At 65.5% G+C, this 131,960-nt stretch overlaps 8 protein-coding genes across 13 annotated transcripts in view; 4 read left to right on the top strand and 4 right to left on the bottom strand.

Annotated features, from left to right (window-relative positions):
- CIST1 (colon, intestine and stomach enriched 1) overlaps positions 1 to 2,991 on the top strand; it is a 4,993-nt gene extending 2,002 nt beyond the window's left edge. The window contains exons 2-4 of one of the 2 annotated variants that reach the window (XM_076001536.1): positions 52 to 585; positions 2,589 to 2,752; positions 2,861 to 2,991. In XM_076001536.1, the coding sequence (XP_075857651.1) occupies positions 52 to 585; positions 2,589 to 2,752; positions 2,861 to 2,905 (743 nt within the window). In that variant the 3' untranslated portion in view covers positions 2,906 to 2,991. Of the gene's footprint in view, positions 1 to 51; positions 586 to 2,588; positions 2,753 to 2,857 lie in introns of both variants that reach the window. The other variant, XM_076001535.1, reaches the window with a different exon arrangement.
- Positions 2,992 to 15,621: 12,630 nt separating this feature from the next.
- On the top strand, positions 15,622 to 28,709 carry PDE4C (phosphodiesterase 4C). The gene is given in 14 exon segments (XM_076001530.1): positions 15,622 to 15,767; positions 19,023 to 19,214; positions 19,783 to 19,819; positions 19,906 to 19,979; positions 20,922 to 21,081; positions 21,159 to 21,252; positions 21,894 to 22,057; positions 22,201 to 22,299; positions 22,713 to 22,877; positions 24,517 to 24,616; positions 25,479 to 25,633; positions 26,766 to 26,888; positions 27,090 to 27,272; positions 27,780 to 28,709. Coding segments are annotated over 14 exon segments (2,016 nt in total). The 3' UTR covers positions 28,104 to 28,709.
- A 5,047-nt stretch (positions 28,710 to 33,756) lies between these two features.
- Positions 33,757 to 39,056, top strand: RAB3A (RAB3A, member RAS oncogene family). Its single transcript, XM_012735685.2, has 5 exons — positions 33,757 to 33,898; positions 34,990 to 35,217; positions 36,248 to 36,366; positions 37,174 to 37,298; positions 38,129 to 39,056. Exons 2-5 carry the CDS (start codon positions 34,990 to 34,992, stop codon positions 38,317 to 38,319), a joined length of 663 nt encoding a protein of 220 aa, XP_012591139.2. The 5' UTR covers positions 33,757 to 33,898; the 3' UTR covers positions 38,320 to 39,056.
- A 159-nt stretch (positions 39,057 to 39,215) lies between these two features.
- Positions 39,216 to 42,339, bottom strand: MPV17L2 (MPV17 mitochondrial inner membrane protein like 2). Its single transcript, XM_012735686.3, has 5 exons — positions 42,098 to 42,339; positions 41,728 to 41,898; positions 39,894 to 39,970; positions 39,677 to 39,805; positions 39,216 to 39,372 (listed from the first exon to the last, which is right to left on the bottom strand). The coding sequence occupies exons 1-5, from the start codon at positions 42,282 to 42,284 to the stop codon at positions 39,358 to 39,360; spliced, it is 579 nt and encodes a 192-aa protein (XP_012591140.2). The 5' UTR covers positions 42,285 to 42,339; the 3' UTR covers positions 39,216 to 39,357.
- Positions 42,340 to 47,234: 4,895 nt separating this feature from the next.
- Positions 47,235 to 53,180, bottom strand: IFI30 (IFI30 lysosomal thiol reductase). Its single transcript, XM_076001537.1, has 8 exons — positions 53,081 to 53,180; positions 50,797 to 50,939; positions 49,375 to 49,557; positions 49,134 to 49,208; positions 48,946 to 49,038; positions 48,079 to 48,231; positions 47,857 to 47,910; positions 47,235 to 47,493 (listed from the first exon to the last, which is right to left on the bottom strand). The coding sequence occupies exons 2-8, from the start codon at positions 50,899 to 50,901 to the stop codon at positions 47,431 to 47,433; spliced, it is 726 nt and encodes a 241-aa protein (XP_075857652.1). The 5' UTR covers positions 50,902 to 50,939; positions 53,081 to 53,180; the 3' UTR covers positions 47,235 to 47,430.
- A 191-nt stretch (positions 53,181 to 53,371) lies between these two features.
- PIK3R2 (phosphoinositide-3-kinase regulatory subunit 2) lies at positions 53,372 to 65,978 on the bottom strand. The gene is made up of 16 exons (XM_076001529.1): positions 65,842 to 65,978; positions 63,496 to 64,229; positions 60,141 to 60,233; positions 59,830 to 59,880; positions 59,616 to 59,747; positions 59,316 to 59,529; positions 58,384 to 58,469; positions 58,124 to 58,232; positions 57,933 to 58,031; positions 57,609 to 57,789; positions 57,373 to 57,498; positions 55,575 to 55,717; positions 55,130 to 55,306; positions 54,515 to 54,586; positions 54,158 to 54,328; positions 53,372 to 54,006 (listed from the first exon to the last, which is right to left on the bottom strand). The coding sequence occupies exons 2-16, from the start codon at positions 63,815 to 63,817 to the stop codon at positions 53,799 to 53,801; spliced, it is 2,184 nt and encodes a 727-aa protein (XP_075857644.1). The 5' UTR covers positions 63,818 to 64,229; positions 65,842 to 65,978; the 3' UTR covers positions 53,372 to 53,798.
- Positions 65,979 to 68,211: 2,233 nt separating this feature from the next.
- On the bottom strand, positions 68,212 to 107,079 carry MAST3 (microtubule associated serine/threonine kinase 3). 5 transcript variants are annotated; one of them, XM_076001528.1, is made up of 27 exons: positions 107,005 to 107,079; positions 100,082 to 100,113; positions 88,431 to 88,519; positions 88,276 to 88,348; positions 87,469 to 87,547; positions 86,852 to 87,009; positions 85,808 to 85,883; positions 85,424 to 85,633; positions 85,244 to 85,345; positions 84,375 to 84,507; positions 83,998 to 84,056; positions 83,541 to 83,626; positions 82,683 to 82,891; positions 81,417 to 81,555; positions 78,100 to 78,232; positions 77,736 to 77,901; positions 77,011 to 77,112; positions 76,295 to 76,417; positions 75,149 to 75,258; positions 74,413 to 74,549; positions 73,330 to 73,562; positions 72,665 to 72,877; positions 71,461 to 71,687; positions 70,917 to 71,039; positions 70,657 to 70,793; positions 69,420 to 69,601; positions 68,212 to 68,838 (listed from the first exon to the last, which is right to left on the bottom strand). In XM_076001528.1, the coding sequence occupies exons 1-27, from the start codon at positions 107,041 to 107,043 to the stop codon at positions 68,348 to 68,350; spliced, it is 3,861 nt and encodes a 1,286-aa protein (XP_075857643.1). In that variant the 5' UTR covers positions 107,044 to 107,079; the 3' UTR covers positions 68,212 to 68,347. The 5 variants fall into 5 exon arrangements, with proteins under 5 accessions (XP_075857643.1, XP_075857639.1, XP_075857640.1 ...); XM_076001524.1 differs by lacking the exons at positions 100,082 to 100,113; positions 107,005 to 107,079 and adding exons at positions 98,093 to 98,182; positions 98,420 to 98,571; XM_076001525.1 differs by lacking the exons at positions 100,082 to 100,113; positions 107,005 to 107,079 and adding exons at positions 98,093 to 98,182; positions 98,420 to 98,571 and having other exon boundaries at positions 88,276 to 88,345.
- A 9,498-nt stretch (positions 107,080 to 116,577) lies between these two features.
- IL12RB1 (interleukin 12 receptor subunit beta 1) overlaps positions 116,578 to 131,960 on the top strand; it is a 15,509-nt gene continuing 126 nt past the window's right edge. The window contains exons 1-16 of the mRNA XM_076001305.1: positions 116,578 to 116,713; positions 118,986 to 119,100; positions 119,490 to 119,659; positions 120,579 to 120,718; positions 120,977 to 121,004; positions 121,431 to 121,556; positions 123,123 to 123,208; positions 124,199 to 124,436; positions 125,285 to 125,434; positions 127,203 to 127,388; positions 127,996 to 128,136; positions 128,785 to 128,940; positions 129,484 to 129,618; positions 130,398 to 130,497; positions 130,818 to 130,899; positions 131,880 to 131,960. The exon at positions 131,880 to 131,960 is cut by the window's right edge and continues 126 nt beyond it. Of these exons, the coding sequence (XP_075857420.1) occupies positions 116,578 to 116,713; positions 118,986 to 119,100; positions 119,490 to 119,659; positions 120,579 to 120,718; positions 120,977 to 121,004; positions 121,431 to 121,556; positions 123,123 to 123,208; positions 124,199 to 124,436; positions 125,285 to 125,434; positions 127,203 to 127,388; positions 127,996 to 128,136; positions 128,785 to 128,940; positions 129,484 to 129,618; positions 130,398 to 130,497; positions 130,818 to 130,899; positions 131,880 to 131,960 (2,070 nt within the window). The remainder of the gene's footprint in view (positions 116,714 to 118,985; positions 119,101 to 119,489; positions 119,660 to 120,578; positions 120,719 to 120,976; positions 121,005 to 121,430; positions 121,557 to 123,122; positions 123,209 to 124,198; positions 124,437 to 125,284; positions 125,435 to 127,202; positions 127,389 to 127,995; positions 128,137 to 128,784; positions 128,941 to 129,483; positions 129,619 to 130,397; positions 130,498 to 130,817; positions 130,900 to 131,879) is intronic.

Raw genomic sequence — 131,960 nt, 5'->3', positions numbered from 1 at the left:
GCGGGACCGTGCACCCCCCTGCACCCCTGACGCCGGTTCTCCTTCCACTAGTTACAGCCAGGTCCTCAGCTTCCAGCCCTCTGACCTCTCCTACCTCCGACCACAGCCCCCCAAGTTCAGGGGCGCCCTCCTCGGTCCAGCCCAGCCCCAGCTTCCCGGGGCCAACGGTGGCCTCCAGCGCTACGCAAACAGAGAGAGGCACCCAGCTCACCTCCGGCTCGCCCAGTCCAGGGCTCCCCAGCACTTTCCAGGCCACCCCGCCCACCTCCACAGCCTCCACCCTGCCCTGGAGCCCCACTTCCCCCAGCCTGGGAATGGAGCCCTCCTCCGTGTCTCCAGCCCCCACCGACGGGACCTCGGAGCCCTCCTCCGTGTCTCCAGCCCCCACTGGCCGGACCTCGGAGCCCTCCTCCGTGTCCTGGGCCCCCACCGACGGGACCTCGGAGCCCTCCTCCGTGTCCTGGGCCCCCACTGACGGGACCTCGGAGCCCTCCTCCGTGTCCTGGGCCCCCACTGACGGGACCCCGGAGCCCTCCTCCGTGTCCTGGGCCCCCACCGGCCGGACCTCGGAGCCCTCTGGCCCAGGTGAGCATCAGGAGGTTTGAGCATTTTGCGGGGAGGTGGCTGGGGTACCAGGGTGCAGTTCTGAGACTGGCCACCAGGGGGAGGCACAGACCCGGGAATGTGCTGAAGACTCCGCACCCCCCACCCCCATGGTCTGAAGCCCTTCAGCCTTCATTCTATGCACCTATTGATTGATTGATTGATTTTGAGACAGAGTCTCACTCTGTTGCCCGGGCTAGAGTGCTGTGGCGTCAGCCTCGCTCACGGCAATCTCCAACTCCTGGGCTCAAGCCATCCTCCTGCCTCAGCCTCCCAAGTAGCTGGGACTACAGGCATGCGCCACCATGCCCGGCTCATTTTTTCTATATATATTAGTTGGCCAATTGATTTGTTTCTATTTTCAGTATAGACGGGGTCTGGCTCTTGCTCAGGCTGGTTTTGAACTCCTGACCTTGAGCGATGTGTCCGCCTTGGCCTCCCAGAGTGTTAGTATTACGGGCGTGAGCCACCGCGCCCGGCCAGCACTTTTTTTTTTTTTTTGAGACAGGGTCTCACTCTGTCTCCCAGGCTGGAGTGCAGTGGCATCAGCCTCACTCACTCCAACCTCCAACCAACTCCTAGGCTCAAGCGATCCTCCTTCCTCAGCCTCCCCAATAGCTGGGACTACAGGTGTGCATGCCACCACCATGCCCGGCTCTACACGCATTTATTTAGTGCCCAGTGTGTGTGTCAGGTCCTGGGAATGTGTAAGAGAGACGATAATACCTGCTCCAGTGGGGAGACAGGTTATTCGTTACATAATTGTTTGTAAAATAACAAAATAGAGCAGGACAAAGGGTTGGGGCATGGGGACAAACGGCTGGAAAATTTCAAGAGTGGTCAGCAAAGGTCACAGTTCAAAGGAGGTGAGGGCGGGAGCCATGCAGGCATCTAAGGGGAGGGCAGCCCAGGCCCATGCAAAGGCCCCGAGGCGGAGCTGACTGCACCTGTTGTGTTCGGAAAAGAGCAAGGTGGCTGAAACAGGATCAAGTGGGCACTAGTCAGAGGGCGTGAGGGTGAGGAGGTTGCAGGGTGTGGCGAGGCAGGGCCCCAGGGGCTCAATAGAGGCCAGCATTTTTATGGGGGCTGGGCCTGGTGGCTCACACCTGTAATCCTAGCTCTCTGGGAGGCCAAGGTGGGAGGATCGCTCAAGGTCAGGAGTTGGAAACCAGCCTGAGCAAGAGCGAGACACCCCCCCCCCCGTCTCTACTAAAAATAGAAAGAAATTAATTGACCAACTAAAAATATATAGAAAACATTAGCCGGGCGCGGTGGCGCATGCCTGTAGTCCCAGCTACTCAAGGGGAGGCTGAGGCAGGAGGATGGCTTGAGCCCAGGAGTTGGAGGTTGCTGTGAGCGAGGCTGACACCACAGCACTCACTCTAGCCTGGGCAACAAAAATGAGACTCTGTCTCAAAAAAAAAAAAGAAGAAGAAAGAAAGAAAGACAAGGAAAGGAAAGAAAACCACAGCAAACTAAATGAATTCTTCATAGATAAATATGTCCATGCAAAGGGAGAAAAATGTGCGTTCAAAAGGTGGCAGCAGCAACCAGAGCGGGAAGTGAGCACAGCTTATTTTATTTATTTTTTGGGACAGAGTCTCGCTCTGTCACCCGGGCTAGTGCCGTGGCGTCAGCCTCGCTCACAGCAACCTCAATCTCCTGGGTTCAAGCGATCCTGCTGCCTCAGCCTCCCGAGTAGCTGGGACCACAGGCATGCGCCACCATGCCCGGCTCATTTTTTCTATATATTTTTAGTTGGCCAATTAATTTCTTTCTGTTTGTAGTAGAGACAAAGTCTCACTCTTGCTCAGGCTGGTTTTGAACTCCTGACCTTGAGCGATCCTCCCGCCTCAGCCTCCCAGAGTGCTGGGATTACAAGCGTGAGCCACCACACGGCCGACGTAAAAGGCTCCGGGCCCCGGTGGGTGTCCCAGACTTGGGAGGGGCGGGTCCCAGGGCTGACTCGAGGCTCCTTTTTCCAGCCCCAGGTGACCACGCTGGGGCCCCTGAGTCCCGCAGGAACCCGGGCGTGGTGGTGACCGTGTGTTTGCTGGTGTCTGTTCTGGTCATCGGGTCTGTGGTCATGGCCGTGAGGTTCTCCCGCCAGCGAGACTCCGAGTTCCAGAAGCTGGAGGAGGTGTCCATGGTGAGGTGGGGGCTGGGCAGGGCTGGGGCAGCGTCTCCCCTGAGCGGGGCGAGCCCTGCCCCGAGCCGCCCCCAGCCTGCTGACCTTGCCCGGTTTTTCTCCCAGCAGGAGTCTGTGAGATCAAGGTCATCCTCCGCCAGCCCGCGGGAGTGAGCCCGGCAGCGGGGGCAGCTGTCGGCGGCGCTGGGGCCCTGGGGAGGGCAGTGCCGGAGCCAATAAAGCGCCCACTGTTCACCTGAGGCCTCGTGAGTCATAGATTCGTGCCACAAACATTTCTGTTCTTTTTTTTTTTTTCTTTTTGAGACAGAGCCGTGGCTTCAGCCTCACCAAATCCTGGGCTCAAGCGATCCTCCTGCCTCAGCCTCCCGAGTAGCTGGGACTACAGGCATGCGCCACCACGCCCGGCTCATTTTATGTGTATATATTTTTAGTTGTCCAGCTAATTTCTTTCTTTCTTTTTTTTTTCTTTAGAGACAGAGTCTCACTTTGTTGCTTGGGCTAATGTGTGAGTGCCGTGGCGTCAGCCTCGCTCACAGCAACCTCAGACTCCTGGGCTCAAGCGATCCTCCTGCCTCAGCCTCCCGAGTAGCTGGGACTACAGGCATGCGCCACCATGCCCGGCTAATTTTTCGTACATATTTTTAGTTGGTCATTTAATTTCTTTCTATTTTTAGTAGAGACGGTGTCTTGCTCAGGCTTGTTTCGAACTCCTGACCTTGAGTGATCCTCATGCTTCGGCCTCTCAGAGTACTAGGATTACAGGGGTGAGCCACTGCACCCGGGCCAGCTAATTTCTTTCTATTTTTAGTAGAGATGAGGTCTTGCTCTTGCTCAGGCTGGTTTCGAACTCGTGACCTTGAGCGATCCTCCCGCCTCGGCCTCCCAGAGTGCTGGGATTACTGTTCCTGCAGCTCTCCCCTGGCTGGCTCCTTCTCCTCTTTCAGGCGTCGGCGCAAAGTTACCTCCTCGGAATGGTCCCTTGCTCTGTCAGCAACGTTATGCACACCCCACCCCACCCCACCCCGGCACTCTACTGGCCTTTATTCAGTTTTATGTTCTTTTCTAACACTGCGTAAAAACTTCTTCAGCGTTTGTTGAATGAATAAATGAACAAGCGTGAATGTAGGCACGGCGTTCTCCCAGCTGGAAGTCTGTTTCCCTGAGTAGAAAATGTGCAGGTTGGCCATGTGCGGTGGCTCACACCTGTCATCCCAGCACTCTGGGAGGCCAAGGCGGGAGGATCGCTCAAGGTCAGGAGTTCGAAACCAGCCTGAGCAAGAACGAGACCCCGTCTCTACTATAAATAGAAAGAAATTAATTGGCCAACTAAAAATACATAGGAAAAATTAGCCGGGCATGGTGGCGCATGCCTGTAGTCCCAGCTACTCGGGAGGCTGAGGCAGGAGGATCGCTTGAGCCCAGGAGTTGGAGGTTGCTGTGAGCGAGGCTGACGCCGCCGCACTCACTCTAGCCCAGGCAACAGAGTGAGAGTCTGTCTCAAGAAAAAAACAAAAAAAAGAAAATGGGCAGGTGGCAACTCAGTGAGGGTGTCCCCACGCCCTCCTGCCTTCCCGTGCTGTCCCTGGGGAGGCCTCGTAGAGCACTTAAATTCTGCATTAGAATCGGGGTGCGCCTGGGAGAGGCTGGGGACAGTTGTGTTCAAATGAGAGGCACAGTTGGGCAGCCTGCCTGGGTCCCAGAGGGCTCAGACCTGAGGAGAGAGATGGGGGAGGCGGCACCTAGCAGTGACCCCCGGCGGGCCATTTTCCCTCCGTGACACGGAAGTAGGAAGACCCACCTCACGGAAACTAGCCGTGCCGTGTCCCCTGCTCACAGGAGAGGCTGAGTGGGTGTGCACGCTCCTCACCTTCTTCCTGCCCGCCACCCTTGCCCCGGGGCAGGCTTGGACCTCAGTTTCCCCATTTGAATGTTAGGTCTGACGGTGGCGATAGGCTAACTTGTGAGGCGCAGGGGCAGGGGCAGGGCAGAAGGCTGGGCCGCCCCTCTGAGTCCCACCTCCCCCTCACCTGCCCATTTGTCTCCGCTGGCCCCCCTCCCCCTCCCGCTCCCCCCCAAGGGTATGAGTTCCAGTCTTGCTGCCCCATCCCGGGATCAGCACCGCGGACAGCTCCCAGCCTGGCCCAGGGCGCCTGGGTCCCATTGCTTTGTCGTCTGCAGACACTTGCATCCCAGTGCACAGATGGGAAAACCGAGGCCGCTTGCTCTTGAGCACGCAGCGTGGATTGAAGCCCGATCTGCTGCTGCCCTGGAGAGAGAGCCCGCACCTCCCGCTCATCGGTTCAGCAGATTCCGTTTTGGTTTTTTTTTTTTTTGTTTTGAGACACAGTCTCACTCTGTTGCCTGGGCTAGAGTGAGTGCTGTGGCGTCAGCCTAGCTCACAGCAACCTCAAACTCCTGGGCTCAAGCGATCCTCCTGCCTCAGCCTCCCGAGTAGCTGGGACTACAGGTGTGCGCCACCGTGCCCGGCTAATTTTTTCTATATATTTGTAGTTGGCCAATTAATTTCTTTCTATTTTTAGTAGAGACAGGGTCTGGCTCTTGCTCAGGCTGTTTTCAAACTCCTGACCTTGAGCGATCCTCCCGCCTCGGCCTCCCAGAGTGCTGGGATGACAGGCGTGAGCCACTGCGCCCGGCCCGGAATCACATTTATTTATCCGACTGCATTTGTTCGCCAACGGCAGCCTTGGCTTACTTAACTCGCGAGCCTTCCTTTCTCCCCTTGTTAAGAGTGAGTGGCTTCCTGACATGCACGCAAGCCACCCATGGGGGATTGTTAAGCAGCATCTACATGGAGTGAGTGTGCAGGAAATGCTGGCCGCTAGTACTGTTGTTATTACTCATTTATTTATGGCACTTTTATTGCTTCATTTTTATATTTTAATAAACAGCATATTATCGGCTGGGTGAGGTGGCTCACACCTATAATCTTAATACTCTGGGAGGCCGAGGCGGGAGGATCGCTTAAGGTCAGGAGTTTGAAACCAGCCTGAGCAAGAGCGAGACCCCGTCTCTACTATAAACAGAAAGAAGCTAATTGGCCAACTGAAAATATATTTAAAAAATCAGCCGGGCGTGGTGGCCCATGCCTGTAGTCCCAGCTACTCGGGAGGCTGAGGCAGGAGGATCGCTTGAGCCCAGGAGTTTGAGGTTGCTGTGAGCAAGGCTGATGCCATGGCACTCACTCTAGCCTGGGCAATAAAGCGAGACTCTGTGTCAAAAAAAAAAAAAAAAACACCAAAAAACAAAAAAACCCTGTGGTTACCGCTGGGGTGAGCAGGCCGTCAGGGCAAGCGTGGAAGCAGCCAGAGGCCAAGGAGGAGGTTGGGGCAGCGTCCAGCCGGGAGATGCTGCCTGGGCCAGGGTGGCAGCCATGGGCTGGGGGTGGAGTTGGCACATTTGGAAGAAACATATAAAGTGGACATGCTAGTCATCGGCAGATGACAGCAGGCATGGCGGACAGGGCAAACTGGCACGGATGGTACCAACTTTGGATCCTTCATGTGTGACCTCTCTTTTTTGGGTTTTTTTTTTTTTTTTTTGAGACAGAGTCTCACTCTGTTGCCCAGGCTAGAGTGAGTGCCGTGGCATCAGCCTCGCTCACAGCAACCTCAATCTCCTGGGCGGCCCCAGTGATCCTCCTGCTTCAGCCTCCGAGTAGCTGGGACTACAGGCATGCGCCACCACGCCCGGCTCATTTTTTCTATATATTCGTAGTTGTCCAATTAATTTCTTTCAATTTTTAGTAGAGACAGGGTCTGACTCTTGCTCAGGCGGGTCTCGAACTCCTGAGCTCCAACAATCGACCGACCTCAGCCTCCCAGAGTGCTGGGATGACAGGCATGAGCCACTGCATCTGGACATGACATGTCTTTTAATCCTTGCAATGATGCCAAGAGTTGGGGACGCCATCATCACACTCATTTTCCAGAAGAGCAAACAATCTATGGGAGGGGGAGTGACAGAGGCAGCCAGTTGCCATGCCCTGCACTGCTGGGCCGTGATGTCTCCCAGGGTCAGCTCGGGTGTGTGGGGAGGGAGACAGGGACTGAGGCACCCACATAAGGAGCAGAGAGCGAGTCCCTTGTTATGCATCACGTAGCAAGACGTGATGGTACCAGGGCCTGAGCTCCATCTGCCTGAGTTCCTGGCCCAAAGTTTCCTTTCCTCCCACCTGGGACATGGCTGGGGCCAGGGGGAGAGAGTCTCCACGGAACATGCCCTGTCGAAAGCTTCTGAAGGCCGGGCGCAGTGGCTCACGCCTGTCATCCCAGCACTCTGGGAAGCCGAGGCGAGAGGATCACTCGAGGGTCAGGAGTTAGAGACCAGCCTGAGCAAGAGCGAGACCCCGTCTCTACTAAAATTAGGAAGAAATCAGCTGGACATCTAAAAATATGCAGAAAAAGGCCGGGTGCGGTGGCTCACGCCTGTCATCCTAGCACTCTGGGAGGCCGAGGCAGGCAGATGGCTCAAGGTCAGGAGATCGAAACCAGCCTGAGCGAGACCCCGTCTACTACTATAAAATAGAAAGAAATTAATTGGCCAACTAATATATATAGAAAAAATTATCTGGGCATTGTGGCACATGCCTGTAGTCCCAGCTACTCGGGAGGCTGAGGCAGGAGGATTGCTTGGGCCCAGGAGTTTGAGGTTGCTGTGAGCGAGGCTGACTCCATGGCACTCACTGTAGCCTGGGCAACAAAGTGAGACTCTGTCTCAAAAAAAAAAAAATGCAGAAAAAAATTGGCCAGGCGTGGTGACACATGCCTGTCATCCTAGCTACTCGGGAGGCTGAGGCAGGAGGATTGCTTGGGCCCAGGAGTTTGAGGTTGCTGTGAGCGAGGCTGACGCCACAGCACTCTAGTCCTGGCGACAGAGTGAGACTCTGCCTCAAACAAACAAACAAAGAGAAAACACAACCTCTGAGCCTTCCAAAATATCAGGATTTTTCCAGATCCTCCAAATCCACTGCACCACGTGGCCACCAGCAGGTGCAGGTGCCCCCCTGCCCCAGACCAGCACCCACAGGGGCCTCCACAGTCGTTACCCTGAAAGCACAAAGCCCCACCCGCTCCCGTGCCGCGCCTACCCGCCCAGCCCTGCTGCTGCTCTCTTGCTTTAACCACAGTGGAAAATGTTCTCACCCCTCCTTGCCACTTCCAAGGAAATTACCCCTCTGAGACCAGGGTGCATGGTGGGTGGGGACTTGAGTTTCCAGAACTGGAAGGGAGGGGCAGGCCCGGGATTTGAGAGCAGGAATCATGGCTGTGGGGTGAGGCCCAGGGCCTCACTGGGCGAATGAGAACCAACCATTCCCGCCGAGGGTCTGGGTGCCAGGCTGGCTATAAAAGCACGGGAGTCCCGGAAATGTTCTAGCTGCTTGCCCCAGGCTTCCACGAAAGGTGGGTTTCCCCCTGGCTGGCCCAGCCCGGACTCGGCTGCACCGTGGTGGCTTCGGGTTGGGGAGGGTCTTAGAAGCAGAGCTAGGATGTTTCCTAGAGAGACTCGACTTTCCCTGTCTGCCTACCCCATCAGTGGCTCCTCGGAGGCCCAGCCAGAGGTGGCCTCTGGGTGCCCACCTCAGGCATGGGAGGGCCCTGCCACAGCCTCGCCAATTTCCCCGTCCTTTTAGGTCCCTGCCCCGCGTGGGTGGGGCTTTTAGCAACCCATCTGGGGCCGAACCGCTTAGCCCACCTTGCTGAGATGGCCAGAAACACTGCCATTTGTGCAGAACCCCCCCCCCCGACTCTGCTTCTAGACCGACTCCTCCTTGCTGCTGCCCCTGTCGCTGTGGAGGGTCGAGGACCCACGGTGGCTCAGCGTTCAGCACCTCCTGGGTTGAGAGCGCCCTGGTCTGGGAGTGCTCCCAAGCCCCGTCTCCGTAACTTGCTTTCAGCACCAGCGGGTCTCGGACAGCTCCTCGCGGTCTCAGGCACCCGGCGCCCCTGAATCTACCTGCTTCCTTTCAGCACCAGCGGGGCGCGGACAGCTCCTCGCGGTCTCACGCACCCGGCGCCCCTGAATCTACCTTCTTCCTTTCAGCACCGGAGGGCGGGACAGCGCCTCGGCACTGGGGGTCGCCTGAACCCCTGTCTCCACCCTGCGCCCGCCGCCCCTCTGCAGCCCTTCGCTACCAGCCGGGCCTTGGGCACCTGCTTCCACCTTCTCCCGCCCAGGCACCTCGGGCGGGGACAGCTCCTCGCTGTCGCCTCCACCCCAGGTCCTGGCCGACCCGGGCGGGCGCACACGCTCCCGGGTGCTGGCCCTCGGGGACCGCCCCTCCGCCCGCGCATGGAGACCCCGCAGGCCGGCGGAGGCGCCGACTCGGGCGGCGGGCTGAGTCTTGCTCGCAGCCGTCCGAGCCCCGCCAAACCCCCAAAGCACCTCTGGCGGCAGCCCCGGCGCCCCATCCGCATCCAGCAGCGCGTCCACTCAGACCCAGACAGGCCCGCGGGCTGCCGCGGGTGGGACCCGAGCCTGAGGCCCGGGCTGGGGACGTCGCGGCGCTCCTGGCCGATCTCCTTCCCCAGGCGGTAGGTGGGGGCGGGGCCGCGCGGCGTGGGGGAGGGGCGCGGGCGGGCGGCGGGGAGAGGGGCGGGGGCTCCGCGGCGGGGCGAGGCCGGCGGCGCTTTGGAGCAGAAAGGCTTGTCGCCCGCGGGGGCGGAGCTGGGGGCGGCGGAGTCATGACTGCTCGCGCGTCTTTGGAACCGGGTGTGCCCAGATGCAATTGGGTCCGGGTGTGCGTGTGCGCGTGCGTGTGCGCGCGCGTGAGAGCGAGCAGCTGCCGCCCACGTGCACTGGGACCTGTCGCGTGAGCGTCCACAGCCAGCTGTCTCTGCGGGTGAGCAGCTGTGTTGCGCTGTCCCTGAGCGCGCGCGCGCGCCAGCGTGCGTGTTCCCCCTCGTGGTGCCCGGCGACGCGTGGCTGAGTGTGACTGTCCTCTCGTGGGCCCAGCTGTCCGAGGGCTCTCCAGACCCTGGAATGTCCTCTGGTGCCCCTGTGCGTGCGTGTGTGTGGGGAGTCTGTACCCACCTCCCGCGTGCAGGCGCCCGGCTGCTCCGACGTGCACAGACACACTTAACGTGTCGTGATAGGCGTTTACCTGCGTTTACAGTTTAGACACACAGAAATCTGGAGTAGGTTAAGGCGGCCGTTGCAGGCTGCTGCGAGTGCTGGGAGGAGGAGCCGCCTCTATGGCCTGCCCTGCCCCCCCCCACCCGCGCCCTCTCCTGGGCCTGTCAGCCTGCGGGAGGCGAGAGGAGGGGAGGCCCCTTGGGAGGCTGAGAACAGGATGTTTCCTCCACGTGGGAAAGGAGGGGCCAGGCCGGGCGCTGCGGCTCACGCCTGTGATCCCAGCTCTCTGGGAGGCTGAGGTGGGCGGATTTCTCGAGGTCAGGAGTTCGAAACCAGCCTGAGCAAGATCGAGACCCCGTCTCTACTCAAAATACAAAGAAATTAATTGACCAACTAAAAATATATAGAGAAAAAATTAGCCGGGCATGGTAGCGCATGCCTGTAGTCCCAGCTACTCGGGAGGCTGAGGCAGGAGGATCGCTTGAGCCTAGGAGTCTGAGGTTACTGTGGGCGAGGCTGACGCCACAGCACTCACTATAGCCTGGGCAACAAAGCGAGACTCTGTCTCAAAAAAAAAAAAGAAAAGAAAGAAAGAGGGGCCGACATTCCTGCTCCCATGAACTAGGGGGCAGGGGGCAGGGTTCAGGGGTCAGGGGGCGGGGACCAGGATGGGGGTATGGGGGTGGATAAGACAGAGAGGCGACATGGGATTGCTAAGGGGCCAGATGCGGGGTCTCCAGCTGCTGGGTGGAGGCTCGAGGGCTGACAAGGAGGGTCCAGAGACCCCAGGCCCTCCTGCGGTTGGAGAGGGAGCAAGGCCAGGTTCGAGTCCGGGCTGGCCAGGTGGCCTCAGGCAGTGGCTCCCTCCCCCAGCAGCCTAACTCTGTCCCATCTCGGTGCGTGGACCTCCAGGGCCACTGGCTTCTTAGCTCAGGGACCAGCCCGCTGCTTCAGCAGCCAGGCGGGGGGGGGGCGCCGGGGGCAGGTGGGCCCCACAGCCCAGGTGACCCTGCAGGCCACTTGCCCCCTCCCTCACCCCACACCCCTCCTGCCCCACCCCTGCTGGTGGTGACTCACGGTTTTCCATTTTCTTTCTTTTTTTTTTTTTTTCTGAGACAGAGTCTCACTGTGTTGCCCAGGCTAGAGTGAGTGCCGTGGCGTCAGCCTCGTTCACAGCAACCTCCAACGCCTGGGCTCGAGCGATCCTCCAGCCTCAGCCTCCTGAGTAGCTGGGACTACAGGCATGTGCCTCCACGCCCAGCTAATTTTTTCTATATATATGTTTAGCTGGCCGATTAATTTCTTCCTATTTATAGTAGAGATGGGGTCCCGCTCTTGCTCAGGCTGGTCTTGAACTCCTGAGCTAGAGTGATCCGCCCGCCTCAGCCTCCCAGAGTGCTGGGATCACAGGCGTGAGCCACCGCACCCGGCCAAGGCTCTCTGTTTATGTCACAAGCATTTACAGAGCACCTACTGAATGCCGAGGGCACAGCTGGGAGCCAGGCAGACCTAGCCCTGTTCTGGAGGGACTCGTGGGCAAATAATCATGACAATAAGTGTGACATTGAACCCATGACTGGATGGTGCTCTGAGAGCGTTTCTCTAGCGAGTCAGGGAAGGCCTCCCATAGGGGATGACTGTCCAACTGTCCCTAAATGATAAAGCATTCACGGGGGGGGGGGGAGGGAGCAATCGGGCATGGGCCGGGGCGTGGGTGGGAATGAGCCCGGCTGACCCAAGGAACAGGGAAGAGTGGGCTGAGAGAAGCGAGCCAAGACTGGCCACATGGGGACTCCGGGAGGTATGAATTCAAATCTGAGGGCAATGGGGAGCCATGGGAGGGTCTAGAGCGCGGCAGGGTATGATTTGACTCATGTGAACACCCTCAAAGGCGGCTCAGCCCCCACCCTCCTGGCCCTGCTGAACCCTCCCTGGGGACTAGGGCAAGTCTCTTTCCTCTCCCAGTATCAGTTTAATCGTCTGTAAAATGGGCATTTTCTTTTTTAAGACAGAGTCTCGCCGTGTTTTCCCCGGGCTGGCGTGCAGTGGTGCCATGGTAGCAACCTTGAACTCCTGGGCTCCAGCGATCCTCCCGCCCCGGCCTCCCCAGTAGCTGAGACCGTAGGCAGGCGCCCCCGTGCCCGGCTACTTTTTGTGTATTTTATAGAGATGGGGTCTCAGTGTTGCCCAGGCTGTTCTCGAACTCCTGGCTCAAGAGATCCTTCTGCCTCTGCCTCCCAAAAGGCTAGGAAGTCAGGTGCGGGCCAGCACACCTGGCCTAGAATGGGCATTAAAGCGCCCATTTTTTTTTTATCTCTCTGGAGTCACCAGGCAGCAGAGGAGGAACGCGCCTGCCCAGGGAAGGGACGCTCAACTCTAACGGGGAAACCGAGGCAGTGGTGTCCCAGGCGGGCCGGAGAGTGCTGGGCCCCTCCTCCGCCCATGTGGTGCCGCAGGGACAGGGCCAGAGCCAGAGCGGGTCCTCCGCCGCTGTTCTTCCGCTTAGGTCCCTCACCTGCAGGGCTGGGGCCTCCTAGGGTCGGGTGGCGCCGGCCTTGGGTTGAGTCCCGGCTCTGTGGCTGTTTCTCCACGCGAAACGCTGCTAGTTGGCACGTTCCTGTTAGAACTGCCAGCGAAACATCGAAATCCATCAATGAAACATGGGCGGGAAAACTATTGGTGAGATAGCACTGTGGGGCAGCCCTGCGCCTGGGCTGGGGGGGCAGGGGGGGTGTAGTGAATTGGCACGCTCAGCGGGAGCAGGCACGAGCGCGGAGGGGGAGCTGGCCTTGCAACTTACCGCTGTGTGTCCTTGGGCGAACTGCCACGCCACTCTGTGCCTCAGTTTACCCATCCTCCAACTGGGAATAGCAGCCCCCACTTTATAGACATCCTCTGAGAATCAGATGACTTTTCCATTCACAGCCCTTGGCTCAGTGCCTGCTGCTTTGGACACATTCCGTTTGTGTCATTCTGTTCAGTCTTAGCCTTCCTCTTCCTTTCCTTGCCTTGCCTTGCCTTTTCCCTTCCCTTTTCCCTTCCCTTTTCCCCTCCCTCCCTCCCTCCCTCCCTCCCTCCCTTCTCTCTCTCTCTCTCTTTCTTTCTTTCTTTCTTTCTTTCTTTCTTTCTTTCTTTCTTTCTTTCTTTCTTTCTTTCTTGACAGAGTCTCGCTCTGTTGCCTGGGCTGGAGTGTGCTGTGGCATCAGCCTCACTCACAGCAACCTCAGACCCCTGGGCTCAAGCAATCCTCCTGCCTCAGCCTCCTGAGTAGCTGGGACTACAGGCGTGCGCCACCATGCCTGGCTAATTTTTCTATATATGTTAGTTGGCCAATTAATTTCTTTCTATTTATAGTAGAGACGGGGTCTCGCTCTTGCTCAGGCTGGTCTTGAACTCCTGACCTCAAGCAATCCACCCACCTTGGCCTCCCAGAGGTGTGAGCCACCGGGCCTGGCCCTATTTCTTAATATTTATTTATTTTTGAGCCCAGGCTGGAGGGTAGTGACATTATCATAGCTCACTGCAGCCTCAAACTCCTGGGCTCAAGCGAGCCTCCTGCCTCAGCCTCCTGAGTAGCTGGGACTACAGGCATGCACCAGCCACCACGCTCCGCTAATTGTTTTTGCTTTTTGTAGAGATGGGTTCTTGCTACGTTGCCCAGGCTGGTCTGGAATTCCTGGCCTCAAGTGATCCTCCCGAGTTGGCCTCCCAAAGTGCTGGGATTACAGGTGTAAGCCCACCTGCACCTGGCCTTGCCTTCCATTTTATGCCTGTGACTTCAAGGGAGGGCCTGAACCTCTCTGTGCCTCAGTTTCTCCTTGGGGACATGGGCCCACCGTAAGCCCCTCCCACAGCAGTGCAGCAGCGTCAGGGCTCCTAGACCCTGGCTCCAGTGTCTGCACCAGGCCTGTCCCAGCAGCCTCTGCCCCCTGGGGACAGCTATAATTAGGACTGGCCCCAGCAGCTACAGATGGTATTTTCGTCTTGGGGCCTGTGAGGTCCAGTTCCCACCAGGGGTCTGGTTGCAGGGGTGTGGGGGCTTGAGGGGGGTCCCGGGCTGGACCCCTGAGACTCCCCATCTTTGTGGGCTGTGAGACCCAGCTCTCAGCCTCTGTTTTCTGACCTGCGAGATGGGAGGATGGTGTTTCCGGCCTCCGTGGGGCTGGCTCGGGCTCCCAAAGTGCTGGGATCACAGGTGTGAGCCCCTGCACCTGGCCTTGCCTTCCATTTTATGCCTGTGACTTCAGGGGAGGGCCTGAACCTCTCTGTGCCTCAGTTTCTCCTTGGGGACATGGGCCCACCGTAAGCCCCTCCCACAGTGGTGCAGCAGCGTCAAGGCTTGTGTCTTGGGTGCCCCAGGACTGGAACAAACCTGGGCGACTTTTCCCTGGGGGCACCAGGGCTGACCAGGCTCCCCTCCACCCCCCAGGCCCAGGGTGGGTGGGGGCGGGGCTGGGGCTCATCCCACGGCAAGGGGCGTGGTCAGGTGAGCTGAGCCCCGGCCTGCCACAGGAATGTTCCGGATCCTTCCTCCAGGTGACACCCGAGGGGCTCAGCTTCCTCTTCTGCGGAGTGGGCGGAGCCAGCTCACCGCACAGGCTGCGGCTGCCCCGCACCTGCGGCCCCTCCCCAGCCCCGTGGGGCCTGGCCAGGCCGGGGAGGCAGCTGAGGCTTCCCAGGGCGGAAGGCCTGGCGCGGGCGGAGCGCGGATGTTTGTCCATAGAGACGGGGTCTGGGGAATGTCAGAGCAGGCGGGATCGCGCGGGGACGAGGCCAGGTTGGAGCTCTGCCGCCCTGCCCGGGAGACTTGTGCCTGTCACCGCATCTATCTGTCTAGGCCTCAGTTTCCCCACCTGGCAAAGGATTAAGAGTTTGTGGTTTCTGAGCAGCCCTTGGGTGTCTCTGGGCCTCAGTTTGCCCATCTGGAAAACGGGCAGAGGAAGGTCGGGAACTCTGGGTGGGCTCTGGGCAGCCCCCTGGCAAACTCCATGCCTCAGTGAGCCCCTGACAGTGGGGGCAGGGAGGCTGAGTTTCCCGGGGCACCTCCCCTTCCAACTGTCTCATCTTAACCCTTTCTTTCTTTCTTTCTTTCTTTCTTTCTTTCTTTCTTTCTTTCTTTCTTTCTTTCTTTCTTTCTTTCTTTCTTTCTTTCTTTTTTTTGAGACAGTCTCACTCTGTTGCCCAGGCTAGAGTGCTGTGGCGTCAGCCTCGCTCACAGCAACCTCCAACTCCTGGGCTCAAGCGATCCTCCTGCCTCAGCCTCCCGAGTAGCTGGGACTACAGGCATGCGCCACCATGCCCGGCTCATTTTTTCTATATATTTTTAGTTGTCCAGATAATTTCTTTCTATTTTTAGTAGAGACGGGGTCTCGCTCTTGCTCAGGCTGGTTTCCAACTACTGACCTTGAGTGATCCTCCTGCCTCGGCCTCCCAGAGTGCTGGGATTACCAGCTTGAGCCACCGCGCCCCCGGCCTCATCTTAAGAGTTTTCGGCCATGGTAGCCCAGCAAGCTGCACTAACAGGAGACATGCAGAGGAACGGGGCGTAGGACCCAGGTTCTGGGCCCCAGTTGGGGAAAGACGGGGTGTAGAGAGTTGCATCTGACTGCATGCCTCAGTTTCCCCGTTTCTCCCGGTGGTCGTCATTAGGGACCGGTGCAGGCGCGAGGCGGGGCGTTGCGCGCTCTGCCCCCTCCCCGCCGGGCCCCGCCCCCGCGGCTGTCCAGAAAAGGCCCCGCGCCGCCCGCGCGCGCCGGTCCAGCATCCCCGTCCTGGCCATGCAGGGCCCCGCGGCGCCCGCCCCCGGCCCTGCGCCTGGCTCCCCCCGGGGCTCCCCGCGCGGCTCCCCCGGGCTCTTCAGGAAGCTCCAGGTGAACCAGAGCATCCGCCTGCAGCGGCGCTTCACCCTGGCCCATCCGCTGTGGTGAGGCGGGACGCGGGGCCTGGCGGGTCCCCCGCCCCGGGCGGCGGTGGGGGGTGGGGAGGCAGGAAGGACACAGTGGGGACAGCTGGCGCCTGGCCCGGGTCGGGGCACGGACGCTGTGCCCCTCCTTCCGTCTCTCGGGGTCTGTCTCCGCTACCCTGTCTCTGTCCCTTGCGCTGGGTGGCTCTGTTTCTATCTCGGTCCCGTCGTCCCGCCGTCCGGACACACGCCCAGGGGACCGGCCCTCTGTCCCTTCCCAGCTGCGCGGCTCAGGGCAGGACGGGCTGAGGCTCACGTCTCCTCCTGGCCCGGCCTCGGGGACAGGCGGCCGCGCGTCCCTGCGGTGGGAAGAGGGGAAGGGGGCGTTCCTCCTCCGCCGCCGCCACCCCGCCCCAGCGCCCAGGCGACCTGCGGGCTTCGCAGCGAGTCCTGGGAGCCCACGGAGGAAGACCTCTTTCGATGCGGGCTTTGGGGACAGTGCCTCAGAGTTCAGCAGGGCCGAGAGCGGCCCCGCGCGCCCCGAGCGCCCACTTCCCGCTGCTCCCTTCCCGGGACTCTGTCCGCGGCTCTGGGTTCGAATCCCCCACCCTTCGAGACCCCGGCCACGACCTCGTGGGGCAGGGGAGCGGGAGTCTGGGGTCGCGGGTGTGCCGCTTGAGGGTGCCGGCTGCGTGTGGCCGGCACCTGGCACGTGGGTCGCGCCAGGTGGGCGCACACCTGGCAGATTGGCGCCCAGGGGCTCAGAGACAAGGGAGGTCCCTTCTGCAAGGTCGCGCGGGCGGCCGACAGCAGAAGGGAAGGGAGGCGTGGCCGTGCACCCCGACCGCACCATTTTAGCCCGGGAGGGCGGTCCCGGGCAGTGACCTTAGTTCACCGGAGGCCGGCCATGAGCGGCCCCTGTAGGGAGCGCAGGGGTGACGGGCCCGCGCACGGGGTGCCAGAAAGGGACGCTCAAGAGGGGAAGGGGTCCCACGCTCGAGGGACCGGAACCCAGATCTGAGGCACGGAGACTTCGAGTCTCTGTGCCTCAGTTTACCCCTCCGGCTGACGGGCAGCCGCGGCCCCGGCGCAGCTCACGTCATGGAACGGAGGCCTGACCTGGCCGCGGCTCCCGGCTAAGTTTAGAGCAGGAGGACAAACAGCCTCCCCCACCCCCGCCCCGCCCCGCCGAGAAAATGCAGGCTCGCCCCTTAACCCGCTGTTGGGTCCAGAGCGAGAGACGCGGCAGCCGCGAGTGACCATTCTGAGCACCTGGGCGCAGACGGGCGGAGGCCGAAGACCGTCCAGGGGAGAACAGTGGGTTTCATGGAGGGTTTTTCTGGGGCCAGTAAGTGGGCCAGAACGGCCGTCTGTAATTAATTCTTTTTTTTTTTTTTTTTTTTTTTTGAGACAGAGTCTCACTTTGTTGCCCAGGCTAGAGTGAGTGCCGTGGCGTCAGCCTCGCTCACAGCAACCCCAAACCCCTGGCCTCAAGCGATCCTCCTGCCTCGGCCTCCCGAGTAGCTGGGACTACAGGCATGCGCCACCATCCCCGGCTCATTTTTTTTCCCTATATGTATTAGTTGGCCAATTAATTTCTTTCTATTTATAGTAGAGATGGGGGTCTCACTCTTGCTCAGGCTGGTCTCGAACTCCTGACCTTGAGCAATCCTCCCACCTCGGCCTCCCAGAGTGCCAGGATGACAGGCGTGAGCCGCCGCGCCCTGCCGCAAGCCTACGTTTTGCATTAACCTCATCCTGTCCTACACGTACTTTTCCGGTCCCCACCTGGGACAAACATAACCGCCTCCGCGCCCGGGATGGGGATTCGAACACCGCGCCGCCGCGCCTGGCCTCGGTTTCCCTATTGGTCCACAGGCGCGCTTGCCTTGAGCCTTTGGGGAAAGGCGAGAGGAGGGCGGGGGGCGCTGCCCGCAGCCCTCCCCCCGACCCTCCCCCTCCGGCAGGGTGGTTTGGGGGGTCCGGTCCGTCCGCAAGGGCCGCTGCAGTCCCGGGGCGGCCGCGGGACAGGGCAGGGTCCGGGACGCCCCGCCCCCTGGGCGCTCCCCCGGCTGGGAGCCTCGGAACCGCCCCCGGGAGCCGAAACACGCGCGAACACCCCCGAGTGTAGCCGGACTCAGCGAGGAGGCCCGATCCCGGCCCGAGCGCGCCCCGGACGTGCCCGAAGGAGGCCGAGCGCGGCCGGACGGGGCGAGCGCGCAGGCTCGGGCTGCTCCGAACCGTCCCGAGCGCAGTCGGGCGCGGCCGAGCCAGGCCGAACTCTCCCGGCCGAGCGCCAGGACCACGTCCAACTCCGAAGAGGCCCTGGCACGGGGCGGGGCCTGGACAGCCGGGGGCGGGGCCAGGTGTCCCTGGAGGCGGGGCCTGGACGGCCGGGGGCGGGGCCAGGTGTCCCCGAAGGCGGGACCTGGACAGTCAGGGCGGGGCCTGGGGCGGGGCCAGGTGTCCCTGGAGGCGGGGCCTGGATGGCCCGGGGCGGGGTCTGGACGACCAGGGGCGGGGCCTGGATGGGCGGGGGCGAGGCCAGGTGTCCCTGGAGGCGTGGCCACGCCGGTGCGGTGGCACCTCTCTGCCGGAGGTGGACGTGGGCGGGCAGGAAGGGAGAGTGGCGAGGCCGGGGCGGTGGCGGGGTGCAGGCAATCTGGGGGTGTGGCCCACGGCCCTGGCGCAGGGCGGGACCTGGACGCCCAGGGGCGTGGCCACGTGTCCCAGGAGGCGGGGCCTGGACCACCGGGGGCGGGGCCAGGTGTCCCTGGAGGCGTGGCCACGCCAGGTGCGGTGGCACCTGTCTGGGTACTAAGGAGCCGGAGAGCGCGGGGCGGGCCCTCGCCTCCGTCCAGGTGGAAGAGCCCGAGAAGCTGCTTCCAGCCCCCGTGTCCGCCATGCGAGCGAGGTCTCAGTTTACCCCTTTGTAATATGGGCGCCCAGTGGCGGTCCTCGGACGTTGCCCTGTGACCCCCTAAGACAGTCCCGGGATGGGCCCCGCCCCGCCCATCTTAGCTAGAGACGGGATGCCTGAGGTCCGGCGCCAGGGGCTACCTGTGCGTGGCCAAGCGCCCACCGTGGGGCCGATCGGGACCTCAGGCCCTAGAGTCCACAGTCGCCCCAAGTGGGGAGGGACTCGCGGGTACAGGTGCGGGGCCAGCGCGTGACAGGTGCAGCGTCCCCGGGAGGGCACGGCCGCGGGGGCCAGATGGGCAAGCCGGGGGCGACTGCCAGCACGCTCGTCCCTGACCAGGCCCCCTCTGCCTCCAGCTTTGACCTGGAAAATGGGCTCCCGGGCGGGAGAAGCACCCTGGACCCTCCGGCCGGGCCGGGCCTGGGCCGGGCCCCGCAGGCCCCCGCCCCGCACAGCCAGCGGCGCGAGTCCTTCCTGTACCGCTCGGACAGCGACTATGAACTCTCGCCCAAGGCCGTGTCCCGGAACTCCTCCGCGGCCAGCGACCTGTGAGTTTGGGGCCCGCGGGGCGACGCCTTGACCCTCTGTCCTTCGTTTCTTTTTCTATTCAGCAAACCCCCTCGAGTGGCCATCCGAGCTGGGTTTTGAGGTTTAAGTAGGAGTTTGCCACAGGGCACAGCTCATTTACTCAGTGAGTGTGCTGGGGAAAGGGTATCAGGTGATCTTCTGTGCTTGGTCCAATGCTGGGGTGAGGTCGGGGTAGTAATCCAGAAACATTAAGGCCAATTAGCAGCAACTGAGCAAACACATTGATTTGAGCTTCCTGGTGGCCATGATGAAAAGGGAAATACAATAGTTTCTGTCCTGACTCTACTGAGACCCCAGCTACCCCGAGGATGGTTCTCCCGTGTATGGGAGGCAGATAACGTGAGTGGCCGGTCCGAGGGGCCGTGGTAGCTCCCGGGAGAGTTGGCGGGGGTGGGGGGGAGCCCAAGGACCAGGAGGGTACCGGGAGGGCACGCCCGCGGCTGAGGGCACGGCGTGGGCAAAACCTGGAAGACGCGAAGGCGCAGGCGCCCTCCCGGCCACCCTCCCTCACGGGCCACCTCCCTGCAGACACGGAGAAGACATGATTGTCACGCCGTTTGCCCAGGTGGGTGCCCGCCCTTGCCAGCCCCCTGGAGCCGAGCGGGCGGGACCGGCATGTCCGTCCCAGCCCCGCCGCCCGGCTCCCGACAGGTGCTGGCCAGTCTGCGGACGGTCCGGAGCAACGTGGCGGCCCTGGCCCACCTGCAAGGCCGCGGGACAGCCAGGTAGGCGGAGGGCGGGGCGGGGACAGAGTGGGCGGGGCGGAGGCAGGGCCTGGCCGAAAAGGGGGCGGCAAGCTGGGCTGGGGCTCTGGCGCCTTGAGGTTGGGGTGCGGGGCGAGGCCTGGGGGGCTTGGGGGCGGGGCCAGGGGGCGGGCCGGGGCCAGGTGGGGGCGGGGCCGGCGGGGGGCGAGGCCTGGGGGCTTGGGGGCGGGGCGGGGTGAGGCCGGGTGGGCGGGGTGAGGGGGCGCTTGGGGGCGGGGCCAGGGGTGGGGCTAGTCAGGTGGGCGGGGCGGGTGAAGGGGGGCGAGGCCGGCCGGGCGGGGCCTGAGGGGCTTAGGGGCAGTGCCGGGTGGGCGGGGCAGTGCCGGGTGGGCGGGGCAGTGCCAGGTGGGCGGTGCCGGGTGGGCGAGGCCTGAGGGGCTTGGGGGAAGGGCCAGGTTAGCGGGGGCGAGGCTGGGTGGGTGGGGCCAGGTGCGTGGGGCGGGGCCAGGTGTGTGGGGGCGGGGCGGGTGAAGGGGGCGTTGGGGGTGGGGCCAGCCGGGCGGGGCCGGGTGGGCGGGGCGGGCCGCCCCTGAGCCTCCCGTACCCCAGGCAGGCGCCGGCAGTGGACCCTGCACATGCTGCACCCACAGGTACGGCACCCCCTCCCCCTCCCCCCTCCCCCCCAGGGACAGCGGCCACCTCCCCTCCTATAGCGGCCGCGCCCACCCTCGAGTCTCCAAGCTGCGGCTGACTGTGGCCTGGCCCGCCGGCCCCGAAAGGGCCCCAGGGGCTGAGTCCACCACTACCCGGGGCGGGAAGGCTCCGGCCGGCGCAGGGACAGACAGAGACCCGCCCACGGCCACGCAGCGGCCGCCCGGGGACAGGTCCGGAACTGGGGGTCCTGGGGTCCCAGCGGGAGAGGCTCAGGGTCCGGGCTCAGAGACGGAGGCGCGAAGGGCACAGGGGCCCCCAGCGGGGCCGGGCCCGGCCCTGACCAGCTCGCCTCCCAGAGGGGCGCGGGCCCGCGCTGGCGCTGGAGACGCTGGGCGAGCTGGACTGGTGCCTGGACCAGCTGGAGACGCTGCAGGCGCGGCACTCGGTGGGCGCGATGGCCTCCAGCAAGGTGAGGGCCGCGCGGCCCGCCGCCCCCGCCGCTCGCCGTGGCCCCGGCCTCACCCCCGCGCCTCCTGCCTCCCCCAGTTCAAGCGGATGCTGAGCCGGGAGTTGACCCACCTCTCTGAAACCAGCCGCTCCGGGAACCAGGTGTCCGAGTACATCTCCCGCACCTTCCTGGGTGAGCCGTGTGTGTCGCGTTGCCTGGGCAACGTCACAGAGGTAGCGAGACGGGAGAGAGAGGAAAGACTTCTGTTTCAGAGCTGATAATGGGGTAATTTGATCAGGGTATTGAAGGATGAATAGGAGTCCACCGGCTTAAACAGTTTGCTGTCAACAAGCCTCGGCCCTGGGCCTGGCCCTGAAAAGACCCAGTCTGGAGGGAACAGCCCCAGGACAAAGACAGCCCCAGTGCCGTGGGGTCAGGACTGAGGGAGTCAGAAAGAGAGCAGGGAGGTGGTCCCAGACAGAGGAGGGGGCAATGAGTCTTGGGGGAGACAGGGCCGGACATGGACACCCCTAGCCCCATGCATGAAGGGTGGATTGGAGGCAGGAACAAGGGAAACTTCCAGGAGGAGGGGACATTAAAGCTAAGGTTTTGAAGCACGAGTAGAAGTTTGCCAAGGAGGAGATGGAACCAGACGCCAGTGTGGGAGGTGGAAAGGACGCCAGGCTGTCTGGGGGACAAATGCTCTTGGGTCCCCGGTGCCCGAGGGCCAGGCCGAGCAGAAGAGGAAGATAGGTCGGTCCTGGGGGGCCAGGCGGGACGACCCCGAGAGCAAGCTGGCTCCTCTGAGCTCCGAGCCTCACCCTGCCCCGCAGACCAGCCGGCCGAGGTGGAGTTGCCCGGGGCGACCTCGGAGGAGCCCGCGGGGCCCATGTCCCGGATCAGCGGCTTGCGTGGGCCCCACCACGGCGCCAGCCTCTCCCCAGCCACCGTCCCCCGTTTCGGGGTCCAGACGGACCAGGAGGGGCAGCTGGCCAAGGTGGGTCCCCAGCCGCAAGGCCGAGCCCCGGGCTCTGGGTGGCTGTCCTGTCGTCCTGTCCCGGGGCCTCAGTTTGCCGGGCTGGGCGCTGGGGCTCGGCGCGGCAGGTGCAGGGCGTTGAGCCCCAGCCCTTCCCCCTCCAGGAGCTGGAAGACACCAACAAGTGGGGGCTCGATGTGTTCAAGGTGGCGGAGCTCAGCGGGAACCGGCCACTCACCGCCATCATATTCAGCATCTTTCAGGTACCCGCCCCTGCCCTTGGCTTCCAGTCCACCTGGGCTTTCCTTTACCCATGCCTACTCCAAGACCCCAGGGAAGCTTATTTTTCAAATTCTGTCCAACACCCCCGAACGGGGTAATTTGAGCAGGGTGTTGAAGGATGAATAGGAGTTCGCTAGGTTGACCAGCTCGTCGTCAACAAGCCTCAGCCCTGGGCCTGGCCCTGAGGAGACCCAGTCTGGAGGGAAGAGCTGGGCAAAGACACCCCCCAGTCCCGTGGGGTAGGGACTGAGGGGAAATCGCGAGAGCAGGGAGGTCATCCTGGAGGAGGCTGTGTTTGAGAGGTGGATGGGGGTTCAGGAGAGAGAGGCAGGGGCAGCGGCGTGCGCTGCAGCCCCAAGGCCGACGCCCTGACCAGGGGCCCGTGGGGGGCCAGGAGCGGGACCTGCTCAAGACATTCCAGATCCCAGCAGACACGCTGGCCACCTACCTGCTCACGCTGGAGGGTCACTACCACGCGGATGTGGCCTACCACAACAGCCTGCACGCCGCCGACGTGGCCCAGTCCGCCCACGTCCTGCTCGCCACACCCGCCCTCGAGGTGCCACGTGGCGGCGGGGGCGGGGCGGGGCGGCGGGGAGCCCAGCCTAAATGTTGCCCCCCACCCCTGCCTCACTGTCCCCCCGGGCCCCATGGTCCCCCCGCCCCACTGTCCCCCCTGGCCTCACTGTCCCCCCCTGGCCCCACTGTCCCCCCCCTGGCCCCACTGTCCCCCCCCCGGCCCCACTGTCCCCCCCCTGGCCCCACTGTCCCCCCCAGCCCCACTGTACCCCCTAGCCTCACTGTCTCCCCCTGGCCTCACTGTCCCCCCCTGGCCCCACTGTCCCCCCCCGGCCCCACTGTCCCCCCCAGCCCCACTGTACCCCCTAGCCTCACTGTCTCCCCCTAGCCTCACTGTCTCCCCCTGGCCTCACTGTCCCCCCCTGGCCCCACTGTCCCCCCCCTGGCCCCACTGTCCCCCCCAGCCCCACTGTCCCCCCCCCGCCTCACTGTCTCCCCCTGGCCTCACTGTCCCCCCCACAGCCTCACTGTCCCCCCCTGGCCCCACTGTCCCCCCCCTGGCCCCACTGTCCCCCCCAGCCCCACTGTCCCCCCTAGCCTCACTGTCTCCCCCTGGCCTCACTGTCCCCCCCTGGCCCCACTGTCCCCCCCCGGCCCCACTGTCCCCCCTAGCCTCACTGTCTCCCCCTGGCCCCACTGTCCCCCCCTGGCCCCACTGTCCCCCTCTGGCCCCACTGTCCCCCCTAGCCTCACTGTCCCCCCCCGGCCCCACTGTCCCCCCCCCGGCCTCACTGTCCCCCCCAGCCCCACTGTCCCCCCCTGGCCCCACTGTCCCTCCCCGGGCTCACTGTCCCCCCCATGGCCTCACTGTCCCCCTCCGGCCCCACTGTCCACCCCCCGGCCCAACTGTTCCCGCCCCCCGGCCCCACTGTCCCCCCCCCCGCCTCACTGTTCCCCCCACCCCTACCTCACTGTCTCCCCCTGGGCTCACTGTCCCCCCCACAGCCTCACTGTCCCCCCCATGGCCTCACTGTCCCCCTCCGGCCCCACTGTCCACCCCCAGCCCAACTGTTCCCCCCTGGCCCCACTGTCCCCTCCCCGGCCCCACTGTCCTCCCCCGGCCTCACTGTCCCCCCCGGGCTCACTGTCCCCCCCACAGCCTCACTGTCCCCCCCGATCTCACTGTCCCCCCCCGGCCTCACTGTCCCCCCCTCGGACTCACTGTCCCCCCCCCCGGCCTCACTGTCCCCCCCCTCGGACTCACTGTCCCCCCCTGACCTCACTATTTCCCCCCGGCCTCACTGTTCCCTCCCCCCCTGCCTCACTGTCCCCCCCCCGGCCTCACTGTCCCCACCTCCGACCTCACTGTCCCCCCCAGCCTCACTGTCCTCCCCTCCGACCTCACTGTCCCTCCCCGGCCTCACTGTCCCCCCCTCCAACCTCACTGTCCCCCCCCCGGCTTCACTGTCCCCCCCCAGGCCTCACTGTCCCCCCCTCCGACCTCACTGTCCCCCCCCGCCTCACTGTTTCCACCCCCCGGCCTCACTGTCCCCCCGTCCTCCCTGTCCCCCCCCCCGGCCTCACTGTCCCTCCCCCCCAGCCTCACTGTCCCCCCCCAGCCTCACTGTCCCCCCCTCCGACCTCACTGTCCCCCCCGTCCCACTGTCCCCGGCCGCTAGGCCGTGTTCACAGACCTGGAGGTCCTGGCCACCATCTTTGCCAGCGCCATCCACGATGTGGACCACCCCGGCGTCTCCAACCAGTTTCTCATCAACACCCGTGAGTCCCAGTGGGGGTGGGAGCGACCCCGTCCCCGCCCGCCCTGCCGCAGCCTCGACTCCCACCTGCGACATGACTGACTCCCTCCCCTCGGTGCACAGCGAGCCCCGTACACAGTCGGCGCTCAGTAAGGGAGAGGATAGCAAGCCGTGCCAGAACTGAGCTGGGTCCACCAAGATCTCAAAGTTTAGAACCCTTTACGGGGCCGGGCACTGCGGCGGCTCACAGCTGTCATCCCGGCACCCGGGGAGGCCGGGGCGGGAGGATCGCTCGTGGTCAGGAGTTCGAGACCAGCCTGAGCAAGAGCGAGACCCCCGTCTCTACTAAAAAAAATAGAAAGAAATTAATCGGCCAACTAATGTATATAGAAAAAATTAGCCAGGCATGGTGGCACATGCCTGTAGTCCCAGCTACTCGGGAGGCTGAGGCAGGAGGATCGCTCGAGCCCAGGAGTCTGAGGTTGCTGTGAGCGAGGCTGACGCCACGGCACTCACTCTAGCCTGGGCAACAGAACGAGACTCTGTCTCAAAAAATAAAAAAGGACCCTTTAAGGAGTGCGAAAAACTCAGCTGAGAAGCAATCATTAGGCGCCTTTTGTGTACAAGCACGGGGGCGCTGGGGGTGGGAGTGAAGCCCCTCGCCCAATCCAGAGTGCGGGGAGAGGAAGCGCCCGCTACCCGCTCAGCCGCACCCGGCAGGCGCCACGGCGGTCCCTGGACATGGCCCCGGGGACACGGCTGGCTCCTTGGGGGGAGCGGGCATTACCGAGGGGCCTTCGACGTCCGGGTAGGAGTTCGCCAAGGCGCCCCAAAGCACGGGGCCGGGCGGGCGGGCGGGACTCGAGGCCCCGGCCTGCCCGCAGACTCGGAGCTGGCGCTGATGTACAACGACGCGTCCGTGCTGGAGAACCACCACCTGGCCGTGGGCTTCAAGCTGCTGCAGGGGGAGAACTGCGACATCTTCCAGAACCTCGGCCCGCGCCAGAGGCTCAGCCTGCGCAAGATGGTCATCGACATGGTGAGCCCGAGGGCGGGGCCCGGGCAGGGCGGCTGGCGGCGCCCCCACTCGGAGCCTCAGTCTCCCCTTCTGGGAAATGGGGCGGTCTCGGCCACAGTTGGCAGGGAGGCCACCAGGCGACTCAGATTCCAGGGTTCCAGGTGCAACTTTTTCTAAGCCTTTTTTTTTTTTTTTTTTCTTTTTGAGACAGAGTCTCGCTCTGTCGCCCAGGCTAGAGTGAGTGCCGTGGCGTCAGCCTCGCTCACAGCAACCTCAGACTCCTGGGCTCAAGCGATCCTCCTGCCTCAGCCTCCCGAGTAGCTGGGACCACAGGCATGCGCCACCGGCTAATTTTTTCTATAAATTTTTTTAGTTGGCCAATTAATAATGTCTTTCTATTTTTAGTAGAGACAGGGTCTCCCTCTTGCTCAGGCTGGTCTTGAACTCCTCACCTTGAGCGATCCTCCCGCCTTGGCCTCCCCAAGAGCTGGGATTACAGGCGTGACCCACCATGCCGGGACCCACATGGGTTTTTATTGTTTTTTTTTTTTTGAGACAGAGTCTCACTGTGTTGCCCAGGCTAGAGTGAGTGCCGTGGCGTCAGCCTCGCTCACAGCAACCTCAGACTCCTGGGCTCAAGCGATCCTCCTGCCTCAGCCTCCCGAGTAGCTGGGACCACAGGCATGCACCACCATGCCCGGCTAATTTTTTCTATATATTTTTTAGTTGTCCAGCTAATTTGTATTTTTAGTAGAGACGGGGTCTCGCTCTTGCTCAGGCTGGCCTCGAACTCCTGACCTCGAGCGATCCTCCCGCCTCGGCCTCCCAGAGTGCCGGGATGACAGGCGTGAGCCTCCGCCCCCGGCCCCCACATGGGTTTTTAAACATCAGCGTTTGGAGCTGAACCTCCCTCCAAAGGGCTGGAAGTATTGATGGCAGCCCCAGCCCGGGGCCGCGACGGCCCGGCGGAAGTCAGGTCCCTCCGCAGCTGCGAACTCTGCTGTGGCTCCCATGGCCTCCACGTGAAGGCCCAAGTCCCCGTCACACCGCACGGATGGGGACGCTGAGAGGCTCAGAGGGCCGGGGGTCTGGGCGCAGTGTGGACAGAGTCCCCGTGCCCGTGAGCCTGTCCCCTCCTGCCGCCGGTCCCCAGGTGCTGGCCACAGACATGTCCAAACACATGAACCTCCTGGCTGACCTGAAGACCATGGTGGAGACCAAGAGGGTGACCAGCCTCGGGGTGCTTCTCCTGGACAACTACTCCGACCGCATCCAGGTGCGCGGCCCCCGCTCAGCTGCACGTATGAAGTGCCGGCTGTATACCGAGCTTGAAGAGACGGCGAGAGGCGCATGCCCGTGCCATAGCTGCTGCTTCTCCCCTGCCTTTCCCGGCCTCGGTTTCCCCTCCCCGCCATGAGAGGGGGGGGGGACGGGTTCGGGGCGCGGCCGGCGCCTCGCGAGCCCTGTCCTCCCTCAGGTCCTGCAGAACCTGGTGCACTGCGCGGACCTGAGCAACCCCGCCAAGCCGCTGCCCCTGTACCGCCGCTGGACCGAGCGCATCATGGCCGAGCTCTTCCAGCAGGGCGACCGGGAGCGCGCGTCCGGCCTGGACGTCAGCCCCATGTGCGACAAGCACTCGGCCTCGGTGGAGAAGTCCCAGGTGCGCAGGCGCCGGGAGGGGGGGAGGGGCAGGGGGAGGGGGACGGAGCCCCGCCCCAAAGTCCCCCGAGACCTGGGCTGGCCAGCAAGGGGGTGCGCCCTCGTGGCTGCGCGGGGCCCCCTCTCTCTCAGGACCTGGGCTGGCTAGCAAGGGGGTGCGCCCTCGTGGCTGCGCCGGGCCCCCTCTCTCTCAGGGCCGTAGGGAGAGGGACTTGCGCTCCCGGGGTTCCGAAACGTGTGTTCTGGGGGACGTGGGAAACGCCGGAGGGACCCCCCCCAGTCTAGGGGACTCACACATTCAGCCCTGTGGTGTCCGGGCTGGGGTTCGGGGAGCCAAGAAGGGGGAAGGGAGGCCCCCTAGAGGAAGGGTTATTTGAAGAGGGCTTTGAAGCACGAGTAGGAGTTGGGAAACGGCGTTCCAGGCAGAGGGAGCGACTGGGCCAGAGAGGCGGAGGCGGGGTCGGCGCTGGCTCCGCCCCCACTCATGGCGCGCGCCCCCGCCCCGCAGGTGGGATTCATCGACTACATCGCCCACCCGCTGTGGGAGACCTGGGCTGACCTGGTGCACCCGGACGCCCAGGGCCTGCTGGACACGCTGGAAGACAACCGCGAGTGGTACCTGAGCAAGATCCCGCGGAGCCCCCCGGACCTCAGCAGCCCCGAGCGGGGTGGCCCCGACAGGTTCCAGTTTGAGCTGACTCTGGAGGAGGCGGAGGAAGAGGAGGAGGCAGCGTTAGACAGCAAGGCCTCAGAGTCACGAGACACTAAGCTCCTGTCCCCTGGAGCCAGCCAAAAGCCCAGTGACCTACCCGCCGACGGCCACAGGACTTAGGGCCAGATGGTCCCCAGGGCGTGGACTTTGAGGAAGAGGTCCCGGCGACCCCTGCTTTGCTTTCCCGCCCATTGAGGGACCCACTAAGCCTTTTTTTTAATTAATATTTTTTATCTTTTTAGAGACAGAGTCTCGCTCTGTCGCCCAGGCTAGAGTGAGTGCCCTGACGTCAGCCTCGCTCACAGCAACCTCAGACTCCTGGGCTCAAGCGATCCTCCCGCCTCGGCCTCCCAGAGTGCTGGGATGACAGACGTGAGCCACCGCGCCCGGCCCCACTAAGCTTTTAGTCATAGACAGGTCTCAGGGTCGAATTGGACGCACCTGGCCGGGGTCCACTCTGACCCCAGGCTTGGCGGACAGAGCTCTCTAAGGGGCTGGGCTGGGGGCAGCCTCTTGCAGCCCCCTTGGGATCCCCCCACCCCCGCTTCTGTCCCTGCCACGGAGGGGAGAGGTCTCTGCCTTCAAGGTGTCCCCCCACCTTCTCTGGTGGTCACTCTTAGGTCACATGCACCTCTCGATCCCTTCACTCTGTATCAGGTATTTGCTGGGCGTCTGCCGCGCGCCAGGCCGTGCCTGCTCCGCGCCTCCCGGCCGCCCGGTGCAAGGGCCCCCCGGCCCCCGCTAGCAGACGCCGCGGCAAGAAAGCGGGGCGCAGATGGGGGCGTTTCAGCACCAGAGCTCCGCGCCGATCATGCAGGACCTAGAGCTCAGTGGGGAGGGCAGGGACAGACTGGTTCAGCCCCTGCACCCGCCCCACAAAAGCACAAAATCTCCCCCCTTCCCCCCCTCCAGGTCTCCTCCTTCCCGAAGCTGCCTCGGTCTCCCCCTACAGGGAGGGAGGGAGCCCCCTGACGCTTTTTTAAATCTTTGCAAGCATCCTAATCCCTTCTAGGCCTCAGTTTCCCCTCTTTGATCCTCCTACCTGGATAGACTCTGGCTGGGGAGTGGAGCAGCTCAGAACTTCGGGGCGTTGGGCATTTCTCTGGGGGTTACGTCAACCCTTCCGGTCTTAAGACGCCCGGTTACCCCGGATTAGCGTCCCGCCCATGTCGCGGAAGGGGAAACTGAGGCGCAGAGGGGTCCTCTTGCCAGCTCAAGGCAGAATATTAGCTAGCGGCGCCCGCACCCCCTCCCCCGGCGGGAGTGGGGTCAGGTGCAGCGCAGGGCTCAAGCCTCGAGTTCGACCCCCGCCGCCCCTCGCCTTCTGCTCGCGCCTGAAGACCCGGGTGCGGTCCGCGCGCTTCACCCGCCGCCCGGTCACCTCATCACCATCCGAGGCGACAGTCCGCGGTGACCCACACCCAAAAGCCACCGGGCGCCGTGAGCTCCGAGCATTTCCCTGCAGACTTTTAAAAGGTAGAGCTTTAGGAAATGTTTACTTGGATTTTTTTTTTTTGCCCCAGTCCCCTTACTTAAAGCAATACCCGGTCGCGGTAGAGAATCTGGGAATAGCGGAAACGGAAACGCGCAGAGAAGGAAATAAAATCCTGTTGGAACCCCACCCTCAGGGGTCTGCCTCCCGTGTCTCCACTTATTTCTCTCTGGTTTTTCTCTCCACGGGTTTATTTATTTAGAGACAGAGTCTCACTCTGTTGCCGGGACTACTAGAGTGCCGTGGCGTCAGCCTCGCTCACAGCAACGTCAGACTCCTGGGCTCAAGCGATCCTCCTGCCTCAGCCTCCCGAGCAGTTGGGACTACAGGCATGCGCCACCACGCCCGGCTAAATTTCTTTATATGTGTTTTTAGTTGGCCAATTTGTTTCTATTTTTAGTAGAGACTGGGGTCTGGCTCTTGCTCAGGCTGGTCTCGAACTCCTGACCTCGAGCGATCCTCCCGCCTCGGCCTCCCAGAGTGCTGGGATGACAGGCGTGAGCCCCCGCGCCCGGCCTCTGCACGGGTTTATAAGAACACTAGTTACGTTCCCCTGAGGTGGGGGCCACAGACGTTCCTCTCTGCCCAGTAGCTGGCCGCAGCCTGCCTGCTCTGGCCGCCGCACTGCGAGCCAGGCCCACCCCAGGGCCTTTGCACAGGCTCTGCCCAGCCAGCTGGAATGCTCGGCTCCCACCCCCATCCGCACCCTTTGGGTTTCCCTTTGGCGTCTTCTCCCCCAGGAAATCGTCCCTGAGCTCCGCCAGAGGCCGGCCCCAGGGGAAGCTCTTGGAGCTGGGTGGGATGCTTTGAGCCGTGTCACCACCTTCTCCAGAGCCTGTGCCCCAGAGGCCAGGCCAGGCTTGCGTTGCCCACCTACCTGTTCCGAGTGGCCCCCAGAGACGGGCTTTGCCAAGTTCAACAAGTCCCGGCCGGGCGCGGTGGCTCACGCCTGTCATCCCAGCTCTCTGGGAGGCCGAGGCAGGAGGATCACTGGAGGTCAGGAGTTCGAGACCTGCTGAGCAAGAGCGAGACCCCGTCTCTACTAAAAATAGAAAGAAATTAGCTGAACAACTAAAAATACATAGAAAAAATGAGCCGGGCATGGTGGCGCATGCCTGTAAGTCCCAGCTACTGGGGAGGCTGAGGCAGGAGGATCGCTTGAGCCCAGGAGTCTGAGGTTGCTGTGAGCGAGGCTGATGCCACGGCACTCACTCTAGCCTGGGCAGCAGAGTGAGACTCTGTCTCAAGAAAAAAAAAAAAAAAAAAAGCCAACACCGTGGATTCTGATGGGGTGTCCAGAGGGAGAAACAGGGCGATGAAGGTGCCAGGCCTAACTTGCGATCTCCGAAGGAGCTGAGCGGTGGTTAAAGACCGAAGGGGATGAGAGAGCCGGTTCAGGGAGAGCCGGGAAATGGTGCTCAGGGGAGCGGGCACCGCAGGTTAAGGCCTTGGGGACAATGGTGGCACCTGGAACAGCAAGGAGAAAAGGAAGCCAGCAAGGCGAATCTGGGTCAGGCTTTCCTTCAAGTGGGGCCGGACCTGGGGGGGTTGGGGGCCTGAGAGCCCAGCCCCTTCTGCCACGGCCTCTGTTTCCCTTCCCTGACTCAACTGCCCCCAATTCCAGAGCCCAGCGCTGGCTGTCTTTTTTTTTTTTTTTTTTTTGAGACAGAGTCTCCCTTTGTTGCCCAGGCTAGAGTGAGTGCCGTGGCGTCAGCCTCGCTCACAGCAACCTCACACTCCTGGGCTCAAGCGATCCTCCTGCCTCAGCCTCCCGAGTAGCTGGGGCGACAGGCATGTGCCACCACGCCCGGCTAATTTTTTCTATATATTTTTAGTTGGCCAATTAATTTCTTTCTATTTTTAGTAGTAGAGACGGGGTCTCGCTCTTGCTCAGGCTGGTCTCAAACTCTTGACCTCGAGCGATCCTCTCGTCTTGGCCTCCCAGAGTGCTGGGATGACAGGCGTGAGCCACCTCGCCCGGCCACTGATTCTTGGTTTTATTTATTTATTTTTAATTTTATATGTATTTATTTGGGTTTTTGAGACACAGTCTCACTCTGTTGCCCTGGCTAGAGTGCTGTGGCATCAGCCTCGCTCACAGCAACCTCCAACTCCTGGGCTGGAGCGATCCTCCTACCTCAGCCTCCGAGTCGATGGGACTACAGGCATGCGCCACTGCGCCCGGCTAATTAAAAAACTTTTTTTTGTAGAGATCGGGTCTTGCTGTGTCGCCCAGGCTAGTCTCAAACTCCTGGGCTCTAGTGATCCTCCTGCCTGGGCCTCTCAAAATGCTGAGACTGCAGGCGTGAGCCACTGCCCCAGCTCCTGTTCTTAACCATAAAGGCCTTGCATTATTTTGATTTTAAAATTCAAAGTCAGCTGGTGCGGTGGCTCACGTCTGTGATCACAGCCACCCACGTATGAAGCCCGCGTTTGGGAGCTCAGGGAGCGAGTCCTCTCACGCCCCGCCTCCGCGGCCCTGGGGCCGGGCCTGCACCAGAGGCCGGGTCTGCACCAGAGGCCGGGCCTGCACCAGAGGCCAGGCCTGCACCAGAGGCAGGGTCTGCACCAGAGGCCGGGCCTGCACCAGAGGCAGGGTCTGCACCAGGGGCCGGGCCTGCACCAGAGGCAGGGTCTGCACCAGGGGCCGGGCCTGCACCAGAGGCAGGGTCTGCACCGGGGGCCGGGCCTGCACCAGGGGCCGGGGTCTGCACCAGGGGCCAGGCCTGCACCAGGGGCCGGGTCTGCACCAGGATTTGCCTGGCGGCCGAGCCTGGGCGCGGAGGGCAGGGCGGGCAGGGGGAAGAATGGGATGTGGATTTATTTTTATTTATTTTTCGTTTTTCTGAATGTTGTTCCCAATTCTCCGCAGTGGAGCCGTGATACTTTAACAGTCCCAGTCGGGGAGGAGGGCAAAGACGTGACCCGTAGAAAGAAATTAATGTCCCCAGTGCACGCGGCGGGCGGGGGGGGGGACCGTCGGTGCGCGCGGGCTCCGGAGGCGGCTGCGGGCGGGGGCGGTGGGGGCCGGGCGGCGAGGCGCGAAGTTATTCTGGTCTCCCGGCGCCTCCGCAGCTGGCGAGCTTTTTATAAACAGGACGAGCCCCCCCACTTCCGCAGCCCGGCCTCGCGGCGCGGCGCGGGGTGGGGCTGGGTCCCCCCACATCCGTAACCCTGGCTCCGGGCGGGGCCTCGAGGGGCTCGGGACTCTCCTGGGAGGGGGGGCCCTACACCCCCTGCGGGGTTTGAAGACCCCGAGTGGGGGGCCGCGGTGTCTTGGGGCTCCTCACCCCCGCCCCGTTTTTGACTTTTCCTTCCCCTTAAGATTTGGGGAAATAAACCACGGAGCATCTTAGCCCCTAAAGTCCCCGTTCTCCAGGTCTCGCTTCCGCAGGATGGGGGGGGGCCGGTCTCCCAGGCCCCCTCCCCCTCCCTCCGGGGACTTTGACCCTGAGCACCACGAGGATGGCAGCCTCGCTCGGACCCCCCCTCCCCACGCACCCCGGGTTCCCAGGTCATTTGCAGACGTAGGGGACAGGTTCCTCTGCCCCAGCTTCGCCATCCCTTCCCGTCTTCCTCTGCAGGCGCCGGGAGCAAACAGCCCCTTCCTTCTTTTGGGGGACCTGGTCGGGCGGGCGGCCCTCAGGAGCAGGGGAGGGGTGCGTCCCCGCCACCCCCTGGCTGGGGTCTCACGCCCCGGGCGATGCACGGGGGCATCTAAGCCCGCACGGCCTTTTTCTTCCTTTGTGCTTATTTTGCACGCCATCAATGCGGGGCAGCGGAACGGCTCGGGCTCCAGTGCCTCTTTCCCGGGGCATTAAGCGAGAGGTCACAGCACCTCGCAGCGGACCGCGGTGGCCGCAGCAGTCCCGGGTGGGCGCGGAAGGGAACCGCCCCTCCAAGACCCGGGCTCGGCCAAGGCCTCGGCCTCTCGGCCCTTCCACCGCCCGGGAGCCGCCATTGGACGGGAGGAAGGAGCAGACGGCCGCTCATTGGTGAGTGGGACCGTCGCTCAAACGCCGGAGCCAGTGAGAGGACGCCGGGCAGCCCCGCCTCCCCGAGGCAGGCGGGAGGCGGAGCCAGCGCCAGAGCCGCTCGCGTCCCTATTGGATGCGCACGCCGGGCCCCGCCCCGTCGGCGCGTCAATCTCCGCGGGGGCCCCGCCCCTCCCGGCTCCGCGTGCGCCACTGGCCGCGGCCCTGCGCGCGGCCCCGCCTCCGCGTGGCGTCACGGCCCTATCTGCATGCGAGGCCCCGCCCCGCCCTTTGCAGGACGTCACCGAGGACTGCAGGGGCCTGATCCGCCGCCGCCGCCGCCGCCGCTGCCGTGCAGCCCACACCGGCGCACCGGGCCCCGTGTCGCCGCCGCCGCCGCCGCCGGAACAGCCGCCGCCAGGGTCGCCGTTGCATTGGCGCAGGGCAAGGTGAGCTCCCGGGCGGCCGGCGAGCCCGCGCTGCGAGCGCCTGCATAACCTTCATCCGACTGCCGAGGGGCCGGCGGCGGCGGGGACCCGGCTGGCAGGGGGCGCACGCGGGGGAGGACGCGGCCGCGGCTGGCCCGGGGAGGGGTCGGGCCCGGGCGCGCCCCGCCTGCCCTGTCCTCCCCCCTGCTACCCCTCCAACCCCCGGGCTCTGCGGCGGAGGGGGAGGGGAGGCGGGTGCCTTGCGGGAGGCCTCTGCGTGCGCGCGCGCGTGAAGTGCACACGCGTGTGCGCGCCCGCCTGTGTCAGCAGGTCTGTGTGTGCCCTTGCTCGCGTGCCTGGGTATACTCGTGTGACCCCCCCACAACCCCCCCCCCCCGCCGCCGGGGCCTGAGTGTGTGCGTGCTCCACGCTTGCGGAGGGCGGCGCCTGGGCTGCGTGGGTGCGCGCACAGCGCCGTGCACGCGTGCACGGGGGTCCGTGTCCGTGACGTGCACACGCGAGGGCGGAGGGAGCCGTGCCCACGGGCCATTCACGGGTGGGCTTGCACGTTTCTAAAGGAGGGCCGGCGTGCAGACAGGTGTCCGCGCCTGTGCCCCCCCGGAGGGTGTGCGCGCGCGCACGCGCGTGGAGAGGAGTGTGCGAGGCCGGTGCACGCGAGCGTGTGCGCCCCGCAGCCCTGTCTCGTGACGCGGCCGCGTGGTCCCGGCCCTGGGGTTCCGGGGAACGGGAGGCTGCAGGCGCGCATCCCCGCGGGACGGGACGGGACGGGACTCGCGTGTGCTCGGAGCCGGCCGAGGACCATGAAAGATTGATGGGGGGCGGGGCCCGCCACAGTCCCCTCCTCCGGCGGGCGCAGCCGTACGTTTAGGGTTACAGCCAGAGCTGGGGTGCAGGCCTGCTGGAGGGGCGTCTCCGTCCCCTGAAGTCTCCCGCCTCTCAAGGTCACGGCCCGCCCTTAATCCTGGGGCTGGCGGGACAGGGGGGTCTCCAGGCACGGGCTCCCTTCTGGCACGCTCTGCACCCTGCGCCTGGGCCTGCGCCTTCGCGGACGAACGGGGGCCCCTCACGCTCTCCTGTCCCCGCACCCCCAGATGGCGTCTGCCACAGACTCCCGCTACGGGCAGAAGGAGTCCTCGGACCAGAACTTCGACTACATGTTCAAGATCCTCATCATCGGCAACAGCAGCGTGGGCAAGACGTCCTTCCTCTTCCGCTACGCCGACGACTCCTTCACGCCCGCCTTCGTCAGCACCGTGGGCATCGACTTCAAGGTCAAGACCATCTACCGCAACGACAAGAGGATCAAGCTGCAGATCTGGGTGGGTCCGCCTCCCTCCTTGGAGAAGCTGCCCCAACTGTTTCTGCCTCTTTCCTGGCCAGGGCCACCCATTTACACGCCGGGCATTTATTGGGCGCCTGCTGTGTGCCAGGGAGCAGAAGTACGGAGAGCACCCCTGCCCCCCCCATCAGCACCTAAGCTCAGTGCCTCAGTTTCCCCCTTCTTCAAGTTCTTCCATTCGAGGCTCTGTGTGTGAGGTTCCAGCTGGGATCTTACTGCCTGGGACAAATGCAGGTGCCCCCCCTGGCCACACCCCCCTCCCAGGGTCTCCCTGCCTCCTCCCCAACCTGGCAGAGGCCTGACCGAGCCTGTTATTCCCAGATTAGACCTGTCCCTTCTCTGCCCGCTGCCCTCCTGTGGCTCCCACCTCACTCTCGGGGTAAAACCCACGCCCCTCTCCCAGCCGGGGAAACCCGCCTGGTCAGTGCCCCGCTGGCACCTTCACCCCAGTCGTCGGTCTTCCTCCGACTCCTGCTCAGCTCACTCACTGTCCCTCGGGCACACCGTGCACAGCCCTGCCCCAGGGCCTTTGCGCGGGCTGTGCCCTGCCCGCCGGCCCTCACACGGGCCGCCTTCAGGTGCTCCAGCGACTCTGATACTCTGCATCCTTGCCCGGCTTGATTGTCCTCCCGAGGGCTTGTCACCCTCCATGCAACACGGCACATTTGCGTGGCTGTTGCCTGTTTCCTGTTCGGGGCCGTGACTTCCACGAGGGTGGGGATTTCTGGCTGTTCGGTTCACAGCCGTGTCCCCAGCGCGGGGCGTGGCGCCGGTCGGTGCCCCGTAGGTACGTGTGTGTGGAATGAATGAGAGAAGGATTCTGCAGGTAACGGGGAGCGCCGATGGGGTCTGCACGCAGGCGCCCAGCCTGCTCCTCCTGACCCTTTGTGGCCCTGGGCAGGCTCCCGCCCCTCTCCGGGTCTCCGGGGCCTGCACAGGACCGTCTCCGAGATCGTTCCGCTCTGAGCAGCTCACGCGGTCCTCCCTGACGGCCGTCTCTCCTGCCCTAGGACACGGCGGGGCAGGAGCGTTACCGCACCATCACCACGGCCTACTACCGGGGCGCCATGGGCTTCATCCTCATGTACGACATCACCAACGAGGAGTCCTTCAACGCCGTGCAGGACTGGTGAGCCCCCGCCCTCCCACCACCCCCGCCAGGCTCGTGCAGAAGAGGAAGATGGGAAAACATGAGTTCAGATGCAAAAATGAAACTGTTCGCATATAGGGAAACACCGTTCGGTGGCTTCTCGTGGGGGCAGTTGGGGACAAAACCGACGAGGACAGTTTGCACAGGTTGGAGGTTAGAAAGATTTCAATGTCCTCCCAGCACTCTGGGAGGCCGAGGCGGGCGGATCGCTGGAGGTCAGGAGTTCGAGACCAGCCTGGGCAACACAGCGAGACCCTGTCTCTACCGAAAAAAAAAAAAATAGCTGGGTGCAGTGGTGCACGCCTGTAGTCCCAGCTACTCCAGAGGCTGAAGAGGGGAGGTCGCCCGAGCCCAGGAGTTCAAGGCTGTAGTGAGCTGTGATCGTGCCACTGCAGTCCAGAGCAAGGCTCTCTCTTAAAAAAAAAAAAAAATATATATATATATGGAATTCCTGGGAAACGCAGGAGACTGTGGCTTCCGGGGAGGATTGCTGGGGGTGAGGAAAGCCTGACCCTGGCAGGTCACAGCCCACGATGAAAGATGAGCCTGCCATGTGTAGAGAATGAGGAGGTTATGTCCCTATACAACTGGTTAGGTTGTAAAAAAGAAAAAAAAAAAAAAAGAATGAGGAGGAGACGGGGGCTGCAGTGGGGCGAGGGGGAGGGGAGGGTGGTGGGCCAGGGTCTTCCCTGTCCCTTATCCCTAGGGGACAGGCCCTGGACCAGCCTGGGGACACGGAGCTTGGATTCCCCAAGCCCTACCCCGCCCTGTTGCCGCCTCCTGCAGGTCCACCCAGATCAAGACCTACTCGTGGGACAACGCCCAGGTGCTGCTAGTGGGGAACAAGTGTGACATGGAAGACGAGAGGGTGGTATCGTCGGAACGTGGCCGGCAACTGGCTGACCACCTCGGTGAGTGCCCAGCAGGACTGCAGACCCGCAAGGCCAGGAGGAGGAGGACACGGAGATGCTCAAAGGGCAGGGGACACAGCCAGGGTCTCAAAGCAAAACCGTGACAGGGCCCGGATTCAAATGTGGGCAGTCTGCACTTTCTGCAAACTGGTGTTGATCCAGGGGCCATTTGAGGTGGGTCTTGAGGGATGTGTAGGAGTTCACCGATTCAATCTGATACCCTCACCGTCCTGCATTGGGTGTCGCTGGCCCCTGAGAGCAGTTAGCCTTGTGAAGGGAGGGACCTGGGCTGGGGAAGTCCATGGGGCAAGGCAGGCTTCCGGGAGGGCAGGGACGATGGATGTGGTGCTTGAAGGCTCGTCCAGGCAGAAGAAACAGCCTGGGCGAAGACCAGAGGTAAGAAAGCTGCTGTGTGTTTTGGCAATAGTCCTATTTACATGGCTGGAACATGCACGCCACCTGGGAGAACCTGTGGCCCACATGCAGGCCCTCGGCCACGTGCTTAGAAGCCGGAACTCTTCCCAGGGCAATAGGGAGCCATGGAGGGTGTGTGAGGAGGGAGGGAGGGCGGGCACAGATGGGTCTGAGTGTCGGAGGCCCCCGGGGCCCGTGTCTGGGGCTGGACCGGGCAGGGGTCTTGGCGGGGCAGTGAGAAGCAGACAGCTTTAAGGGAAAGACAAGGGCCGGAAATGTAGGGCTGACCCAGTTCAAAGCGGGACTTGTCAGTGCCTCCAGTGGGCCTGCCGGTGGCATGGGGTGCTCCCCTTTCCTCGGGAAAGTCTCTGGGGCAGGGCGGCCGGGGTCCTCACACGCCCCCTCCCCGGCGGCAGGGTTCGAGTTCTTCGAGGCAAGTGCCAAGGACAACATCAATGTCAAGCAGACCTTCGAGCGCCTGGTGGACGTGATCTGCGAGAAGATGTCCGAGTCTCTGGACACCGCGGACCCCGCCGTCACGGGCGCCAAGCAGGGCCCGCAGCTCAGCGACCAGCAGGCGCCCCCGCACCAGGACTGCGCGTGCTGAGAGCCCTCCCCTCCCCTCCCCCCCACCAGCCACGGGCACAAGCCCCGCCCCCGACTTAGCCCGTCACCCTAATTTATTATCGTAGCTATTTATTTATTTATTGAAGACGTCCCCCGGGGCCCGGGCCCCCTGCCCACCCTGTACATACGCCCCTGTCCCCACTATGCCGTGGCGTGGCCCCCCCGAACTCACTGCCCACCCTCCCGACACCCCACTTTCTTTTTTTTTTAATTCACCCTTATCCACAGTTGGTTGTGAAGAGGGGCCACGTGACACCCAGGGCGGCCCACAGGGTGCCGGGCGGGCCGGGGTCTCCGTGTGGACCGCAGGGGTCAGAGTCCGGCCGCCGGCTCCCCTCCCCCCACGTTTTCTCTTGGTGGCGGGGTGCCGCGGGCGCTCGCCACCCTACACCCCCACACCCGCCCCGCTCCGACCTCACGCGTGTCTAGCGTGCCCTCCAGCCCCCTAGGAGATGTCGTGACAACACCGCACACACCCAATAAAGCGAATGGACCGAGCCGCGTCCCGTGAGCGCCAGCCCCGCCCACGCCGGCCTTGTCGCTTACACGAAATTTAATGGCGTTTGCGCGGTCCTCGGCCACAGGAGGAGGCCTAGAGGCGGCTGGGTGCTGCCTGACGCTTTGGGGGCTGACTCCAGGCCCGTCCCTGCCTGGGTCCCAGGGCCCGAGGAAGCTGGCGCCGGCTGGCCGGGGGTTGAGGGCTTGGTGCTTGGGGCGGGCTGGGTGGGCTCCGTGCTGCAGACGGGACATCTCGGTCACAGGTCGCTCTAGGCTCCGGCTGAGAAGGGCTGCGGATGTTGGCCTGTCTTTGCGGTGGTGTTCCCGATGGGGAAACTGAGCCCCAGCCTGGAAGGGACGACTCGGCCAGATGCTCAGGAGTCGGTGGGGCCGGGACTCGGCCCAGGGTCCTGGCGGGGCGGGGCGTTAGCCAGCCGGGGCTCAGCTTCGCTCTGGCATCGGGTCGCGGGAACGGCAGCCCAGTCCTCTCGCGTGTCCAGGGCCACGCAGGCGGGGGCTGTCACAGGCCGGGGTTCTGTCCACACGAGAGATCCCGGTTCATCCTTCCGCGTTCCTCCTACCTAGCCAAACCCTCCTCTGCCCGCGCTCGGCCGGGCCGGCCCCATGTGGCAGGAACCGCAGGGCCCTGGCTGAGGGCGCCTCGGGCGGCGGAGATGGGCCAGGTTTCGACCGCTAGAGATGGGCTCCCCACCGCCCGTCCTGGGTCGCCAGGGGCACGCGAGACCCTCGTGCTCCAGGTGGGCACTACCGCCCTCTGGAGCGCCCTCGTGGGCCCCCCTAGGAACCCCCTGGGTGCCTGGTCCACCCACTGCGCTCACCCGGTACTTCAGGTAGGACAGGTATGTGTCCCAGCCCAGCGTCATGCCATTGATGTACGTGACTCGGAACTGAGGGGGCACGAAGAGGAAGTTCACCAGCTGCGCAGCGGGCCACACGCACCAGTCGGCCTGCGGGGGCGGGGCCAGAGAGGGGTGAGGGGCGGGGCCGGGCCTGCGGGGGAGGGGCCAGGGCGGGCGGATGGGGCGGGGCTCCCACCTTGTAGAATTCCCAGAATTTGTCCTGCAGCTCCTGGCAGCAGACACCCAGCGTCTGGCCTTCCAGGCAGCCGAGGCCTGGGAAGGAAAGGAGAGGGTGAGAGTCAGGGCCAGGAAGTACTGCGGAGATGGCAAGATGGCCCGACGGTGGAGGGCAGCGACAGGACCAAAGGACAGAGCATCCTGGGCAGAGGGACCAGGAAGTTCAAATGGGCAGCTGCTGGATGGAGGGAAAAGCACAGAACAAGCCAGGCCCTTTGAGGGAGAGAGGTTATAAATATTAACATATAAACACCTGCCCTGAAGCAAGGAGACACACCCTTAAGTCGAGGCTGTTTTACTACTTCTCCATTACAGACTAGGAAGCTGGGCCCCGGGGTGGGAACAGAGCTGAGAGTCCCCAAAGGCTGGCAGGTGCCTCAACCCCAGCCCCTCCTCCACCAGGCCTCAGGGCCTTTGCACAGGCCATTCCCCCGCCTGCCTGCTCCTTCTTTACCTCTCAGCCGAACGTCCCCTCCTTTGGGGAGCTCTCCTAACCTCCCGCCCAGGGCAGCCCCATCACACTGTTCTCATACTTCCTCCACTCCACACCATTCACACCAGCCCCCATCGCTCCCTGAGGTCAGGGTGCATCTGTCCTGTCACCGCGGTAACCGAGCCCCCAGTCCAGGGCCACCCACACAAGAGGCACATGAGAAATGTATTTCTTGCCGGGCGCGGTGGCTCACGCCCACCCGTAATCTCAGCACTCTGGGAGACCAAGGCGGGCAGATCGCTCAAGGTCAGGAGTTCAAGACCACCCTGAGCAAGAGTGAGACCCCGTCTCTACTATAAATAGAAAGAAATTAATTGGCCAACTAATATATATAGAAAAAAAGAGCTGGGCCTGGTGGCGCATGCCTGTAGTCCCAGCTACCCGGGAGGCTGAGGCAGGAGGATGGCTTGAGCCCAGGAGTTGGAGGTTGTTATGAGCGAGGCTGATGCCAGGGCACTCACTCTAGCCTGGGCAACAAAGCGAGACTCTGTCTCAAAAATAAATAAATAAAAATAAAAATATATACAAAAAACTAGCCGGGCATGGTGGCGCATGCCTGTAGTCCCAGCTACTGGGGAGGCTGAGGCAGGAGGATCGCCTGAGCCCGGGAGGTGGAGGTTGCTGTGAGCTCGGCTGATGCCAAGGCACTCTAGGCCGGGCAACAGAGTGAGACTTTGTCTCAGAAAGAAAAGAAAAGAAAAGAAAGAAAGAAAAGAAAGAAAAGGAAGAAAAGAAAGAAAGAAAGAAAGAAAGAAAGAAAGAAAGAAAGAAAGAAAAGAAAGGAAGAAAGAAAGAAAGGAAGAAAGGAAGAAAGGAAGGAAGGAAGAAAGGAAGGAAGAAAGGAAGGAAGAAAGAAAGGAAGAAAGGAAGGAAGAAAGAAAGAGAAAAGGAAGGAAGGAAGGAAGGAAGAAAGGAAGAAAGGAAGGAAGAAAGAAAAAGGAAGGAAGGAAGGAAGGAAGAAAGGAAAGAAGAAAGAAAGAGAAAAGGAAGGAAGGAAGGAAGGAAGGAAGGAAGGAAGGAAGGAAGGAAGAAAGAAAGAGAAAAGGAAGGAAGGAAGGAAGGAAGAAAGAAAGGAAGAAAGGAAGGAAGAAAGAAAGAGAAAAGGAAGGAAGGAAGGAAGGAAGGAAGGAAGGAAGGAAGGAAGGAAGGAAGGAAAGAAAGAAAGAAAGAAAGAAAGAAAGAAAGAAAGAAAGAAAGAAAGAAAGAAAGAAAGAAATGTAGAAATGTATCTGTGCATCCTTTGGAACACAAAGCCGGCCCCGCCCAGGAGGGGCGAAGCCCGGGTGACGGGGCTCCTTACCCAAGAAGTACCAGACGCCCAGCATGGGAGAGGCTACGAGCTGGTCCACCAGGACCTTCTTGAGGATGCTGGGGAGGCCCTGGAGGCCAGACGCGGGCAGCAGGCGGTCCAGCCACAGGTACCAGTAGTGCAGGAAGGGGCCCATGCTGCAGCCCACCGCGAACATGCTCGCTGCGGGCGGAGGGAGAGTCAGGGCCCGGCCACCCCCGTCCCAAGCCGCCCCCAGGGGCGTGGGGGCACCGGGAGCCGGGGAGGGCCGTCGGGGCCCCGGGACGGGGTCGCGGCCCGCGGGGTCTGCTTTGGGGAGCGCCCACTGGAGGTCAGGGTCAAAGGTCGCCGGGGTCAAGGGCCGGCCGCGCGGCAGCCTCACCGGAGCGCCGCGGGTCGAACTTCTGGCCAGGCCGGGCGCGGATCTCCCAGGACTGGCGCGCGCCGTCCCCGGCCGCCATGAGCGCGCCGCAGCCCAGCGTGTTGGTGATGAGCAGCGCACGGCCCTGGAACAGAGGCTGCCCCGTCATCCACAGGCCGCGCAGCCAGCGCAGGCCGCCGGGCGCCATCGCCAGAGGGAGACCCGGAACCCAGGAGCCCGCGCGCCGCTCCGCCCCCGCCGCGCCGACCAATCGCGAGTCAGCGCCGAGCCCACAATGCCCGCCCCCGCCGCGCCGACCAATCACGAGTCAGCGCCGAGCCCACAATGCCCGCCCCCGCCGCGCGGACCAATCGCGAGTCAGCGCCGAGCCCACAATGCCCGCCCCCGCCGCGCGGACCAATCGCGAGTCAGCACCGAGCCCACAATGCCCGCCCCCGCCGCGCGGGCCAATCGCGAGTCAGCGCCGAGCCCACAATGCCCGCCCTCGGCACACCTACCAATCGCGAGTCAGTGCCGAGCCCACAATGCCTTCCCCCTCTCCTGCGTCTGCCAATCAGACATGTCTCTGTCAGCCACACTCACCGACCAATGGCAAATAAGAGCTGCATGACGTCACGATGCCAATTGGTTCCGTTGCAGGCTTGTTTCCCCGCCCCTTTCTGTGCTGGCCTATGGGAAACCGTGGCAACATCCTTCTGCTTGCAAGCCCGGCACTGTATTGGCCACTCCCAGGCCGCCGTCAGGCTGGCCAATCACTGACCTGCGTCCCGCCTCCCGCGTGGGGAGGGACGCTTGTCGCGCATTCTGGTCTAGTTGCCCTCCAGATTCCCAGGTGCTGCTGGAATGGACGAGAAGGGCTCGGACCTGTGGCCTTGACGGCTGCTGAGGCGGGGCCCAATTCTGCAGAGACTCAAGGAAATCGGGATGCGGGGGCGGCCACGGTTCCACGTGGTCCAGACGTAGACCTTGGCCCTGACCTTGGCCTTGGTCCTGCCTTCAGCTGGTCCTCTGACCTCACTTGACCTTGGCGCTGACCCTGGTCTGGGTCCTGCCTTTAGCTGGTCCTCTGACCTCACTTGACCTTGACCCTCACCTTGGCCTTGGTCCTGCCTTCAGCTGGTCCTCTGACCTCACTTGACCTTGGTGCTGACCCTGGTCTGGGTCCTGCTCTTAGCTGGTCCTCTGACCTCACTTGACCTTGGCGCTGACCCTGGTCTGGGTCCTGCCTTTAGCTGGTCCTCTGACCTCACTTGACCTTGACCCTCACCTTGGCCTTGGTCCTGCCTTCAGCTGGTCCTCTGACCTCACTTGACCTTGGTGCTGACCCTGGTCTGGGTCCTGCCTTTAGCTGGTCCTCTGACCTCACTTGACCTTGACCCTCACCTTGGTCTGGGTCCTGCCTTTAGCTGGTCCTCTGACCTCACTTGACCTTGACCCTCACCTTGGTCTGGGTCCTGCCCATAGCTGGTCCTCTGACCTCGGTTCCCGATGAATAACAATCGAAACATCAGGCACCCTTCTGGGCCCATTCTGAGCATCAACTAATTCCCCAGCAACTTCCTGCTGTTGCAACAACAATTATATCCTCATTTAAAATGTAATTGTTAGGAGGGTGTGGTGGCTCACGCATGTAATCCTAGCCCTCTGGGAGGCCCAGGTGGGAGGATCTATCAAGGTCAGGGGTTCAGGAGTTCAAGACCATCCTGAGCAAGAGCGAGACCACGTCTCTACTAAAAATAGAAATTACCTGGACAATTAAAAAAATATATAGAAAAAATGAGCCGGGCATGGTGGCCTACGCCGGTAGTTTCAGCTACTTGGGAGGCTGAGGCAGGAGGATCGCTTGAGCCCAGGAGTTGGAGGTTGCTGACGCCATGCCACTCTAGGAGTCCCGGTAACAAAGTGAGGCTCTGACTGAAAATAAAACAATGTAATTGTTTGGGCTCAGAAAACAGTACCCAAAAACTAGCCAGGACTGGGCGCGGTGGCTCACACCTGTCATCCTAGCACTCTGGGAGACCGATGTAGGAGGAAGGATTGCTTGAGCTCAGGAGTTTGAGACCAGCCTGAGCAAGATCAAGGCCCTGTCTCTAATAACAACAGAAAAAATTAAGCTGGGCAACTAAAAATAAAAAAAAATCATCCGGGCATGGTGGCTGGTGCATGCCTGTAATTCCGGCTACTTGGGAGGCTGAGGCTGGAGGATCTCTTGAGGCCAGTGTTAGGTTTGCTCCTGGTGGGGACTTGAAAAGTCTGTACAGGATGGAATGCGGTTAATGGAAAACTTAGGCTTGTAAAACAACAGCCTCAGGAGTCTGGAGAGCCCCCAAGTTGTAAATCTCACAGATCAGACAGCTGCGGCATCCGTATCCCCCCCCATAAGGGTGAAGCTACTACCTAGCACCGCTATCTCTGCCTGTGGTGCTCACTTGCCCCAGAAAAACCCTCTGCAAAACTCAAGGCTGTCCCCTCCCTCGAGGTGAACTCTTTGGCCTCCACCCCTCTGAGCCCAGATGCTCAAAATAAAACAGCATTTTGCTACACTTGAGGCCTCTCTCTGTTCTGGACCTGACACCCAGGAGTTGGAGTTTGCCGTGAGCTAGGTTGACACCACGGCACTCTAGCCCGGGTGACAGAGCGAGACTCTATCTCAAAAAAAAAAAAAAAAAAAAAAAAAAGGCCGGGGCGCGGTGGCTCACGCCTGTGATCCTAGCTCTCTGGGGGGCCGAGGCTGGAGGATCATTTGACCTCAGGAGTTCCAGACCAGCCTGAGCAAGGGCGAGACCCCGTCTCTACTATAAATAGGAAGAAATTAATTGGCCAACTAATATATATATATGAGCCGGGCGTGGTGGTGCATGCCTGTAGTCCCAGCTACTCGGGAGGCTGAGGCAGGAGGATCGCTTGAGCCCAGGAGTCTGAGGTTGCTGTGAGCGAGGCTGACGCCACGGCACTCACTCTAGCCTGGACAACAAAGCGAGACTCTGTCTCAAAAAAAGAGATTGAAATAACATTCTGTGACATGTGAAAATGGTATGGAATTCAAATGTTCGTGTGTATATATGTAAGGTTTTACTGGCACGCAGTCGTGCCCAGGCAGTGGCCTGCAAGAACTGCGCTATTCACTATGTACGGCCCTGCACGAACAAACGCTGCCCTTTTCGAGGACGCCCTTTAGGGCTTTCTGCTGACCCTAAGGGAGCGTTCCGCTGGCTCGTGCGCCCAGCGGGAGCTCGGCTGAACACAGCCGCCTCCGCAACTCCGGTGAACATTAATCTGACCCTCCCGTAACCTGCGCCGGATTAGGTGGATTACTGGGTGCTGGCTGAGGGACACTGCAGGATCCATTAGGAGTTTACCGCCCGTCAGGAAGAACAGCTGTTGACCTCTGGACCCGTGATTTCCTACCTCTCTGTTGAAGAAGTTCAGGACTGTCACCCCCCATACATCCCACTTGGGGTTTTTTGTTGGTTTTTTTTTTGAGACAGAGTCTCACTGTGTCGCCTGGGCTAGAGTGAGTGCCATGGCGTCAGCCTAGCTCACAGCAACCTCCAACTCCTGGGCTCAAGCGATCCTCCCGCCTCAGCCTCCCGAGTAGCTGGGACTACAGGCATGCGCCACCACGCCCGGCTCATTTTTTTCTGTATATTTTTAGTTTGCTAGTTAACTTCTTTCTATTTTTAGTAGAGACGGGGTCTCGCTCTTGCTCAGGCTGGTCTCCAACTCCTGACCTCGAGCAATCCGCCCGCCTCGGCCTCCCAGAGTGCTGGGATGACAGGCGTGAGCCTCCGCGCCCGGCCTCCGGTTAGAGTTTTCATTTCTATATTTCCGTCGCCTGTCTTTGGAAGTGGCTCTGAAGCTTGGGAGGGCTGCACCGTTTGTGTTCGGGGGCACCTCTGGGGCCTGTGCTTAGGTATATCGAAGGGATTATTGCTTTTGGCTCTGAGTCACCTGGAATAGGTGTATTTTTGATTCTAAAAAAAAAGAAAAACAGGAAAAAGAAAAGGAAAATGTACTGTTTATCCTGGCTGGCTGAAAACTGATAATAAAATATTGGTAAGGATTTTTTTTTCTTTTTTTCTTTAAGGAGCTCTACTATGGTCCGAAGTCGGCCTAGATGGTGGCTGCTGTCCCGGGTCTGATAGGAACGATTTCAAGGCTGTCTCTCCCAAGCTAACATGAAACCGTGTTCTCGGAGCCCTGGTGGGAACTGAAGGCAAGTGAAAAATATGCATGTAACATTTTCTGCTTCCCGATGGCACTGCTGAAGTTAATTTGTAAAAGAACTCTGCTTCATTGGCTTTTTTTTTTTTTTTGAGACAGAGTCTCGCTTTGTCGCCCAGGCTAGAGCGAGTGCCGTGGCGTCAGCCTCGCTCACAGCAACCTCAAACTCCTGGGCTCAAGCAATCCTCCTGCCTCAGCCTCCCGAGTAGCTGGGACTACAGGCACCCGCCGACATGCCTGGCTGATTTTTTCTATATATTTATACTTGGCCAGCTAATTTCTTTCTGTTTTTTTTTTTTTTTTTTTTTTTAATAGAGACGGGGACTTGATCTTGCTCAGGCTGATCTTGAACTCCTGACCTTTTGCCATCCTCCCGCCTTGGCCTCCCAGAGTATCAGGATGACAGATGAGAGGCACCATGCCCGGCCTAATTCAAGTTTCTTTTAATTTTTTTTTTATTTTTTTGAGACAGAGTCTCACTCTGTTGCCCAGGCTAGAGTGAGTGCCGTGGCGTCAGCCTCGCTCACAGCAACCTCCAACTCCTGGGCTCAAGCGATCCTCCTGCCTCAGCCTCCCGAGTAGCTGGGACTACAGGCACGCGCCACCACGCCCGGCTAATTTTTTCTATATATTTTTAGTTGGCCAATTAATTCCTTTCTATTTTTAGTAGAGACGGGGGTCTCGCTGGTCTCGAACTCCTGACCTTGACCGATCCTCCCGCCTCGGGCTCCCAGAGTGCCGGGATGACAGGCGTGAGCTGCTGCGCCCGGCCTGGTTCAGGTTTCTTTATATGAGCCTTTCAGGGAAGTCCCAAACGGGGCAAGGAGGAGACCGGGGCCCTTGCGGCACCAGGCTGCCCCTCTGGCGAGGGGCTGTGTGAGCGGCGCGGGAAGGAGCCACACAAGCGGGCGGGTTTAGCAGATGCTTCCTTTTAATGCCCTTCCCGGTGAGGCCAGATGCTGCCTGGGGCAGCGCTGCTTTCCAGCGGGGCGTCCGAGGGCGCACGAGGTCACGGGGCGGCGCGGTGGCAGCTGAGGGCCGGGGCCACAGACGGGCGGCGGCCGGGCTGTCCGTCTCCCTGCAGCAGCCGCCTCCTCCGGGCGGCGGCCTCACTTGAAGCAGACCTGCCTTCGCGACCTCGACAGGGGCCTGCAGATATCCGGCTTCTCGCCCTGCAGGGGACGAGCACAGCAGGGCGTCGCTGTCAGTCCTGGAAGCACGCCCGCCGGCCCCTCTGCGCCCTCCCGACGCCCCCTCTGCGCCCGCCCGACGCCCCCTCTTCGCCCTCCCGCCGCCCCTCTGCGCCCGCCCGACGCCCCTCTGCGCCCGCCCGACGCCCCCTCTGCGCCCGCCCGCCCCTCTGCGCCCGCCCGCCGGCCCCTCTGCGCCCGCCCGACGCCCCCTCTGCGCCCGCCCGCCGCGCCCTCTGCGCCCGCCCGCCCCTCTGCGCCCGCCCGCCGCGCCCTCTGCGCCCGCCCGCCCCTCTGCGCCCGCCCGCCCGCCGCCCCTCTGCGCCCGCCCGCCGCTCGGCTCACCTCGTACAGCCGGCAGACGGCGGCCAGCAGCTGGCTGGGGTCTTCCAAGACTGTCTGCGCGAGCAAGGCGGGAGGTCACACCGCCCCTCCCGGCCGCGCACCGATCCCGTCCCCGCCCGGAAAGGGCCCCGCGCGCGGCCCCCTCCACCTCCCAGCCCAGCGGGCGCACCCCCGCCCCGGCCCGGCCCGGCGCGCTGACAGCTGCGGGCTGCGGGCTCCTACCCCGTTGACGACGACCCAGGGCACGTAGGTGTGCGGCGGCTGCAGGGCGTCCGTGCGCTGGGCGTTGGCGTGCATCAGCTCCGTGCCGCGGACCCCGGTGGCGCACTCCAGGATGGCGGCGGGCGACACGGCTGGGGCGTACAGCTCGAGGCACTGGGTGGGGTGGGGGAGGCCGGGCTGTTGCCTCAGCTTCCTCCCTGTTATCACCTAACGGTCCCCCCCGCAGCCCGGAGCCCAGCCCGTTTCCTCACTGGGCACAGCCCCGCGGTGGGGGCTCGGCTGCTCCGGCCCCCCAGTCCCGCGCCCTGCCCTTCAGGGCCAGACCTGCGGCCTCCCAGCTCCACGCGGTCCTCAGAGCCTGCACGCCTGCCCTTCCCTCAGCCAGGAACACCCTTCCAACCCCCACACCCAGTGTCTGCTCAGCGCCCTCCCTGACCTGCCCCCGCCCGGCCCTGCAGGGCTCGGGGTGTCCGTGAGTGACTCCTCTTAGGCGGCCCACATGTTTGATGAATGAATAAATGATCGCGGCAGGTGACTCAGTCCTTAAGGAGTTAATTTTCACAATCCCCCCCCCAGGGAAGTAGGTGGGGGCCCGTGCTATCCTGCCCACAGCCCTTCATCCGTGTCCCTGTGCATTCCTGGTCATCTTTCCACACCCAGCTCACAGATGCCTCTTCCGAGAAGTCCTCCCAGATCCACTCCTGCCCGCCCCTTCCCCCCTGGAGGCCTGCATCCCCCTGATTCAGAGGGGAGGCTTGGGGGGGTGGGGGGCTGTCTCCCCGAGGCTGCGCAGACAGGGGCGGGCAGGGCCAGGGCTGGGGAAGGCCCCCTGTCCCCCTCTCGGTCCAGAAGGGGGGCGCCGCTTACGGGTTTGAGATTTTTTTCCATGTCATCCAGCTGCTCCACGCAGACGATGGTCAGGAAGGCCGCCTCCGCGTCCAGCTTGTCCAGCAGGCAGGCCTGGGCGCCGCGGGGGACGGGCGGGTTAAATGGCGGGACGGGAGGTGGGGACCGAGGCGGGCGGTGTCCCCAAACCCGGCCCTGGGGAGTCTCACCTCCACCTTGTTGAGCCGGCACTCCTGCTCCCCGTGCTGACACTGGAACTCCCACCGGCCGCTGACGTTCCTCTCCTGCAAAGTGGGCGCCGTGAGGGCCGGCCGCCGCCGCGTGCCTCAGTTTCCCCCCCGCCCGCGTGCCTCAGTTTCCCCCCGCCCGCGTGCCTCATTTCCCCCCCCGCCCGCGTGCCTCAGTTTCCCCCCGCCCTCGTGCCTCAGTTTCCCCCCCCTGCCCGCGTACCTGAGCGTTTCCGTAGGGCACCAGGGAGACGTTGAGGATCTCCCGGACGAAGAGCCACGTTGGGAAGAGCTCTCGCACCAGGAAGTACCGGCAGCCGTTGCAGAGCGCCTCGTAGTAGAGGGTCACGCTCACGGGCGCCGCGAGGGCCGTCCTGGCGGGGGACTGCAGGCACAGCTCGCCCGTCTGCAGGGCGGGGCGGGCGGGGCGTGAGGCAGGCGGCCCCCAGTACCCCCCAGGCGCAGCGCCCTCCTCTCTCTGGGCCCCACTCAGAATTCTTCCAGAAAGGGAGCCGCAAACAGTAGGCGCTTCACCTTGCACTCCTTCCAGACTGTACCAGCGGACTCCTCGCCCCGAGGCCTTTCTGCGTCCCTAAACCTTCCTAAACCCCAGCGTGGCAGCAAAAGGGCCCCGGCACACACTCTCGCAAACAGCAGGCGTTTAATGTATGCACAGTCTTTCCTTTCCTCCAGGTCAGGTGAAATTCCTCTCCCAGAAGGACTGCATACAGTAAGGGCCCAAGGAATGCGCATTCCTGGTCGTTGCCTTCTCGGGGAGGCACATACCACAGGAGCCTCATATGAGCACGCGCACTTCTTGCCACCTCACCCCCCCAGAACCTTGGCCCCCAGGTGAGCAAGGCCCTATGCCCCTGTGGGCTCCTTTATTCTTTTTTTTTTTTTTTTTGAGACAGTCTCGCTCCGTTGCCCGGGCTAGAGTGAGTGCCGTGGCGTCAGCCTCGCTCACAGCAACCTCAATCTCCTGGGCTCAAGCGATCCTCCTGCCTCAGCCTCCCGAGTAGCTGGGACTACAGGCATGCGCCACCATGCCCGGCTAATTTTTTCTATATATTTTTAGTTGGCCAGTTAATTTCTTCCTATTTATAGTAGAGACGGGGTCTCGCTCTTGCTCAGGCTGGTCTCGAACTCCTGACCTCGAGCGATCCTCCCGCCTCGGCCTCCCAGAGTGCTGGGATGACAGGCGTGAGCCGCCGTGCCAGGCAGACTCCTTTATTCTTTACCATCTCCCGGGACCCATGTGACCCTCTCCGAATGAACAGAGGTGGCGCCTAATACGTGCTGACTTCCGGCTTCAGCGGCGCGGGGCAGGCGGCCGCGGTGTCTCCGGAGCCAGGCGCCAGCGTCCCGGGTCCCGGGCGCGTCGTTGGCCGCGTCCCGGAGACGCGGGGCGGCCTTCCGAGGGCCGCAGCCCCTGGCCGGGCGGTACACAGCCGGCGCTCACTGAGCCCTGGCGGCGCGCGGGGGCCGCTGCGTGCCCGACGCGGGGCGAGAAAGCGAAAGGACAGCCCGGCCGCGGGCCGCGGGAGGGGGTTTCCGCACCAGCCCGGACAGCGTCCCGCCCCTGGGGCCCCGACTGTCCCCCGTGGAGCCTGCGGGGCGCGGAGGGGTCGCGGTGCCGCCCTACCTTGCAGGCGCCCGGCCTGCGCTCCACGGGGGACGCCCGCGCGGCCGCGGGCTCCGCCAGCAGCAGCAGCAGCAGCAGGGGCAGCAAGAGCGGCGACAGGGCCATCCCGGCGGCGGGACGGACGCGTGTGGCAGGGGGAGCCGCTGCGGGAGATCGAGCCGCCTTTAACCGCGCGGTGGCCCGGCCCCGCGCTGGGCCCGCCCCCCTGTGCCCACGCCCCCGCGTCCCTGTCCGCCCCTCGGGGGACCTCGGCCTTCCTCTCCACGTCTCCCTCTCCAAGCCGAGCCCGCCAGGCGCCGACGCCGCCCCGCACCCTCGACGCCCCTCCGCCTTCCCGCAGGCAGCCCCGCCGGTCACGCGCGGCTCCGGGCAGCGGGGCCCGGGGGCCAGAGCCGCGGGGAGGCCGGGAGGAACGGGCACCTCCGAGCGCCCGCGACACTCTCGGGGCGCCTAGGGTGCTGCTGGCCCTGGTCCCCAGCCTTGGGGACGCTCTCTGGGCTGGGGCCGGCGCTCGGCGGGGCGATGCCCTGCCTGCAGGTGGGCAGGGATGGGCAGGGGTCCCTGCGTCCCGCTGGCGTGGGGGCCACCGTCACGCGGCGGGCACGGGACGCGCCCTCGCCCCTCCCCCTCAGGCTCCCCGCCCCACCGTCCTGTCCCCCAGGCTGACTCAGGCGGGGCGCAGCTGGGCCGGAAAGCAGAAGCCGGCAGGGGTGGGGGGGCCTCGCTGCTCTGGGGGCCCCACCCGGGCGGGGGGCGGGGCGAGGCCAGCCGGTTCCTTCTCTCCAAGGTCCGAGGCTGGTGGTGGGGGGGGGGGTCTCGGCCATCCTGACAACCGGAGGAGTCCCATTCGGGGAGAGAAGGGAGCCTGTGCCAGCCACAAGGGGGGACAGTCCGGCTGGAGCCAGCTGGGCCCCCCAGTTTGACTCTGGACTCTGCTGGGGTCAAGAGGTGGAGCCTCAGTCTCCCCTTCTGAATAATGGGCAGAACAGTGAAGCTGGGAGGCACAGCCGCCACGGAGGGCTCAGAGGCAGGGGGACGGTCCCCCAGCTGGGTGTTGGGGGGCACCTGGGAGTGCCCACGCGGGCAGCAGCCCTGCAGGGAGGGCGGCTCCCGAAAGGGCTGGGTGAGGCTGCGGGTGCCGGGGGGACCACGAGACGCCCAGACTCGGCCGGTCTCAGAGGCAGGGCGGGGGACCCGGGACCGGATCCCGCAGGAGGAAACGCCCCGAACCTGGCTGGGAGGCGGAGCTGAGCCCCCAGCCCTGCAGCCTGAGTCGCCCTCCAGTTCTGGGGGGGCCAGCTAGGACGTGTCCACACGCACAGCAGCAGGGCTGGGAGCCAGAGGCCGGCTGAACCCCCACCCCGTCCGTCAGCGGGCCAAGCCCTTCACAGCAAAGCCCTTTTCCTCCCCCCCCAAGTCTCCCGGTCCCTGCTTGCTGGGCCCAGTGGGGACATCACAATAAATATAAATGCCACAATTTTTCCAGCGGTCACTAAGCACCAGCCCTGTGGGAAGGAATCGGAAACGTGACCTCACAACTGATGGCTGTCCCGCCTTTGTGCCAGGCGCAGGTTGGGCCCCAGACCCGTTTTGTCACTCGATTCTCAGAAGCGTCCAGTGGGGGCAGGGACGACTGAGCCCTCTTGCTAATGAGGAAGTGGCTGATCAGAGAGGGGAGGCTAATTTGCCAAGGACACACAGCGGCTGGCTGGCTGAGCGTGGCTAGATGCCACACGGGCTGCCGTCCCCTCCCCCCACCCGTAGCAGCCTGGCGGCGCCCCAGCGGCCCCCAGGGACCTGGCAGGCCAGCGCTGGGGCCGTGTGCAGGGAGGGGTCCGGAAGGGCCTCAAACCCCAGAGGCGATGCTGGCTCTCTGGGGACCCCTCTGGGTGGCATGGGGGAAGCCACGGATCACAGAGATCACTGCTGGTGGCTGCAACAGGATTGAAACCTGGCGGGGCAGGGGAGGCCCAGGGTGGAGGCCCGGAAGCCCTCAAGGGAGTCAGGTCGGGGTCCGGGGGTCCCCGGAGCAGGCCAGGGTGCAGGGCCGGAGGTCGGAGCTCAAATCTCCCTGCTGGGCGACCTGGGGCGGGCCCCTTCCACTTCTAGGGCAAGCGGAGCGGGCGGGGCGGGTGGAGTCCTTGGGCCCGGCGGGCGCCCTGGGGTCAAGGCCCAGCCTGGCCCGCTGTGACCCGGCAGCCGCCAGGGCCCCGCCCCGCGAGGCCCCGCCACCCACGACAGAGCCAGCCACCGTGTTGGAGGTTTTATATCCGTAACAACGTACCGTACAAAAGCCGCCCCCCGGCCGGGCCGGGCAGGCGGCGTGGTGGCCCGAGGGCGGCGTAGAAAACCAGGGCTCTTGTCCCAAAAGAGGGGAGAGGAGGGAGGGTTTCGCAGTCAAGGGAAAGGAAAATCAAAACCCAACATGATCGCGGCGGAGCCCCGAGTCCGCGCCCGCCGGGAGCGCGGGCGGCGCCGGCCGTTTTTCGCGGTGGCCTTTCCGCGGCGCGGGGGCGTCTCGCGGCGGCCCCGTCGTCGCGGGGACCGGTCGGCAGCAGGTTTCACTTCTGGGTTTGCAGGGGAAGTTGGGGTCCGTGGGGGCAGGTCCCGCCCAGCCCCGAATGTCACGGCCAGGGTTCTTGGAAGCGGCGGGGGGAAGCCCCTTCCTGCCCCGGCCCCGGGTCTATGGCTTAAAAATCGGGCGGCGCAGGCGGGGCGCAGCCCGGGGCGCTGTGTAAACACGGCCGCGCGGCCGGAGGGGCTTCCCGGCCCCGGGCCTGTCGCGCGCAGGGCAGAGGGGCGCGTGGCTGGGGCGCGCGGAGGGCAGCGCCCAGGGCGAGGGGCAGGCAGGACCCCGACGCGGGGACGCGGGACAGGGACAGGCGGGGACAGAGCGAGGGCGGAGAGGCGGGGAGGGGCGCGCTGGGAACCGGGAAGAGGGCCGGGCGGGCGCGCCACCCGCCGGTCTGTCCTGGCCCCGGCGTCCGCGGGTTGCCCCGCGCTCAGCGGGCGGCGGGCGGCGGGCCGGGGCCCGGGGCGCGCACGGGGTGCGCGAGGGTGACGGTGAGCGCGTCGTTGTGCTGCACGAGCGACGCGTGCTGGTAGTGCAGCACCAGCTCCTTGAGCGACCCGTACAGGTTGTAGGGCTCCGCGAAGCCGAAGCCGGTGGCCGTGCGGTAGATGACGCAGTGCTTGGTGTCGCCGTCCACCCTGGGGGCCGGCGAGAGGGCAGGTCAGGCGGCCGCCCCCTCGCCTGCCCCGACGGTCCCTCCTCGCCGCCGCCCCCTCCCCAGGCCTGGCGCATGCGCTCACGGAGAGCTCGGAAGGGACGCGGGCCCCGCCCCCAGCCGCCGGCACTCACACCACGGAGCAGGCGTAGCAGCCGCGCTGGCTGCTCTCGCGGATGAGGAAGGTGCCGTCCCGCTTGCCGCTCAGCATCTCCTCCGCCTGCGTGCGGTTGATCTTGCCCACGTACCACGTGCGCTCCTCGTGGTGCGGGAGGTCGTCCTCGTCCTCCATGAGCGAGTACTGGCTGCGGGGCGCGTGGGGGGACGCCTGGTCACTCACTGCCAGCATCTGAGGGTCCCCCACACACCCCCCCCCAACTGCCTGGACAACTCTCCCTCTGTGGCAAACTCCTACGCGTTCTTCAAAACCCGCCCCAAATGGCCCCCTCCTCGGAGAAGCCCTCCCTGCCTCCCTCAGGGCGGTCACTCACTCCTCAGTCTCGTTTTTGATCCCCAGCCACTCGTTGATTTTCTTCTGCCGGGCGCCTTTCTGGGTGAGCCACCTGGGCGGGAGAGGGAAGGTGGGCTCACGCCGCCCAGCCCACAGGGACGCGGGGGCTGCCCCAGGTGCGCGCTCTGGGCGCCACACCCCTGGTGGCCACAAGGGGGCAATCGTGACCTGGCCGGCCTAGGGACCAGGGCTGGCTTCCCACCCTGTGCCGGGGACCCCGCCCTGCGCCCCAGTTCTCTGCCTCTGCTAACGCTTAGCGACCCGGCCCCCGAGTGCGCCAGCCGGGCCAAGGCCTTGCTGTCCCCGGGGGCCCAGTCCTGCGGGCTGCACGGCCCTGCTGGCCTCTGCACAGGGCAGCTGTCTGCTCCATGCCTCAGTTTCCCGAGCTGTAAAGGACAAACTTCGCAAGACTCAGAAGGCGCTGGAGCAGCCAACGCAGACGCGCTGCTCGGCGCAGCCCGGCGCGCGTCCCAGGAGGCTCGCTGCGGGATTGGCACCCAGGCTGCGGCCGGCTCAGCAGGCGTCCACACCGGTCAGCTGAGGCTGACCCGGCCCGGCTGGCGGCGGAGGGGCCGGGGGCCGCGCGGCCACTCACACGAGGTACTGGTCGCGGATCTTGCGCAGCTGCATGAGGTCCGGCTTGAGGCTGTTCATGCGCTTGTCGATCTCCCGGTTGTCCGAGGCCTGAGCCCGCAGCTGCTGCTCCAGCTTCGTGCGGCTCTCGTGGATCTCCGCGATGCGGGACTTGAGCCGCTCCGAGTTCAGCAGGATCCTGCGGGAGGGAGGGAGGGCGGGCGGCTCAGAGGCCTCGCGTGGCCCGGGGGGTTTTCCTGGGGACCTACTTGGTGCCAGCCCGTGTGCACTTCCAGTCTCTAAGCCTGTACACGTGCTGTTTCCTCTGATCTCTCTTTCTGGCGAACTCCTATTCATCCTGCAAAGCCCACTACAACTGACCACCCTTTCCCCCCCGGGAAGGAACGCCGGCTGTCCCTCTCCGTTTCCTCCCTTTCCCTGCCTGCACTGTGCCAGGTCGGACTCACCTCTGCATCTCCTTCTCGTTGCCCTCACGCCGGAAGCGCTCTAGATACTCCTTGCTGCACTTCTCCTGCGTCTGGCCCTGCTCTTCGAAGATTTTGATGGTCTCGTTGAAGGCCTCGATCGCTGTGCGCTTCATCTGTAGCTCCTGGGGGAAGGGCTGCATCTTAGCACCTCCTGGCGCTCCCCAAAAGTCCCTCCTGAGGGGTGAAGGCAGACCCCAACTCTGACGGTGAGACTCTGTTCAAGCTGTTCCCTCTACTGGGAGTGTCATTCTTCTCACTCCTGCTGCACCAAACGAACTCCTATTCAGCCTTCAAAACCCCACTACCCGGCCGGGTGCGGTGGCTCACGCCTGTACTCCTAGCACTCTGGGAGGCCGGGGCGGGAGGATTGCTCGTGGTCAGGAGTTCGAGACCAGCCTGAGCAAGAGCGAGACCCCATCTCTACTATAAATAGAAAGAAATTAATTGGCCAACTAATATATATAGAAAAAATGAGCCGGGCTTGGTGGCGCATGCCTGTAGTCCCAGCTACTCGGGAGGCTGAGGCAGGAGGATCGCTGAACCCCGGAGATTGAGGTTGCTGTGAGCGAGGCTGACGCCACGGCACTCACTCTAGCCCGGGCAACAAAGTGAGACTCTGTCTCAAAAAAAAAAAAAAAAAACCCACTACCCAAACCTCCTCCCCCTTTTACATCTTGCCATGGGAACCTCCAACCACCGGGCCCTGTTGACGCTGCCGAGGACTGACGATAAACCCGGCCGCCACGTTCACTAGGTACTTCCCATGTATTAGCGCACGCCGCAGGACCTCCCAGAAGCACCCCCCTCTCCCACAAAGAACTATTATCGGGGAAACTGAGGCTCAGGTGGCCTAAGCCACTTCTGAGGTCACCGTGTTCCTAACGGATCCTGAACGGGTGTCTGGGCCACCGAGAGCCTCGGCTAGCCCACCAGGAGAAAGGGGACAGGGAGCCCGCCCCTGGGCGCTGCGGAGGGACTGGGCGGCTCCGGGCCGGAGACGGGAAGTTCAGTCCCAATCTGCGCCCTCTCCACTTGCAAAAGCAGCTCATTAACGCGGCCCCCGCGTGACAAGGCTCCCTGTTGTAGAAGATGCCCGTTTCCCGTGACCACCTCCCAGGCTACGGTCACTGATTCCAGTGACGTTCTGACCAGAGGAGTCGAGGTCCGTGGCTCCGCTTTGCAGAAGGGGAAACCGAGGCTCAGACTGAGACAGAGGCTCCCCTGAGACGGCCCCCCGGGGTCTGGCTTCCCATGTCGTTTTATTTTCTTTTCCTTTTTTTCTTTTTTTGAGACAGAGTCTCGCTCTGTTGCCCGGGCTAGAGAGAGTGCCGTGGCGTCAGCCTCGCTCACAGCAACCTCAGACTCCTGGGCTCAAGCAATCCTCCTGCCTCAGCCTCCCGAGTAGCTGGGACTACAGGCGTGCGCCACCATGCCCGGCTCATTTTTTCTATATATATTAGTTGGCCAATTAATTTCTTTCCATTTATAGTAGAGACGGGGTCTCACTCTTGCTCAGGCTGGTTTCGAACTCCTGACCTTGAGTGATCCTCCCGCCTCGGCCTCCCAGAGTGCAGGGATTACAGGCATGAGCCGCCTCGCCCGGGGCCTTCCCGTGTCATTTTAAAACCACACAGAGCAGCCCCTGGCGCCAGGTGCCTGCTCTTCGACCTGGAACTGTGTGTCCATCCTCTCGGCCCCAGGGGTTGGCTGCTGCGCTCCCGGCCTCGCCACTGCCCCCCCCGTGCCTCAGTTTCCCCGTGTGTGGGGCCCGGGGTACCTGGGAGGTCCGCGTGTACTCCTCGTACAGCTGGTCGTACTCGCGGCTCTTGTCCTGGTACTGCTGGTGGTAGACCTTGAGCTGGGCGCCCACCGCCTCCACGCTGTCCTCCTTGACCAGCTGGTCCTGGGGACACCCGGCGGCGTCAGGGAGCCGTGCGGCCTCCTGGGGGACACTGAGGCCCGGGCGCCGGCCTCCCCCGCGCCGGCCTCCCCAGCGCCCACCCCGGCACGGACCTGCTGGTACTTGGACACCGGGTAGAGGAGCCGTGTGTCCAGCTTGGCGTTGTACTGTGCCAGCGACTCGTGGCGGTAGTGGCTGATGAGGTCCACCACGGAGCAGAAGGTGAGCGGCTCCGAGAAGCCGTAGTGCCCATCGCGGTGGAAGACCTTGATCAGCTTGTTGTTCCCGCCTTTCCTGGGGAGGGAGTGGGGACAGGGGGCGTTGGCACCCACAGGGCGCCCAAACCTGGCCCCAGTCACGCCTCCCACGCCCTCTGAGCGCCTGGTCTCTGTGACCTCTGGCCCCGCCACCCCCTCCCCGCGGGGCCAGGCCCCCACCTGAGGGTCAGCGTGTACTCCCCCTGGATCTTGCTGGACGCGTCCCGGACCAGAAAGGTGCCGTCGGGCGTGTCCCGGAGCTTCTCGTTCACCTCCTCCCTGCGGGGACACGCGGGGCTGCGGCTGCCACCTGGGGACCCTGCCCACCCGTGGCGCCTCCTCGGTCCCCGGCCCCAGGCCAGCAGCCCTACCTGGAGATGTCCCCCCAGTACCACTCGGCGTCTTGCAGGGAGGGCGGGCTCCCGCCATTGGCTAGGCCCGCGGGGGCCGGCTTCGCCTTGGAGGGTTTAGGCGGCAGCGCTGGGGACGGGAAAATAAATGCGTCTCGACCACCGACTGTGAGCCGTGGCCGCCCCCACTGCAGCCAGGCCTACCGACACCAGCAGGGCCCTGGAATCCGCATTCACGGACCCGAGCGGTAAGAAATGACGACACTACAAAGGGGGGTCACCTGGGGGCGCCACCTCCTGCTCTTCCAAATGCTCCTGAAGCAGCTTCTCCACCAGCAGCGCGGGAAAGTCCGCGTTGGGCTCGCTCCTGGGGGCAAGGGCGCTTGGTGACGAGCGGGTAGGGCCTGCCCGCCCACGCGGTGCGCACTATTCCGCACGCGCCCGCGCACCTAGGGGCGCGTCTGCGTGCAGGGATGCGCAGGGAGGAGGGGAAGGGGACGCAGGCAGGTGTGAGAGGCCAACTCCCGTGTAGGGACATACAGTAAGCGCTCCGCAAATGCTCGTACACTTACGCAGTGCACCTGAGGGGGGGTAAGCAGAAGTGAAGGTGCAGGCCGCACCCAGGTGCCTACCCTATATCCCCTCCCCTTCTCGCTTCCTCTCCATCACAGCCCGGCCGTTCTGTCCCGCCCTCGGCCACGTCCACACCCTTCTTATGGCTCAGGCCCCGCCCACTCCGAGCAAGCCCCGCCCCAGCCAGACACACAGCCTTCTTATGGCCCAGGCCCCGCCTACTCTGAGCAAGCCCCGCCCCAGCCAGACACACAGCCTTCTTATGGCCCAGGCCCCGCCCACTCCGAGCAAGCCCCGCCCCAGCCAGACACACACCCTTCTTATGGCCCAGGCCCCGCCCACTCCGAGCAAGCCCCGCCCCAGCCAGACACACACAGCCTTCTTATGGCCCAGGCCCCGTCCACTCCGAGCAAGCCCCGCCCCGACACAGCCTTATGGCCCAGGCCCCACCCACTCTGAGCAAGCCCCGCCTCTGCCAGACACACAGCTTTCTTATGGCTCAGGCCCCACCCACTCCAAGCAAGCCCCGCCCTCAGCCACACCCACAGCCTTCTTATGGCCCAGGCCCCGCCCACTCCGACAAAAGCCACACCCACCGAAACCCCGCCCCTCCGCGCCGGGGCAAGGCCCCGCCCCTCACCCGTCAGGCGCGCCCCCGGGCGGCGGCGACGGCGGCGGCGGCGCGCGCAGCAGCAGCGGCCCGAAGGTGGCGCCCAGCGCCCGCACCGCGGGGCCCAGGGCGGGGGCGCGGCGGGCCACGCGGCCCAGGTGCTGCAGCAGGAAGCGCAGCGTGAGCGCGCGGTGCAGCGGCAGCGTCGGGGGCTCCAGCAGCGGCCCCAGGGGCCCCCCGGCCTCTGCGGACAGACGGCGGGCAGTGAGCCGGGCGCCCGCCCGCCCGCCCGCCGCCCGCCCCCCAACCCGGGCTGCCCACCAGGCTCACCCCGCAGGGCCCGGCGCGCCTCGGCCGAGGCCTCGGGCGTCACGAGGGGTGCGGGCAGAGCCAGCAGGAAGCCCTTGATGCCGTCTGCCAGGGCCGTCGCGTCCCACTGGTCCACGTCGCTCAGGGACCAGTCTGCGGGCGAGGGGACACGTCCCGCGGGCTCGCACTGGGCCCGCCCGCCCTCCCCGCCCCTTCCCCGGATGCCGCCCCTAACCTGTGCGCGGGGCGGGCAGCTCCGGCCTGTGGTAGGGCTCGCCGTCCAGCCCTGGGGGACAAGTGGGGACAGGTGAGCGGGCTCTCGAGTGCTGCCCCGACCCCGCGGGGCCTGGGCTGGCCACGCGCGCGCCCCGCGGTGTCGCTTCGGAAGGGACAGGGGAGCAGCGCGTGCAGTGGCCTGGTCCCTCCTCGCCCTCCCCGCGCAACCTGGAGGCCCAGCGCGTCCAGGCGCGGCCCCCTCCCATGCAGCCCTGTGAGGGGGTGACCCGCCCGTGCCTAGAGGCAAGCAAGGGGGACGCAGGGGCTCACCTGCCCGCTCAATGGCCTCCACCAGCTTCACCAGGAGAGGGGGGGCCGCATCGGGAGGGGAGAACTGCTCCGGCAGGTCGGGGAGGGCAAGGCCTGGCAGGGGGGCACAGCGCACTGGTGGGGTCTCTGGAAGGACCCCAGCCCCTCTCGCTGCCGGCTGCGCCTCGGCCTGGGCGGCGGGAGGCAGGGCCCAGCCCAGGCGGCCAGAGGGCCTGGGCCGCAGTGACCGGAGACGGTTTTCTGGGTTGAAGTACCCGGAGTCCGCAAAACTAGAGACCCGGTGTCGAGGGCTGGAGGGCGCACCTCCGAATGATCCGCGCAGGCCCCCACCCCGGGGCCCCTGGCCGCGGCCTTGTTTGGCAAGAGGGCCTCTGCAGGTGAGGGTCTCTAGGAGAGGCCGGGTCGGGGGTGGGCCGCACACCCTGCGGCGGGTGTCTCGTTAAGGAGATAGCCAGTAGCTCTCTGGGAGGCCAAGGCGGGTGGATCGCTCGAGGTCAGGAGTTCGAAACCAGCCTGAGCAAGAGCGAGACCCCGTCTCTACTATAAATAGAAATTAATTGGCCAACTATTAAATATAGAAAAAATGAGCCGGGCGTGGTGGCGCATGCCTGTAGTCCCAGCTACTTGGGAGGCTGAGGCAGGAGGATCGCTTGAGCCCAGGAGTTTGAGGCTGCTGTGAGCTAGGCTGACGCCACAGCACTCACTCTAGCCTGGGCAACAAAGTGAGACTCTGTCTCAAAAAAAAAAAGGGACAGAGCGAGGAAGGTCCCTCCCCTGGCGCCACCAGAGGGAGCAAGGTCCCCAAGTCGGGGCCCTCCGGCCTCCAGAAACAGGACGGGACACATTTCTCTTGTTCGAAACCACCCGGTGGTTCGTGGCGATTCCTTGCAGCAGCCGCTGAAACTCACGCAGCAGGTTTTGGGCTGCACCGTAAGGCCTGCTGTGCTACCTCGGGCACAGGACCCGCCCTCTCTGGGCCTCGGTTTCTTCAACTGAAAAACGGGCTGAGGGCATCCCCACTCCCTTCTCGAGGCAAACACAACAGCGGTTGAAAAGGGCTACAAGGAAAACACGCCTGTGCGGACCTGAACGGCCCATTCCAAGGACCTTTCCCCGTTGCCTGAGTCCTTTTGCTTCTGAAAAACCGCGCCCCCTCTTTTGCAAACCCTGAGCCCCCCGCAGCGGGCGCCAGAAGCTCCGGGCGCAGTGCCCTCCCGGTCCTTCCTTCCCCGCCCGACGGGGCCCGTCGTGTGCCGCCGCGCTCTGCCTGCACAGCCACCATCTGAGGCGACTCTGGCCTTGGGCGAGGACGCGCTGGCGCGCGGCGGGGGCAAGCCGGGGCCTGCGGGCCGCCCCGAGTGCCGCGCCAGGTGGAGGAAAGGCAGCAGGGGACAGGACGCGGGCGGGGCTCCGGCCTGCGAGCTGGAGAGTCGGCCCTGAAAGGTGCCTGTGATTGGTTCGCGGGGCGGGGAGGCAGGGCCCGTGGGGACAGGCGCCACCCCCATTTCGCAGATGGGGGACCCGGGCTCCGAGGGGCAGCCGCCTCCCTGTGGGTGCACAGCCCGCCTCCCTGTGGGTGCACAGCCGGGGCAGGCCCGGCGGCGTGGGGTCCCCGCTCGGCGCGCTGGGCAGCCCAGGGGCTGTCGCAGGGCTAAGGTGCCAAGGGACCACGGCTGCCGTGTGCAGATGAGGAAACCGAGGCCCGGAGGCGTGGGGTCCCCGCTCGGCCTGCTGGGTGGCCCAGGAACTAAGGTGCCAAGGGACCACGGCTGCCGTGCGCAGATGAGGAAACCGAGGCCCGGCGGCGTGGGGTTCCCGCTCGGCCCGCTGGGTGGCCCAGGGACTAAGGTGCCAAGGGACCATGGCTGCCGTGTGCAGATGAGGAAACCGAGGCCCGGCGGCGTGGGGTCCCCGCTCGGCGTGCTGGGTGGCCCAGGGGCTCCTGCAGGGCTAAGGTGCTAAGGGACCACGGCTGCCGCGAGCAGATGAGGAAACCGAGGCCCGGCGAGGGCGGGCCCTGGGCGAGGTCCCGGAGCCCTGGAAGGTCTGGAGGGTGGGGCTGGGCCACGTGTGTGGAGGCTGGACAAAGGCCAGGCAGGCAGGTGGCTGTTACCAGGGGCAGAGGCAGACTCTGGCCGGGAGCCCGGATGGGCGCGGAGACGCCAGACGCCGCCGCCGGCCTCCCCGCGTCCCGCCCCATGCTGCGGGCTCCCGCCGGGGCCGCTCTGGGCAGCCTCCCGGCACACGGCAGGCCTGGCACCCCCAGGGCCCCGGCCTCACTGGGTGGCTGCCCGCGTGCAGAGTCGCCCGGTCTGCTCTCGAGACTGTCGGACCAGGCCGTGCAGGGACCTCAGCCACCCTCAGCCTCCTCCTCCCAACCCGAGCCTCAGTTTCCCCAGCTGGAACACGCACCCCCCACGCCCTGCCTAGCATTCAGCAATTCTTGCACATACGCGGTGACCCCATTCTCCACTGCCAGCATGCCCTGGGCAGTGGGGGTGGCCGGGGGTCTTTGGGGAGGGACTCGGGGTCCTCACGCCCCACAGCGCCACCCGGCCTCCACTGAGCATCCTGCCTCTTTATGGCTCCCTCACTTTGGAAGCCGGGTGAAATCCAGGTAACAGAGGGTGTTCTTTTTTTTTTTTTTTTTTGAGACAGAGCCTCGCTCTGTTGCCCAGGCTAGAGTGAGTGCCGTGGCATCAGCCTCACTCACAGCAACCTCAAACTCCTGGGCTCAAGCGATCCTCCTGCCTCAGCCTCCCAAGTAGCTGGGACCACAGGCATGCGCCACCATGCCCGGCTCATTTTTTGTATATACATATTAGTTGGCCAATTAATTTCTTTCTACATTTAGTAGAGACGGGGTCTCGCTCTTGCTCAGGCTGGTCGTGAACTCCTGAGCTCAAACGATCCTCCCGCCTGGGCCTCCCAGAGAGCTGGGATCACAGGCGTGAGCCACCGCGCCCAGCCTCATAGGGCGTTCTTTGAGGGACCCAGTCTGCAAAATGCAGGGTGAAGCTAGGTCGAGCCTCTGAATCCTACTGAACACTCTCCGTTGTCTTCAACATTCACCCCTCCTAGTCCCCGAGGCCCAGCCCTTGTTTCCTTCCCGCGTTCCTGCCGCACAGCCTTTGCCCTGTGCCCACTGTGTGTGCCACCGCCTAGTCACCCAACGCGCAGGTGCTGCTGAGCCCAGCCCTGGACAACAGCGAGCCTCAACACTTGTCAAACGACCAGAGGTCCCTATCCCCCCTCCCTTGGGACGGGTCCCAGTGCCTCCCCGTAAAGAAGAAGAGACCGAGGGTCTGAGGGGACCGCCCACCCCCCGTTTCCAGAGCCCCCGCCCGCTGCTCACCTGGCTCAGGGGGCCCGTCGCGCGGCCTGGCAGGCAGTGGGCGCGGGCCCCGTGGGCGCGGGCCGGGCCGGGCCAGGGCCACGGGCCCCAGGAACTCCACGTAGGTGCCGGGGAAGTCGCCCCGCTGCCGCGTGCGCTCGTTGAGGCCGGGCATCCAGCCCACGGTCTGCGGGCAGCGCTCGCCGCCCTCGGCCACGCCCAGCGCCTGCAGCGCCGCGCGGCTCACCACCAGCACGTCGCCCGGCAGCAGCTCCAGGTCCTCGGGCCGCTCCCGGCGGAACGGGTACAGCGCCCGGTACTGGAAGCCCTCGGCGCCCGCCATGGCCGGGTGGGGTGGGGTGGGGCGCGGGCAGGACGGTCGCGGTCACGCGGCGCCCTGGGGCCCCACCGGCCCCATCCGCCGCCGGGGGCGTGGCCGGGAGGGTCGGGTGGCTCGGCCGGGGGGCGCTGGGACCTGTGTCTGCAGCAGTCACAGGTGACCTCGAGGGCCGCTCACGCCCCTCTTGCCATCACCCTGGCAGGGCCGCTGGTCACTCCGTGCACCATGCGTCACCTGGCGGTCGGCGGCGCGGCCTCAGTCCTGGGCCGCTACGTCCCCCATCGGCGGGGGGCAGGGGGGGCGGCCGCTCACTCCCTCACGCGGGGAGCCATTGGCACCCCCGGCCGGCGGCTCTTCTGGCTGCGCCAGGCGAGGGCGCAGGCCGCCACCATGCCCACTGGCCGAGGACGCTGACCTAGGGACGAGAGAGGCGGGGAGCGCAGCGTTAGGCGGGCCCGCCCCCCCCCAATCCTCGCACAGAGAGGGGCCCAAATCCAGGTGTGGGATTCCCTGAATGGCTGGGTGACCTTTGGGCCAGTCCCTGCCCTCCCAGGCCTCAGCTTCCCCATCTGTAGAATGGGCGCACTAACAGCCCTCCCTTAATGCTGTTGGGAGCAGAGTTCCCAAGAACCTGCTCTTGAGCATGCTGAGTAAGCAAGCTCTTCAACGCCCCTGTTAGAGAGATGGGGAAACTGAGGCCCTACAGGGAAACTGTAGGGCCGCTCAGTGGGCCAGGAAGAAGCCAGGACTGAAACCCAGATCTGCCCAACTCCAGGGCAGCAGCCACACGGCCAGATGGTTATACCCAGAGTGGGGAGGGTGCAATGAGGGACACTTTAACGTCGTACCTTGGGAGCCCCGTGGAGGGGTCGGGCCCCCTGAGCAAGGGTAGGGAAGGCCGTCCAGGCAGGGGCCTGGCACAAGCAAATGGCCCTCTAGCTCTGCAGGCAGGTGGTGGTGGGGGACCCGGGGGTTGGCTGGGGTAGGTGTTCGTGTCCCCAGCCTGGCTCAGTCTGGGACCCACGGTAGGTGCAAAACGTGGAGGGAGGAGGGGCTGGGCAGAGCCACCGGGGACCTTAGCCCGGGGCAGGACTAGGAGCCCAGAGAAGGCGGAGGGGAGGGCGGGTGCAGGAGCCCCAGCCTGGGGAGGCAGAGCCGGCACAGCGCCTGCCCAGCCCAGCCCTGCGGGCTCAGGCCTCCCGCGAGGGCGGGCTGGGGCGGGGTGCGCTTTCCCAGAGAGGGGTCATCACGGAGGGCAGGCGGGCGCGCTGGGCAGCGGGAAGTCGCTTGCCGGGAGCTCGGTGGCTGTAAGACAGACGCCACCTCCGAAGGCCCTCGAGGGCCAGGGGAGCGCCTGGACCTCGTTCCGGCCCCAGTCGGTGTCCGGGCAGCGAGCAGGGGCTCCACATTCCCGGGCGCCCCGACTGACCCACTCCCCGGCCCCTGTCGCCTCCATTCTACAGGTGGGGAAACTGAGGCCCGGAGAGGGGCTGCCCGGGAAACCGGCGGCCGGGATCTGCCCGCCCCCGTGCGCACTCGTCCGCGCGCGCGCGCGCGCCGGTGAGCGCGCCCGGGCATCGCGCCCCGCGGACGCCCGGCGGGGGGCGGGGCAGGCCGGGCGCGGGGCTCCGCGGGTGGGGGCCGGCCTGCGCGCTCACGCAGACGCGCGCTCACGCAGACTGCGTGGCCCGGCAGTCCCGCCAGGGGACCGGAAGCGGGGTCGGCCGCGACCCTCCCGCACCCCATGATGCCCCTCGCAGCGCCTGCGCGCCCCCGCCGCGGCTGTGCGCCCCGCTCGGCGCAGGGCCTCCCTGCAGGCGCCGCGGCCGCCCGCCCCAGCCCGCACCGCCGCGGGCCCCGCTCGGCCCCGCCGTCCCGGGCCGGCTGCGCCGCTGTCCAGCGCGGCCCGCGGCCTCTCCCGCGGCCCCCTACCCGCGGGCCCGCGCCCCCGCCCGCCGCCGCCCGGGCCGCAGCCCCGCACCCGCGCGCACCGCGCCCTCCTCCCGCCGCGGCCAGCCCGGACTCACCTGGTCGCGGCCGCCGCCGCCGCGGCCGCCGTCACGCCGAGCCGAGCCCGCCCAGTGGCCCCACAGCGGCAGCCGTCGCCGCAGCCGCGGGATCCCCGCCTCCGCCGCCGCCACGGTTCCGAGCGGCCCGGCCCGCCCCCGGCGGAAACGCCCGAACGCATTCGGGCCGGGCCGGGCCGCCGCGGCCGAGGCGGCGCCTAGAGCTGCGGGGAGGGCCCGAGCGGCTCCGGAAACAGCCGAACGTGATCCCGCGGGACTAGCGCCCGAGCGCGCCCTGCGACGGCCGAGCGTTTCCGGGAACGGCCGAGCGCCGTCGGCTCGGCGGGGCGTAGGGACGCGCGGGCGACTCCGGAAATGGCCGAACGGGCAACCGCCGGGCTGGGGAACAGCGGCGGAGCCCCGGGGGCGCGGAGCGTTTCTGGAAAGACCCGAGCGTGCGCAGTCGCAAATGGAAGCCTTGGGGGCTCCGACCGGGAGGCGGCCGCCGGCTTCGGGACGCCGCCGAGGCACGGACGGCTCCGGAGGGCACCGGACGCGACCCGACGCTCGGCGGACAGGAGGGCGCTCGCCACAGAAGGCTGAGCCTTTTGGGAGACGGCCGGGCGAGCCGGGGTCCGGGAAAAGCCAGGGGTGAAGGCGTCTCCGTGGCAACCCGCAGCGTCCGGAAGCAGGGCGTGGCCTCCGGAGCGGCTGGGCCCGCGGGAGCCCGGATGCCGGAGATTGTTTCCGGAAACAGCCGAAGGCGCTCGGAGACGGGGACGCGGCCGAGGACGTTTCTGAGCCTGCGCGCAGCCCCGGAAGCAACGGGTCGCGCTTGGCCTGAGCTGGGCCGGGTCGGGGCCGAAGTTTTACGGCAGGGTGGCATGGACACAGCGTGGACACAACTTAATTTGTTACTAACGTAGCTCTGGGCCCCAGACGGGTGTCCGGAGGAAGCTTTGGAGGGCGGCGCTAGCGGGACACCAGAACCGGACAAGGCATCAGGGAGAACCTCGGTGGCGAACTCCTACGCAGCCCTCAAAACCCACTCCCCCTCTCACCCCTTTCTCAAGCCCTCGCAAATCCAGACATCGGACTTCATCTTTGTAAATACGAGCTTTTATTCACTGCCAGCTCCGGGATGGAAGGACAGGGCAGGTCATGCACAGCCACGGTCTACCCTGCAACAGCAGGCGGCGCTGGGCAGGGGGCGCGGGAAAGGGTGCAGAGCGGGCTGTGGGCGTGCAGAGCTCCCTCACCGCGGGGCCAAGCGATCGCACCGGCCGCCACCAGCATAGCATGCCCGTGGGGCAGAGCTGGGGCTGGAGCCTGCTGCGCCCGACGCCGGCCCCTGCGCTCAGGCCCCCTCGGTGGCAGCGCCACCATTCCGCCCCGGCTCTCCGCGGGCCATCGCGGGGCCGGCCTCGCCCTCGCCGCCCGGCCTCCCGCCTTCCCACGGCTGGCTGAGGGAGAAGCCACGAGTAAAAGCGCTCGGCACACAGTAGGCGCTTAATACACAGTCGTTGGGATTAGTCTTGTAAACACAAGGAAACTGAGGCACAGAGTGGGAAAGCCGTTTTCCCAGAGCCACACAGTGAAGCTGAGATTCAAACTCGGGGTGCGACTGGGTTTCCTCCCTCTGCCCCAGAGGGGCTCCTGACGCACGGAGAGGGGGCGTTTCGGACACCGCCCGGTCGAGGGCTCGCCTGGCGGGCCTCGAACAGGTGGAACCTCGTGGGTGGGGGGGAACCCTCCTCTCCTGCCTCGGCAGCGCCCCGTGAGGCCCGGGCCTCCTGGGGCGTCCCAGCACCCACTCGTGGAGTGCGCGACGCCTCTGCTTAGGTCTGGCGAACACCTATTCATCCGTCAAAGCCCCAGCCCCCACACCCGGGCCTCCAGGCCGAGGCCTGCAGGGTCGGAGGCAGACTCCAGGGAGCAAGGCCGGCCTGGGGGACTGCAGGTGTGACTGTGGGTAGTGGCCTTGGGGGAGGCGGGTCGCTTAGGGACTGTCCAAGTCACAGCCATGCGGGGCCCGCACAGGTAAGCTCGGCTTCATGCCCTCACATTGGCGGCGAGGGCGGGGCGTCGGGGAAGGGCTCAGGTAACACGAAAAACGTAAAAGGTACAGAAAAACTAGAAAACACACGCGCAGGACCCGTCCAAAGCGCTCCCTTTTCGGCCCGGGGAGGCCGCGGCTGCGCACGGGGTCCCGGTGCCCGGGGCGGGCGCGTCCCCGCGGGCGGCTCGGTCCCCTGTCGCTTACAAAAAGCAATAAATTAGTTGCAGGGATTTGCTGCTATTTACAGCGGCCCCTCGCCCCGCACGCCTGTCCCCTGGGACGCCCCCAGACCGACATCGGAACGCGAGCGAGGTGCTGTCCCCACCGATCCCAGCCAGGACGGATGTGGCTTCTCGGTGACCTTCCAGGCGTGCCGTGCTCGGCCTCCACCCAGGCGCGACTCAGGGGAGCGGACGTGGCACGGGAAGCACGCGGAGGCCGGGGAGAGGCCGGGTGCGGAGGGAGGGGTCAGTCTCTCCCGGCGGGTCCCGGCGCGGCTTCGGCGCCCTGCACGGCGATCTGCGGCACCGAGGCGGGAGGCCCGGCGGCCTCCTCGAGCGGCTCGTCGAAGCTCACCTCTTGCACGGCCTCCTGCTTCTTGAAGGAGTCCCGGCGCTCGGACAGGTGCAGCCGCCGCATGACCACCAGCTCGGCGTCCGGCCGCTCGCCCGTGCCCAGCTTGTCGGCCGACTGGCCCCGGCGCAGCCGCGGGGAGCGCGCGGGTGCGGGCGGGTGCCCGGGCAGGGGCGAGGGCGAGCGCGGAGGGGGCGCGGACACGGGCGGGCAGGCCAACGGGGACGGCGGGATGCTGCTGGTGGACTTGCGACGGCCGGTTTTGGGGCGGGGTGGCCCGAGCTTGGCGGCGAGGCCGTGCAGGGAGCTGGGGCGGGTGTGGCCGGCGGCGGCCGGAGAGGCGGGGCTGCTGGAGCTTGGGGATGCGCTGGGTGGCGATGCGGTGTCTGCGGGCGACAGGCAGGGGTCAGTGCTTGGCTTTTCTGCCTCCTGCCCAGGGCCGTTGCCTTGGCGTAGATCTGGTGAACTCCTACTCATCCATCAAAGCCCCAGCTCCTATGCCCCATCCTCCAGGAAGCCTTCCCTCTGAATTGCCCTAGCCTGTCCCTCTCTCCAGCCTGAGCCTAACCCTGTGGCTGGCTGTCTCTTGCAGGCTGGGGGCCCTTGGGGTCAGGCCAAAACACCATCCTTTCCTGTCCAGGAATGATCTTTCCGAGGTTCAAACCATGTCCTCCCTCACGCACCCTCCATGGCTCCCTAAAGCCCCCTAATTTAAGCCCAAGCTCTGGCCCGATCCATTCCTCAAAGCCCACCAGCCCCTTCTGAGCCTCCAGGCCCCTCCTGCCTCTCGGGGGAGGGGGGAGGCTGCTCACAACGTTCCCACGGCTGGGCCCGCCCTTCCTGCCCCTGCGCCTCCCTCTGACCAGCCCCGGTTGCCTTTCGGACTCCAGGAGGCCGGGAAGGCCCTCGCGGTCACCTCCCCGTCCCCAGCCCTGGCTCCCGGGGCGCCCGGCGGGTGCGCACCCACCTGCGGGGGCGTCGGGGGCTGGGCTGCGGCAGGGCGTGGTGGGGCTGGGGGACAGGCTGTGCGTGGGCGAGCCGGGCAGGCTCTCGCTGGACGACAGCGAGTGGTGCAGCCCCGAGGAGAAGCTGCGGCTGGTGTGCAGCACGGACGACTGCTTGGAGATCTTTTTGAAGAGCGACTTCCGCCTGGGGAGAAAACCGCGGGGATTCGGATCCCAGCCCCCGCCCCGCCCCTCCCCGCCAAGCCCCGCCCCGCCCCGCCAAGCCCCGCCCCGCCAAGCCCCGCCCCGCCAAGCCCCGCCCCACCCCTCCCGGTGCGTCCCGCCGAGCCCCGCCCTCCTCCCACCAAGCCCTGCCCCCTACCAAAGCCCCACCCCTCCCCACATCCTACCAAGCCCCGTCCTGTCAAGCCCCGCCCCCCATATCTCGCTAAGCCCCGCCTCTGCCAAGCTCCGCCCCATCCTGTCAAGCCCTGCCCCACCCCTCCCTGGTGTCGCGCTAAGCCCCGCCCCCTCTCATGCGTCCTGCCAAGGCCTGCCCTCCTCCCACCAAGCCCTGCCCCTTACCAGAGCCCCGCCCCTCCAAGCCCCGCCCCTCCCTGCATCCTACCAAGCCCCGCCCCTGCCAAGCTCCGCCCATCCTGTCAAGCCCTACCCCACCCCTCCCTGGTGTCTCGCTAAGCCCCGCCCCCTCCCGCACCGTCCTGCCAAGGCCCGCCCTCCTCCCACCAAGCCCTGCCCCCTACCAAAGCCCCACCCCTCCCCACATCCTACCAAGCCCCGTCCTGTCAAGCCCCGCCCCCACGTCTCGCTAAGCCCCGCCCCTGCCAAGCTCCGCCCCGTCCTGTCAAGCCCCGCCCCCATGTCTCGCTAAGCCCTGCCTCTGCCAAGCTCCGCCCCGTCCTGTCAAGCCCTGCCCCACCCCTCCCTGGTGTCTCGCTAAGCCCCGCCCCCCCTCACACGTCCTGCCAAGGCCCGCCCTCCTCCCACCAAGCCCTGCCCCCGACCAAGCCCCGCCCCTCCCCGCATCTCGCTAAGCCCCGCCCCTACCAAGCCCCGCCCCATCATGTAAAGCCCCGCCCCATCCCTGTCCTGCCAAGCCCCGCCCTACCCCTCCCATCCTACCAAAGCCCAGCTCGGGTCTTGCCAAGCCACTCCCCCTTGTCCCGCCAAGCCCCGCCCCCTACCAAGCTCCGCCCCATCTCGCCAAGCCCCGCCCCACCCCGCGCCCCCACCGCTCACCGGTCCTGGGTCTCGCGCCGGCGGCTGCGCTTGCTCCTGCGCGCCATGCGGCCCTTGGCCACGCTCTTGCGCGCGGGGCCCACCTTGATGGACGTGTTCTCCAGGGCCGTGGTCCGCAGCGAGATCTTGCTGCCGCTCTGCGGGCGGGCGGGAGGGAGCGCGGGTCGCCGTGCGCCTTCTCTGCGGGCCGGCGGGGACCCACCCCCCCACCCCCGGGGACGCGCCCCTCCCCCCGCCGCGGGACCCGGGGCGGGGCCCACCTTCAGCAGCAGCTCGACCACGTCCATGTGCACCAGCCCCAGCACCGACTCGCCGTTGATGTGCGTGATGAGGTCGCCGGCGCGCAGGCCCGCCTCCTGCGCGGGGCTTCCCTCCTCCACGCTCTGCAGGTGCAGGCGGGGGCGCGCTGAGTCCCAGGCCCGCCCGCATCCGGGACCCCTGCCCGGCCAGCTCGGCTGCGGGGCCACCCAGCAAACTGCTGCCTCAGTTTCCCTGACCTTCGGGGCTGTTTAGGGAGCGCAGTGGGCAGGGGCCGGGCCTGGCGGGGGCACTGGCACCCTGGCGCTAGGGGTCAGGTGCCCATCGTGCCCTGCACGGAGCTGGGAGCTTAGTGTCCACTCAGGGTCTCTGTCTGTCTGTCTGTCTGTCTGTCGGTCGCTGTCTCTCACCCGACCTCCCCGACCACGAGCAGGACCACGTGGCCCCAGCCGGGCCGAAACGCGGCTCTGAGAAGGAAGGGACTTGGGCCTGGGCAGAGCCGCACTCGAACCCAGGTCCCTGCTGCGCCCGCTCCGCCCCGCTCACCCAGACGACGTGGTGCACCGTGTAGACGTCGCTGTCGCCCATGTAGACGCGGATGGCGCGCAGGCTGAAGCCGTACTTCTTGCCCGAGCTGTGGATGACGATGGGGGGCCGCAGGCTGCCGCACACGGGGGACGGGTCGCGGCTGGGCGAGGAGTCGCGCGACGACGGGTTCGAGGAGAGCGAGCGCGGGGACAGGGGGCTCATGAGGGGGCCGCCGCTGCCGTCGTCTGCAAGGGGCAGGGAGGGGCTGGCGTACTCCCTCGCAGGGCGCCCCCTGCCCCCGGGTGCCGTCCCCCCACCGGGGTGGCCACGCTGGCCCCAAACCCAGACCCCAACCCAGACCCCAAACCCAGATCCCAACCCAGACTCCAACCCAGGCCCCAAACCCAGACCCCAAACCCAGGCTCCAAACCCAGACCCCAACCCAGGCTCCAAACCCAGACGCCAACCCAGACCCCAAATCCAGACCCCAAACCCAGACCCCAAACCCAGGCTCCAAACCCAGACCCCAACCCAGACCCCAAATCCAGACCCCAAACCACCCAGATCCCAAACCCAGACCCCAAACCCAGACCCCAACCCAGACCCCAAATCCAGACCCCAAACCTAGACCCCAACCCACATCCCAACCCAGACCCCAAACCCAGACCCCAAACCCAGATCCCAAACCCAGACCCCAAACCTAGATCCCAAACCCAGACCCCAACCCAGACCCCAAACCCAGATCCCAAACCCAGACCCCAAACCCAGATCCCAAACCCAGACCCCAAACCCAGACCCCAAACCCAGACCCCAAACCCAGACCCCAAACCCAGACCCCAAACCCAGATCCCAAACCCAGACCCCAAACCCAGACCCCAAACCTAGACCCCAAACCCAGACCCCAGATCCAGACCCCAAACCCAGACCCCAACCCAGACCCCAAACCCAGACCCCAAACCCAGACCCCAGATCCAGACCCCAAACCCAGACCCCAACCCAGACCCCAAACCCAGACCCCAAACCTAGACCCCAAACCCAGATCCCAGATCCAGACCCCAAACCCAGACCCCAACCCAGACCCCAACCCAGACCCCAACCCAGACCCCAAACCCAGACCCCAACCCAGACCCCAAACCCAGACCCCAAACCCAGACCCCAAACCCAGACCCCAACCCAGACCCCAAACCCAGACCCCAAACCCAGGCCGGGCCTGGCGCGTTACCTGCCGTGATGATTAGGGACAGGGCAGAGACGGAGGCCGACTTGGGCACGCGGCCCCCGCCCCCGCCAGGCGCGGCCCTGGACTTCTCGGGCGCGGGGTCCCTCGGGCCCCCCAGGCGGCGGCCGCGGCCGGCGTCCAGGGGCCGCGGCGTGGAGTGCCGGGCGCCCGTGCTGTTGCTGCGCAGGCGCGAGTGGCTGAGCGCGGCCGTGTCGGCTGGGGGGGGCAGCGGGGTCAGCAGGCGCCCCCACCCCGCCCCCCAAGGCCCTTCCTGCCTAGTCAGCCGGGGCACAGCCTGGCCTCCTGGCCTCCGTTCATGCAGTTCCCTCTTTCTTCCTGCACACCCTTCCCAAATTGCTCTCCTTGCAAAGCTCCACTCTTCCGGTCTCCTCCTCCAGGAAGCCTTCCCCTACACCCAGCTGAACCCCTGGCTTACCCTCTTGGGAGCTGGGGGTCCCATCCTGACCCTATGAAGCTGGAGTTGTTACCCCTAGGCAGGGGCTCCCCCAGGGGAGCTGAGGCCTCTCTGGGGCCCTGGCCTCTCCTATCTTTAAGCTTCAGTTAGTGATGGCGAACTCCTACTCACCCCTGAAAACCCACCTCAAATAGCCCATTCTCTGACAAACTTCCCATGACTCTATCCTTTTTTTACTTCAGGCCCCGCTTACCAGAAAGGCTGGAGGGCTTTGGCATCCCTGGGGTGGCCGCTGGGGGCGGGTCAGGCTCCCCCAGAATGAAGACGGGCCTCTTGGGGCCCGCCCCTTCGTCCTCCGACGAGAAGGCAAACTTGGGCATGGTGTCCATGCTGATGGTGGTGTTCAGGAGGGACGGGCTAGGGCCCCGTTCAGGCTGGGACACAGATGAGTGACCGGAGGAACCGGAGGGCGTCCAGGGCCTCAGCCTGCAGGGGGGTGAGCCCGTGTGACACCTGCCCGGCACCTCTCATGGCCACACCCTGACTCTCAGCCTGGAATCTGGGGCCATTTCCAAACGCAGGCTGAGTCCCCTTTGCGCCCCCATCCTCTTATGTCTACCCGGAGACCTCCTGTTCAACCTTTGAAACCTCAGCTTCCCTAATCCCAGCACTCTGGGAGGCCGAGGCGGGAGGATCGCTCGAGGTCAGGAGTTCGAGACCAGCCTGAGCAAGAGCGAGAGAGACCCTGTCTCTACTATAAATAGAAAGAAATTAATTGGCCAACTAATATATATAGAAAAATAAATTAGCCGGGCATGGTGGCGCATGCCTGTAGTCCCAGCTACTCGGGAGGCTGAGGCAGGAGGATCGCTTGAGCCCAGGAGTCTGAGGTTGCTGTGAGCGAGGCTGACGCCACGGCACTCACTCTAGCCTGGGCAACAGAGCGAGACTCTGTCTCAAAAAAAACCCAAAAAACAAACAAACAAAAAAACTCAGCTTCCAGCACCCATCCCCTTATCAGACATTGATTGCTTCTGTTGGGTCTGGGCTTTGAAGGATGAACAGGAGTGCGTTAGCAAGGGGCATCCCGGCCAGAGAGAACAGTGCAAGCAAGTGCTTTGAGGTGTGATGGGGCCACAGGTGATTTGTGTCTGGCACGGGTAGGACTGCAAAGCCAAAGGGAGGAGGGTCGTCAGGGGGGGCCAGGCACCCTGGCCCAATTATGTTCGGCCCTTTTCTACTGGGCCACTGGGAAGCTCCCTCAGCATCAAACTTCGCCTCCAACTCCCAGCAGGCTTGGACGCGGGACCTGTCTGCCCCTCCCCGGCCCACCCACCGGAAGTCGGCGCTCAGGCGGCGGCGGTAGTCCACCTCCACGTTGCGCTCCCAGCCGTCCTCCCGGTCCTCGCTGAAGCTCCTTTCGGCGAAGGTGGGAGTGGGCTGGGCGGCCAGGAACTCGGAGCTGCTGTAGACCTGGGAGGCGACCAAAAAAAAATCAATCACGGTGGCAACGGGGGTGGCGGAGCGCCGAGGCGCGGATGGCTTGCTGGAGTCCTCGCGCCCGGAGAGAGCCGCGCCTGGGGCCCGTTGTACGGGTCGCAAAACTGAGGCCCACGGGAGCCGCCTCGGCGTCCACCAAGGATGGACGCGAGGTAGGCAGCGGCACACGCGGGCGGCCGGGCGTCGCTGGGCCATAAAAAGAAAGGACGCGCTGGCCGCCGCGCGCCGGGAACCGAGCACCGCGCGCCGGGAACCGAGCACCGCGCGCCGGGAACCGAGCACAGCGCGCCGGGAACCGAGCACCGAGCACCGCGCGCCGGGAACCGAGCACCGCGCGCCGGGAACCGAGCACCGAGCACCGCGCGCCGGGAACCGAGCACCGCGCGCCGGGAACCGAGCACCGAGCACCGCGCGCCGGGAACCGAGCACAGCGCGCCGGGAACCGAGCACAGAGCCGCGAACCGAGCGCCGCGCGCGGGGAACCGAGCACCGCAGGTCAGGAACCGAGCGCCGCGGGCCCGCGGGGCGCCAAGGCCCGTCCCGGGCGCGCAGGTGGCGGGCCGGCGGCTCACCTTGCTGAAGCGGTGCGAGCAGGACGAGAACTGCGGGATCTCCGTGGACGACTCCTCGTCGTTGGTCTCGTCCTCCTCGGAGCCCAGGTGGCGGTAGCGTTCCGAGCGCGCTGCGGGACGGACAGGTGTGTGCGGCGGGGGTCCCCCCACGACGCCCCGAGGTGGCCCCGGGTGCGGCGCGCAAGGGCCCCGGGGCGGGGCGGAGCCTGCTGTGTGCAGGGACGGGGCAGGCGGAGCAGGTGTCTGGGAATAAATGCCAGCCGGTGTCGTCCGTCTGGCGGCGCGGGCGGTTCTGGTCTCTGCGCCTCCGCGAATGCCTGAACCGGTGCCGCAGAGTGAGGCGCGACAGCGCCCCAATCGTGAGGGATGTCCCCTCTTACGGGGAAGGACACAGAAGCTCAGAGAGGACCTCCAGGCCCTGCGCGGTGGCTCCCGCCTGCGATCCCGGCACTCTGGGAGGCCGAGGTGCTAGGATCGCTCGAGGTCAGGAGTTTGAGACCAGCCTGAGCAAGAGTGAGACCCCGTCTCTACTCACAATAGAAAGAAATTAATTGGCCAACTAAACATATACATAGAAAAAATTAGCCGGGCACAGTGGCACATGCCTGTAGTCCCAGCTACTCTGGTGGAGGCTGAGGCAGGAGGATCGCTGGAGCCCAGGAGTCTGAGGTTGCTGTGAGCGAGGCTGACGCCACGGCACTCACTCTAGCCCGGGTGACAGAGTGAGACTCTGTCTCCAAAAAACAAAAAAAAACACACAACAAAACGGAAGGCCTCCAGCGAGCGGCAAGCTCTGCGGGAGGCACCAGAACGCTCGGGCCTCACCCCCGGGGGGACCAGGGGTCACAGGAGCCCGGCGACCCCAGCCCTGCCGGGACCCTGCCCCAAAAGCTGATCTCGGGGGCGGCCCAGACTCTCCCGGGTGACCGTCCGGGGCGCGTGCCTGGTCAGGGCTGGGCCACCCGCAGCATCAGGGGAGGGTCTGCCACATCCGCTGCCTCGGTTTCCCCTTCTGGAACCCACAGCGGCCAGACCTGCCCGCGATCCCCGGAAGTGCTGGGGACGCGGGACGCTCCCAGACGGCGCCTCCGCCCTGGGGCCCCCACGCGCGCTGCCCGTCTCTGTCTCGTGCCCGCGGCCGCTTACTGTCGAAGTAGCTGGTGTCGTCCTCGGCCTCCAGCTGGGGCACGAACTCCGCCTTGTGCCGCAGGAGCCCCGCCCAGTCCAGGGCCAGGAAGAAGGGGTGCTGCTTCACCTCGTGGGTGCCGCCTGTGGACACGCCCGGCTGAGCCCCGGCCGCCCTGCCTCCCAGCGCCCCCCCACGGGGGGAGGAGCCCCAGGGGCACGGGCGGCCGCTTCCCTCCCCGGCCCTTCCCCCGCGCTTCCACCCCACCGGGCGGCAGGTGGCTGGTCCCCAACCCCGGCCCCCCACCTACTCTCGCCTCGGACACCAACGTGACCCCCGGTGGCTGCCTAGCGCGTGGCCGCGTGAGTCTCAAACAGTCCCTCAGCTATCTGCCAGGAGGCCAGAAACCTGGAGGGCCGGCCTTGGAGGACCTCTGGACACAGCCCTTGATGACTTCCCGCGGGCTCCCCCGTCACTACTCAGACTTACTCGGCCTCGGTGGCCCCTGTGAGCGCCGGACGGAGCCATCGGCCGTGCCCTCAAGCAAGGTCTTGTGCTATCCCTGGTGAACTCCTATGCATCCGTCAGAACCCCAGCTCCAAGGCCCCCTCCTCCACGTAGCTTCCCAGGTAGAACTCTTGTCTGCGGCAGGGCCTATCCCGCCCTCTCTTCCCTGGGCCCCGGGGGTCCTGAGGGAGCCCCCCCCCCCCGCTGGGCCCCACCTATGCCTACGTACCGGTCCCCAGTCGGTCCATCGGGCTCTGCCGGAGCAGCCTGGTGATGAGGTCTTGGGCGTCAGCTGGAAGGGCCTCGTCTCCCTCTGGCCACATGATCTCATCTAAAGCGAGGGGAGGGAGTGAGGAGGCAGGGGAAGCCCTTTCCAGCACCTTCCGTCACCTCCCCTCGCTCACTCCCGCCGGCCTCGTCCACTCCCCGGATAGCCCAGGCTCCCACCTCCCAGCCTCCACCCCGGCTGTGCCCTCTGCCCGGGGCACCTTCCCGCCTCCCTCTCTGCGGCTCCCCCCGTCCCTGCAGGTCTGAGACTTACCCGGCCTCGGTGACCCCTGTGAGCACCGGACCGAGCTATCTGCCGTGCCCTCAAGGTCTTGTGCTATTCCTTGTGAACTCCTATGCACCCTTCAAAACCCCAGCTCCAAGCCCCCTCCTCCCATGTAGCTCCCCAAGTAGAACACTTGTCCATGTCAGGGCCTATCCCGTCCCTCTGTTCCCTGGGCCCCAGGGTCCTGAGGGAGCCCCCCACCTGGGCCCCACCTGCGCCTACATACCAGACCCCACCTGTGCCCTCAGTGGGGTCTCCACGCCCCCGTTAACACGGCCGCCCTCGCTGCTCTCCCCCCAGCACCCGACCGCCTCCCTCTTCCTGCCGCGTCTCTCCCCGCCCGGAGAGCAAAGCAGGGGGCCGGGGGGGGGGGGGGCCCGAGGGCCGGGCCGGCGACTCACCGCTGACCACCTGCCCGAACAGCTCCTCGGGCGTGTCCCCGAAGAAGGGCACGCAGCCCACCAGGAACTCGTACAGGATGACGCCCATGGCCCACCAGTCCACCGGCTTGCCGTAGCCCTGGCGGAAGATGACCTCGGGGGCGATGTACTCCGGGGTCCCACACACCTGCACCGGGTGGCATGGGGAAACTGAGGCCGGCCCCTCCCCCCAACGCCCCGCCCGGGGGGAGAGACCCCCGGGAGGGGTGGGGAGGCCGGGGCCAGCCTGGGAGGAAGGGCTGGGTGGGATTATAAAGACCCCCCACACACACACGCACACGCACACGCGGGGGGTGCAGGCCTCTGCACGCCCGGGGCCGCCCACCTGCTTGTCCACAAACTCCCGGGCGTCCTTCTCGATGTGGCCCTCGTACAGGTTGGTGGCCATGCTCATGAGGCCGATCTTGGACAGGCCGAAGTCGGTCAGCTTGATGTGGCCGAGCGAGGTGATGAGCAGGCTGTGGGCAGGCGGGGGGGGGGGAGGGCGCGCTCAGGGCCGGGGGGCCCAGGTGTGTGTGTGGCGGGGGCACCTGGCCGCTCCTGCCGCCCTGACCTTGACTCCCCCCCCCCCCCCGAGCCAGGCCGGGGTCCGGCCAGGGCAGCCTGACCCCACCCCAGGAGGGGATCGGAAAGCACAGGCGCTGCGGCTCACGCCTGTAACCCGAGCACCCCGGGAGGCCGAGGCAGGAGGATCGCTTGGGCCCAGGAGTTGGAGGCCTGCAGCGAGCCCTGATGAGGCCACTGCGCTCCAGCCTGGGGTGACAAAGCGAGACCCAGGCCCGCCGTGCGCAAGTGTGGAGTGTGCGCCGCACTGCCCCGCGCTCTGAGGGGCGGAGAACCGGCCCCCCGTTTGAAAAGTTTGAGGACCCCTGCCCTAGGTGTCCGGCTGTGCGACAGAATCACACGGCCAGCTTTCTGAAGCCGCATTTCCGTGCGCCTCCTGAGTTCACCTGCTGCACAAACACGAATTCCTGGAGCATCCGCCACGCACAGCCATTGTTTAACGAAGCATTTATTTAGCACCTGCTGCTTACCTCAGCTGTGTACAGAAACAGTTCTGTGCACTTAACTAAATGCATAGCCACCATATTTTTTTTTTAAAGCAATGCATCTTGAGCAACGACTGTGTGCACAGGCTTGTGTAGCTGCCAGCAACTTCCAAACACAGGCCTTCGCCGTAGCAGGCCTGGGGCCTTCCACTGCTACCACCACCAATATTTCTTGGGCTTCTACGGGGCTTCCACTGTCTAAAAAACATTCAGCCGGGCCGGGCGCGGCGGCTCACGCCTGTGATCCTGGCACTCTGGGAGGCCGAGGCGGGAGGATTGTTTGAGGTCAGGAGTTCAAGACCAGCCTGAGCAATAGCGAGACCCCATCTCTACTAAACATACAAAGAAATCAATTGGCCAACTAAAAACATATACAAAAAATGAGCCGGGCATGGTGGCGCATGCCTGTGGTCCCAGCTACTCGGGAGGCTGAGGCAGGAGGATCGCTGGAGCCCAGGAGTCTGAGGTTGCTGTGAGCGAGGCTGACGCCACGGCACTCACTCTAGCCTGGGCAAGAGTGAGACTCTGTCTCAATAAATAAATAAATAAATACAAAATAAAAAGTATTTATTTCTTGAACGCTGACTAAATCTATTGAAAAAAAATTTTTTCCCTTTTTTGCAGACAAAATGACACGATGCCTGGGATTTGCTGCACATGGGGGGGGACGGGGAGCGGGCGGCCAGGGGCGCGGGGGACAGGGCCAGCCAAGCCACCAGGGGCCAGGAGAGGGGCGGGCACACACCCCTCCCGTGGGCCTGCAGACTGGGTCTTGTGCCCGGAGCTTCTAGAACCGTGAAAAAATGCCTTTCTGCTGTTCGGGCCACCCGGCGAGTGGCCCTTCTCACTGCGGCTCTAGCAAGCGCACACACCTGTCCCCTGACTTTCGGGCGCATCTGAAACTTCCCAAAGTGAAAAGGAAAAAGATGCTTTTTTCCAAGCCGCCACCGGGGTCGTCTGTTCCTCGCCGAATGGCCGGGGCCGGGCGCAGACCACCGTGTCCTGCGCTCCGGACAGGCAGGAGCAGCCTCGGGGTCTGACCCAGGACACTCAGAAGGCCCCGTCCTTGGTCCCTGGGCCCCCCACCCCAAGACGACCCCCCAAAGGCCGGAGGGTCACAGGTCTCCGCACCTCCCTCGGTGAAAAGCGCCCCGGTGCCCCGCACGCCGTAGGCACTCAATGCATGCTAACCACAGAATAAACCGGCTCCAGCGCTCTGGGCCTGGCACACAGCCACTGCACAGTAGCTGTCTGCACACCTTGCACACAGCTGGTGCCCGATAGATGCACACCGACCGAAAGACCGGGACATAGAAACCCAACATCGATGTGGGGGGAGTTGTTCATGCTTGTCTCTGGGTTCCTTGGAGGACCCAGCACAGGCCCAGGTATGCAGCAGGGGCCAAATACATGTCCGTTTTCTAAGCCACTTGCAAACTGCAAAACGCCCCGACCACAACGCACGGCTCCTAACGCTCGCGCTCATGTCTGCACACGGCAGGCGTCTGAGAAGCGTGCGGTCCCTGCCGTGTATCCAGGGGGCGCTCAATCAATGGGCAACCCCCTCTTCTGTACACAGCAGGTGCCCGTCAAATGCAGGGGTGAGTGCTTTGAAAATCACAGGGGGGTTAACAAAGCAGACAGCCCTGTGTCTCCCCAGTCACCCATGGAGGGTCTGGCATGCAGTAGGTGCTTACTCAATCCACCCTAAGGCTCCCAGCCAACATGTTCTCTTCCTTTTCTTCCCTGCCCTGGCACACAGCAGGTGCTCAAGACGTGCACAGTCACTTCCTTCACATGCAAGGTCTCGCAGAGTGTGTGACGCTACCCCCTGCACACAGCCGGCGCCTCCTAAGTGCACGTTCTCTCCCCTCGTGCAGGAGCAGCTGAGTGCACAGCCGCCCCCTGCAGACAGTCGGCGCACCTTAAGTGCACATCCCTCCCCCTTGACGGGCAGCATGGCCTCCTCCTGCGTGGAGGAGAGGCCTAACAAGTGCCCGCTGTCCTCGCCTCTCTGCACGCACGAGGTGTTGCGCACGCGCACACCCCCTGCCTTCCCGCCTGTCTGGGCCCCGCCCCGCCCGCCGCGGCCCCGCCCTCCCCTCGCCCCGCCCTCCCCTCGCCCCGCCCTCCCCACGGCCCCGCCCTCCCCGCGCCCCGCCCTCCCCACGCCCCGCCCTCCGCCCTCCCCGGCCCCGCCCTCCCCACGCCCCGCCCTCCCCACGGCCCCTCCCTCCCCGCGGCCCGGCCCTCCCCGCGTCCCGCCCTCCCCGTGGCCCCGCCCTCCCCTCGCCCCGCCCTCCGCCCTCCCCGGCCCCGCCCTCCCCACGCCCCGCCCTCCCCACGGCCCCGCCCTCCCCGCGGCCCGGCCCTCCCCGCGGCCCGCCCTCCCCGCGGCCCCGCCCTCCCCTCGCCCCGCCCTCCCCACGGCCCCGCCCTCCCCGCGCCCCGCCCTCCCCACGCCCCGCCCTCCGCCCTCCCCGGCCCCGCCCTCCCCACGCCCCGCCCTCCCCACGGCCCCGCCCTCCCCGCGGCCCGGCCCTCCCCGCGTCCCGCCCTCCCCGTGGCCCCGCCCTCCCCGCGCCCCGCTCACTTGTCGGGCTTGAGGTCGCGGTGCACGATGCCGTAGTTGTGCAGGTACTCGAGCGCCAGCACCGTCTCGGCGAAGTACATGCGGGCCATGTCCACCGGCAGCGGGCCCATGTTCTTCAGGAGCGTGGCGCAGTCCCCGCCTGGGACGGGGCGGCGAGTCACAGCCAGCAGAGGCCTCTGCGCGCCGGCCCCCTGCCTCGGTGGACCCTCCCTCCCGTGCCCCCAGGCTCCCATCTGCAGTTCCGTCTAGACCCCCCCAGCCCGGGACCCCCAGCCCCGGGCCCCCCCAGCCCCGAGCCCCCCTCCCAGCACGGAGCCCCCCCCAGCCCCGAGCCCCCCCCAGCCCCGAGCGCCCCTCCCAGCCCCGAGCACCCCCCAGCGCCGAGCACCCCCAGCCCCGAGCACCCCCCAGCGCCGAGCCCCTCTCCCAGCCCCGAGCACCCCCCAGCGCCGAGCCCCCCTCCCAGCCCCGAGCCACCCTCCCAGCCCCAAGCAACCCCCAGCGCCGAGCCCCCCTCCCAGCCCCAAGCAACCCCCAGCGCCGAGCCCCTCTCCCAGCCCTGAGCAACCCCCAGCGCCGAGCCCCCCTCCCAGCCCCGAGCCCCCCTACCAGCCCCAAGCAACCCCCAGCGCCGAGCCCCCATCCCAGCCCCGAGCCCCCCTCCCAGCCCCAAGCAACCCCCAGCGCCGAGCCCTCCTCCCAGCCCCGAGCCACCCTCCCAGCCCCAAGCAACCCCCAGCGCCGAGCCCCCCTCCCAGTCCCGAGCCCCTCTCCCAGCCCCGAGCAACCCCCAGCGCCGAGCCCCCCTCCCAGCCCCAGCCCCCCCCCAGCCCCGAGCCCCCCTCCCAGCCCTGAGTACCCCCCAGCCCCGAGCCCCCCTCCCAGCCCCGAGCCCCCCTCCCAGCCCTGAGTACCCCCCAGCCCCGAGCACACCCCCCAGCCCCGAGCACCCCCCCAGCGCCGAGCCCCACCCCAGCCCTGAGCCCCCCCAGTCCCGACCCCCCGTGGCTGGGGCCCCTGCCAGGGCCGTCCCTCCCTCCCTTACCCCCAAGGCTCCCAACTGCAGTCACATCTAGACGACCCCCATCGCCCCCCCCCCGCAGGGCCCCCTGCCCCCCTCTGGGGTCCCCCGGGGTTCCCCGACCAGCTCGGGGGCTCTCCCCGGAGGACCCCGCAGACCTCGGCTCCGTCCCGGGGGACTTTCCCCCAGGCGCGGGAGGCGTGAGCTCCCCGCCAGCCACGGGCGCGCGGGCCCCGGCGCCGCACCTTCCACGTACTCCATGACCATGCACAGGTGGCGGCGCGTCTCGAAGGAGCAGAACATGCCGACCACGAAGGGGTTCTCGGCGAAGGTGAGGATGTCGCGCTCCACGAACACCTGCTGGATCTGGTTGCGCAGGATCAGGTTCTGCTTGTTGATCTTCTTCATGGCGAAGCGCTGCCGGGTGTCCTGGTGCCGCACCAGGTAGACGGCCCTGCGGGGCGGCGCTTGCTGGGACGTGACGTGTCCTCCCCGGCGCTCCCCCAAAGCAGCCCCCGCGGCCCCTGGTGCCACAGAAAGGAGCCCCAAACGGCCCCAGGTATCTGCCTGGGTTGTGCATTGCACCGCCGCAGGCTGAGACCCTCAGCTCAAAAGCCGGTGGCCGGCGGCTCACGCCTGTCATCCTAGCACTCAGGGAGGCCGAGGCGGGAGGATCGCTGCTCGAGGTCAGGAGTTCGAGACCAGCCTGAGCAAGAGCGAGACCCCGTCTCTACTATAAACAGAAATAAATTAATTGGCCAACTAAAAAAATATATATATATGTAAAAATTAGCCGGGCGTGGTGGCGCACGCCTGTAGTCCCAGCTACTTCGGAGGCCGAGGCAGGAGGATTGTTTGAGTCCAGGAATCTGAGGTTGCTGTGAGCGAGGCTGACGCCACGGCACTCACTCTAGCCCGGGCAAGAAAGCGAGACTCTGTCTCAAAAAAAAAACAAAGCGTTCGGCCACCAAACTCATCAGTCTCCCTGGCTGCACGTTCAGCTGAGAATGTGTGAACCGTGCCGGGGCGGAGTTGGCCAAAGGGCTGCCCGGGCCTCGGCCATCCCCTCTGAGAAATGGGCCCACGGACCACGGTAGACTCACCCGTAGGCCCCGTTGCTGATGAGTTTGATGGTTTCGAAGTCGCTCTCACACGGCTTCCTCCTCGACTGGCCGACCAGGGCACGGCTCTGGGTGGGGGTGGGGACAGGAAGGGCTCAGGGTCCCGCCCACGGCAGAGCCGGCCGCGGCTTCCCCTGTCCGGACTTCTCCAGCCCGGCTTCCGAGTTCCTGAGGCTGTTCGCTCAAGCTGTGCCCTCCTCCCGGCAAACTCCTACACGTCCTTCAAAACCCACCTTGCCAGTGCCCCCTCCGGCACTGCCCCGCCCGACCTCCAATGGGAGGCTGTCCTGCCTGGCATTGCCAGGGTGCCCCCAAAGCCACAGGTGTTTATTAAGTGCCTACTGCATGCAACACCTTGGCAAGCCCAGCCATCCCCGTGGCCACCTGGTCGGGCCTAGAAAGAACAAGACAGGTGGGGCCCCAAGGCCCTGCCACGTACCTCTGGGGACTCGGGGTCTGGGGGCTGTCCTTCGTCAAGGTGACTCAGTGGTACCATCTCTGCAAGACAAGCGCAGAGCCTCGCAAGGGGCCTCCCGGCCTCCCCTCTGTCATCTGGAAACTTCCCAGAGGCTCGTCCTGGGCCGGGAAATGCAGGGTCTCCCCAGCCAAGCCCGAGAGGCTGGACTAAGCAGCCCCCGAGGAACCTTCTAGAAGGGCCATGGGTCTCCCAGGCACCCCGGCAATCTAGGGGCGGAATTTGGGGATGCCGGCAGCCACCTCCCGACCCCGGGAATCTTGGGCGTTTCCGGCAGGCGGCCAAGGGCAGGGCCCTGGAGTCCCCAGGCTCAGGCTGGAACCCGGCCGCCACCAGCTCACCCTCGAGCGGGTCCTTGGCCAGGCCCAGCTGCCCGATGATGTAGCGGGGCAGGTCCGTCTTGATGCCGTGGCCCTCGCGGGCCTGGCCCTCGGCCGCCTCCAGCAGGTGGTAGAACTCCTCCGGGTCGAACTCCTGGGGGCCGAGGGGCTCTGGTCAGCCCGCGGGCCGGTCCCGCCTCTGCGGCCCACCGCCCCTGCCCTGCCCCGTCCTTGCCACCGGCTGCAGCTACCGTGCCTTCCCGGGGGACGCCCATCCTGCCCGGGGTCACCCGCGTGGGCACCGTCGCCGGCCCAGGGGGGACACCTGCGTGCGCGCTGTCACCGGAGGGGGTGGGGGCGGGGGTACCCGCGTGGGCACTGTCCCTGGAGGGGGTGGGGGCACCCGCGCGGGCACTGTCGCAGGCCCAGGGGGACACCCGCATGCGCTCTGTCGCCGGCGTGGAAACCCACGTGGGCACTGTCGCCGGCCCGGGGTCACCCGCGTGTACGCTGTCGCCGGCGGGGTTGGGGGCACCCGCGTGTGCGCTGTCGCCGCGGGGCGGGCTGGGAGACGGGGGACCCGCGTGCGCACTGTCCCTGGTGGGGGTGGTGGGCGGGGGGCGGGGGCACCCGCGTGCGCGCTGTCCCCGGCGGGGTTGGGGGCACCCGCGTGCGCGCTGTCCCCGGCGGGGTTGGGGGCACCCGCGTGCGCGCTGTCCCCGGCGGGGGTGGGGGCACCCGCGTGCGCGCTGTCCCTGGCGGGGTTGGGGGCACCCGCGTGCGCGCTGTCCCTGGCGGGGTTGGGGGCACCCGCGTGCGCGCTGTCCCTGGCGGGGGTGGGGGCACCCGCGCGGGCACTGTCGCCGCCCCGCCGCGCGAGAGGGACCCACCAGGCACTCGAGCAGCCGCGCGGGCCGCGCGATGACGATGAGCAGCTTGCGCACCAGCTGCACGATGAAGCCGACCTCGGCGCTGTCCGAGCGCTCGCGCGCCTGGGGGAGGCAGACGGCCGCGTCACCCACGGCCCGGCCCGGCCCGCCCGCGCCCCGCGCCCCGCGCGCCCCACGCACGTCCTGCAGCAGCCGCTCCAGCTTCTCCTGCATCTCCAGGAAGTAGCGCGAGGTGACCAGGGCCTCGCCCGACTTGGCCAGGCAGTCGCGCGCCAGCTCGGCGATCTGGTGGTGGATGAAGCCCAGGACGCCGTCGGCCAGCGCCAGCCGCGCCCCGGGCGCGTAGGCCGCCAGGAACTCCCGCAGCCGGCCCTCCATCTGCGCCGTGGCCTGCGGGCGGGGACCGGGTCAGGGCGGCGGGCGGCGGCACGCGCACGCGCACGCGGGGGTGGCGCGGGAGGGGGCGCGGGCGCGGCGTCCGTGGACCGACGGGTCTCGGGCGGGGAAAGACAGACACGGACGGACGGACCGACGGCGCGAGGTGGGGCCGGGCCGGGCGCGCACCTTGGGGAACCGCTCGCGGTACACGTGATTCATCATGACCACCTCGTTGTCGAAGGTCCCCGACGTGCGGCCCGGGCTGCAAGGGGACGGCTGGTTGGCTGGTTTTCTTATTTTTTTTTTTATATTTTTAATTTATATTTTACACTTTTATCTTTTTCTAACTTTACTTCCTTCCTGGCAACCGATAACTGACAATATTTTCTTATTTATTTATTTATTTTTTGAGGCAGAGTCTCGCTCTGTCGCCTGGGCTAGAGTGAGTGCCGCGGCATCAGCCTCGCTCACAGCAACCTCAGACTCCTGGGCTCAAGTGATCCTCCTGCCTCAGCCTCCCGAGCAGCTGGGACTACAGGCACGCACCACCATGCCCGGCTCATTTTTTCTATATATATTTAGTTGGCCAATTAATTTCTTTCTATTTTTAGTGGAGACCGGGGTCTTGCTCTTGCTCAGGCTGGTCTTGAACTCCTGACCAGGAGCAATCCTCCCGCCTCGGCCTCCCAGTTAGCTGGGACTACAGGCATGCACCACGATGCCCGGCTCATTTTTTCTTTTTTTTTTTTTTTTTTGAGACAGAGTCTCGCTTTGTTGTCCAGGCTAGAGTGAGTGCCATGGCGTCAGCCTAGCTCACAGCAACCTCAAACTCCTGGGCTCGAGTGATCCTTCTGCCTCAGCCTCCCAAGTAGCTGGGACTACAGGCATGCGCCACCATGCCCGGCTAATTTTTTATATATATATCAGTTGGCCAATTAATTTCTTTCTATTTATAGTAGAGACGGGGTCTCGCTCTTGCTCAGGCTGGTTTCGAACTCCTGACCTGGAGCGATCCTCCCGCCTCGGCCTCCCAGAGTGCTGGGATGACAGGCGTGAGCCACCGTGCCCGGCTGGGTTGGTTGGTTTTCAGGTGAGACCTGAGACTGAGCCTGGTGAGGGGGGAAGGGGGGACGGGGGAGGGGACTCTGAGGCACCAGGTCAGAGGCCCGGGGCGCAGGCAGGGTGTGGGGGCGGTTTGGGTCTCCAGGGCAGCCCGAGGTCGAGGCCCACCTGAGGCTGCGGGACCGGGGCCGCAGGCGGGGGGAGCGGCCCCCGTCCTCATCGGCCACGCTCTCCGAGCTGCGGAAGTGCTTGGACAGGAAGTGCAGCTCGTCCGGCGTGGGCTGGAAGGGAAGCTGGTGGAGGTGCTCCCGGGAGGATGAGCTTGACTGACAGGGGGGGGGAGGGGGAGGGGAGGACCAGAGCCATGAGCTCACGGCCAACGCCACCCCCAGCACCCAGGCTGCCTGCTGGCCATCAGATGGTGACATTCTTTCCTCCCGCCTGGCTCCTAGGCATCCCTCAAAACCCCACCTCTGATGCCCCCTCCTCCAGGAAGCCCTCCTTGACCGCTCCCTTTGGCAGCCCTGAGTGCCCCCCTCTGGCCAGGCCCTGACCCCACAGGCTAGGGCTGTCTGTGGCCTCCAGGCTGGGGGCTCTTTGGGGCCAGGGCTGGGTCTTCTCAGGGGCCCTTTACACTTCCCAGAAGGGGGCCTGGAGGGGACAGCCAGGATGTTTGCCGGCTGCACCACTCCCCGGCACCTCGAAAGAAACGGAAAGGAGCGCCCCGGCCCCAACCGGCGCCCGCCCGCCCGCCTGGTCCGCCCGCCGGGCAGGGCCGCAGGTACCGAGAGGGTGGAGCTGGGTGTGTTGGTGCCGTAGCCGGAAGACGGGAGAGACGCCAGGGACCATCTTCTGCCGTCCGCCCTGGAGGGAGGGGAAGGGGGGCAGGTGGGAGCAAGGCCCCGGCCCTGTGTCTGTGGGGTCCCCGGGCCCGCCGTGGCCCGCAGGTTCCCGGCCCCGTCAGAGCAAGGACCTTGTGATAAGATGACCCCGGGGGCGCGGCCTGACCGCTGGGGCTTCCGCCCGCGTTTTCTCTCCGTCCGCCCTCCTCGGACGCCTCCTCCGGGAAGCCTCCGGGAAGCCTCCCCTCGCCCCAGCCGCCAGTGCGTCCCCCGCCCTCCCGTCAGCGCCCCAAGCTCTGAGTGGCAGGTGCTGGGGGGACGCGCTGGGCTGCCCCCGCCAAGCAGAGGACTCCCCGGCGGCCGCGCCCCGCCCCCAGCACAGGGCTCGCATGCAAGAGGCGCTCAATAAATGCTGTTCGCTGAGTGAGGGCAATGGGAGCGCCCGGCCCGGCCCACAACAGGTGCTCGGTGAGTTTCTTGCTAAGCGAGTGAGCCACGTTTTTGGTGACGCTTGGACACGGGCGGCGTCCCCGTCCTCCCCCGCCCCCTCCGGGATGGGGGAGGAAATTACCTGTCCACTCGAGCCACGTGGCTGCAGGAGGCCATGCATTTGCGAGGGGGGGGAGGAGGCCAGGGGTAGAGGCCGCCGCCATGCAGGGGACAGGGGGGAGGGGAGGCAGTGATTAGCCAGGGCCGGCCACCAAGCGCATGCCCCCGCCCGCCCCAAAGCCGCGGCCACCACCTGCTCACCTCCGGGCGAAGGGGAAGTTGATGGCGCATGCTGCCGAGAAGTTCCGGGGGCTGTCCAACGGGCTGCTGCCTGCTGAGGGAGAGGCGGTGGGGGGAAACTGAGTCAGCAGGGGCAGAAACGGGGCGCGGCGCCCACCTGCTCCCCCCACACTCACCCGTGGGGACAGACAGCGGCGACAGGGGCCGGGAGAGAGTTGGTGAGGGCGTTCCTACCACCAAGCTCTTGCGGTTCCCGCTGCGGCAGCTGCGAGCAAGCGGGAGGGGACGAGATCAGACGGGTGGAAGTGGGGGGACCCTGTGCGCGCCTGGGGCCCGGGGCGCTGGGCGGCCGCCTCCGGGCGGGAGGACAGGGTGGGGAGCGTGGTCGTGACCAGCCCCACGCGGTGCCCCAGAGCCCCGCCTAGCCCAGCCTTCGGTCCCCGGGCGGAGCCACCACCTGACGCTCAAGCTGCTTATGATTAAAACTACCGGCCGCCGGGCGCGGTGGCTCACGCCTGTCATCCCGGCACTCTGGGAGGCCGAGGCGGGAGGATCGTCTGAGCTCAGGAGTTTGAGACCAGCCTGAGCAAGAGCGAGGCCCCGTCTCTACTAGAAATACAAAAAAATTAATTGCCCAACTAAAAAATATATAGAAAAGAAAAAATGAGCCGGGCATGGTGGTGCATGCCTGTCGTCCCAGCTACTCGGGAGGCTGAGGCAGGAGGATCGCTTGAGCCCAGGAGTTGGAGGTTGCTGTGAGCTAGGCTGACGCCACGGCACTCACTCTAGCCTGGACGACAGAGGGAGACTCTGTCTCAAAAAAAAACACAAAACAACAAACCACTGCCAGCGTTGTCACCTGTGGTGGCAGGACACGCTGCCGGCCTCATGTGGACACTGCGCGGCCGTTTCTCAGGGGTGTCTGTCCACAGCCCGGCCCTCGCCTGCCCGGCCGCGGCCACCCCCCCCAGGCCAGGTGGAGGGCAGATGGCCGCCCCGGAGCCCACAGAGGGCCGAGCCAGACTCCCACCGCGTGGGTCCCACACGGCCTTCCGCAGGCCACCGCCCCACATCTCAGCACCCCTCCTGCTCCCCACGACCCCCCGCAGTGCCAGTCCCCCCACGCGAAACCCCGAAAGCAGCGGGCTCCTTCACAGCCCCGTGTGCCCACCCTCCGCTGCCCGCACGTTCCTCCCGGGCCCGCCCGCCCAGGCCCCCGCTTCCACCCGGACCCCTCTCCCATGCGGGCCCCCCGCTTCCACCTGGACCCCCCACTCTCCCACCCGGGATGCCCCCTCTCCCACCCGGGACCCCCCTCTTCCACCCGGGACCCCCTCTTCCACCCGGGCCCCTCTCTTCCACCCGGGACCCCTCTCTCCCAAGTGGGGCCCCCTCTTCCACCCGGGCCCCCCTCTTCCACCTGGGACCCCCTCTTCCACCCAGGACCCCCTCTTCCACCCAGGACCCCCTCTCTCCCAAGCGGGGCCCCCCTCTTCCACCCGGGACTCCCCCTCTTCCACCTGGGACCCCCCTCTTCCACCCGGGCCCCTCTCTTCCACCCGGGACCCCTCTCTCCCAAGCGGGGCCCCCCTCTTCCACCCGGGACCCCCTCTTCCACCCGGGACCCCCTCTTCCACCCGGGACCCCCTCTTCCACCCGGGCCCCCCTCTTCCACCCGGGCCCCCCTCTTCCACCTGGGACCCCCTCTTCCACCCAGGACCCCCTCTCTCCCAAGCGGGGCCCCCTTCTTCCACCCGGGCCCCCCTCTTCCACCGGGACCCCCTCTTCCACCCGCCAGCCCAGCCCCCGCCTGGGCCCGGGAAGCAGAGCCGCCCCCCCCAGCGCAGTTGCTCGGCAACAGCAGCAGCTGTTCCAGTCGCGCCCACACGCCAGCCACCAACGCAGCCTGGCAGGCAGCGAGGCAGGCCCGCCCGAGAGACGGCAGTGGGGTCCCCCAGGCAGAACGGGGTTCAGTGCGGGCCAAGGCGTGGGAGAGCGTGATCCTCAAAGTGGCTCTGGGGACAAGGCGGGCAGGGAAGAGGGTCCCAGCCTGTCCACGGCTCCACCTGCGGCCGCCCTCCAGCCTCGGTTTCCCCATCTGTGTAGCTGGAAGGAGGAAACCCAGACGGAGCGCCCAGCTCCGGGCCGCCCGGTGAGCCGGTCCCCGGACACGTGCCCACCGATCCCCGGCAGCCTCCGAGGCAGGGAAGGGACCGGCCGCATCCACTCCCCAGGAGGGGAGACTGAGGCCACAGACACCCGCGGCCTCAGGGCCGGGGCCCCAGCCCCCGAGGTGCAGAAGCAAAAGCGAAACCCGCAGGTTCCTGCGAGGCTTCCTGCCTCCCCGGCACACGCACCCCGCCAGGCCCCACTTCCTCCCGGCCTCACCTGGCTCCTGGCCCCGTGCACCCCACCCCACCTCCCCAACACCCCACCACCCTGCGACCACCTGCGGACCGGCCGCCTCCTCCAGCGGCATTTGGGCCTCCCGGGCGAGGCCGCGAGAACAGCCAGCTTCGAGGACCCCACAGAGGACTGGGGCCATCTGCTGACTTCCTGAGGGGCTCTGCAGGCCCGGCTGCGAGCTTCGGCCTCCCTGGGGAGGCTGGGGACCCGGAGAAGGTGCCCGGGACACAGCAGAGGGGGACAGCACGGCAGAAAGCGGGGACCCCGGGCGGCTCCCTGCCCCCCGTCCCCGTGAGCACGCTGTGGCACCCCAGGATCTTGGAGGGGGGTGTCTAAGCCCTGCGCTCGGCATTCGAGGCCCTTCAGCAGCGGACCCCACCGCCCAGACCCTTCCGGAATGCCCCAGCCCGGCGCCCATGGCAGACCCAGCAAGCACAGAGAGGTTGGGGAACTGCCTCAGGTCACACAGCCTGGCCGGCCGTGGCTGAGCTGAAATCCGAACCCAGGCCCTGTCCCACCCACAGCCCTCCTCGCTCAGCCTCTCCGCTGGTCGGGAGGGGAAACTGAGACTCCCAGGGGAGGCCAGGCTTTGCCCCGGGTTCACCCCAGCTGTGGGGACCCCCACACTCCACCCGCGCCAGCCTGCTGCGGTAAATATTTGCTCTCCGCGCCGGCATTCCCACGCCGCGGCCCGGGAGCCCAGCAGCCTCCGGTTTCCCAGCGGCGCTCGCCTGGCTGGGCGCGGCCCTGGGCCCCGGGTTCGAATCCCGGCTCCGACCCCGCGCGGCTGCGGCGCGCCCGGCCTACCTCTTGGAGCGCTGCAGCAGCGCGCCCTTGGCCAGGCGGCTCCGGCGCGCGGGCGCCGCCGCCCAGCAGCTCGGGTCGGACATGCCCGCCGGCCCGGGAGCGGGGGCGCAGGCGGCGGCGGCGGGGCGCGAACCCCCGGCGGGCTCGGCCCGGAGCCCCGCGCAGCCGGGCGGGGGGCGGGGGGCGGCGCGGGGCCGCCGCGCGGGAGCGAGCACGGAGCGCGCGCCCCCGAGCGCGGCCGCCAACGCCGCGCAGGCGAGCGCGGGGGCGGGGCCTGCGGGGGGCGGGGCGAGCGGCGCGGAAGCCAGGCCGTTGGGCCCGCGCGCGGGCGAGTAGGCGGGGCGTTGCCATGGCCGCGGGGAGAGGGGCGGGGCGTTGGCGTGGCCGCGGGGAGAGGGGCGGGGCGTTGCCATGGCCGCGGGGAGCGGGGCGGGGCGTTGCCGTGGCCGCGGGGAGAGGGGCGGGGCGTTGGCGTGGCCGCGGGGAGAGAGGCGGGACGTTGCCATGGCTGCGGGAAGAGGGGCGGGGCGTTACCAGGGATGCTGGGAGAGGGGCGGGGCGTTGCCGGGGCCGCTGGAAGAGGGGCGGGGCGTTGCCGTGGCCGCGGGGAGAGAGGCGGGGCGTTGCCATGGCTGCGGGAAGAGGGGCGGGGCGTTACCAGGGATGCTGGGAGAGGGGCGGGGCGTTGCCAAGGCCGCGGGCGTCGGGGGCGGGGCGTTGGCCGCACCTTAACCTGGAGCCGGGGATCTTGGCTCTCTTTGGTCCAAACCTAAATCAGATCCCTCCCGCCTTTTTGTCTGCCCGGGCGCTAAGCACTAGCGAGTGCCGCACCGCACTCGCGACCCGCCCAGCGGCCCCCCGGCTCGTGCCACCACGCGCACCCCGGCCCCGCGACTTGCAGCCAGCCTCGCAGGATTGGTCACCGCCCCCCATCCCCAGCACCCTCTCTCGCGGGTGTCGGGCTCTGCCTTACCCGGGCCTGGGGCTCCTTGGGGTCCCAACACCTCCCAGCGCGGGACCCGCACAGCTGTGTCTGGCAGATGGCGCCAGGGCCATGTGACATGCTCTGCCCAGGTGTGATGGGAAAAGCCACCAGCCCTGGGTTACACTCAGGGATCGGACACCTGACTGAACGGCCCCCCAGCCTCAGGCTCCTCAACTGTAACATGGGAGGAAATGCGAGGATTATGCAAACGAGGCGCCTACAAAGGGCAGCCGGAGTATCAGGCTGACTTCCAGGCCTCTGTTTGAAAACATAATAGAATGGAAGACACAGAAAGGGGACAGTACGTGTTCACTATGGAAGCCATGATGGAAGGACAAGTCTCATACAGTAGGTGCTGAATTAATGCTTCCTCTTCTCATGACAGCCCAGGGACGTCAGAAGCAGCATCACACCGACAGCCACAGGACACTGGGACCCAGCCCAGGTCTGACGCTGCAGCCCACATCCCATATCTGAGAACAGGAGACAATCTAGGAAACTGAGGCACCAAGAAGTTGCTGCCAGCTGGTGTGTGGCCCTAACCCTGCCCAGCCCTCTTCGCAAGTCCCTTATAGACTTCTCCCCATGCCCAGTGCCACCCTGCTGGGAGGCCTCCCTTCGAAGGCCCCCCGGAGTCCCCAGACCCCGGGCTCAAACATCCGTATCTGGCCGTTCATTCACTCAACAAACATTTCTTGAGCACCTACTGTGTGCCTGCCCCTGTGCTGAACCCTGGGGACACAGTGGGGACCAGGCCACACAAAATCCCTGCCCTCAGGGGCCTCTGGTCTGGTGGAGGAGGCAGAGAGTAAACAGGACACAATTAAGTGAACAAGATAACTTCAAACACCAACGTTGGGAAAGGGAAACAAAGGAGGTAGCAGGGCAAAGGGTGGCCGCGGCCAGCCGAGCGCTGAGACGGGGAGAGGAGCCGGCCATGCAGAAAGTGTCCCAGGCAGGCCGGGAGCGGTGGCTCACGCCTGCAATCCTAACACTCTGGGAGGCCGAGGCGGGAGGATCGCTCGAGGTCAGGAGTTCAAAACTAGCCTGAGCAAGAGCGAGACCCCGTCTCTACTAGAAATAGAAAGAAATTAATTGGCCAACTAAAAATATATAGAAAAAATTAGCCGGGCATGGTGGCGCACGCCTGTAGTCCCAGCTACTCGGGAGGCTGAGGCAGGAGGATTGCTTGAGCCCAGGAGTTGGAGGTTGCTGTGAGCGAGGCTGACGCCACGGCACACACTCTAGCCTGGGCAACAGAGCGAGACTCTGTCTCAAAAAAAAGGCCGGACATGGTGGCTCACGCCTGTAATCCTAGCACTCTGGGAGGCCGAGGCGGGAGGATCACTCGAGGTCAGGAGTTCAAACCCAGCCTGAGCAAGAGCGAGACCCCGTCTCTACTACAAAATAGAAGGAAATTAATTGTCCAACTAAAAATATATATATATATAAATGAGCCGGTCGTGGTGCCTGTAGTCCCAGCTACTCGGGAGGCTGAGGCAGGAGGATCGCTTGAGCCCAGGAGTCTGAGGTTGCTGTGAGCGAGGCTGACGCCACGGCACTCACTCTAGCCTGGGCAACAGAGCGAGACTCTGTCTCAAAAAAAAAAAAAAAAATTAAAAGAAAAAAAAAAGAAAGTGTCCGGGCAAAGGGCACACTCTCTGGGCGGCCCTGAGGGGCAGAGGCGGGGGGTGGGGGGGGGAGGGGCGCCCTTGTGGGCTGCGGGGAGGAGGGTGGTTTCATGGCAGGAGAAATGGGGAGCCTCAGAGGGCGTTTGAGCTGGGGAGGGGCACAATCTGGACTATGTTTGTGAACCCCCGTATGTCAGCCGTGGGGTCAGGGGCCACCGTGGGCAGAAGTGGGCGTGGCAGGAGGCGGGGACCGTGTCTCCGAGGGGGACGCTGTGGCCTGATTCACGCCAGGGCCGTGGAGAGAGTGAGTGGACTCTGGACTCGTTTTGAGACCGAGGGCCAGGCTACACAGGGGCTGGACATGACGAGGGACAGGAGTGGTCACCTATGGCCCCGCGTGTCTGGCCTGAGCCCCGTGCAGGGGACAGAGGGCTCCTGGGTCTGAGGACCCAAGTGAGGACAGAGCCACTGTGTCCACACGGTGCTGCGGCACGCACGGCCGGCCCGCAGGGGCCGGGGCGCACCTGGGCACACGCTCGGTGAAGAGCAGGTACCCCCGTCACGCCAGCCTCGGGTGAACCCGCGACACCTCCACCCGCCCCGCTGCCTACACCCACCGCCCTGGCACCCCAGCCACTGCCTCTGCCGTGCCCGTCTGGCCTCAGTTTCCCGCTCTGCACAGGACAAGGCTGCAGCCAACAACCCCGAGGACCTGCGGCCGTGGGGAAGGACTGCCGCGGGTGGCTGGCCCGGCCGCTGGTCTCCGGCACCCCGCCACATCACACCCCTCCCCTGCTCACGCGCCCTCCGTGGCTCCCTGCGGCTTTTACGGCAAAACCTGGGAGAAATCCCTCTCCCGGGGCTCAGACCGACGCTGTCCCTGACCCGCTCGGGGACCTTGACCTTTGCCCCTCTCTACCTGTGCCAGTGACTGTGCGGATGGCCGAGCCTCAGGTAGGCGCAGGACCCCCACCCTGCAGCAAGCCCTTGTCAGCGCAGCCCTCCCCACCCCCGCCCTGCACTGGCCACGGCCCGCCCGGCCACGCCCTATGCGACTCCCAGTGCCCTGGGTCAGGCGTCCTCAAACTACCGCCCGCCCGTGGGCCACACGCGGGCCGCCCAGCACATGTATCCGGCCCGCCGGGTGTTGTTGCCGCCACAGCCGCCTGTCCTGCTTAGCAGCCGGCTCGTCCCGCCCGCGGTGCACCGCGCTCTCCAGCGGTCTGAGGGACGGCGGACTGGCCCCCTGGTTAACAAGTCTGAGAGGCCGGGCGTGGCGGCTCACGCCTGTCATCCCAGCACTCTGGGAGACCGAGGCGGGAGGATCGATAGAGGTCAGGAGTTCGAGACCAGCCTGAGCAAGAGTGAGACCCCGTCTCTACTATAAATAGAAAGAAATTAATTGGCCAACTAAAAATATATAGAAAAAATGAGCCGGGCGTGGTGGCGCGTGCCTGTAGTCCCAGCTACTCGGGAGGCTGAGGCAGGAGGATCGCTTGAACCCAGGAGTCTGAGGTTGCTGTGAGCGAGGCTGACGCCACGGCACTCACTCTAGCCTGGGCAACAAAGCCAGACTCTGTCTCAAAAAAAAAAAGTCTGAAGACCCCTGCAGTCTAGGTAGAAGACCCACATTCTTCTTGCCCTTGGCGTTCAAGGCCCTGGAAGGAATGCTCCTGTGACAGTGCTCTTCCTACTTGGAAAAGCCTCTCTGTCCGTGAGGGCTCGACTCACGACCTTCCTCCACACCAGCCCCCACCGCCACCCCCAGCACAGCTCGGGGCCCTCGAGGCTGCCGCCCGTCATCCAAGCCGCACGCGTTAACCGAGCGCCTGCTGCATACCAGGCCCTGCCCCCGAGGATACAACGTGACCAGGACGGATCCAGGTCTGGTCCTCCAGGGGCTCCCAGGCCTCTGGGCGTGAAAAGCGACCCATAACCACTCAGGCACAACGGGTGCAGCTGGGAGGAGGCGTGGCTGGGGGCAGCTTTCCCGCCCGAGGGCTCCCCGGGGATGCGGTAGAAGGAAAAAAGGAGGAAGCTGGGACGGCAGGTGCAAAGGCCCTGAGGTTGGCTGGCTTGCATGCTACAGGCTCGGCCCAGGGCACCAGCAGCGCCCGGGAGGTGGCAGGCGTGTGCGTGTGTGTGTGCGTGTGTGTGTGTGAGTGTGCAGGGGCTGGGCCTGTGGGGCTGGGGGGCGGCTAGAGGGAGAAATGTGGACTTGCCCCCAGGTGCACGGAGCAGGGGAGGCAGGGAGGCCGGTCCTCGCCTGGCCCAAGGCAGTGCGGCTCTGCTGCCCCCGGTGGTGAGGGAGGCAGCTTGGCCGCCTCTGTGCCAGCCCCAAGCTCTGCCCCTCTCTCCCTGGCCACGCCGGCTCAGCCCCCCACAACGCGGGTCCACGAGGGTCCCCCCTCTCCTCTTGTCCTCACCCGGGGCCGAAGCCCAGAACTCAGAGGCAGATCCGGCCTGGCACTCTTTCTTGCCCCGGGTGACCCCGGTAACGCGTTCCTTAGAAGGGTCATTGCCTCAGTCTCCGCCTCCACCAAAAGGGGGTGACAGGAGTCTCCCCGTCTCCTTGGGCACCCTGACCTGGGCCAGGCCCCACCATCGCCCGCCTCGATGTTGCCCTGGCCACCGCCTTGTCTCTGGTGCCTCCACGCCTGTCCCCGCAGCCCTTTCCTCGCCGAGGGCAGCCGCTGCAGCTTGAAACCCTCCAACCCTGCCGGGCGTGGTGGCTCACGCCTGTCATCTCGGCACTGTGGGAGGCCGAGGCAGGCAGATTGCTCCAGGTCAGGAGTTTGAGACCAGCCTGAGCAAGAGCGAGACCCCGTCTCTACTATAAATAGAAAGAAATTAATTGGCCAACTAATATATATAGAAAAAATGAGCCGGGCATGGTGGCGCATGCCTGTAGTCCCAGCTACTCGGGAGGCTGAGGCAGGAGGATCGCTTGGGCCCAGGAGTCTGAGGTTGCTGTGAGCGAGGCTGACACCACGGCACTCACTCTAGCCTGGGCAACAGAGTGAGACTCTGTCTCAAAAAAAAAAAAGAAAAGAAAAGAAAAGAAAGCCTCCATCCTGCCTCCGGACCTTGGCACGTGCCGGTCCCCCTGCCTGGCGCCGACCTTCCCCTAGCTCTGCCCAGGCCCTGGCTCGAACATCACCTCCCCAAGAGGCGCCCGCCCAGCCTGGTCACCCATTCACTCTCGAGTGCACTGCCCGCCTGCCCCAGCTGACCGAGAAGCCCCAGAGGGAGAGACTTCGTTTGCCTTGTTCATGGCTGTGCTCTTGGCAAACACCAGGAGCCTAATGAGTGCTTGTTGATCAAATGAAGGAAGGTACCTCCTTGTTGCCCAGAACCCAGTGTGGGCTCTATATCGTTCCCTCTCCCCCACCCCCCATTAAAGGTCTGCGGAGAGATCCGAGCAGCTCATTCATACTAAGGTGTAAATGACTGATGGGCCCTCTGACTCTAGACATCGGGGACCCTCGCGTCTGTTGTTCCACCCTGAACCTTCGCCCTGACCGTGCAGGCGGCCCACCATACGCCCTCCCATGCGGGCGCAAGGCCCGGTCACAGAGGGTGGCTTGAACCCTCAACCGACTCTCGCGGGGCACGTGGCGCACAGCACTTCGCAGCTCGAGGCACCGGGCAGGGGGAGGGTGTGCGCGCTCGCAGGGAGGGGCCTGCGGTCCCCGCGAGGCCGACTCGGCGGGGAGGCCGCGCGGCCTGGGAGCCCCGCACCTGTCCCGGGGAAGTCCTTGGGCAGCAGCCCAAGTTCCGGCGCGGCCGCGGCCACCTGTCGAGCTGGGACCTCCCGCCAGGGCTGCACATGGGATTTTCCCATGGCGGCCCCAGACCGCAGCGCCACCGCCAGAACCGGGAAACTGAGGCCCAGAGAGGCGATGTCACCAGCCTGCGGCACCTGAGGGAGAGGCGGGGCCTGGCGGGCTCCCGGGGCTCTGGGGAGCCGGGGCGACGTCGGCGCCCCGCCCCGCGCGCGGCCACTCACCTCCAGGGGTGCAGGCCCGGCGAGGGGCTGCAGGGGCTGCAGGGGCTGCTGGGGCTCAGCAGGGCCGGGCTCTGGCTGCTCGGAGACAGACTGCAAAGACAGAGGCCGGCGCGGTGAGCGCGCGCCCCGCGCGCCGCCGGACCCGGAGCCGGCTCGGGGACGCGCCTCCCAGGCCCGGGCGCGCCGTGAGGGCGGGGCCGGCCCGCGGGCCCCGGAGGGCTCCCCGGAGGCGGCGGCGCGTTTCTGGGCGACCGGGACACAGGCGCGGCGGGGGGGCGGGTCGTCGTCTCCCGGCTCTCCCCGCGCCCCGCGGCCCGCCACACTCACTCGAGGGTCAGCGCGGGGATGCGCAGCTTGTCCCGGCGGGACTTCATGGCGAGGCCGGGCGCGACCGCGGCTCCAGCGCGCACACGGACCGACAGGGCGCCGGCGCGGGCCGGCGGGGGGCGCGGGCTCCTCCGCCCCGAGGCGGGCTCGAGCCGCACCTGCGCGCAGGCCTGCCCGCGGGAGGGGTCGCGCCGCCGAGGGCCGCCGGGTGGGGACGCCGGGTGTCGCGCCCCGGGCCGCGCGCGGAGGAGGAAGGGCGGCCCGCGATTGCTCCACCGCCGGCGCCGCGCCCCGCCCCGCCGCGGGGTGGGTCTCCCCGCCGATCCAGCGCCCGCCCCGCCCCGCCCCGCGCGTCACGGCCCGCCCGCGCCGCAGCCCCTGCCCCGAGCCGCACCCCGCCGCAACGTCGCCCCCCGCCCCGCGCCGCCCTCCCCTCCCTCTCCCCGCGCCGCGGTCTGGGAGCGCCCGTGTCCCGCTCTGACCCCTCCGGGCCCAGGGCGGGCGGCGGGAAGGGACAACCCTCAGGGAGTCTTTGGCTGCGTCGTGCCCAGTGGCCGGGGACTTCGCCCTCTTTGGTCCTATTGATTCGCCGTCAGCCGCCCTGCCCCCACCCCGCCAAGGCTGGGGACAGCGCGGTCCTGGGGCAGCGCCCGAGGCCCCGCCCTCCGCACCAGCTGCGCCCTCAGCGACGACGCGGCACGAGCAGGTGGCCTGGGCCAGGGACCGCTCCGACCCCACGCTCGGGGCCTCCCCCTTCCCCTCCGCCCTCGCTCACCCCGCCCGGCCGCCCGGCCTCCGCGCCTGGCCTCCAGTGCCAAGCCTGCGGGCATCTCAGGGCCTTGGCCGCTGCTGTCCCCTCTGTGCCCCCAGACTTTGCCCTGGCCAGCTCTCCTCCTCCTCCCGAGGCCCCCAAACCTTCAGGCTACAGCCCCCCCCAGGCCCCCTGCCTCCCTCTCTCTGGTTAATTTCTCCCCCGCCTGCCTCACTTCAACCACTGCTGCCCCCAGCGGCGACAAGCTCCGCGGGCAGGGCCTGACGCCGGCTCCTCCGCGTCCCCCCACCTTGAGCAGGGCCCTGCATACAGTGGCGCTCACAGAGTGTTACGTGAGTGATTCCCAGCCCCAACTCAGGCACATGCAGCCCCCAAAGATGGGGCGACCACACGCATACCCCTCCAAACCACCAGCTCGGGGCCGCCTGGGCTTCGTTCCTCCCAACCCTGAACGAGCGAAGTCACCGGACAAACACCGTTCTCTAAGCTTTTGGGATCCAAAAAACCGCCAAGCCACGGGAGCACCCGTGGGACCCTGAGAGAAACAGTTTTCTACCGGTGTTCCCCGAAAGGAAGTGAGCTGCCCGTCCTGGGAGGCATCCAAGCCATCTCCAGCATACTCGGGGCAGGAGTCCCACAGTCTGGACGCTTGTCTGTCCAGACAAGTGTCCCCCTGCCAGGCGGGGTGCCACTGAAGCTGGTGAGGAAACTTCTCTGCACCCCTCAGGTTCATCTTTTGCAAATCCGCAGCGCGAGCGCGAGGTGCTCGGGGAGAGAGGTGCGCTCGGCCGCGCAGGCCCGCGATGGCGAGTGCCGGGTTAAATCGATGCACGAGTCCGGCAGCCGCTGAAGGGCCAGCGCCCGGGACCACGGGCCCCAGGCACACTCACCTGCGTCCCCGGCGAGGCAGGCTCAGCTCCTTCTGCAACGAGACAAAAACGGGGGGTCATCCCCAGAAGGACAGGCCCCTGGGAGCCCCGGGTCTCTGCCCACCAGGTCCCTGGTCCCCAACCGTCACCTGCTTGCTGCTCCAGCTGATGGGGTCACTCCTCACGCTGGCCTCGGCCCGCTCTGAGAACCGCCTCCCTCCCCTCCCGGCCCCCCCAAACCGCCGTGCAACCCCCCAGGTCTCCATGCAGACGCCCCTTCTTCCTGGAGGCCCTGTCGGCCTCCTCGTCTGCCTCCCCACCCAGCTCCTACCCAACCTGCATCAAAAATAATTTTATTGGCCAGGCACAATGGCCTCACGCCTGCCTGTAATCCCAGCACTTTGGGAGGCTGGGGCAGGAGGATGGCTTTGTGCTCAGGAGTTCACGACCAACTTGGGCAACATGGCAAGACCCCCATCTCAATTAAAAAAATGTTTAAAAAAACAAAAACAGAAAACCAGCCCAGCCTGAACGTCTGTAGTCCCAGCTACTGGGGAGGCTGAGGCAGGAGGACAGTTGGAGCCCAGGAGGTCAAGGCTGCAGTGAGCTATGATTGAGCCCCTGCACTCCAGCCTGGGCGGCAGAGTGAGACCCAGCCGCTTTAAACAAAAATTATTTAAGAGAATAGGCCGGGTGCGGTGGCTCACGCCTGTCATCCCGGCACTCTGGGAGGCCGAGGCGGGCGGATTGCTCGAGGTCAGGAGTTTGAGACCAGCCTGAGCAAGAGCGAGACCCCGTCTCTACTATAAATAGAAAGAAATTAATTGGCCAACTAATATATATAGAAAAAATTAGCCGGGTGTGGTGGCGCATGCCTGTAGTCCCAGCTACTCGGGAGGCTGAGGCAGGAGGATCGCTTGAGCCCAGGAGTCTGAGGTTGCTGTGAGCTAGGCTGACGCCACGGCACTCACTCTAGCCTGGGCAACAGAGTGAGACTCTGTCTCAACAACAAAAAAAACGAGTCACTTGTCAGTGCCCCAACCACCAGCCCCAGCGCCCAAGGCCCAAACCTACACACACCCAGTGGCAGGTAAGGGGCCAGGACCCTGTGGAACTGGGCCACTTTCCAAGCAAGGAAACTGAGGCACGGAGAAGTTTAAAACAGACTATTAGATAGTGGGAAAAGATAGTGAAAAAAGACTATTTTTAGCTCCGTGGGCTCCAGATTATTCGTATTTAGCCACTATTGACTTATTTAATTTAATTTTTTTTTTTTCAGACAGAGTCTCACTTTGTTGCCCAGGCTAGAGTGAGTGCCGTGGTGTCAGCCTAGCTCACAGCAACCTCCAACTCCTGGGCTCAAGCGATCCTCCTGCCTCAGCCTCCCGAGTAGCTGGGACTACAGGCATGCGCCACCATGCCCGGCTCATTTTTTCTATATATATTAGTTGCCCAATTAATTTCTTTCTATTTGTAGTAGAGACGGGGTCTCGCTCTTGCTCGGGCTGGTTTCAAACTCCTGACCTCGAGCGATCCTCCCGCCTCGGCCTCCCAGAGTGCTGGGACGACAGGCGCGAGCCGCCGCGGCCGGCCTGGTGACTCCCTTTAGAAGACCCTGGTGGAGCTCAGCAAGACGACCTACACCAGCTCTGGGTGCCCTCACCATGTGCCCTGGGCTTGGGGTCCACTGTGACCCCATGGTCCGCCCTCACCGTGGCCTGCCCAAGAGGGCTCTTAGACCCTCGGAAGGCTGTGTAGCAGGAGTTTAGAAACCCCGCCTCGGACCCGGGTCCACTTCTATTTTATCTGTTCCTTCGGGGCCATGCAAGTGCCTCAGTTTCCCCGTCTGTAAGTTGGAGACACCATCAGGAGGGTGCTGGGGTAACATGACCACCCGCTGCTGCTGTGCTACTGCCGGTGGCAGCAGGTGCCCAGGGAAGCTGTCGTGACGGCCACCCTGGCCACCTTCCTCCCATTGGCTGAGCACCGGGCTGCAGGGGCAGTTTTGCAGGCCGAGAAACTGAGGCGCGGAGGGAAGCCACCTGCCCAGGTGTGTCTGTGGAGGGGGACTGGGTCTTGGGACACCCCCGCCACACGCACATCAGGGCGGCCTGGCTGGGGACGCAGGACTATTTTTGCCTCGGTGGGCTCCAGGCTGCCCACGTCCGGATAGGGGTGTTCGCCATGGCAACCAGCGACGTCATCGCCCCCTCCCGCAGCGGATTGGAGGGGGCCGGAAGCCGCCGCGCGGCCCGGATGGCCCGGCTGGGAGGGCAGGTCTCGAGGCAGGGGGTGGAGTGGAAGGGCCGGCGGGCGTGGGGCGTCACCAAAGGCCTGACCCTTCCCGGTGGGAGGAGAATGACCCGCCATCCCGAGGTTTTCCCCGCCTGCTTGAATACCCCCAGGCACGGGCAGCTCACTACATTGAGTGCAAGCAGTCGTAGATCCGGGAACCAACACCGCCACCACTGCCACCGCTGGGGGCTTCTGCCTCCCCCCTTGGCTGCGAGGTCTTACCACACCGCCCCCCCCATCGTGTGGCACGGAGCAGGGAGGGGCTTGAACCCAGGGGTGCCCAGTGGCACTCTGCCCCCATGCACCCCAGCCGTGTCCTTCCAGAGCCCTGACAGTGCTGGGCTCCCCGACCGGCTCCCCTGCTTCCGCGCCTGTGCGACCCCTGACGAGCGACTTGACCTCTCTGTGCCTCAGTTTCCCGGCTGCTTGGGAAAGGGCCCAGTTAGGCAGGGTCCCGGGAAGCATGAACAACAACAACTGGCAGGCTCCGGGGCCGGCGCGGGGGCGGGGCGGGGTGGGGGCGGGGAGCCAGGGCAGCGACCGCGCGGGGTGAGCAAGCTCCGCCGGCTGGAAGTCGTCCCCGAGCGGCTGCGGGCGCCGGACCCACGCGGAACTCTCGGCACCGCCCCCGGCCGCGCGCTCCCGCGCCATCTGCTTCCGCCGCGCCCCCGCTCGCCGGCTGTTCCGCGGCTCCGAGCGAGCGGGGTGCGGGGCCGGCCCCCACCCCGGGACCGCCCTTCCGAGGTGGCATGTATGGTGTCCGGTCCCCCAGACCTCAGCTCCCCCTGGAGGAGCCCCCAGTTTGGAGAGGGCGGGGCAGGGGTACCCCCATGCTGGAGGGGCGGATTAGGAGAGACCCCCAAGGGGGAGAAGGGGTTGGGGCACCCAGGGAGCGGAGCTACGGGGCTTCCCAGAGTGGGGTGACCCAACAGCCACTTCCCAGCCGGCAAGTGGGAGACAGCCCGAGCCCGTGGGTCTCCGGCCCCCAAGCCCCAGGGCAAGTTTGGTCCCCGGGGAGGGAAGTGGGAGAGAAGTCAGCATGGATCACATCGGCCCAGCCGGAGGGCTTCCTGGAGGAGGAGGAGGAGGGGAAGCGGAACCCTGGCCCAGAGGAAGGGTGACCTTGAAGGGTGAACCTCCAGGGAGCCTCCCAGTAGCAGGGGAGATAAAGTTCAAAGTCTCTGTCCCGGGACCCTCTGCTTGGGGGAGCTGGTGATTTCAAATTCTGCAGGGTGAGGTCCAAGCGAGAGACGAGGGTCACAGACCCCGGAGCGACAGCAGCTCTTGGCCACCGGCCCCTGCTCACATCAGGCTCGGGGAGCTGAGCCCAACTTGGGAAGGTCCCCACGCAGCCAGGACCTCTGGGGCGGGCAGCCAGCGGCCAGCCTCCCGGGCCACACCTGGCCAGGCTGCCACGGCTACCGTCCGGGCTGGCCAGTCCTCTGCGCTGCCCCCAGCTCTTGTACAGTAACCCTTTTTTTTTTTTTGAGACAGAGTCTCGCTCTGTTGCCCAGGCTAGAGTGAGTGCCCTGGCGTCAGCCTCGCTCACAGCAACCTCAGACTCCTGGGCTCAAGCGATCCTCCTGCCTCAGCCTCCCGAGTAGCTGGGACTACAGGCATGCGCCACCACGCCCGGCTAATTTTTTGTATATACTTTTAGTTGTCCGGCTAATTTCTTTCTATTTTTAGTAGAGACTGGGGGGTCTCGCTCTTGCTCAGGCTGGTTTCGAACTCCTGGCCTCAAGCAATCCTCCGGCCTCGGCCGCCCAGAGGAATTTGGTTTTTTGTTTTGTTTTTGAGACAGAGTCTGGCTTTGTTGCCCAGGCTAGAGTGAGTGCCGTGGCGTCAGCCTAGCTCACAGCAATCTCAGACTCCTGGGCTCAAGCGATCCTCCTGCCTCAGCCTCCCGAGTAGCTGGGACTACAGGCATGTGCCATCATGCCCGGCTAATTTTTTCTATTTTTGGTAGAGACAGAGTCTCGCTCTTGCTCAGGCTGGTCTCCAACTCCTGACCTCGAGCGATCCTTCCGCCTTGGCCTCCCAGAGTGCTGGGATCACAGGCGTGAGCCACCGCACCGGGCCTCGAACATTGACTCTTTATGACTCCCCGCTTTGGGGAAAGCTGGCCGCCCTGTCCCCCAGCCCACGGCCGCCCCTGGGCGGCTGCAGGGTCCCCGGCCGGCAGCGGGGCCTCCCTTCTGAGGAGCCCTGAGACCGCAGTCGTTCCAGGCCCAGAGCTCCCAGCGCCCGGCCCCTTCAGGCGCCAGACCAGACGCCACCCCGGCTCTCTGCTTCCCGGCTGTGGCTCTCCCTCTCTGAGCCTCAGTTTCTCCCTCTGAAAAATGGGACCAATAATAAACACCGAGCCCTCGGGGCGTTGGGAGAATGAAATGCGTGCACAGTGCTTAGCGTGCTCAGGGGAACGGCTGTTACACCGCACTGTTGTCTTATTAGTATTTTCGTTGTCCTGCTTGGAACTTTCTGGCATGCTCCCCCCTGGCTTCCTGCCCTTTTTGCCCGTCCGTCCCTCACTGGCTTCAGAGGAATCTTTTGAGATAGAGGCATGTCCTGCCCCCGACCCAGCACCTTCTATAGCTCCCGGTCACCCTGGGGGGAAAGTCTAACCTCTTCGAAATCAGCATTGAAGAGCCCGGAAGTGGCCGGCCGCTGCCAGCAGCCCCCGGCCCTAAGCAGCGGGGTCCCGTTCTAGGGACCTGCAGGGGCCCCTGCGCCCAGAATGCCCTCGGCCACCCGGGGGGCGCCGGCTCATCACCCCACGTCCCGGGTGGAGGCCAGCGCCCGCTGGGGCCGAAGGGGGAGCCCGGCCTGCACAGGTTCAAACCCTGACATTGTCGTCTAATTTCCGTGAGCCCCCCTCGGCAGTGGCTACGCCGCTCTGAGCCTCAGTTTCCCTTTCGGTGGGGTAGGACTTGTCATCGGGGAACATTTGACCCCCCCCCCATGGAACAGGTCCCACTTCCTGACGTCAGCTGCACCCCCGTCCGCCTACCCGGAGGCGGCTTCTCTATTTTAAGAGGCTGCCGGGCGGGCTGGCGGCTAAGCGGGGCTGGAGGCGGCCCGTCCCCCCGCAGCACCCCGCCGCTCGCCAGCCCCCCGCGCCCCCCTTATCCACACGGCCCCCCACTTCTGCAGCTGGCCCCAGCACCTCCTGTTCTGCCCCCACACACTGGGGGTGCGTTTCTGCCCCCAGCTGTGCCCGTTCCCTTCCTCACCCCTCCCTCCTGTCCCAGCCGTTGGGTTCGCAGTCCCGCAGCCCCGCAGCCCCGCAGCCCCGCAGCCCCGCAGTCCCGCAGTCCCGCAGCCCCGCAGCCCAGCCCGGCAGCCCCGCAGCCCCCCGCGGCCCCATTGCGCCGCCTGCCCCGTCCCCGCTCCCACCCAGCCCGCCCTGCCCTCTCTCGGTGCCCGCTTCCCTCGCTCCCTTCCCTACACGCCCCGCCACCCGCCGCCTCTACCCCCGGCACCCGGCACCCGCAACGCCTGGGCCAGACCCCTGCCCCGCGCGCCGGCGCGAGTCCCCACCGCAGCCGCCAACTCTGCGGGTCGCCGCCGCCGCCACGCCTGCATCCGCCTCCCCAGCAGCCTGGGAGGCCCGGGAAGGCGGCTCCAGAGCTCGGGGAACACTCTACAGAGCCGGGCATACAGCAGGAGCCGCATAAATGCTCGTTGCGTAAATAACGAACCTCCAGGTTCCCCGGCCCGCACACCTGACTGCTTATTAAGGCTGTGGTCTAAGCCCCAGAGGGAAATGTCCAAAGCCTCTTAATTCTCATTTTTCATTTGCTACAGATGGGGAAACTGAGGCCCAGAGAGGTCAAAGGAGTTTTCCCGGGGGGGGGGTGTCACATGGCCCCGGGGTGGCTTCGAACTTAGCCTTCAGCTATCCCGCATGCCACCTTCCTACCTGCCGAACACAAACCTGGCGCCAGAGGTCAGAAAAGGAGGAGGATCATGACACGGGGGGAAACTGAGGCTCGGAGAAGCACGGGCGCCCTCCACCTAGGTCACACAGGTGACCTAGGCAGCGGCTTGTGCCCGGAGAGAGCTGATGAAGGACGCTAGATCGAATCCTGGCTGGGCGACCTCTGGTTAGCCGCTTTCCCAGACGCCAGCCTCAGTTTCCTTATCTGACAAATGGGCGCCCGGACGGCCCCAACCTCCCCAGCTCGCCGTAGGGGTGCGGTGAGATGCAGGGGGTGCGGCGTCGCAGCCACGACCCGAGGCAGCGTTATATTAACACCCGTGGAATAATATGGATATACCACTAGTCACGGGATTAATACGACCGTGGACATACGGCGAGCTCCCGGGCTGCCGTCGCTCCTGTCATTATTATTAGAGCAGCTGGCGGGGAGGGGCACAGCCCTCAGCCCCTTCCTCCCACGCTATCGCTCGGAGCCTCAGTTTCCCCATATGTCAAATTGGGGGGGGGTACATCTGCCCCCTCCCAGCAGGAGGAAAGCACTTTGAGAAGCGGTTGCGCAGGGGCACCCACCCGAGCGCGCCCTGCCCTCTGCCTCAGTTTCCCCCAAGCCCGCGGAGGCCCCGCCCGCAGCACCTGTCGGGCCGGGAACCCCGGGCCGCGCGCCCTGCCCCCGCCCGCCCGCCCGCCCGCCCGCGCAGGGCCTCACCTGGAGCCCGCGGCGCCGCAGCAGGCTCGGCTCGTCCATGGCCCGCGAGTCCGCGCCGCCAGGCCCGCCCCCGGCCCCGCCCCGGCCGGCCAGGCCCCGCCCCCGACCGCCATTGGTCGGGCCGGTCAGCTGACGGGCCCGGCCCCGCCCCTCCCCCTGGAGACCCCGCCCCCAGGACCCTGGCCCCGCCCCGGAGCTTAAGCAGTAAACACTTTGCAGTGAAGGCGATAGGAAGGAAGGGAGAGTCCTTCGTCCCCACTCTGCAGAGGGGGAAACTGAGGCACAGAGAGGTTGATCCGCGTGTCTAGAGCACACAGCAGAACCGATTCTAGAGTGGGGAGAACGAGGCACTCACCTCTGTGCAAAATGTAAAGGACCCCCCCAAAAAACTAAGCCATCCAGAGAAATAACACTTTAACATGTTTTTTTTTTTCTTTTTTTTGAGACAGAGTCTCACTCTGTTGCCCGGGCTAGAGTGAGTGCCGTGGCGTCAGCCTAGCTCACAGCAACCTCAATCTCTGGGGCTCAGCGATCCTCCTGTCTCAGCCTCCCGAGTAGCTGGGACTACAGGCATGCGCCACCATGCCCGGCTAGTTTTTTGTATATATATTTTTAGTTGGTCAATTAATTTATTTCTAATTTTGGTAGAGACGGGGTCTCGCTCAGGCTGGTTTCGAACTCCTGACCTTGAGCAATCCGCCCGCCTCGGCCTCCCAGAGAGCTAGGATTACAGGCGTGAGCCACCGCGCCCGGCCAACATGTTTTTAAATCAAAATGAATGGAAACATTCATGACGAGCGAAACATCGCGATTTAAAAGAGACTCAGAGCCTGTTCTCGCATCCCCCGGCCTCACTCGCCCTCGCCCTATTCCCGGCCCTCCGGGGTGCCAATAAAACCCGATTTACAGCAAAGCAGGTAGCCGCTGCGGTGGCCCGTTTGTGAGGATGGCCGCTTTTCCCGGATCCCGGCTGGGCAGCCACCTGAGTGTCTCGCGACCACCGCCTCTCACGGACATCTGACAGTAACTGCTCAGCGCCACTTTGCAGAAGGGGAAACTGAGGCCGGGAGAAGTCCAAAGTCCCAAGACACAGCACCCGCGTCTTCTCGTCCACGGGGACTTCCGCTGTCTCTGCAGCCGCGGTTGGCCTCAGCCGTGGCTCCGTCGGACCCGGGCGGTGGGGCGCGTTTGCAGGCTGGTGGGGTGGGGGACCCCAGGAAGGGCTGCTGGGGCCCAGATGCCTCCTTGGTGTTGCCGGATCCCGCTGCGTTCTGGGGGCCAGACTGAGCGAGTGAAAAAAACACGAGACGCCCCGGGAGAAAACATTTTTCTCGCACAGAGTTTTAAGAGGGACATACAACCCACATGCCCCGAAATCCGCCCTTTTAAAAAAGCGTGCCGAGCCGGCTGGGCGCGGCGGCTCACGCCTGTCATCCCAGCTCTCTGGGAGGCCGAGGCGGGAGGATCGCTCCAGGTCAGGAGTTGGAAACCAGCCTGAGCAAGAGCGAGACCCCGTCTCTACTATAAATAGAAAGAAATTAATTGGCCAACTAAAATATATATATAGAAAAAATTAGCCGGGCATGGTGGCGCATGCCTGTAGTCCCAGCTACTCGGGAGGCTGAGGCAGGAGGATCGCTTGAGCCCAGGAGTCTGAGGTTGCTGTGAGCGAGGCTGACGCCACGGCACTCACTCTAGCCTGGGCGACAGAACGAGACTCTGTCTCAAAAAAAAAAAAAATAATAAAATAAATAAAGTGTGCCATTCCGTGGTTTTCAGCATACTCTGAGTTGCATGACCACCGTCACTATCTGGCTCCAGAACGCTGTCCTCATCCTGGGATAAAACGCCCGGTCCACGAGCAGCCACTCGCCGCTCACCCTCCGCCAGCCCCCGACAACCCAGTCCGCTTTCGGTCTCCGCCGAACGGCCCGTTCTGGGCATTTCGCACTATCAGAGACATCGTACCACGTGTGTCCTTTTTTATGCCTGGCTTCCCTCCTTCCACAAAAGGTTTCGAGATTCATCTGCGTTGTAGCAAATATCAGTACTCCGTTCCTCTTTTGTGGCCAAATGCTATTCCGTTGTATGTGTGTGCATGCACATTTTGCTTATTCATTCATCCTTTGGTCACTTGGGGTTTTTGGTTTTTTGCTTTGCTTTTCTGATATTCTGAACAGAGCTGCTCTGAACACTGGGGTGCGGCAATGATTTTGTGTGGACATAGGTTTTCAGCTCTCTTGGCTACACACCTAGGGGTGGACTCCCTGGGTCATACGATGCAACTCCGCCTTTTAAATTTCGGAAAAAGCACCAGGCTGTTTTCCAAAGAAGTCTCCCAGTTAAATTTAAATTTCCGTAAACAATGAGTAACGTTTAAGTATGTGCCCTGCAATTCTTGGGATTCTTTAGTTATGCTAACGAAAAAAATATATATGTTGTTTACCTGAAATTCTAATTTAACTGGGTGTCCTGTGTTTTACCTGGCAACCCTACACTAAGTAAACTTCAGGTTGGAACTTGCTTGCCTGTAATCCTAGCACTCTGGGAGGCCGAGGCGGGCGGATTGCTCGAGGTCAGGAGTTCGAGACCAGCCTGAGCAAGAGCGAGACCCCGTCTCTACTCAAAGTAGAAAGAAATTAATTGGCCAGCTAATATATATATAGAAAAAATTAGCCAGGCATGGAAGCTCATGTCCTGTGATGGCCACCTGTTCCGACACTGGCTATTTCCCCCCTCAAAGCTCTCCTTTAGTCCAGGCCGAGGTGGACACGTGGCCCAGAGTCATTTTTTGACCTCAGCTGCTGTGCTTGGTTCAAGGTGGACATGGGAGCCAAGCTCAGCCAATCAGAGCCTTCCCTGAGATTTTAACCGGAATTCTGGGTAAAGAGAGATTCCCACAACCGGGGGTGGTTGGGCTGGGCAAATGGGGACCTGCCGGAGGGAGAGCCGCCAGAGAGGTCTCAAATGCCCCTGCTTCACCTGGAGAACTACACAGAACTCCCTCCCAAATGACCCTCCACTGGGCAGCAGGAAGTGTTTATTGACTGGCCAACTGAATAAATGAATGCAATTTTCCCATGGTGAACGCCTGTGCATCCTTCAAAAGCCACTTCAAATTCTCTTTGAGAAGCAACAGAGAACATTTAATGAATGGACAAATACTTGTGTGTGTGTGTGTGTGTGTGAACTCCTACACATCTATCAAAACCCTCTTCAAATGTCTCCACCAGGGGGATCAGGGACTGTGGCTTTTTTTTTTTTTTTTTGAGACAGAGTCTCGCTCTGTTGCCCAGGCTAGAGTGAGTGCCGTGGCCTCAGCCTCGCTCACAGCAACCTCAGACTCCTGGGCTCAAGCAATCCTTCTGCCTCAGCCTTTCAAGTGGCTGGGACTACAGGCATGCACCACCATGCCCGGCTAATTTTTTCTATATATATTAGTTGGCCAATTAATTTCTTTCTATTTATAGTAGACACGGGGTCTCGCTCTTGCTCAGGTTGGTTTCGAACTCCTGACCTGGAGCAATCCGCCCGCCTCGGCCTCCCAGAGAGCTAGGAGGGACTGTGGCTTTTGAATGAACTGTTTTCTTAATTAGCCTTCTGTGTATTCTTTTTTTTTTTTCTTTTTGAGACGGAGTTTTGCTTTGGTGCCCAGGCTAGAGTGAGTGCCGTGGTGTCAGCCTAGCTCACAGCAACCTCAGACTCCTGGGCTCAAGCGATCCTCCTGCCTCAGCCTCCCGAGTAGCTGGGACTACAGGCATGCGCCACCATGCCCGGCTCATTTTTTCTATATATATATCAGTTGGCCAATTAATTTCTTTCTACTTTCAGTAGAGACGAGGTCTCGCTCTTGCTCAGGCTGGTCTCAAACTCCTGACCTCGAGTGATCCTCCCACCTCGGCCTCCCAGAGTGCTGGGATGACAGGCCTGAGCCACCGCGCCCGGCCGGTTCTGTGCATTCTTTAAAACATCCTCAAATGATCCTCTGGAGGCATTAGAAGGTCCTGGTCGAAGGACGGAAGACGTTCTCACTGGTGAATGGTGCCTCTGAGTGTGTTTGTTAAATGAACACATAAAGTTTCTCCTTGCAAACTCCTACTCACCCTTCAACACCCTCTTTAGATGCCCCTCGAGGGCCCCTCGGTCTCTCTGGCCACGGGCGGGGCGGAGCGTCCCTTTCCCCGAGCAGAAGGCAGAAGGGGACGGGTGGGGAAGTGCCCCGGTTCCTCGCGTCATGCTTTCCGGGGCCCCTGGCTCTTCCTGTGTCTTCCTCCCGCCGGGCCGTGCAGCATCGGAAAGTGGGGCGGCCCGGAGCTCACAGGGCCGAGCTTCTGGGGCAGCCAGGACGGGCCAATCCGGGGCCCCCTGGCGTGGGCGGCGGGCGGGCCTAGAGAGGGAGTGTGGGGAGGATGTGGCGAACCTCAGAGCGAGCCCAGGCCGTGACCTCGTTAAGGGCGGAAAAGCCGGCTCACCTGTGTCCAGGGTCCGCCTCGCTCGCTCACACACCCGCCATGGCCCCCTGGTGCCCGTGGAGGAGACAGCCAAGCCCTCCGGCCCGGCCTTCGAGGCCCCAGCCCACCTCCCCGGCTCCGCCTCGCCCCACAGAACCCCACACCCTCCCTGTCCTCCTCGGCGTTCCCCAAAGTGCGTGCCCGGCCCTCCCCGGTTCAGCCGAGAGTCTTTGGCCTCCGACCCCCGACCCCTGGGAACGGGGCTCATCTGTGTCCACCTCCGCACCCCCCCATCCCCGCAGCTCCCCATCCACCGGGTCTCTCCGGTGGCCGCCGTGTCCTCGGGCGTGGGGGGACCGGGCGGGCCAGGGTGGCAGCCGCGGGAGGCGCCGGGATGGCCGGTCGTGCCGGCCAGGCCGTGGCCGCGTCTGCCGAGAGAGCCGGGCCCTCCTTCCCGCTCCCGCGGTAACGGCCCATTTTGCAGGGAGAGGGGGGAAACTGAGGCCTGGGAGGGCCAGCCTTGGCGGGGGGTGGGGAGAGTCTGGGGCACGGGCCTCCCTCCCGAAGGGGCCAAGCTCTGCCCCACCGGGGGGCCTCAGGTGGTCTGGGCGCCTCTGGACTCAGTGTCCCCACCTGGGACACGGGGCAGGGGATGGCGGCGCCCGGAATGGGGGGCGGGTGTCTCGGGGACGGTCGGCTCCTTCCTGCCCGTCCGTCTCTATGCTTCCCGCAGTCTCTGTCTCTGTGTCTGTCTCAGTCTGTGTCTGTCTCTGTCTGTCTCTGTCTCTGTCTGTCTCTGTCTCTGTCTGTCTCTGTCTCTGTCTCTGTGTCTGTCTCTATCTCTGTCTGTCTCTGTCTGTCTCTGTCTCTGTCTCTGTCTGTCGCTGTCTGTCTCTGTCTCTGTCTGTCTCTGTGTCTGTCTCTATCTCTGTCTCTGTCTCTGTCTGTCTCTGTCTCTGTCTGTCTCTGTGTCTGTCTCTGTCTGTCTCTGTCTCTGTGTCTGTCTCTGTCTCTGTGTCTGTCTCTGTCTCTGTCTGTCTCTGTCTGTCTCTGTGTCTGTCTCTGTCTCTGTCTCTGTCTGCCCCCAGCCCCACCGGCCAACCCCTCACAGGCCCCGCCCTGCCCGCGCCCGGCCGGCTCCCCGCGACTGCGGAAGGCAGCCCCGAGCGGGGTCACGGGCCTGGTCCCCGTCGTGCCAGGCGCGGGACACTGCCTCTTTGTCCCTGAGGGGCTGACCTCATGGCCTGCTGGGCGCCCGACCCCGGCCGGCCCGGCTGCCCCTCCCCGCTGCCAGGCTCCTCCCTGAAGGTCGGGCCACACAGGCTGGCCCTGCCCGCCTGGGCCTCGGTTTCCCCAGACGCCCACCCAGAGGAGGGACCCCCGCCCTCGCCCCCACCCAGTTCTCCCAGACCCAGAACGTCTGTTTTCTTTTCTTTCTTTGTTTTTCTTTTTTTTGAGACAGAGTCTCACTTTGTTGCCCTGGCTAGAGTGAGTGCCGTGGCGTCAGCCTCGCTCACAGCAACCTCCGACTCCTGGGCTCAAGCGATCCTCCTGCCTCAGCCTCCCCAGTAGCTGGGACTACAGGCATGCGCCACCACGCCCAGCTCATTTTTCTATATATTTTTAGTTGGCCAATCAATTTCTTTCTATTTCTAGTAGAGACGGGGTCTCGCTCTTGCTCAGGCTGGTCTCGAACCCCTGGCCTCGAGCGATCCTCCCGCCTCGGCCTCCCAGAGTGCTGGATGCCAGGCATGAGCCGCCGGGCCCGGCCTAAGTCGCCTCTTGAGGAAGCCAAGAGGCCACACAGAAGCCAGGACCCCGAGCCGGGGGGCCGGGTGGCCGGGGCTGGGACTCGGGGCGGGGGCGAGTTGGGGGACACCCGGCCAGGGGCACAGAGCCGCGGCTGCCCCCCCCGGGGCCCCGCCTGGACGTCCAGTTTGGGTCTGAGGCCCCCGCGGCGGCCGAACCCCGCCATTGGTCCCAGCGGAGGGTTTGGGGCCGGGATGAGGCCACCGCCACCGAGCTGACTTCCTGGGTTTCTTTCTCTTTCGTTTTGACTCTGGGCGGGCTGTGCCGCTTTAACTTTTTTTTTTTTTTGTCTTTTTCTGGCTTAGATCCGATGTGTTCCGGGGTGGGGACGGGCGGCCCGGCCTGCCGGAGGCTCCCGGGGGCTGCCGGCCTCCACGTGCACGCGATGATGGGGCCGCCGGGGGCCCGGCTCCCCCTCCTCCTCCTCCTGCTGGGCAGGCCAGGCGGTGAGTCCCTCCGAGACGCGGCCCGGGGCCCCGTGTGCGTGGGGAGGGCCGTGGGCCCGGCCTGGGGGTCGCCGCCTTTTCCCGCGCCTCAGTCTCCCCCCCTGTCAAATGGGAGGCAGGCGGCCGCGGTCACAGGCTGAGGCTCGGGCGCCTCTGCCCGCCGTGCTGAGTTCCCCCCTGGGAGACGGAGCCAACGGCACCGCCCGCAGAGCTCCGTGAGCACGTTGCGTGTGTCCGTGTCATGCGTGTAGCGGGTTAGGTGCGTAGCGCGCGGCAGATATGCACGCACGGTACAGTGTATACAGTTGTCCCCCCTGGGAATCAGTTCCGGGACCCTCCGTGGATACTGAAATCCCACGGGGGCCGCCGGGGCCTCTAGCATAAGATGGAGCGGGATTTGCCTCTAACCCTGCCTTCCCGTGCCGTTTAAACCGTCTCTGGAGGCCGGGCGTGGAGGCTCACGCCTGTCATCCCAGCAGTCTGGGAGGCCGGGGCGGGAGGATCGCTAGAGGCCAGGGGTTCGAGACCAGCCTGAGCAAGAGCGAGACCCCGCCTCTACTAGAAATAGAAAGAAATTAATTGGCCAAATAAAAATATATAGAAAAAAATGAGCCGGGCATGGTGGCGCATGCCTGTAGTCCCAGCTACTCGGGAGGCTGAGGCAGGAGGATCGCTTTGCCCAGGAGTCTGAGGTTGCTGTGAGCGAGGCTGACGCCACGGCACTCACTCTAGCCCGGGTGACAGAGGGAGACCCTGTCTCCAAAAAAAGAAAAGAAAAAGAAAAAAAAAGAAAAGAAATTCTCTAGGTGCCTTGTAGCCCCAAATGCAAGGCAGCCGCTGTGTAAGCGGCCCTTATTCTGGACCGCTCCGCGGCCGAGACGGCCTCCCTGCTGGGACTCTGCCGCCCTGCGGCTGGTGCAGCCCCCGGCACGGAGCCCATGGCCCGGCCTGTGGAATCCGGGGACAAGGGCCCAGCCCCGGGCAGATATCTGGGTTTGGACTCGGATCCCAACTCTGCTCCTGCTGCCGTGCGACCCTGGGCAACTTCTTTGCCTCTCTGTGCCTCGGTTTCCCTCTGGGTGCGCCGGGATCAGCAGGCAGCTGGCTGTTGGAGCGCGCAGGGTGCCCAGGCCGGCCGGCCCGCCCGAGGCTCCAGGGCTCTGGGCACGGTGCCCGTGGTGGGAGAGCGGCACTGCGGAGGGACACGGGGCCCTGGATTCCTTCCGGGAGCAGCCGCGGGGCAGCCTGCCGATGGTGGCCTGAGTCCCGCTCTTGCTCAGGCTGCTCTCGAACCCCTGACCTCGAGCGATCCTCCTGCCTCGGCCTCCCAGAGTGCCGGGATGACGGGGTGAGCCGCCGCGCCGGGGCCCCCTTCCTCTTTCACCCAGGTCCTCGCCGGGCAGACACTGTCGCTCCCGGGGCTGGGGGCAGCCAGGGCCCGGGCAGGTGGCTGCCTCCTGGGTCTGTCCTCGCCCACTGCGGACGGCCTCGCCCTGCCTCCGCCCTGCCTCCGCTCCCCTCGCCATGGCGTCCTGGCGCACCCCGCTTCTTTCTGGGCCTTGCTGCGGGGGCCTCCCCGATAGCCCCCCAATTGTGTATCTCGGCCTCCACTGTGGGCTCCCTAGGCAGCATCCACAGACGAGGGCGCGCTGGGCGGGTGGACGGGTGGATGGGCGGGTGGATGGGGGGGTGGACAGGTGTACAGGTGGATGGGTGGGTGGATGGGGGGTGTACAGGTGTACAGGTGGATGGGTGGGTGGATGGGGGGTGTACAGGTGTACAGGTGGATGGGTGGGTGGACAGGTGGATGGGCGGGTGGATGGGCGGGTGGACAGGTGGATGGGCAGGTGGACAGGTGGACAGGTGGATGGGCAGGTGGGCGGGTGGACAGGTGGATGGGCGGGTGGACAGGTGGATGGGTGGGTGGGCTGGTGGGTGGGTGGACAGGTGGATGGGTGGGTGGACAGGTGGATGGGTGGGTGGACAGGTGGATGGGCGGGTGGACAGGTGGATGGGCAGGTAGATGGGTGGACAGGTGGACAGGTGGATGGGCGGGTGGGCGGGTGGATGGATGGGCAGGTGGATGGATGGACAGGTGGACAGGTGGATGGGCGGGTGGGTGGGTGGACAGGTGGATGGGCGAGTGGGCGGGTGGATGGATGGGCAGGTGGATGGATGGACAGGTGGACAGGTGGATGGGCAAGTAGATGGGTGGACAGGTGGATGGGCGAGTGGGCGGGTGGATGGATGGGTGGATGGATGGGCAGGTGGATGGATGGACAGGTGGACAGGTGGATGGGCGGGTGGGTGGGTGGGTAGATGGATGGATGGTGGGTGGCTGGTGGGTAGATGGTGGCTGGGTGGCTGGGTGGCTGGGTGGGTGGATACATAGATGGGTGGGTGGCTGGATGGCCGGGTAGGTAGGTGGGTGCATACTGTATTTCCCCAAAAATAAGACAGAGTCTTTTATTTATTTAAGACGCCCTAGGGCTGATTTTCAGGGCATGTGTCGTTTTTGTTAAGTGCGGCACAGCCATCTACACTGATTCAAACAGAATGAGGTCGTCTTCTTCTGGAACATCATCCTCACTCTCCAGACCCCGAATCCCATCCTGAATGTCTTGCGACTCTGTTTCCTTTAGAGCCACCGGCCCCATCTCTCCTGTCGAGCACTAGAGCTCTCACGGGCCGGATGAGCAGGGCTGCTCGTGTCCTTCCCGCCCCGCGAGGCCACGCGCGTCCCTGGGGCTGATTTTCGGGCTGGGGCTTCTGTTGCGCTCGGACGTGCAGCCGGGCTTGTCTCATGGGGAGGGCTTGTTTGGGGGAGCACGGGGGAAGGGAAGGCGGGCGGGCCGATGCTCGCGTGCATGTTGACCCCCGGGCAAGCCCCCGTCCCCACGCCGCGCAGGGCCCGGGTGTCACCGTCCCTTGTTGCCGTTGCAGCCGCCTGCGGAACGGGGGCGTGCTGTTTCCAGGAGCGGCCACATCCGGACGCAGACTCAGGTTCGGGGCAGCCCCAGTCGCAGGCGGGTGGGGGTGGGGTGGGGGTGGGGCACGCGGGGCTGTGCCTGACCCGGCCACGCAGCCCTGCCTCGGTCTCCCCCGGCCAGCCCAACGCCCGGCCAGCCTGTGGTCTTGGAGGCCCGACCCCGCCACCCGCTGGCCGGTTCTGACCAGGTCCGGGTGTCCTGGAGCCCAGAACGTGTCCTCCCTGGCAGGGTCGCGGGGCTGCTGTCCCAGTCTGCGCGGCTCGGCCGCTGCCCGGGACAGACAGCCGCCAGGGAGGGTTCTGGGGTCCCCGCCAGCTCCCCCGGGACGGACAGCCGCCAGGGAGGGTTCTGGGGTCCCCGCCAGCTTCCCCGGGACGGACAGCCGCCAGGGAGGGTTCTGGGGTCCCCGCCAGCTCCCCCGGGACGGACAGCCGCCAGGGAGGGTTCTGGGGTCCCCGCCAGCTCGCCCGGGACGGACAGCCGCCAGGGAGGGTTCTGGGGTCCCCGCCAGCTTCCCCGGGAGGGACAGCCGCCAGGGAGGGTTCTGGGGTCCCCGCCAGCTCGCCCGGGACGGACAGCCGCCAGGGAGGGTTCTGGGGTCCCCCGCCAGCTCGCCCGGGAAGGACAGCCGCCAGGGAGGGTTCTGGGGTCCCCGCCAGCTCGCCCGGGACGGACAGCCGCCAGGGAGGGTTCTGGGGTCCCCGCCAGCTCGCCCGGGACGGACAGCCGCCAGGGAGGGTTCTGGGGTCCCCGCCAGCTCCCCCGGGACGGACAGCCGCCAGGGAGGGTTCTGGGGTCCCCGCCAGCTCGCCCGGGACGGACAGCCGCCAGGGAGGGTTCTGGGGTCCCCGCCAGCTCGCCCGGGACGGACAGCCGCCAGGGAGGGTTCTGGGGTCCCCGCCAGCTCGCCCCTACGCGGGGACACCGTGCTCCAAACGCTACCTGGGGGATGCGGCGCCGAGCGGGTGCACCTACTGTGCGCAGACGGTTCCAGAGAGCGCGGCGTCAGCCCTCTCACCCAGCGACTCTCTGCTGAGCACCTACTGTGTGCAGGCGGTTCCAGAGAGCGCGGTGTCTGCCCTCTCACCCAGCGACTCTCTGCTGAGCACCTACTGTGTGCAGACGGTTCCAGAGAGCGCGCCGTCAGCCCTCTCACCCAGCGACTCTCTGCTGAGCACCTACTGTGCACAGACGGTTCCAGAGAGCGCACCGTCAGCCCTCTCAGCCAGCGACTCTCTGCTGAGCACCTACTGTGCGCAGACGGTTCCAGAGAGCGCACCGTCAGCCCTCTCACCCAGCGACTCTCTGCTGAGCACCTACTGTGTGCAGATGGTTCTAGAGAGCGCGGCGTCTGCCCTCTCAGCCAGCGACTCTCTGCTGAGCACCTACTATGTGCAGGCGGTTCTAGAGAGCGCACCGTCAGCCCTCTCACCCAGCGACTCTCTGCTGAGCACCTACTGTGTGCAGGCGGTTCCAGAGAGCGCGCCGTCAGCCCTCTCACCCAGCGACTCTCTGCTGAGCACCTACTGTGTGCAGGCGGTTCCAGAGAGCGCGGCGTCTGCCCTCTCACCCAGCGACTCTCTGCTGAGCACCTACTGTGTGCAGACAGTTCTAGAGAGCGCGGCGTCTGCCCTCTCACCCAGTGACTCTCTGCTGAGCACCTACTGTGTGCAGACGGTTCCAGAGAGCGCACCGTCAGCCCTCTCAGCCAGCGACTCTCTGCTGAGCACCTACTGTGTGCAGGCGGTTCTAGGGAGCGCGCTGTCTGCCCTCTCACCCAGTGACTCTCTGCTGAGCACCTACTGTGTGCAGACGTTCCAGAGAGCGCGGCGTCTGCCCTCTCACCCAGCGACTCTCTGCTGAGCACCTACTGTGTGCAGGCGGTTCTAGACACAGGGGCTCCACGGGGAGCCCACCTGGCCTCTCAAGCCACCGCCCAGAAAGGACAAGCAGCGGTGGGCGCCTGGCGGGGGAGGGGCTGCTCCGGGCCGGCTGGCGCTGGGGAAGAAGAACCCAGGACGCCAGGAGGCGGGGAGGGCGTCCAGGCAGAGGGCACCGCAGGTGCAAAGGCCCTGAGGCAGGGAGGACCCTGAGCGTCTGGGGGGGCTTGAGCGAGTTCAGTGGAGGGGGGGATGGCCAGACCGAGGCCGGGAGGATGCAGAGAGAGGGTGCCGGGAGCCACAGCGGGGGAAGACGTGAGTGTCACACAGATTCGTCCTGGGCGTGGAGGCTGCCCGCCGCCCTCCGCTCTGCTGCTGTCCCCAAGCCCGCGGGGTCTCTTCCAGGCTCCGCCTCCGGCCCCAGGGACCTGAGCTGCTACCGGGTGGCCAGCGCCCTGTACGAGTGCTCCTGGCGGTACGAGGGCGCCCCGGCGGGGGTCACGCACTTCCTGGTGTGCTGGTGAGGCCCCTGCACGCTCGGACCCTCGCCCCGCCACCCTGCGTCCCAGTCGTCACCCCGCCCTGGGCCTCGGCTTTGCATCTGGGGAGGGAGGGGCGGGGGCTGCGGGGAGGGTGCACCGGTGCGGGCCGCGGGGGTCCCCCGCCTCCGCTCCTTTCTCCCCCTCCTGTCCAGCTGTCAGTCCGCCTGTCTGCCCGTCCGTCTCCTCCCTCTCCCTGGCGGCCCGCGTCGGGGAGTCTAAGAGCCCCAAACCCCTCAGAGCCAGCCTGGCGCCCTCAACGCGGGCCAGGGGCGGGGCACGCACGCAGGGCGGCGGGGGTGCTGGGACGCGCGGGGTCGCTGGGGTCGCGGGGAGCCCTGGGCGCCGACGCCCGCCCTCCCTCCCGCAGCCTCGGCCCCGCGCGCTGCTGCTCCTTCGCCGCCGGCGCCGCCACCAGGCTGCGGTTCTCCGACCAGGACGGGCTGCCCGTGCTGTCCCCGGTCGCGCTCTGGGTGGAGTCCCGCGCCGCCAACCGCACCGAGAAGTCGCCCGAGATCGCCCTGCGGCTGCACAGCTCCGGTCAGCAGCGCCGCCCCAGCCCCGCACCGACCCCCAGCCCCCTCACCCGCACCCCCCACCCCCATCCCCCCCCACCCCCCAGCCCCACCCCAACCCCTACCCACACACCCCCCCGCCCCTGCTGCGCCCACAGGAGGCCCCAGGTCCAAACGGGGGTGGGGGGTAGGGGGTGGGGGGGTGAGGGGTGGGGGGAAGGGTGGGGGGCGATTCCAGGCCCCTGGCAAGGGGCTCCACTCTTGCAGATATTGTCACATCAGACATTGCCTGTGCCTCCTGGCGCGGCGGCTCACGCCTGTCATCCCAGCACTCTGGGAGGCCGAGGCAGGAGGATCGCTCAAGGTCAGGAGTTTGAAACCAGCCTGAGCAAGAGCAAGACGCCGTCTCTACTATAAATAGAAAAGAATTAATTGGCCAACTAATATATATAGAAAAACTTAGCCGGGCATAGTGGCGCGTGCCTGTAGTCCCAGCTACTCGGGAGGCTGAGGCAGGAGGATCGCTTGAGCCCAGGAGTTGGAGGTTGCTGTGAGCGAGGCTGACGCCATGCCCGGCTCATTTTTTTCTATATATATTAGTTGGCCAATTAATTTCTTTCTATTTAGAGCAGAGACGGGGTCTCGCTCTTGCTCAGGCTGGTCTCCGACTCCTGACCTGGAGCGATCCTCCCGCCTCGGCCTCCCAGAGTGCTGGGATGACAGGCGTGAGCCGCCGCGCCGGGTCCTAAATCCTGATCCTTTGAGTCATAGAACACTAGGCTTAGCTGGGACCTGCAAGGGTGTCCCCAGTTCACATTTGGGGCACTCACCTGGTTACCCTGGGCTGGGCAGGGCACGGGCCAGTTTTCCGGAATTTTCGAGGCCGGTCGACTGACTGGCGCGCGTGCGGGCCGCCCCTGCCCGATCCCCACCTCTGCTTCCAGTTAAATACGACCCTCCCCTGGGAGACATCAAGGCGTCCAGGTGGGCCGGGCAGCTGCGGCTGGAGTGGGAGCCCCCGGCGCGGCAGGGCGGCGCCCAGGTGCAGTTCCGGCGCCGGGCGCCCCGAGGCCCGTGGAAGCTGGTGAGCCCATCTCCCAGGTCAGGGTGGGCCCAGCGCTCTCCGGGGTGACCCCCTCTAGATCAGTCTCGCCATGTCCGCAGCCGTCACCCCTCCCGACCAGCTGTCACCGATTTTCCCGTGAATGTCCTTTTTCTGTTCCTGGATCCGGTCTGGGGATCCCACACGCGTATTTCGTAAAATCATTTCTAAAATTCTAGAACAGCCGACATTCTCAGCACCGAAACGCGGAATAACACGTAAAACACGGTTTCGTTCCAGGGCGACTGCGGCCTCCAAGGTGAAAAGGGTGAGGATAATCATAGCGCCGACAGGAACAACAGCAACGGCTGCGGCGAGTTAGCATTCATTGAGCACCTGCTGCATGCCGGGCCCCATGCTAAGTTCTTTGCAGGCCTCTCGCCCTGCTCCGCGGTTTGGGGTTGGGTTGTTCCCACTTCGCAGGTGAGAAAACTGAGGCTTGGGGGGGGTGAGAAGCCATTGGCTGAGGTCACAGTTCAAGGGGTGGCCGGGACTCGAACCCGGGGCAGGGGCGCGGGAGTGGGTGATCCTGGTGGCCCAGTGAGGACAGGGCCTGGTCCGCTCCTGCTGAGTCTCCGGGGCCCAGCATATGGCTGTGTACACAGTCGGAGCTCAACAAGTGCTTGGCGGCGACGTGAACGATGCCAAGCTCCGAGCAGCTCCGCGGCCTGACGTTCGGCCTGTCTCTCCCCAGAGTCCTGCCTCTGCCCCCTGGAGGCCGAGGGGGCCCAGGAGTTCCAGCTGCGGCGGCGGCAGCTCCAGCCGGGGGCGCCAGGGGGTCCCTGGAGCAGCTGGAGCAGCCCGGTGTGCGTGCCGCCCGGTGAGGGCCCAGGGGTGGGCGGGGGGCGGGCGTTCCCAACAAGGCAGCAGGTGTTAGAAACAAGGCGGCGGCTCACGCCTGTCATCCCACCACTCTGGGAGGCTGAGGCAGGAGGATCACCTGAGACCAGGAGTTCCAGACCAGCCTGGGCAACACAGTGAGACCCCGTCTCTACGAAAAGTTTAAAAATTAGCCGGGCATGGTGGCGCATGCCTGCAGTCCCAGCTACTTGGGAGGCTGAGACAGGAGGATGGCTTGAGCCCAGGAGGTGGAGGCTGCAGAGAGCTATGATGAGGCCACTGCACTCTAGCCAGGGCGACAGAGCAAGATCCTGTCTCAAAAAGAAAAGAAAAGAAAAAGAAAGAGAAAGGGAAGGGGAAGGAAAGGAAAGGAGTGAAAAGAAACAAGGCGCGGGGGTTAGACATAAGGCAGCGGCCTCACTGCCTGGGCCTCACCACCCCCACTTTGGGGCTTTGTCACGTGAGAACCATCAGGCTGAGGCTCACAGCCTCTCAAGGACAATGCCACCTGCCTGGGGGTCACATGGGCTGCTGCCCCTGACTCTGGGCAAGCGGAACATGAGTGAGGGGCGGACGCGTGTTTGTGTCCAAACATAAACCTGGAGAGAACAAAACAAGCAAAAATTTAAAACGAAAAACTCGGCCGGGCCCAGCGGCTCACGCCTGTCATCCCAGCACTCTGGGAGGCCGAGGCGGGAGGATCGCTCCAGGCCAGGAGTTCCAAACCAGCCTGAGCAAGAGCGAGACCCCGTCTCTACTAGAAATAGAAATTAATTGGCCAACTAATATATATAGAAAAAAAATCAGGCCGGGCGCTGTGGCTCACGCCTGTAATCCTAGCTCTTGGGAGGCGGAGGCGGGAGGATCGCTCAAGGTCAGGAGTTCGAAACCAGCCTGAGCAAGAGCGAGACCCCGTCTCTACTATAAATAGAAAGAAATCAATTGGCCAACTGATATATAAAAAATTAGCCGGGCATGGTGGCGCATGCCTGTAGTCCCAGCTACTCGGGAGGCTGAGGCAGAAGGATCGCTTGAGCCCAGGAGTCTGAGGTTGCTGTGAGTGAGGCTGACGCCACGGCACTCACTCTAGCCTGGGCAACAAAGCGAGACTCTGTCTCAAAAAAAAAAAAAAAAAAAATGAGCCGGGCATGGTGGCGCATGCCTGTAGTCCCAGCTACTCGGGAGGCTGAGGCAGGAGGATCGCTTGAGCCCAGGAGTCTGAGGTTGCTGTGAGCGAGGCTGACGCCACGGCACTCACTCTAGCCTGGGCAACAAAGCAAGACTCTGTCTCAAAATAGATAAATAAATAAGACAAAACGAAAACCTCGGGCACCCTGAACTCTCGGTGACGGCTGTCCCTGAGGACGGAGGCTCGAGGAGCCTCAGTTTCCCGCCTTCCCTTTCGGTCCCTTTTTTGCGTTTCGGGGCAGCGAGGGGGTTTGGCTTTGTAGGCGTGGCCGATGCATGCCTGACAAAGGAAACGTCTCTCTCTGCCCTTCTCTCCTCCTGCCGCCTGTGTGTCCCACCGCCCCGGCTCTGGTCGCAGAGCACCGCCCTGAGCAGCCGGAGGTGACCCTACGGGTGGGGCAGCCTGACCCGGATGGGAGGCGGCGGCTGAGCCTGCACCGGCAGGTAACGGGGAGGCCGGGGCGGGGGGTGAGCCAGTTGGGGGGTGGCGGGAGCCGAGATGTCAGGTGGCAGGGACTGGGCGGGCTGCAGGTTTGACTCTGAAGGGGATAGGGAGCCATGGAGGGTGTGTGAGCGGGAGAGGCTCCTGCTTGCTCTCGGGTGTCTATAGGCTCTGGTTGGCTCCTATGGGGAGGGGGGATTGTGCTGGGAGGGCAGGGCGGAACCGGGCAGAAGCCAGAAGGCCCAGGAAGGAGGTGACGGTAACTGCTTTAAGTCCCAAAGCAACCCCATTAAGTGCAGTCTAATTGGCTCCATTTTTTCTTTTTTTTTTTTTTTTGAGACAGAGTCTCGCTCTGTTGCCCAGGCTAGAGTGAGTGCCGTGGCGTCAGCCTCGCTCACAGCAACCTCAGACTCCTGGGCTCAAGCGATCCTCCTGCCTCAGCCTCCCAAGTAGCTGGGACCACAAGCATGGGCCACCATGCCCGGCTAATTTAATTGGCTCCATTTTATAGGGAGGGAAATTGAGGCAGGAAGGGAAAGTCTCTGCAAGGGGTAAAACGGACAGATATTCCCCCCGCTGACTGCGGTATGCGTGACTCAGCCGGGTCCCTGGCGGGCTGTCACTGCAAGCCCGCCACTACCAGGTTATAGCAAAGCCCCCTCCTGTTCCATTTCCTCTAATTCAGGTTCCTTTTCTTAGGAGAAAAATGTCCAGGCTTGAGGCCAACTGGGTCCAGAAACGAGAGCCCTTCCTTCCCCCTGGACCCCGGTGGGTTCTGTCCGGTCTTTTCCCTCCAAAAAACTGGACGTGCACGCCCGTTTCCCAGCAGCTGTGCCAGCACCGCGGTTTATTGTTTTTCTAGATTTTTCGGCGCGTGTCACTGGCTGCGGCCCTCGGCCACGTCCGTCCTCACAGGCCGCGTGTGTCCCGCTGAGGGGTCGGTGCGATGGCGAGGACGCTCAGGTCCCCGCAATCTGTCTCTCCCACGACAGCCGGAGGAGCAGAAGCTTCCAGAAGGCTGCCGAGGGCCCGCGTCCGGCGCGGAGGTGACGTACCGAGTGCACCTGCGCATGCTGGCCTGCGCCTGCCAGGCCCGGGCCGCCAGGACGCTGCAGCTGGGGAAGACCGTCTACCTCTCGGGCGCCGCCTACAACGTGACCCTCGCCGCCCGGGACAGATTCGGGCCCCGCCCGGGCCAGACCTGGCACGTTCCCGCCTCTGCCCACCCAGGTGCCCGGCCGGGCGGGGAGCCTGTCACAGGGCCGGGCCGGGGGGAGCGCGCAGCAAAGTTCCGGGGGTCCCCGAGTTAGGGGTGCGGGGAAAACTCAGGACTCGAGATCCACGAGGCCGGAACGCAGGGCTTTTCTTGTTTGTTCATGAGATGGGGTCTCGCTCTGTCGCCCGGGCCTGAGTGAGTGCCGTGGCATCAGCCTCGCTCACGGCAGCCTCACACTCCTGGGCTCAAGCGATCCTCCTGCCTCAGCCTCCCGAGGAGCTGGGACTACAGGCATGCGTCACCATGCCCAGCTAATTTTTTCTATGTATTTTTAGTTGGCCAATTAATTTCTTTCTATTTATAGTAGAGACGGGGTCTCGCTCTTGCTCAGGCTGGTTTCGAACTCCTGGCCTCAAGCGATCCGCCCACCCTGGCCTCCCAGAGTGCTGGGATGACAGGCGTGAGCCATCGGGCACCGGCCAACAAACAATTTGTTTTAATCACCCGGTGTGGGCACACACCTGCTGTCCCAGCTACTGGGGAGGCCGAGGCAGGAGGATCTCTGGAGCCCAGGACTTGGAGGCTGCGGTGAGCTGCGATCGGGCCACTGCGCTGCAGCCTGGGTGACAGAGCGAGACAGTCCCTGTCTCCAAAACATAAGCAAATAGAAAACGGTCGGTTGCCGTGCTCAGACGGGGCGCGTCCTCCTGCCTCCCGGCTTGGCGCCAGCCCCGCAGGCCGGTGACCTCGGGGAGGCTGGGTGGCGCGCGCTGGGCCGGGAAGGCGGGCGGGGGGCGGCCGGGCGTGTGCCGGCGGGACTGGCTCACGCGGACGCCCTGACGCGACCCTCTCGTCCTCCCAGGGCCGGGGAGGCTGGACATCCGCGTCGCGGCCGGCGGGACCAGCCTGCGCTGGCCGGCCCGGGCTGGGGCCGCGACCTACTGCGTGGAGTGGCTGCCCCAGGGCCCGCGCGGGCGCCCTGCCTCCTGCACCCTCGTGGCGCCCGGAACCGGTAGGCCGCCTCCGCGCCCCGCCCCCGCGCCCCGCCCCCTGCCTCTGCGCCCCGCCCTCTGCCTCCGCGCCCCACCCCTGCCTCCCCGCCCCGCCCCTGCCTCCGCGCCCCGCCCCTGCCTCCGCGCCCCGCCCCTGCCTCCGCGCCACGCCCCCTGCCTCCGCACCCCGCCCCTGCCTCCGCGCCCCGCCCTCTGCCTCCGCGCCCCGCCCCTGCCTCCGCGCCACGCCCCCTGCCTCCGCACCCCGCCCCTGCCTCCGCGCCCCGCCCTCTGCCTCCGCGCCACGCCCCCTGCCTCCGCGCCCCGCCCCTGCCTCCGCGCCCCGCCCCTGCCTCCGCGCCACGCCCCCTGCCTCCGCACCCCGCCCCTGCCTCCGCGCCCCGCCCTCTGCCTCCGCGCCCCGCCCCTGCCTCCGCGCCCCGCCCCTGCCTCCGCGCCACGCCCCCTGGCTCCGCACCCCGCCCCTGCCTCCGCGCCCCGCCCCTGCCTCCGCGCCACGCCCCCTGCCTCCGCACCCCGCCCCTGCCTCCGCGCCCCGCCCCTGCCTCCGCGCCACGCCCCCTGCCTCCGCGCCCCGCCCCTGCCTCCGCGCCCCGCCCCTGCCTCCGCGCCACGCCCCTGCCTCCGCACCCCGCCCCTGCCTCCGCGCCCCGCCCTCTGCCTCCGCGCCACGCCCCCTGCCTCCGCGCCCCGCCCCTGCCTCCGCGCCACGCCCCCTGCCTCCGCGCCCCGCCCCTGCCTCCGCGCCACGCCCCCTGCCTCCGCGCCCCGCCCCTGCCTCCGCGCCCCGCCCCTGCCTCCGCGCCCCGCCCCTGCCTCCGCACCCCGCCCCTGCCTCCGCGCCCCGCCCCTGCCTCCGCGCCACGCCCCCTGCCTCCGCACCCCGCCCCTGCCTCCGCGCCCCGCCCTCTGCCTCCGCGCCACGCCCCCTGCCTCCGCGCCCCGCCCCTGCCTCCGCGCCCCGCCCCTGCCTCCGCGCCACGCCCCCTGCCTCCGCACCCCGCCCCTGCCTCCGCGCCCCGCCCTCTGCCTCCGCGCCCCGCCCCTGCCTCCGCGCCCCGCCCCTGCCTCCGCGCCACGCCCCCTGGCTCCGCACCCCGCCCCTGCCTCCGCGCCCCGCCCCTGCCTCCGCGCCCCGCCCCTGCCTCCGCGCCACGCCCCCTGCCTCCGCACCCCGCCCCTGCCTCCGCGCCCCGCCCCTGCCTCCGCGCCACGCCCCCTGCCTCCGCGCCCCGCCCCCTGTCTCTGCGCCCCGCCCTCTGCCTCGGCGCTCCGCCCCCCGCCTCCGCGCCCCGCCCCCTGCCTCCGCGCCCCGCCCTCTGCCTCCGCACCACGCCCCCTGCCTCCGCGCCCCGCCCCCTGCCTCTGCGCCCCGCCCTCTGCCTCCGTGCCACGCCCCCTACCTCTGTGCCCTGCCCCCACGCCCCGCCCCCTGTCTCCGCGCCCCGCCCCCTGCCTCCACCACCCGCCCCCGCCTCCACGCCCCGCCCCCTGCTCCCTGCCTCCACACCCCGCCCCCGCCTCCACGCCCCGCCCCCTGCCTCTGCGCCACGCCCCCTACTCCCTGCCTCCACGCCCCGCCCCCCACCCCGCCTCCACGCCCCGCCCCCTGCCTCTGCGCCACGCCCCACCCCCTGCCTCTGCGCCACGCCCCCTGCTCCCTGCCTCCACGCCCCACCCCCCGCCTCCACGCCACGCCCCCTGCCTCCACGTCCTGGGTGGCTGCTGGCCGGCCCGGACCCCGGGACTGTCCGCTGGGGGTCGAAGGGCCGGAGCCGGCCGCCACTGCCCGGGGGTCTCGCGGAGGCGGCGCGGGCGGAGACCGGCACCTTCTGCCCCGCGTGCTCTGCGGCCTCCTGCCAGGCTGGGACCCGCAGGGACGCGACTCGCGCGGGCCGGGGCGTCTGCTACGTGTTCGCCTGCGCCAGGGGAGGCGGCGCTGGAGGGACGCTGGTGGCAAATGAACCAGGCCTCTCTGCAGGGGGGCGGGGGCTGGCCCAGCTCCACTCAGCCTCCGCTCAGCCTCCGCCCAGCCTCTGCTCGGCCTCTACTCGGCCTCTGCTCAGCCTCCACCCAGCCTCCACTCAGCCTCCGCCCAGCCTCCGCTCAGCCTCCGCCCAGCCTCCACTCAGCCTCCGCCCAGCCTCCACCTAGCCTCTGCCCATTCTCCACTCAGCCTCTGCTCAGCCTCTACTCGGCCTCCGCTCAGCCTCTGCCCAGCCTCCACTCAGCCTCCACTTGGCCTCCGCTCAGCCTCCGCTCAGCCTCCGCCCAGCCTGCACTCAGCCTTCGCTCAGCCTCTACTCGGCTCAGCCTCCACCCAGCCTCCACTCAGCCTCTGCCCAGCCTCTGCTCAGCCTGTGTCTCCAGAGGCTCCCAGACACCCTGGCCCCCCGTGGAGGGAGCGGGCTGGGTTGGAGGCGGACGGGTCGGGTCGGGGGAGCTGCGCAGGGAAGGGATCCCGGAGGAGCGGGCATGGGCGCGAGGGCTCTGAGGCGTGAGTAGGAGTGTTCTAGGGGTCGCGGCAGACGACACAGCCGGCCTCTGCTTTCCCGTCCAGCAACCCACAGCTGGAGCCGGGCGCCGGGGGCGCCAGGGCGGGAGGAGGAGTGCTACCGGGTCACCGTCTTCGCCTCTGCGCACCCGGGGAAGGTCACGTCCTGGTCTACCGTGGCGTCCGCGTACCACTTCGGGGGCAACGGTGAGCGGCCGGGACCTGCCGCCTCTCCCCTCCCCGGGGTGCTCGGCGGTGGCCTCGGGTGTCCCGAGGAGGGCGTGGGCCGGCCCAGCGGGCTGCAAGGACACCCTGAGCAGCGCCGCCCCGTTTTATAGATGAGCAAACTGAGGCTCAGGGAAGTCAAGTGACAGGGACTGAGCGGCGCAGCCAGGACTCGAACCCGGGCCCGCCCGACGGCGGCCGAGTTCGTCTGGGCGGCGCGGGCTGGGCGCGGGGGCTGGGCGCGGGGGCTGGGCGCGCGGGAAGGGCGCGCGGGAAGGGCGCGCGGGCTGGGCGCGGGGGCTGGGCGCGCGGGAAGGGCGTGCGGGCTGGGCGCGGGGGAAGGGCGCGGGGGCTGGGCGCGGGGGAAGGGCGCGCGGGCTGGGCGCGCGGGAAGGGCGCGCGGGCTGGGCGCGCGGGCTGGGCGCGGGGGCTGGGCGCGCGGGAAGGGCGTGCAGGCTGGGCGCGGGGGAAGGGCGCGGGGGCTGGGCGCGGGGGAAGGGCGCGGGGGCTGGGCGCGCGGGAAGGGCGCGGGGGCTGGGCGCGGGGGCTGGGCGCGGGGGCTGGGCGCGCGGGAAGGGCGCGGGGGCTGGGCTCGGCCGCTGCCCCGCCTTGACGGGGTGCCGCTTGCAGCCTCGGTGGCCGGGAGCCCGCGGCTCGTCTCGGTGCAGCCCCGCAGCCCCGACGAGGCGTCCGTGCGCTGGGCGCCGTCCCCGCTGAGCGCCTGTCCCGGCGTCCTGACCCGCTACGTCGTGCGCTGCCGGGACCAAGACGGCAGCCTCGTGTCCGGTACGTGAGGCGGCGCAGGGCCGGCCGGGCAGGGACGGGAGGAGGCCTGAGGTCTGCCTCGCTGTGCGGCCCTGGGCAGCTCGCTGCCCTCTCTGGTCCTCAGTTTTCCCTCCCTTGAAAAGAGAGAACTGGGTTCGAGGCCAGCCTGAGCAGGAGCGAGACCCCATCTCTACTAACGATAGAAAGAAATTAATTGGCCAACTAATATATATATAGAAAAAATTAGCCGGGCATGGTGGCGCATGCCTGTAGTCCCAGCTACTCGGGAGGCTGAGGCAGGAGGATCGCTTGAGCCCAGGAGTGTGAGGTTGCTGTGAGCGAGGCTGACCCCACGGCACTCTAGTCCAGGCAAGAGTGAGACTCTGTCTCAAAAAAAAAAAAAAAAAAACAACAACAAAGAAACCCCCAAGAGAATTGGGTCTTGGAACCGGCCAGTGCAAAGGCCCTGGGGCAGGACCGAGCCGGCGTCTCTAGGGAGCGCCGAGGAGGCGGGTGTGGCTGGAGGGAAGTCAAGGGGTCCCACGACGGCCTCCCCCCCTGCAGAGCAGCCCGTGGAGCCCTGGGAGACCCAAGTCACGCTCCGTGGCCTGCGGGCCGGCACGGCCTACACCGTCCAGGTGCGGGCAGACACGGCCCGGCTCAGGGGCGCCTGGAGCCGGGCCCAGCACTTCAGCATCGGTGAGTGGAGGGGGCAGGGCCCGGTTATTCACCCAGTGTGCACTGCAGCCAGCTTCCCACGGCGATCTGAGCAGGGCTGCCCTCACTCACAGCCCTTCCATGGCTCCCTATCGCCGCCCTCCCATCCAGGAGAAAGTCCCACCCCAATCTGCTCCCACCTCCTTCACCCTCTCCCTGCAGTTTCTGTTCACAAACATGTCCTCACGCTCCAGTGGGCCTTGCCCACGCGGGCTCTCCCCGCCTCGAACGTCTGTTTGCCCCATCGTCAAACTCCTATGCATCCTTCAAAACCCAGCTCTAAAAAACCCCTCCCCTAGGAATCCTTCTCTGTTTCCCTCTGGCTATGCCCCCGTCTACCTCCGCCCCTTCTCCCTGGTCTGCCATCTTAGGGGTGGGGTCATGAGGGTCAGACTCTGCCTCCCCCAGTCTGGGTGAGGGGTCCTTTTTTTGGGGGGGGGGGAAGAGGGAGCCAGGGACTGTTTATTAAGTGGATGAATAAATGAGAGTCTCTCTCCGCGAAGGGGAGGGAAGGACACAGGCTCTGTTGTCCTGGGGCGCGTGGCCGAGAGAGAGATTTGGGGGCCACACGATTCCTGTCCCGGCCACGGCGGGCTGTCAGTCCCGAGGGGACTGCCTGGGTCCAGGGGAACCACCGAGTCAGCCGCGGGCGGGGCGCGGGTCTGGGCCCGGGGGCGGCCGAGGAGCCCCCTCCGGCCGGCCTGGGCGGGGGGCGGGAGGCAGGAGGCCGCCCACCACCCACCGAGCCCTCCCACCCCCAGAGGCCCAGGCCCCGGCCTCTCCCGCCGTCGTCCTGGCCGCTCTGGGCAGCTTCGCCGGCGTCCTGCTCCTGGGCGTCCTCGGCCACCTGGGCCTGAGCAGGTAACTCGCGCCCCCGTCCCCGCCCCCGGGACGGCCCGAGAGCGACGGCCGCTCACGTCCGGTGGGTCCCTGGCTGTGCCCCAACTGCACAGACGGGGAAACCGAGGCCCAGGCGGCTGGAAATCGGCCCCCAGGGCGGGGGACACCCGGCAGTGCGGGGTGGGGACGGCACCTGAGTCCGAGTCCGCTGGGCCCCTCCCCTCCGTCCCTGCCCCGCCGGCGTCCTCGCAGCAGCCGTGGGGACCCCACGGAGGTGGAGAAGCCAGGTCGGAGCGGCCGAGGAGAGAGAGTCACCGCCCCTCTCGCTGCCCCTCCCCCAGGGCCGCCCGGTGCCTGTGGCCGCGCCTGCCCACGCCCTGCGCCAGCTCCGCCGTCGAGTTCCCCGGCGGCCCGGGCGAGCAGGTAAAGGCCCCTCTCCCCACCCGGGGGTCTCGGGTTGTGGGTGCACGCGGTGGGAGAGGGCTCTGCCGGCCGTGCACCTGCTCATCTCGTTCTCCCCTGATCCACTGAGACAGGGACTCCAAAAGCAGTGCTCCAAACCCCTTCCCGTTTTACAGACAGGCAACCAGCAGGGGCCCAGGGCGGGAATCCGCCTCTCCGTGCTGCTGGGATGGGATCTCCCCCGGGCAGGGGCAGCCTTCCCTTCCTGGAAGGAGGCTGCCCATTTTCCCCGTTAACCGAAGCAAAAGTCTCAGGGCCATCCCTGATTGGTCCAGCTCGGGTCACGTGCCCTTCTCCGAGCCTATGGCGGGACCCTATTGGCTGGGCCCCGGTCACATGCTCACTGCTAGAACGGGGGTGGGGCCTCCGCACTGCCCGGCCAAACCGTCCCGGATGCAGAAACGACTTTTCAAAGAGGAACGGGGGTGACTGTCTTAAGAAAGGCTGCATGGGCCGGGCGCGGAGGCTCACGCCTGTCATCCCGGCACTCGGGGAGGCCGAGGCGGGAGGATCGCTCCAGGTCAGGGGTTCGAGACCAGCCTGAGCAAGAGCGAGACCCCGTCTCTACTATAAATAGAAAGAAATTAATTGACCAACTAAAAATATATATAGAAAAAATCAGCCGGGCATGGTGGCGCATGCCTGTAGTCCCAGTGACTCGGGAGGCTGAGGAAGGAGGATCGCTTGAGCCCAGGAGTCTGAGGTTGCTGTGAGCGAGGCTGACGCCACGGCACTCACTCCAGCCTGGGCAACAGAGCGAGACTCTGTCTCAAAAAAAAAAAAAAAAGGGAGGCTGCATGTGGGGGTGTCGCTGAAGCAATGTGGACCCTGGAATGTAATGGGTCCCTGACTGGGCGGGGTCAGCCGGCGGGGCGGGGCCCCCTGAGGGTGGGAAGCAGGCCCCGCCCACAGCCTGGGCCCCGCCCTCCCTCTCCCTGCAGACGCGGCAGTGGGTCGCCCCCGTGGCGGAGGACTTCCCGGAAGAGGCGTCCCTACGGGAGGCCCTGGTGGTGGAGCTGCCC

Source organism: Microcebus murinus, chromosome 4, assembly GCF_040939455.1.
Source record: "Microcebus murinus isolate Inina chromosome 4, M.murinus_Inina_mat1.0, whole genome shotgun sequence".
NCBI classification, from domain to species: domain Eukaryota; kingdom Metazoa; phylum Chordata; class Mammalia; order Primates; family Cheirogaleidae; genus Microcebus; species Microcebus murinus.
Note: the sequence above shows the minus strand (reverse complement) of the source record. Positions and strands in the feature narration are given on the sequence as shown.

Bases quoted from the DNA above. Each gene is read 5' to 3' on its own strand.
- MAST3 (XM_076001524.1), bottom strand. From the start codon at position 98,466: ATGAAGTCCCGCCGGGACAAGCTGCGCATCCCCGCGCTGACCCTCGA. The intron at 98,183-98,419 runs GTGAGTGTGGCG...CTGTCTTTGCAG, and splicing joins ATCCCCGCGCTGACCCTCGA to TCTGTCTCCGAGCAGCCAGA. The intron at 83,627-83,997 runs GTACGTGGCAGG...ACCCCCACCCAG, and splicing joins CAGACCCCGAGTCCCCAGAG to AGCCGTGCCCTGGTCGGCCA.
- RAB3A (XM_012735685.2), top strand. From the start codon at position 34,990: ATGGCGTCTGCCACAGACTCCCGCTACGGGCAGAAGGAGTCCTCGGAC. The intron at 35,218-36,247 runs GTGGGTCCGCCT...CTCCTGCCCTAG, and splicing joins GGATCAAGCTGCAGATCTGG to GACACGGCGGGGCAGGAGCG. The intron at 36,367-37,173 runs GTGAGCCCCCGC...CGCCTCCTGCAG, and splicing joins TTCAACGCCGTGCAGGACTG to GTCCACCCAGATCAAGACCT.
- MPV17L2 (XM_012735686.3), bottom strand. From the start codon at position 42,284: ATGGCGCCCGGCGGCCTGCGCTGGCTGCGCGGCCTGTGGATGACGGGG. The intron at 41,899-42,097 runs GTGAGGCTGCCG...CTCCGCCCGCAG, and splicing joins GTTCGACCCGCGGCGCTCCG to CGAGCATGTTCGCGGTGGGC. The intron at 39,971-41,727 runs GTAAGGAGCCCC...TTTCCTTCCCAG, and splicing joins GGGCGTCTGGTACTTCTTGG to GCCTCGGCTGCCTGGAAGGC.
- IFI30 (XM_076001537.1), bottom strand. From the start codon at position 50,901: ATGGCCCTGTCGCCGCTCTTGCTGCCCCTGCTGCTGCTGCTGCTGCTG. The intron at 49,039-49,133 runs GTGAGACTCCCC...CGCGGCGCCCAG, and splicing joins GCCGGCTCAACAAGGTGGAG to GCCTGCCTGCTGGACAAGCT. The intron at 48,232-48,945 runs GTAAGCGGCGCC...CACCCCACCCAG, and splicing joins TGGAAAAAAATCTCAAACCC to TGCCTCGAGCTGTACGCCCC.
- PIK3R2 (XM_076001529.1), bottom strand. From the start codon at position 63,817: ATGGCGGGCGCCGAGGGCTTCCAGTACCGGGCGCTGTACCCGTTCCGC. The intron at 59,881-60,140 runs GTGAGCCCCTGC...CTTGTCCCCCAG, and splicing joins GGAGGCCATTGAGCGGGCAG to GGCTGGACGGCGAGCCCTAC. The intron at 54,329-54,514 runs GTGAGTGACCGC...CGCGCCCCGCAG, and splicing joins ATCAAAAACGAGACTGAGGA to CCAGTACTCGCTCATGGAGG.